Here is a 112,514-nt window from a genome sequence, read left to right on the forward strand (position 1 = left end):
AAACACACATTTTACATTTACTAATGTCTTCACCTTCACTGTGGAGTCTCTTTGAATTCAGGTCAGTTATGATAATGCAGTCAGACTTGCTGAAAAATGTCCCCTCTCGCCTTCCACTTTAAATCCACACTTTTAAAGTTCTTCTTGCCAGCGGGTGGAACTCCACACTGTTGATGAACTGTTTCTGCCTCGCTAAAGGCAATGTGCAGAGGATCTGATGGTTCTATGTTAACTCTCGGTCCCCCTCTCCTCCATACAGGTAATTATTGGTTCCGGCTGGTTGGACATACTCCTCAGTTTTGTCCCATTCTGAGGCCCAGCCTCCTCCTCCCATGCCTCCGCCTCCATTGGGATCAGGTCCCTGGTTCATTGCTCCGTAGCCTCCTCCACCGCTTGTGCGATACAGTTCCTCAGTCTCGTTTGCAAGCTCATCCTCATCCAGGATGCCACACTTCTCATCACTCAGCTGCTCCGGCTCCGCCCACACTTGCTTCTCTCCAGATGCAAAGATGCCTGCAGCACAGAAACAGACGAGACCAATCCGTCAGATGCTGAGTTTTTCCATATTGCATCGCTAACCCAATCTAAAGAAGATTGTACACCTTAATGCTCTGGTTATAAAAGAATAAGTGGAAACGGAAATTAAAGAGAGCAACATACGGACCATAGAATATAACGCCTCCATAATGAACAAGCGAGGCGATAAGAAACACACCCTGCCACTCCTCCCGCGTCTGTCAAAGGAGGGTGAGAGGGAAAAAAGAGGACGAGAGGTTATAAGCACGCAAAAAAAGTGTTTTATGCTCTACTATGACAAAATATTCTAAAGTTCTAAAAGATAATCATACATTAAATCAATACAAAGAGAGGCCTGTATATATATTGTGTTCTATAAATGTGCTTACACTCTGGATACCTTCACCCTTTCAAGCAAACCTGAGGATTAGACACTTCACATAAGATTCGATATGTCTTGTGGCTGCATGCGCTGACTTTTTCTGTCCCTCTTTAGTGACAAAGTTCTGCCTGTGTGACTATTGAACACGTAGGATGTTAACATTGATATTCTCTTTGAGTAAGTGGCACTAGGTAGCTGAAACAGTTTCTAGGACCAAACTCAGGAGGAGGTGCACTGTTTCTATACGCAATATCACATGCATGTTTGGTCAATAATCCCTGGTTAAAAGCGAAGACACTAACTCTGACAAGAAAACAGAAACGTGTTTTAGGGTGTATTTTACAACAAGATGAGTTCTCACCTTATGCTTTGTCATGGCACCAACTATAAGTGGGCAAACCATACCAGACAAGGTGCCCACACCGTTGGAGATACCCATGAGGATACTAGCATAGCGAGGTGCAATGTCCAGGTGGTTGACATTAAAACCTTTTGAGGAAGAATACATACAATATTTGCACATAAATGATCGGAAATGATTATATATTCACAAACCCTAGAAATTCTTTAATATTTTTAGCCAAAAGCTTTAAAAGAACAAGTTGATGCTCTCTGTCAAAAAAGGATATTGATAGGCAATGGTGATGGGTGCAAAAAACTGTGTGCTCAACTCAATTCATCTATTTATTTTTGAAGAATAAAAGAATTATGGTTTCACCTGAAATGGCAAAGCCAGAGAAACCTACAGCCAGGACCAGGAATGTAATGGCTACCGCTTTTGTATGAGAGAAGCCCACCACCAGCAGCAGGGTTGCCTCCATCCCAAACCCTGACCCAGACAAATGAAACAGCACAGAAAAACAAAGAATGAGTTTAATATGTTGATGGAAAATATGCTAATATAATCGCTTTTTAAGTCAACAGAAGGCCATTCTCTTTCACACGCTTGCCCCAGTACTGACAACTTCAAATAAATTGATATGTACACTGGTATGCTTCTCCGTTTCACTTCACTATTGATTTCTTTCTGTAGTTCAAAAATAGCTTCTGCTTTTACAGTGAGTCACCATTTTTCCTTCTGCTTTTACAGTGAGTCACCATTTTTCTCACCACAGCTTACTAAATACTGCAGTTAACCCTGTAATCAGCCAAGGAATTAGGAACTATCCTTGTGACTAAGAATCCTGTCTGCTAAATGACTTTTTATATCAGATTTTGAATATGTACTAATGGGACTCCAGACATGTTAGTACAGACACAGCAAGCCAGCTCAATTTCTTGTATACTACATCTATGCGCTCCCCTTTGTGTAATTCCAATTTTGCTTTCCTTTCATTTTGGCCCTTTCATACCTCCACAGTTCATAAGTTTCCTGACGTTGGTGGTGGTCATGATTTGGTTGGAGCGCAAATAGTCAGCGATCTGGCCACCAATGGGCACGATGATGGTCATGACAAGGTGGGGAAGTGCGGAAACTATGCCCACCTAGACGAGAGAGAGAAGAAATGTTATGTAACAGGTATGAGGCCTCTGGGGATAGCCTTTGGTCATGGGTCAATAAACCTGGACAGCAGAATGTCTATAGCTCTGACTCAGTGTCATGTCATTGTGCATGTGGAGACTTTTGCGCCTGGTGCAGCTCAACACACATAGCCCACCGCCCACATGATCTCTGTTACCTTGCTAATCTCGAACCCAAACACCTCCTCGAAGTACGCAGGCTGGCTGATGAGAAGCAAATAGAAAGTCCAGCTTCTGCAGAAATTAGCCACGATGATGGCGTACACTGGCATGGACGTAAAGAAGGCCCTCCACGGGGTGTTGAATTTCTGTAACACAGAGAAATGAGTAACATATTTCTGTGATTACCTGGTGAAATTCTAAAGACTTGCTTCACAAGCAGCTCTTAACCTGAATGACCAAGCTTTCCTATTTAAGAGGACAGGTGGAGTAAATTGATTAATTTTGCTTGAGTAAGTGCAGACACAAATGAACACCAGGTTAACACTGATATGGAGTTTCTTAAGTCCTGCCCTTAAAAAAAAGTTCTAGCATAGTGATATTGCAAACTCTGAATAACAGTGCAGGACACATCAGTACTGTTAATTAATGCGATGCGCTTCATCATATTATATTTACCGTTACTGTATGTTGGGCCGTCTCGCCAATGCTTTCCTCAATATATTTCCTCTCCTCCTCGGTGATGGTGGGATGGGCTGCTGGGCTTTCATAAGACACCAAGAACCAGAAACAATACCACATGATCCCAAAACTTCCTGGGGGGAGGAGAGAAGACAGGCAGGCAAACAGGCAGGAAAAAGGAGGAGAAGTAATGTAAGTGCCAAAACTTGAAAAAAGGTCAAAAACAACAAGCTGCAAAGGAGACACGTTGACGGGATTAAATGTTGTATTCATGCATGAAGGGTTGTGTTTTGTTTCTGTTTCTCATAGTTATGGTGCGGGCCTGTTCTTGTCCTTTCAGTTTCAGTATGACAGCAGCTTCTGTGTTAATGTATGTTGTGTAAAGTGACGAGTGAGCCTACACAAACTTATTCAAATCTGCATTTTGATGTATTTACTGTTGTCTCACACCAACTGATTACTGTAGGACTCTGTAGTCATGCTTATTTTGGCAACAATCACAGTGCTTTATATTTTTGATGTGTACATGTAGTCTCCCAAGTTACATTCGGGTCTGAAAATGTCTCTCCGTTGTGTATCTCGAGTCTAAAGGTCAAGGGTCTCTCACCGTAGACGTAGAAGACTGACGACCATCCTGAGTACTGGACCAGGATTCCAGCTAATGGCATGGCAATCACAGCACCAGCATATGAACCTAGAAAAAGGAGAAACATCATGTTCAGGGCTGCACCCTACAGTTACGCTCAGTGTCAATTGATCTGTCACTCATTTTGTCACCTGTTTAGTCCATAACGTGTCACTGAATAAATTGTGTCTTCAGATTCCTTGTGTTTGACCAACAGTCCAAACCCAAAGATTTTTACTCTCATAAATGACAAAGAAAAGCAGCAACTGAAGCTGTTTGGCATTTTTGCTTAAAAAATAACTGAAACATTTAATTGATTATCAACATAGTTGCAAATTAAATCAAATTTAACTCAATCATTAAGTGACAAATTGTTTCACCTCCATTTGTTGCTCAATCAAACTGACAATAAATGTATCTTAAAGCAACAAGTATGTCCTGTTTTTTTAATGATAATGGACTCACCACAAAAGGCTGTTGTGGCCAGGCGACTTCTTTCAAGAGGTGGAGCCCATTTTGCCCAGATACCATGACAGGCTGGATATGATACCCCCTGTAGGTTAGGGGGGAAATGACACTATGATAAATGTCTAAATCTAAAATGTCTAGAAAATATCTAGATCCAAATAACTTGCTGCCCATTTCTTGTGTTTAAGAGGAAGCTATAGAAAAACGAGCACCTCCACAAGTCCTTGAAACACCCTGACAATGATAACACAGCCAAAATGAATCCGTGCTGCAGTAGGGATGAGCATATTCAGGCAAGATGTGGCCACTATAGCGAAGCCAAACACTCTGGAAGAAGAAAGAATAGAGAAAGGAGGAGAAATTCAGTTTGTGTAAAAGCAGGTGCAGTTATCCCTCGAACATCCATAAAGAGTGGATTAACTGACCTGTTTGCTGCGAACTTTTGACAGATGAACCCTCCTGGTATTTGGGTTACTATGTATCCCCAGAAGAAGGACCCGTGGATCATTCCCACAGTCTCTGGGTCCCAGTCAAACTGAGCTTTCTGTCAGGACACACAGGGAGGCAATTTAATGGAGATCAATCAGCACATATACATGGATTAGAGGAACAGAGAGTTTCTAATACTGGTCCACATACTTTTGGCTACACGGTTTGCTTCACCCAACACATATCTCATAAATAAATAATCTAGAGACACAATTATCTTTATTTTGCCTTGCTGTGTTTGGTACCACAAACGAAGACCGCTGCTCCCACCTCATCCCCAGCCACTCACCACAATGACCTCCTTGTTGTCTCTAAAGATGGTGTGGCTGTTGACCATGCTGACTATGGCCACGCCCAAGTTACATCGGATCCCAAAGGAGATGCAGAAGCCAATGCCAGAGAGGATGGCGATGATGTAGCGCCTGGGCAGGCCGAAGCATGTGCAGTCCACCACGGGCTCCTCCTTCTCCTGCACCAGCTCCGGCCGGCCCTCCGCCGACAGCTCGATGGTCTCGCCATTTTCCTGCTTCTTCTCGAGAGCTCTGTGAAGTAAAGGAGTAAATGCAAACTGTAATATGTAACCTGTTTTAGTTTAGACTCAAGTTAGTCACGCACAGTAAACACATAATACACATTAAACATAAATCTAGTTAAAATCTTTGTGTTTCTCCTCATGATGGTTTTACGTGATTGTCAGTTGAAACATCCCTTTGCAGTGTTGTAATGAACGACGCTTCACAATTCACATCAAAACACTCCTCAATGCAAAATTAGACATTTGAGAAAACACTCCAAATAGTTGGAGAAGGGTTCATTTCATTTCAAGTCATTCCAAGTAAGCAGCGATCAGAATAATGTTTCAAGTGACAGGAAATAGCTCATTTACTAAAACAGTCCTCACAAAAACAAAATCCTATACTTAATTCCCTTTTAGGTTTCTGTATTGTGGAAGTCTGTCTGTGAGCCACCTGAGGTTTTCCACACTCCCCAACAGATCCTGTTCTGACAACGTTGCTTGATAAAAGTGCATGAATCTAGATGTTCATACAATCCTTCTCACTGTCAATTTGACTGGTATCTCCAGCATTTTAACAAGAAACAGTCAGCACAGTAGGCTGACATCCCGGCACCACTGGAGCTCGCTGACATAACTTTGACTTATCCTGTCTTCTCAAGGTGATGGTTGTTGGGTATTTTTGTACTGCAGACATTCATCTCCTGACAGAGCTGGTCGGCAGGGAGGAATATAGTTTGAGTAAATCAATGTTCAAAGAAACCTCTTCTTCTAAACAAGGTTAACTACTCTTTCCTGCGACTATCTATAATCTGAATTCTTACTCCTGGCTGAGAAACCCTGAGAAACCATGACCTCTGCCAGCCACCAGTCAAACAGGCATCAAATATGCATCTGAACGCAGTGGATCATCTATTAAACATGACGTGTGCGCTGCTGAGTTCTCAGATCAGACTGGAGCACTGCAGGTCCAGAGCACAGCGCCCCTTTTATATTACAGCTCTATTTATTATACATACTTAGGTTTTCATACCTATATGTAGAGGCTAAAAGCAAATATCCCAGTAGCCTTTGTCTGGCAAATGTAATTTACAACCACTGCAGAGAGATACATGAGAGTTGGTCGTACTTAAGCAAAACATATCAGTCAATTCAGCCCTGCAGCTTTTAGCCACGATATAACTCTCAGCAGTGCGGAGCATGAGTCAAGCTTGGATTGGGGGATGGGGTGTATTTTATATACTTCTTTATTTAACAGCTGGTTGTGGAGGACGGACGAAGATAAAATGGGATGGAAATCCTGGGCGAGAAATCAACCACCTTTAAGTGTATTAATCAACTGTTAGCATTTGTCATGGCCGGGATGAAAATATCTACCTGGCAAGGCTGTATGTTACACCACTGCACACCAAGATTTATATGACATAAATATCAAATACAATATTATGATGTTATCTGTGCAATATGTCAGTGTTTTATGGTAAATCAAGCAACCATGGACAGTGCAATGCTGTGCTTGTTTACAGATTTGACATTACAGAAAAAGAGCCCATTTCAACAACAAAATATCAATGAGAAAATTGCTGCAATTTAAAAGCCCACAACAGCAGTTTCTACATATTGTTTCGCATGTGTGTCGACGTATCGGAGCCAGCAATGACTTTTGGTGCACATGCTCGGTGAGCAGTTTTTATTGGATGGAATGGGCCACCGTGTTTTAATGCACAAGTGAAGTAAATGTGGTTGCTGTGATCACAGCGAATCTCCTCCGCATCACAAAACTGTTTCTGATGACAATTTGGTGGAGAATTTGAAGTCCTCATTGCAAGATCAAGAAGTATAACTGTGTCATGTAAATACAACATTTTCATAGCATGCATTGAGCATATCTTAATTGCTGCAATGTAGTTTACAAGAAACTGGCAAACTCCCGAGATTTTGTGGCACCCCAGAACTTGAATACCTAATTTACATAATATTCATTTATCTTAATTATGTAGCTTTTATATCCTGGTATTTTGCTCTCATTAGATGATTAGATTGATGTAGACCACTGGGTCAACACACCCCAAAATCCCTGTTTGTACAAAAACTTGGCGTCATCCGCTGTACTGCGTCAAGAGTAAATGCATATCACTTAGGACTCAGCCTCACTCCTTGCCAACTGATTCAGGTTTATTGTTAGCTGTGTGAGACTGTGTTCCTCTGTGTACACTGATGAACGCTGTCCTGCACCAGAATGTCACGGCTCTGTCACATCACAATTCTGAAAGAAAGCATGCCTAAAGATCTTTATATAACCTTTACTGTAGCTTCATAAGACGCACTTACTGTGGGGACTTAAACATAACATGGATACTAACATATGCAGTGACTTTGTGTTCCTGGCAACAAACCTTTTCATAGCAGTCAACTAAAAACTCTAACAGTAAGCAAACTGGGAAATAACAGTTACACAATTAGAACCCCTGCTTACAGTAACTAATAGAGCATGTATGTTTTATAACAGTCTCCGACACAGATCAAGTATTAATGATTCTCACTCCTGAATTATTAATATCTCTGGCTCTCTTGGACTATTTTTGTCTCCCTCTCTTCATTCTTCCTGTCTCCTCCTCATCTTTAAACCTGCCTTTTACCATCAACTCCCCTGACTCACGCATAGTCTCACACACAATTCGCAACATTCCCTTCTTCTTCAACACCAATTTATATCCAAAAGTCCAGAGGATGGAGTTTTATTTCTCCGCAATGCAACGGCCCAAATGTACATTTCTGTTTTTCACTTCTTTTTTTCCTGCTATACTCCGTTTCTTCTGCGGTGACTTTTCATGACTGACCCTGAGTTAAAGAAAATCCCATGTAATCCTCACAAGCTACCTGACCTTCTCCGAGTTGCACTCGTCACACCGTGAGCAAAGGTCTGGGCGCGTCTGCGAACCAACTGAACTCAATGAGAAAAATGTTCAATATTGAATCTCGATGACATGATAGAAAGCTGTATTCACACGGCCTGTTCTGCTAACTGAGTATCTCTGGTTCTCTCTCCAAGTTAATCTCTTAATTCATACAGTACGCCAAGGACAAATGTCAGGTTAGTTCAGCAGCTTGGTCCACAGCTGAGTCAACAGCTTGGAATCATTTACTGGATAAGAGAGAGTCAAATTACTGGTGCAAATTCTTTGAAAGGTTGAAAAACTCTTCAGTAACAGTCCAGGAACACGAAATACTGGAGACCGTTCAGTTAGATCACAATGAATTGATTGGATGCTGTTCTGTAAATCCACAAACAGGCTCAATAAAGGACGCAAGCATCAAAAATAAATTAGATGCATTCCTCAGATGTCAGTTCTATCTCTGTTATTCTCTGATGCTGTGGATCATTGTAGTTTTAAACAGTTATACTGAGGGCAGATCATTCAGATCACAGATTGAGGAATGAGAAGTCTGAAGCACAGGGAGGAATGGTATCATATTTAATTACAAATATCCATTTCTAGACTGGGCCTGTAAGGATTAGTCAATCAGTCAATTGATGGGCAAAGTCATTTTTTAAAGTAAATTACAAACATTCTCTTGTTTAAGGTTCTCAAAAGTCAAAATTAGCCATTTTTCTTTGTCTTAAAATTACAGTGAATTGAATATTTTTGGGTTTTGGACAGAACACGCTATCTCATGAAATCATTTTGGTATTTAGGAAGCGTTGATGGGCATTTCCGTTTGTTTTCTGATGTGATGTAGACCAAACAATTCATGGATTTTTAAATTATTTGAATTATTGTTAGTTGCAGCCCTAATATATCCCACTGTAGACAGCTGACTGACAGGAGACTGTGAGTGGGTTTTACTTCACTGAAATCCTGCTTGTATTTTGTCACACATATTATCTATAAGTTAATAGAATGGACCACAGTAAAGAACAAGGCACCAAACACACATTAATAGAACTTTGCATGCCGTTGAGCGGATGGAGCTCCAGACCAAAAACTAAGATAAAAGAGTTATTCAGCACAGCCGTCAGCAGGCCTGTCTGTGCGCCTCTGTCTCTCTGCGCCTGGTCAGCGGGTTGCGTGCAGAGAGCAGCACCGGGGAACGAGCCGGTGCGCGTTACGCACGGCAGCAAGGTACCAAGGGAGCACCTGGGAGCACGTGCGCTCCGCGGAAATGAAAGCTTATAGGCCGCTGCGGAGTCTCTGTCGTAGGTCGAGTGGCCTAATCCCGACTGTGAGGTGCCCTGATAGGGGGGAGGGGGGGAGGGAGGGGACACGATGACGAGCTATCGGGCTACTTAGGGGGAGAGAGAGAGGGAGAGAGAGAGGTGGCCAAGGTGTACGGCCTGCAGGGATTTACGTGGCCGACAGCTTGGACGAGGAGAGGCTATTTCTGGAGAGGATTTAAGTGTTTAGACGCTACATCAAATCCCGGAGAAAGAAAGGGGAGTCCATCAAAACCATCTTGTGTTCAGACATCCTGAATCAGACTCCTGACCACCTCACACACTTCTTCCCAGTGGAAGGTGTGTCACGTTGTTTTGTTTTTTTGTTTGTTTGTTTTTTGCAAAGAGGACTGGTTGTTAAGCTATGGAAGTTCTTAGAAACTCATTCTTTGGGTATTTTGTGGATGTAAAATGCCACATAATGACAAAAATAACTGCTAATATCTAACCCAAGACATTTAGGAAAAGTTGCAGCCTTTACTAGAGAGAGGGTTAATGAAAGCCTTCCTAAACTCATTGTCCCCATAATGGCAGGTGTGACAGAATAAGAGGCTGCAGAGAGGCCTGCTGTACAGGCCCACAGGGACTCCAGGGGAGCTTGGAAGAAGAAACAACCTTATCAAACATACGTTGTGAAACACATCGTTTGATTGCTCAGTCATAAAACATCCTGATAAACCTCCACATAAAAGTGTGAGAATGCTTTCTGTAATTTGACAGATGTGACAGCAGTGCAGGATAAACCTGGAAGAAAATGGATCCAGGGATCGATCCGACGCTTCATCTTACACTGACAAAACAGAAAAAATGAAACTTAATTCTGCTTATTTGTTCCTTAGAAGTAAAAGAGGACTCTCACTTTGACTCATTTCAGGTTTCAGAACATTTGGGTGCTCAGAGAAAAGATGTTTGTAACTTCTTTTAGCAGCTATTGCATGACTGCAGTTTCTATAAGTGATAAATTATGAATGGCAGTTTCAGTAGCCTATACGGGGACAGATGTGCCAGGTCACCCAACCCCACACTAATCCAGGCCTCTGGACATCTTGATTTGCAAAGCAGCAGTCTGCTTCTCTTTTAAGACAAAAACTTATATTAAAATCCAGCACACAGGCTGCCCCCTAGTAGCCTAACCTAAGTTTAAAAAGGTGAACTTTCTTTTTAACGCAAGGAGGCAATCAGGCCTCTGTGATTCAACATTTTCTGGTGTCCCAGAGAGATTTTACATACCCGTATATTTTCCCGAGAGTCCTGGCTGCCACGACCTTAAACCTGTCCGGCCGGATATCCATCCTCACGACTCCAGGATCCGACCAATGTGCAGTTTTTGCGCGCTCCCGACTGAGCGCACAGCCTTCTCCTCTACGCCCTCCGCCCCGTGTTTCTCACTCACTCATAAATAAAAACTTGAATTTTCGTGATCACCAGACTCCTTATTGTCTGTGCAGCGGAATCCGCAGTCAGCTGCACTGATTGTCCAGAGATTTAATCTGTCAGCTACCTTTATAGAAAATCAACCGAGCAAACATTGTCAGTCCCACTTTGCCTCGGAGTCCTTAATGTCCAAATTAACTTATTTACACTCCCCAAAGGTTCACTGGTTCGCTGGAGGCAACTTTCGACAGGATTCGTGGCCAAACGGTGTCTCTGGCCGTGGTCCTGAAACCAGATTACCGCCGCCTGCGCGCTAATCTCTCCAAGTGTGTGTAGTGAGTGGAAGGTAGCATGTCACTTCCTTCCCCGCAGCTTCCTCGGCGTTTTAAGCACCGACTGTTCAAGCAGCGGCTATTCTTGGACCGCAGCAGCCTTGAATGGAGAGTTGGAGTAAACACTGTCCAATCGAAGTATATTAACAGAGTTCCCAGGTATTTGTAGGACGGGAGGGGGCAGGCTGCTCACAGGACGCTGTCATGATCCTGGGATGGACTGCCGAGACTCTGTTAAAAGGGGGGATTAAAAGATCTGCATTGAAATGGAAGTCTAAACGTTAAAAAAAAAACAAAAGAAAAACCTGATTTATATCACAATAACTTCTAGGTTTTGTGGCTCTACTTCGCCGTGCGCTCGTCTCAGCTGTGCGCCCTGTGCGTCACACCAACAAGGGCAGACCTGCCATAAGGCATTATTAATGCAGCTCCTTTCTTACGGTTGTGGGAAGTGTTTTATGCCTTAAATTTACAAATAGCTTTGGGAGATGTGACTTAGGAAGCAAATTAAAAAATAATAGCAAATGACGAGCTGCTTTCTGTGGTTACTTTTGCAGAATTTAGGGGGCAAGCACATGATAGAACTTATATGACTGTACATCAGTGATGTCCCATTTCTCAAGAAGATGTAAAAGTGTGTGACTTTGCCCATCTCCCACTGATGTACAGTACCATCTAGCTGAGTGCAGACTGGCTCTATGCAGTATGTTAATTCACTTTTTTCATCCTTTCATGGACTTCATGGAAAGTGGTTTACACATGTTTTATACTCTAACAGCTGAGGTGCTCTAGTGTGGTTCTGAGTCTTATACAAAGTCCAATAAAAGAGACTTTTTAAGGCTTTTTTCACCGAGACATTTGACATGCTACAGGAGGAAAAACATGTTGGCTGAATTTCATTTAGCTGCTTCAGTTTCAGGGCTCTGTTGAAGGTTTACGGACACTTAAATAGTAAGAAGTCATCTTTAATGTTATTAGTGCTCGACGAGGAGTCCGATGTCTGCTGTGAAAACATGGACTGTTGATTTGATGAAAATGCCTTCACATGAGTATGTGTGACCTCACAGTCACCAAACCAGCGGGCAGGAGGGGAAAGCCAGAAACACAAAGCTTTTACATTAGTTTGTTTTGTTAAACCAGTGTGTGAACTACATGGCCATCCATCTGCAGAGGGACAAACACGGATCTAAGACATTTTTTGATAACACCTGCTCACTAAACTTTTCAAAACAATTACTTTCAACCTAAAAACAAACTAATCAGTTTCGTTCTCGGATTTTGTACATATGTGCCTTGACGTCCATAGATCATGATTTTCCTTTTGCTCAAATAATCAGTTAAACTTGTGGGCTTTAAACTTTAATAGAAAAAGTGTCCAATCTATGGGACTGTACATATTGACCATAAAAACTAGTAATGAGCGAGAGAACAATTCTTTCATCACTGGCTTGTTTATTTTTCTGGTACCATACTGGATGACTACTGACAGGGTGGATGGCATTAGATAAGGAGCAGGAAAGAAGCTATGCAAACACACAGCACACTGACTACAGTTCATAGATGTGGTCGTGATGCACAGGTAAATGTTGGTGATGGTTATGGGCAGAGAAAGGGCGACAGACCAGGAGGTTCATGGTTAATTATGCAGACAGACAATAGTTAAATCAAAGCACTCTCCTTTATAATCCATCCTTCTTTTCATCTACATTTTCCTACTGTTTGAAAACCACGACTGGGCTGTCTGATGTGTACAGATAAGGATAAACAACGTACACTTTCAAGTAACAACTACCTACTTTACTGTCATCCACAAGTCTCACACTGCTAACTGAGCATTCGGTATCAGATGCAGCTCTTCTCCAGATCCTTCGCCGATATGGTTCTCAGAGAGTGAGAGGAGAGGAAGAGGGGAGGGAAGGGCATGGCTGAGGGAGGGGGGGACAGTCTAGGTGGCACAGAGATGATGGAAGGCGTGTCCGAGAGCGAGCCATAACCAGCTCTCTGCACATCTACTGCACTAGAGTAGACGGAGGCGTGGAAAAACACGGGGGGAGGCTCCATGGGGTCTGTGCTTGTATCTGCAGACAGAGATATGAGATAACATAACTTAAAAGTTGGACATTATATACTGTAAATTAGATATCAGCTGACAGGATAAGGCATGTGTCACCTTTAAATTGTACTTAGTGGCTGGAAAAAACATTCCGAACAGTCATGTGTCTGTATCTATATTTAACATCTACACACTTGCTGTTTCATTTCTACTTTTAAACCACCAACATCCCTTTTTATAGCACGTTCTTGTTTGATAACCCAGCCCGCATTTGACGCTTTTCAACAAATGATGCCAAGGAGATGAGGCGCCAAAAAGATGAGACGCCGATGAGTCTAGTTATCTCTTAGAGGAAGTTCTGTCTCAGTCTGCTGATGAGGAGACGATTTCTATTTAGTCTTTAGCCTCATTTTGTCACTCAGGGAGAGACGCGCTTATTGTCGTCACTTTTGTTTCAGTTGACAGTTTCCTCTATTGTGGTGTCACTTTGTAGCGTAGGTGGATAAGATACATGTGCAAAAGTCATGCCCAAGGAGGTTTCTGACAGTGCCTGCGAGCAGCACAGTTTGGTGCAGTTCCCCCAAGTGAAAGTCTGATCCAGGCTCTAACTCAGTAACAATCTGAACTAAGAAACCCATGAGTCTACCTGAATCATCGCTCAGCTGGGTGTGCAGGTATTGCTGTTTGGTGTAGAACCTGTTGTAGATACAGTACACAGCAGCCATGAGAGCGAAGGTTCCCATGGCTGCGGCGATGAACAGACCCATTTTGGCATTATCTTTGTCCACATGGGCATCTGTGGAGGCACAAACACACGACAAACACCATCAGTCTTCACACAAAATGCTCAAAATGAGTGAATTATGTTATTTAGGCTTATGCTGCCTAATGCTCTAGTGAACATCTCTCTCAGTCCTACTGGACATTTCTCTGAACTACACTTACATGTTCGCTTTGCATTTAAATGACTGGTTTCCTCTTTTCTGAGCAGGTCCCGTAAGTGTGGTGCAGCAGGGGGCGCTGCCGGGGCCTGATGGGTGTTGATCTCCTGCTCAGACTGCAGGGTGCTCTGGGAGCTGCTCAGTGGAAACGCCAGCAGCAGGCAGAGAGCTGCCAGGCCCGCCATGTGGGTCACAGCTCCTCCAATCAATCAAGACACTTGCAAAAATACAATCAATGAAAACATAACGATTATTTTTATGTTTCTTGCAAAGGTTTACTTATTTTGAATGTTTCGTGTATAAATGCTTTCTCCTGGTGGGTTAGGGAGTTTCTACGCTCACCATAAGTAGCTATGTAACTCAATAATAGTCAAAACAACATTGCAGTTGTTCTCCATCTTCTACAGCTTGTTGTTTACATTTGTATGCAGTAAACCCCCAACCTGGTCCTCCTCTGAAACTACTCATTAAACTCTCTATCCTACACACACACACACACACACACACCTACTGTTACTGTTAAAGATTCAAGATGTTTATTTGTCATGTGCACAGTAAAAACACGATGGTGACACTGAGCACTGAAATTCTTACTTTGTTCGGGAGTTTCTCAGCTGTACTCACCTGAGGTCGAAGCGAGGATGTCGTCTTTCTCTCTGCCAGGCGTCGGTCCTGTCCTCTCTGCCTCTCTGCTGACTGAAGTGAGACTGCATCCAAGACAACTGGACTCCCTTGACACCCATTGTTTCCACAGGGACACCTGTGAGTACTCATGCACAAAATGGCTTGCACACTAAGACAGACGAAAGGAGTCTTACAAAGGAAAGAATAACTAAATGTGACGGATCATTCTTCTGTGTGCTGGAGGCTTTACTTTAGCAACTTCTCAGTTTAGTTTAGTAAAAGCAAAAAAATGTTGACCTAGAATTTGTAGTTTGAAGCAGAAATTTGATTTTAAAAATGGGCAGAGGACAGCGGTTGTTTGCTCATAGCCGTGTTTTTATGGAGATATTTTAAGACAGTAAAAGTTGTGATCTAACTAGTATAAAAATGACAAACCAAATAAGAGCTTAGATGTTCTTGCAGAGGTTCAGCAGAGAAAGGCTCTGACATGAGTGCAGCAGAGCTCCCTACTGAAACATAAATGTACTGCTTAAACCTCATGTTGAACATTAGAGTCCCTTTGCTATTTAGTCCAAATTATTGTGAAAAGAAAATTATAGGATGAGTTATTTTTTTAGTTAGATAATAAAAATAAGAGAATACCTGAGGGATTTTTGGATGAAGATGTAAAATGTCATTTTATTGTGGTATTCAGTTATTCGCCGTCCACTAATGATGGATCAGACTGAAGTTTTCTTAAAAATCATATGATGTGTGTAGTGAAGTACGCTTTTTCTTTTGGAGCCATAACCAATGAATTATGTATTCACTCTTCTTTTCATTCCTAACGTTAATGAACAATGTGGAGATCTGGAGTTAGAGATCTCTATTGTTCAGTCATTTTAACAGTCTGGTATTTGGTTCTTGAGCTTTTCAGTGAGGGCGGTGTGTGTGCGCCATTCCCATAGTCTGCACAGCCGGCAAGGACGCTCACACTGCTGGCCGACTGATAACTATGTGTAGGTGTGTTCACTGTGTCAAACAGTCAAAACAGTGTTGTGAAAGCTAAAGCTACAAAGAACAGCTGCCTTAACGCAGGTCCTGGTAGTGTTGAACATCATGTTTCAGGCCGCTCGCACTCACAGATATGAGCTGCTTTTACAGACACAAGCTGGAATTCATCCAGTCAGTCAGAGCTTACAAACATTTCTCAATCGTGCAGATTTAGTTTCAACCTGCGTGATCACAGGTCAGTAAGAAAAGAAAAGCATTGCCTCTACATGGTGTCCTCGTATACAGCTGGACAGATATTTACCTTGGCAGAAGTCTTGATATGTTTCGACTTTCCCAGGGAGATAATGGTGCAGATGGGCGCTGTTTTAGTGGAGAACACGACTGCTGAAATGCTCTTTGCTATTAGAAAACTGTACGAACTGTGCTTCTCAAAGCAAAGAAAGAAAGCCAACTCACTGTCTAAGGGTAGTTGTCCATGCGGAGTTTAACAGAATATGAATGACATCCAATCAGTAAGGAAAGGGGCGAAATCTGGCACATGTGGATCAAATCCATGCCTCTAGTCCCCCATCGGTCATTTAAATGTTCAACTTAATGTTTCTTATAAATCCTTAATTTCTGTTTTGGAGCAACTTACTTGTACCTTCTGGGGCAACTTTCACACACTCAGAGCACTGAACTGAAGCTACAGTCGGCAGCCAGGTACACTGAACATACCATGAAATCTGAGTCTGAGCAATGATTAACAGATTGTTCAACATACTGCACTGCTGAAAGAAAATTTAATAAAATAGCAAAAATATATTACATTGCAATGGTATTATATTACATTTTCTAAAAAAATCCATTTTATACAAACTTACAGACTACATACACTATTTAAAAGTCAATCTGCCAAATAAAAATCATACATATGTTGAAAAGCTTGAAACATTTTGTTCACTCAGCCTCATTAGACATGAAGGCACTTAGTTTTGGTTCATAAACATTCAGTGGCATTCAAGGTCAATTCATTTGGTTTATAACCCGGTGAAAATGTAGAAAAAACTACACCTTTAATGTCAGAAAAAAAATGGCTGTGAAAAAGAGGACAATGATGACCAAGGAATTAAATCTGAAAAGATATGTCACAACACCTTAATTACATCATATACTACACCTAAATCTTGTTGTATGTCTGTTTACACATGCAACAAGTTTCCTCCTAAATCCAAGCTTAAAAAAAAAAACCCTCAAAAAAATAAAAATTTGCGTCATGCAAATTTAAAATAATGATAAATGTTACGAAAATCCCACAAAGTTTCAGTTTTGTGTTCCTGGTGGGTTATTATTAATACTACATACACATATTTACATTACTGACAGGAGTTTACCTTTATAGTTGTACCTTGCCAACAGTCCTTTTGCCCTAGTGCTCCACAACACTGTTGTGCTGATGACTCCCTCCCCCAGAGACTGTTAACATACATGTGTACCTTGAATTCATCTGAAAACATACCAACAGTAAAACCACAACAGGTTGTCAGGTGTAAACATAGTGAAATGGCTTCAGTGTAGTCAATAGTATTAATACTATTAATAACCTAGAGCTGTCTCTAGAGTACAGTCTCACAATGCCATCGTTTTACGGTCTTAATTCCGGCTCAGTTTTTTTTGTTGTAACTCAACTAGAATCAAGACTCACAACCTAAAGCCCAGCTTAAGATGATTTTCTTATTTAGTGTGCTGTTAAAAAAAAAAAAAAAAAAAGGTAAAAAAGTACACACAGGAGACTTTGATCAGTGATCAATTGTAATTCTGTCCTCAGTGTTTTTATAAAAAGTGAAAAAGAGACTTTAAAAATGTTTTGGGATATTTTACAAAAGATGGAAAAATGATCCATTAATACAAAACCAAAAAATGTGAATATGACGCCATGCCTATGGCTTATACTGAAAACATCCTTTTGGTGCCCGTTTGGACAACAACTCAACGGTTGTTGGCAAATTTACCTCGTAGTTACCAGACACCAATGAGTTATTTATTCCAAATGTTAATATTTTCAATATTATATAATTGGACTTCATTCAGGTAAAAAAAGTGGAAACTGTTTTTAAATATTAAAATAAGCAACCTTTTGTCCCACATTGTGATTGCTCTAGTTGCAGTAAAAGCAGTGAGATAACTGAACGGATACTTTGATTGCATACTGCAAGTCATTCCTCACTGTGTAACATCACATCCAGTGTTTAGGAAAAGGAAGCTGCAGTCCCGCTCTGCTGGTCCAGCTCTGACATGTCGGTCATAGGGGTGTCACACTTGTCGTCAGTGTTAACAATGCTGTACTGACCGATCTCTGTATCTCTGAGTGTTTGCTTCGTTCTGTCCTGCAGAACAGCGTGGATAAAGCCCAGTGGGACAGGCATCATGGCAAATATGATGAGTAGGGCCAAAACAGCCAGAGCCCAGCCAGGGTACTCCAGGTACTCCTCAGAGGCCTGAAAACAAAAGGAATTAAATTAATCACTGGAGAATTTAAAACAACCAGAGCTTTTATCTGCTCTGCTTTGCGTATTCAATGTGAACTGTGTAATGGAAAAATAGTTAGTTGTTGATGACCTTTGAAAGCAGACACTTATGCATGTCTGCCCTGCAACAGACTTCTAAGAAAGAGGTCATGACTGGGACAGGAAAGTATGCTGAATAGAAGTGTGAAGTCGAATGGCTAGAAGACACCTAACGGTTATCTCTCTTCATGTCTATATATACACATATGTGCTATGCTTTACTGAGTTTTTTTATGATTATGCTTATACTCACAGTTTCTTGGAATTGGGGGTAGACTTAGCCCCCCCCCATGTTAGATGAGAAAGAAACTGTTGGCACCAATGGTACGCCCTACTGCTCTAAGAATCTGTCTGTTACCTCTTTGTGTCAGTCGACTCCTTCACTCCCTTGTAGTGTGGATGACTTGACTCTCTTGCAAGATAATTTGATAATAAAGAATTCAGTTTGCTTCACATTGCACCGAGCTTGGTCTTATTCCATATAAGCGATTTTCCACAGCAACTGACAGAAAGTCACCATCACATGGGCGTGGAGAGCAGAAGACAGATTGCAGACAGAAACAAGTGCCGTTTGTCTTACTCAAAATGTAACATATCATGTGGCTGCACTTCCTAAGGCTGCTTTAGATGGCTGAGAAAATTGTGCCTATGTCATGAGTCACCCCTCCCCCAACTGTTAACACAAAAAGTGTGGATTTCTTTACTTTAATATATTTCTTGATACCTTTTCTTGGTTCCATGCCATGTAAGTGGGGCGTGTGATGATCATGCGAATGGTGGTGGCTCCCAGCAGCCCCAGCATAGCGAGTAGACAGATGTATTTCCACAGGTACTTGTAAATCACATGGGGACGCCATCCGAGCATTGCCTCAATGTCGTCAAGGAACCTTCAGAAACAGAGTGTTAAATATTCTTTGTCAAATGGTGAGAAGACAGAACTAAATGGATGACTTTACATTTACAAAGAAGTTACCTACTGTATGAAAATAGACCTCACCTATCAGCTCCATATAGCCAAGACACACTGAAGGTCTCAAAAACCACCACGATGATGAGGGGCAGGGTGGCAGAGTAATCATCGAACATCGCCACAAAGTAGTTCCCACATCGCTGGGTGAAGAGCAGGCCAATTATAAAACCAATGATGCAGCTGAAGACTGTAACAGCATAAAAACAGTCACCATGTTAGGATAAAACACAGCTTCTTTAAAGTGAGCACACACAATCAAGCACAGTGGAGACAAAATGATAAGTGACTTATGCTGAGTAACTTTAATAAGTATGTTTTACTAGTTTTGTTCCCTGTCTGCTAGAGATTCTCAGTAAAATCAGCTGATGGGACTGTTGGATTGATGGAGTGGTTGGATTAACATCCAGTTTAGTCTCAGCTCAATGACACTGATCTGCTGGCTGTAACTTTCTGGGCAAAACGTCAGCATGAGATACCCCAGCAGGGTACTGAGGACTTTATTGTCCAATAGCACTTGATGGGCAATATTATATCCATAGTGGCAGTTAGATTGGACAGTGTTTGGGCTATTGTAGAAAACATTGTCCAGTCATATCAGTAAATGAGGCTTGCATGGAGATAAAAACAGGTGGACGGGTGTTTACTTGTGAGTTTGGTCTTGTTGTTGGCCAGAGTTTTGAAGCGGTCAGTGAGTGGTGCGAGGATGCCCTCCATAGTGCCAAACATGGTGCTGAGTCCTAAGTTGAGCAGCATGAGGAAGAAGAGCGCCGACCAGAAGGGGCTGCCAGGCAGGAGTGACATGGCCTCAGTGAAGGCAATAAACGCCAGGCCCGTTCCCTCCACACCCTGCACACACACACATGAATGCTCGCTTCATACAAAGCTTTAAATACAAAGAAAATGACACTGAAGCAAACTGACAATAGTTCAAAAGCTCTAAAAAAATCTTTACCTTCTGCATCTCTTTTTCCAGGTCACACTCTGTTAAATTTCCAGGGACCATTTTTCCAAACTGTGTAAACCAGTTCCTGTAGTCCTGTAGAGCCACAGAGCCGGGATCAGAATAGTCGAAGCCTGGCATCATGCTTTTGTCCACCAAACCACTGCGAAACTGCTCAGATAACACCTTGACATTACTAATATGAGGAAAAGACAAAAGAAAATGTAATTGTAGACATACAGTTTATGCAACAGGTCAAGCTCTGTAAAATGTCAGGAATACTAAAGGTTTTGCGTGATGTATTAGAGAATTACATTGTCGTACAATCTTAGTCCGACAAAAAAGTTAAAAACAATGTTAGATACTGGCCATGACAAACATGTACAGCGGTGTACTACTGTGAGCAGCAAATGAATATTTATATACCAGACTTGCATTTTAAATCATGATATAGTGTGGGTGATGCATAACTCGATGTTTATCCTCTAATTAAACATACCTGACTACACACTCTGTGACCTTTTCTTTGGCACGGAAGCCGAGCACAGCAAACACCACGAGAGTGGCCAGCACAGATGTGAGGAAGTTAATAGCGGAGACGGTGAAGGCATCGCGGTGGCAGTTGTTGTTCTTGGGATTGTAGGAGGAGTAGGCAATTATGGAGCCAAAACCAAGGCCTAAAGCGAAGAAGACCTGGGTGGCTGCCTGCCGCCACACCTGCACATCTGCCCAGATTTCCAGCTACAAATGCACAGAGGAAACAACAGGTGCATCAGGGAAATATTCATATCTGCCTCCCTTCTTTACACAGAACCAGACCGTCTTTCTGTAGATACCTTGGGGTAAAACATGTAGGCGATTCCATCTAAGGCCCCGTCCAGCAGGAGTCCTCGGACGAGGAAGCAGAACAGCACGACGTAGGGGAAGATGGAGGAGAAATACATTACCTGGAAGGTGAAAAGAATGGTGACATTTAGAGGCACATCCACACAGCTACCAGTGGAAGTTATTTGGTTTTGTGCCATCTGTTTTACAGATTATTTACAGGAGCAACACAGCTACTAATACAAATTTACATTTTCCTTGTTAGTAAGCTGTGCTCCAACAGACTGTTCTCCCTAAATTGCTTAGATACATTCCATGTGCTTATGTAAATTGTCTTTAATTTATTTCCCTGCTGAATCCAACTAATTTTACTGCTATAACAACCCATTGTCCCCACAGAGATAACTGACGTTTCATCTGATCTCAAGTGTAAAGCCTGCTGTGTCTTACACACCGAACATATGGCCCTTGTAATCGAGATGCCAGGTGCTTAAGTCAGTAATTGTGTGAAACACCTGATGTCAGCCTGCATGGGATAAAACTTAATAAAAGATAGAAAATCGTTTCCGAACCTGATACAGTATGTTTGACCCAGACAAAACGGCATTCGTATTACCTGCCATGTCTTGTGGTGGTTCATATTAGCTCAACAAAAGCAGGAATTTAACACCAACAGAACTTCAGGAAGAGGTTTGAAAACTTTTGCAGCTTGTTATGATATATAGCTCTACGGAGACTAAATTGGCTGACATGCAGACAACACTTCCCAAAACTTAACCACATACTGTGGATTTTGCCATTTGAAGCGGGTAAACATCCAAGCACGACATTCCAGAGACTCCATCACACACGGAGGTCTGAGCCCAACACATGACTGGGATTTGACCAGACTGAGAATTCCCAAACAGTGTAGCACAGGATGCAACTTTGTAATCAAGTCAGTGTTTTTCAGTAGGACTCTTTTTTATTTAATGCTCAGTCTTACACTGTAATGGTAATAAAATTTAACTTCCTGCCATAGTAATTTCATAATTAATACAGTGTTTAGTGACAAAAAGTTAAACATATTCTAGATTTTACCACATTAATCTTTCCCCAGTACAGTTTCAAACACATACACAATTTTGTTCTGCAAATATAAACCATCCAACTCCTTCATGCATATCATAATGCAGATAAAACAGATTTAAACCAATTGATCATTTTAAAACCATGTTGTTTGAAGAAGCAACTCATCTGTTAACTTACTGGAGAATGCTTCAGCTCCATAGCTGCAGTGTTTAAAGCACCAGATTATCACAACTCTATCTGAGAGCTGATAAAGGTCAGCAAAAAAATACCATATTTTTTTCAAATAGCACAGCTTCTTTTGTAGCAAAATCCAAAACAGACAACACAGTCAGTTACCTTGACAGAGGTCTTGATGCCCTTGAACATTCCTAGGCACACTATGGTCCAGGCCGCCAGCAGACAGCAGACAATGTAAGGGTTGAAAGAGCCCGTCTCATTAATGGAGTCTGTGATATCCAAAGCTTTGCGGTACCAGAAATATGAAGTGGGGGAGCTCATTTCACATTCTTTTACTGGCGGAAAGAGAGAAAAATAACTTGTTAGTTTGACACGCAACACACAGCTCATACGTTTACAATTTAATAAACAGACACTGTCTTGTCAGTTGTGAACCTTAATGCTGCGTGTTCACCTGTTACGTTCCCCTCTTCTGGACACTGCTCCCAGGGTAAAGGGTACTGGAACGAGTTCCCAAGATAGAACAGACTCCATGCAAGGATCACGTTGTAGTAGAGCGCCACAAAGAAACACACCTGAGGGCATTAAAGAACACGTCTATCAGGTTCATAAGACATTTTGATTATGTTTTTAACCGACAGACTTGACAGAGTTCCTTGTTTGTAATTAGAACAATTGGTGCACTCCACCCCACCACAGCTCTCTGTCAAAACACTTTATTAAATGGAAAAATGCATCATTGCCACACATACAGAACTCCTTTTTGTGTGGCAAAGGAGTTCTGGCAAATAAAAAATTATTGACTGAAGCAGAAATGTATGACACAGAGAGACACATGGAATCAACACCATGTACCGGGTGAGTCAATGATATAACGATCAGTCTCTTACCACACAGCTGGAGTAGCCGATCCCTGAGAGCCTGGGGGATATGTACTTCCACACTCCGATGCTGCCCTGTCGGATGGCCTGACCAGCTGCCAGCTCCAGGAAGAATAAAGGGATGCCCACAATGAGCATCAGCAGCACGTACAGGAAGAGAAAAGCTCCTGAGGAGAAGAGGCGTCCAGCACTCAGTTAGCTAAAACCAGATGTTGGAATGTCCGACTTCAGAGCCACAGCTTTAGTTTGTTTACTGATTGTTTGAATCTATAAAGAACATGTTAAATAGTGCACTGCTGAGACATGGAGGCTGACATTTGGTTAGTAATGCGTTTAGATGTATGGTTAACTGTCTCTTTCATCACACACTCGTCTTGGGATGATGACACCGACTACCCACTCTGAGTAAATACTGAATATCCTGACCCAAGCTCATCACAGCCATCTAACACGGATGACAAGAATAGATACACACCTCCTCCATTTTGATGGCACAAATATGGAAACCTCCAGACGTTGCCGAGCCCGACGCTGAATCCCACCTGAGCCAAAAAATACTCTATTTTACTGTTCCATCCTGCTCGAGCTACAGGCTCAGGAGAGGCCTCCTGGTTCTCCTCACCAGCGCAGCCGTTGAGCTCTGGCTCCGCTGTTCCTGACTTCTCATTGTCAGTCGGCAAAGGCTGCTTCTCCATCTAATACAGAAGGGGGACGAAAATAAAGAGCAAAGAAACTGGTCAAAACGTGACGTGGTAAAGAGCCATTGCACTGTTGAGGTAAGACTGTGGCCATCCTGTTGGTTTTTCATGGATAAATGAGGAGTTTTCTGCAGCTAAACAGTTATTTTTGGGATGCTGCAGCACCATTCAGTGCCTTTACTTGTGATGTACCACAAATAATACTCAATAACAAATAATTGGCCACTGAGTGTGTGCACTCACACACACCTGCTAAACCTCCCTCATGTTTCATTTGAATCCTGACACATATAAAGGTGCCTTTGAGAACTCTGAAAAGCACTGTATAGGTTTGATGTATTGTTATTATTAATAGTAGTAGAATCACCCAAAACTGTTGACTGAACTGTCTAATTCAACAGCCCTGTCATGATCCCACCTTCATGAATGTCTTCATGTTCTTTTTCTTGAAACAGAAGTGTTAACCAAACTAAAGGGTCAGTTTGGAGGCTGTAGCTGTGGTGCTGTTGGATTGACAGAAGGTGTTTTAATCTGTTGTCTACCATGTTCATGCCAGTGATGCTAGGTCTTAGCTTAGTGTTAGCTTAGTGTGAGTGACAGACAGACTGACAGCAGCTCCCACCAGGTGGATAACTACACTAACAGTATTCGCCTTGTCACACAGAGGTGTAAAGTAATCCCTGATTAGACCAGATGGTTCAATAAAACATCTTCACATTTCCCTGCCAAGCGCTCATATCGTCCTCTCACTGATAAGAAGTAAAGTCAGCGATGCCCCGCGGAGCTACAGCCGCTTCACGAGCCTCCGAACCCCCGCCTTTGTCTTTGACCGGGCCCCGCGCGGATACACAGAAAACAGACACCTGGTAAACCAAACTCACCTGCTAAGGAGGAGGAGAAGAAACTCTGGAGGAGCCAGCGAAGGAGACACAGGAGATAATCTTTAACTCCTCGGTCCGTTCAAAAGAGACGAGCACGTGCGGCCGTGGTTCGGACCGACACAAACGAAGCCAGACACCGCGCGAGCCACGTTACTCCTCTGTCTCAAAATAAACGCAATAATTTAATAAAGCTAATTTTGATAAAGCTGCTAATTAACTCTAAATAAAGATGGTTATAGTAATTCAGCGTCCAGCACGCGTTCTCGCGGTCTTATTGGTTTATCTGTGGGTTTGTTTCTTCCGCGTGATGCAACACAATGAACCACACCTGGTGAGTTCAGGGCCGGTGGGAAATCTGTGCACCCTCATTAGCACATCCGCTGTATTTATTATATTATCTGTTTATCTGTAATCTGCTTTTCTAACTGATTGTACTGAAAATTAAAAAATATATTTTCTACCAGAGCCTGCGCCTTGAAATAGCTTGTTTTGCTTTGCTAACAACCCAAAGCGTAAAATGACATTTTACCACATTTGATAATTCAGCAATTCAGCAATTTAATGACGAATAGTTTCTCATCGTTACAGTGTAACTGCAGCCCACATTTGCATTGTGCTGAAGCTCAATCAGGTTACATTTTGAATCCGCCTCTGAAATGAATGGACTAAAGGTATAAAGTTTAACATAGAAATAGTCAAAGTACAAATATCCTAAGACTGAACTGAACTGCACTAAATGTAATGAAAGGATTGAGTCCCCATGGCTCTCGTGTGCATCAGGAGCCGTGAACGCAGCATAAACCAGAGCATGATCCTATTAGTATTAAGACTTCAGTTTCCGACACGTGTGACTGTATGATGCCAGGTTAAATACGTCCAACCCCTCTTTAATTACGTCGGCCCCTGTCTGTAAATGACAGGACATCATTTTAAACAGGTTGACAAAGTTTATGAGACAAAGTTGGATCATTTCATCTCCGTTTCCTGCAAAGTCAAACATATCACGTGGCTAGTATTCAGTTTCTCCACCACACCAGAAGCAGGTTTTTTTGGTTTTTTTTACCATCAGATATTCATTTTAGTTTATGAAAAGTACAGAGGAGAGGCTGATGCAATAATCTGCTCCTGTCATCAAGCATGACTTTCTGTGAGACTGGAATAAGAACAGCATTAATGTTCAGATCCTGCAAAAGTTCAAGCTATTTTTTGTTTAAATTCAGTTATCAGCCCCACGAGACTACAGTGATCTGGCAGTGACATTTTGGACGGACGCGCGCGCACACACACACACACACACACACACACACACACACACACACACACACACGCTGTGTGCCACGTATGCCTGTTTTGGAGGCAAATACAACAAAGTTTACCACCACTTACAACTACTGAACAACAGTGTAGTCTATGCGCTTGGAAATACCGGCGTGTATTTATTAATAACTGATAAATACCTTGTGCTATCAAATAGCAAAGATCCTTGGAAAAAGTATCCCAGTGTCCTCAAGTCAAAGTCAAGTGGTAACCTCGCTGTCTGCCACTCCACCTGACTCCGCCTATCTCCTCTATTGGCGGATGAAAAGGTGTTGGCTGTTGTGAAATGTGACACCCCAATTTCTTTCTTCTTCAACTCCATGTATTTATGGATGGCCCTACCCTGCTCCCCAGACCTTATCTGTCTTCACCATAAAGATGTTTAGTTTTATTTCCAGTGTGCTATGAAGGTGCAGCTATCTAACTTTCTGAAAAAGCTGCTCTATTTTAAGTCAGTAAGTCTTATTGAATGCTGTTCATAACCTTCTCCATGCTGCTGGTACAATATCCCAGTGAGTAAGTAGTCAATCTGTTTATTTTGCTCACTTTAAAGTCCAAAAATATTGGAGTTGCCACCATGGGTAACTCCTCCCACATTGCTAGAAATCCCAAATTCCAAGAGAAAACACAAATGACATGACCTCATTTTCATTGTTTCTGTGGCCCTGCACAGTTTCCATAAATGTTTCCCAAAGTGAAAGACTTGTACCTGTGGCTGGATAAAGGAGAGAATGAGTAAATATTTTTATCTCTAGGGTGGGGTGGTAGACTGGGCGGGACTGTGCAAGGTGACACACCTCTGCTCTGTAAAAGCTATTGATACTAAAGAGAGGTGAATGAGGAGTGAGATACCTGCGGGTGCTCTGAGACACAGGACGGGTCTGACGGTCACTGTGAACACACATTCACACCTGCCAACATCAGGAATAAAGTATCAGAAGCCCGTCAGCACTGGTAAGTTGATCAAACACCCATTTCCAATCATCAGTCTGTGTAGCAGTCACAACCGGTAACATTTCAGACTATTTAATCCTTAAGTGGATTTGGACATGTACAGAAACCATAAGGCAGAAAGATGTGACAAATGTTGTCACTTGTTGTTCATTTTTGATCAATTGTGTAGTAATTTGTCAAGCTAATTGAATTTATTTTCATTATTTGGTCTATTTGCTGGAATTTCAAACCGCTAATGTGGATTTACTAGAATCTAAAGCATCCTGTGTTCTCAGGTGAATCATGGGTCATGTCTGTAATGCAATAAACGTGACGTCTTTCCTCCCAAATTGTGCTATAATATCGAAATGACTGATAGAGTGTGCATACAATACATTATCACAATGGTCTGGATGGCTGATATTATTTGTTTTGTAGTAGTTATCAACAGGGTGCTGAGGTTTATTTTGTACATTAACTCTCCTTAATACCAATACAGTATACAGTACATAATACTGTCACTGCACCATCTGAGACTTTTATTTTGAAATACTATATCCTATATCTATATCTATATCTATATCTATCTATCTATCTATCTATCTATCTATCTATCTATCTATATCGTATCATATATCATATAGTTCGCACTATTGACTGCATGAACAAACTAGATGGAGACAAATTATTCTGAATGAAACCAGTGTTAAGGAGGTGGAAGTGATACTGGACACTTGCTTTCTTGATACTAGTGATCCCAGTATTGATTGTAACTGAGGAGCAGGGAGATTGAATGGAGAGATACACTGTATTGTCATCAGACTGGTTGGGCAACTTGCTCCCTCACACTGCGTGATCCCATGTTACTGAAGCAGAGAGAGCCGTAGGCTGACGTAGGCTCAAACACAGGTAGGGGAAATTTGAATGTGGGTGTAGACTCGTTAGTTTAGAGAAGGACACGCTAAGATTAAGCTGCTGCCTGTCGTGAAACAACACCATCAGTACCAGAAGAACTGTCTACATCAGTAAGTGGATCAAAGGTCCTTTGACAACACCCTCTGTAACTCCACCTAAATGCTTTCTGATCCCCTGTCTCCAGCGTTACATTCACAGAAAGAGCAGCCGACAGAGTTGACAAAGGATGACGTATATCACACGATATCTTGTTAATGTAAGTATTACCTGCTACACATACACCTCAACTCCACCCTTCTCTCCAAGTGATATCTTAAGATGCTTTTTCCCTCACTTCCTCATCCTTTGCTTCTCTTTCCCTGCTTGCAGCACCTGCTGACATTCTCACTCCAGGATGGGGATGTGCAGAGCGTGGAGGAGGCCCAGGCACGTCTCTCCTTCCTGGCCGAGAAGAAAAAGCTGTGGAGTCAACAGATGTACTTGGATGTCGGAGTAGATGCCATTAAACTCAGAGACACACAGAGCCAGGTGAGAGCACGAGCCTGCGAGCTGGACGGATGGAGTGTTTGATTCCAGTCATGGTCACATGCACAAAGATCTTCATTTTCATCTCCACACGCAGGACGAGCTGGAGAGCTACTCTTTCAAATCCATCTACCGCTGCGACGCCATTAACACAGAGAAACACTTCCCGTCCCTCCTCCTGCTGGTCTGCCAAAGTACAGACCAAAAGAAGCCGGATATTCAGTTCTTCAACTGTGAGACTGTGAGGGTGAGTAATAACACCTGAGCTTAGCTTCCCAGTCTGTGCTTAAGTCAGCCTGGTTCAGGTTTTACAAGTGATGCCACTTCCAGATTCTTCTTCTCACAGGCAGAGCAGATCTGTGACGACATCACACGCACAGTTTCAGGTTCCTCTACCAGCAGGAGTACGAAGCTCCCCGATGCCCTCAGGTACAGTGAATGTCATGGTCACAAGCTCCAAAAACACATGTGAAAAAATAAAAAAACATCAAAATGGCTTCCATTGAAACTTGAAAATGGAGCCATTACTTTGATGTCAGTTTCTTTATGAAATTCAAGCTTTTAAGTGTTTTAATGGAAGAAAGTCTGTATGTTTGCCCTCATACTGTATGGAAGCAGGTCATTAGACAGCCAAACAATAACAGAAACTCAGTCAAACAAAAGACAGACACAGATAATACATGATAATTCAGATCTCCCATCAAACTGTTTGCCAGCTTTTATTGTCATTATGTCTTATTTTCCGCTGAATCAAAGCAGCCACCATCCACCTGTCTGAGAGAGAAGGGGAGAGGGAGGGAGCGACAGAGAGGACAGTGTAAACAGCTGAGAGAGAGAAAAACTTGTTTTACCGGTTTCCACATAACTTAAGAAGGTGTGACAGATATAACAAGGCCATTGTGACAGAGAGCAGAGAGAGCACAGGAGGCGGTGTGCGGATGACAGTGGCGGTGAACAGGCTCGGGGCCTAAGCGGATTACTTACTGTTAAATTTCTCTCATTTTTTTTTTTTTTTTAAAGAAAAGGACACCTGAAGGGCAGACACATGTGGTAAGAAGATGGAAAAGTTTCAGTCAGCACTTGAGGCGTTTGATTATAGATGATGTGTGTGCAAGAGCAGGCAAACATACAAGTTTTCACCTGCAGTGATCCACGTCTTTGTCTTCTGCTTTTACAACTGGCTTGCTGATTTGTTGAAAAGGAGAATTTGGATTGGAGCACAGAGTTGTGTGCAGTATTGGCTTTAACCATGAGTAAGCACAGTCAGACTGTTTACAGTAGTTTCATAGTGGAATAAGGGCTGTGAGATTGAATTTCAGAGACACCACATTATGGCTATTGATGGAGGACTGAACTGTCTGGCCGATCAAAGACGTCCTCCTGTTGTGCAACTGTGGTTGCATCCATTTGAGTGTCTCATAATCAGGATGAGCCTGTCTGTTGTATGACTGAAGGGTGGTGTCTCCTGTGGTGCTACTGAGCGAACTGTCACTGCCATTACCAACAAAAAGACCGGTAACATTACCTGTAGTGCAATGTTGTGAGAGTGCAGCAGCGCTGAAACTCTCTTCTCGTCCGTCAGGCTCCCTGAGAGTGGGGGAGAGATGCTCGACCCCTACGAAATCCCAAGCCCCCCCATCCCACACGCTCCAAATCCCCCACCACCCAACCCTCCGCCTTACCCTGGACTCAGAGGTAAGATAAAAAGACTTCTTTTCATCACATGAATGCTTGTGTCTGACGGTAACATTTTCTTGCTGTAAAAATGCTTGACATGATCAGAAGGTAAAAAGAAGGAGAGGAGAGAAGTGAGAGGCTTTCAGGAGCACAGAGATTGCTTTGTATGTGTGTGAGGGAGGTGGGTTTCAAGGGTGAAGGGGGCAGGAATTCCAAATGTAGCAAAGACCAGAGCCATGAATGGACATGGATGAACTGAACCCTCTCTTCTCTTCTACAACAGCGAACGGCATGAACGGCGGGCCCGACATCTCTTTCCTGCGAGCGGAGAGAGAAGTGGTACGCCTCCTCATCACCTTTGAGTCTTCTCACTCACCCCTGGCTGTACTTCATATCTGAACGGCATAACAAACTGGTTCTCCCTTCCTCAGGGGATCCTCAATCACTGTTTCGATGACATCGAGAACTTCATGGCCAAGCTGCAGCAGACCGCAGAGGCCTCAATGGTGCTGAACCAGAGGAAGAAGAAAAAGAAAAAAAGTAAAAAGCAAAGTGCTGAAGGTAAAAAGGATTTTTGCAAAGGACATTCACAAGAATATCTGTTAAGTTGAAATAACACAACCGCAGCTCCTGGTGACACTGTGGCTGACCTATTTTCTTATATTCTGTGTGTGACCGTTTCTGAACAACAGAGGATTTACTCACAGCAAAGGCCCGCCCTCCACCAGAGGAGGAGTTCATCGATATCTTCCAGAAATTCAAATATTGCTTCAGTTTGCTGGTGTGTATCAGTCGTCCATATTTCTTCCTTTTCTTTCTTTTTGTTTTTTTTGTTGTTGGTTATTTTCCTTTGCTATGTGGTAAATTCCTCCGTTTATGTTTTCACAGGCCCGTCTGAAATCAACCATCTCCAATCCTTCTTCCGAGGAGCTTGTTCACCATGTATTCAAACCTTTGGATATGGTGAGTGAGCATTATGACGTCTCCACCCGCAGGGATGATGGGTACTCACTGTTTCTGTAAATACGCAGCCTTGACTTTTATAGCAGCACAGTTAAAAAGCCTGGGTAGGACGTGACCAAGAGCCAAAAGTAAACGCAGTGTCCATGTGTCTCATGATGCCACATTGTTTACTGTTAAGCAGCAGAAGAACAGGGGAGACATTTGTAGCTGATATTTGACTGTCAAATGGCATTTCAGGTATATAATCAATGTTATTTTAATGATTTACCTGAAGACAATGGCTCAACACCACCAAGTTAAAGGCAGCGTGTGTGCCCCTGAGCTGAGCGTGTGTCATGTCAAAATAATGGAAAGGGGTCAGGGTAATGTTGCCAGAAACTACAAGGTCCAATGAGTATTTACACAGGGCAGGTCCGTCTGTGTTAGCCTCACTGACACTCCAAACACTTGATAAATGCAACATTTGTTTAACCTGGTTTAAATGGCACTGTTTGTGTGCTGATGTGTGTTCTTGGTGCACACCTCTAAAACATTTGGTTCAGATTTGACTCTCGCTGCTTGAAATGCCACGTTGCTGTCCCCTGACTGCTGCTTTGAATTACAGTACCAGTCTATTCCAGCTGAGAAAAAAACAGCAAAATAACACCATTAAGCTACTTTATTTCATGGCTGAAGGAGCTTCCAAATCTCTAGGCCTCTCATTAAAGCCACAACAGTAATGAATAATTACTCTTGAAGTCCTGCAGACCACAGGTCAGCAGAAACGAGAAGAATTTATTTCAAATATTAGCAGAATTTAGCTAATTTCAAATAAAATGTGAGGAATTAGATGTGGAAGCTCAGCTCATGTCTTGGTAGGTATGAATAAGTCCTCAATATGTGTGTTTGATTTGTGTATGAGGGCACACCTGAGTGGAAACACACAGCCTCATATCTCTATGTCTGTGTATGCCACTTCCTCATGTGCTTTTTTGTGCGTGTGGATGCTTCCATTAAGGTTTTATGTGCAATGAAATAATCCAATCAGCCATCAGTCATCGGTGTACAAACATGCAGCCAGCAGGAATATTGCCAGCTTCACTTAGTGTAACACACCAGTGATCGGTGGACTTTGGGTATCAGACCTGTTCTTGCAGACGGGGGGCATGAACGTGATTGTGTGTGTGTGTGTGTGCACAGATGGTGAAGACAACAGGGGGACCAGCTCTCGGGGCCTCGGTGTCCAGCCCCGCCCTGACCAACTCCGCCGTTTCCCTGCTACAGAACAACCTGACCGAGGAGGAGAGGCAGCTGTGGACGTCTCTGGGTCCCAACTGGACGCTCCCACGGTCAGCACCAACAATCCCACATTCCCCTGAGAGAATCCATTCAACTTCTGTCTATGTCTTATAGAGTTATTGAGATCACAGTAAAGAGTTGGACTGCGTTCACTTTGCCAGTAAATAAACTGATGGATAAATAGATAGAAGCATATTTTCAAATGTCATATGTATCAAATGTTGGCTGCTCATTGAGCTCTCATAGGATGCAGATGCTTCACTGACCACAGCTGGACAGAAGCATAACACCTACAGTTACATTTTATTTGATTTGAATATGAATATCATTAAGTTTTATTGGGGGATTTTAGTGTAATATATCTTTCCACTAAGCCAACAATATAATTACGGCGACCACACTGAACACATATCTTAGAGAGATTTCTCAGGCATGAAAATGGTCCGATGTGAAGATATTTAGTATCGCCACAAAATAGATGCTGCTGGCAGCTTTAAAACCAGAATGTTACATAAACTGGATGTAGCTTGTGTGTTTAACAGTAATAGTAACAGCCTTGGTCACGCTTTAAAGTAAAAAGCGCAGTGCGGACCAGTGCAGTGACTCTTTGTGCTCACCCAGCTCTCAGCTCGGAGGGCCCATAGCTCCCTACACCCCCGTGTTCTTGGACAGTTGGAAGCCGGAAGCCTCGAGGGCAGACGGGCAGGTTTGGGAGGATCCAGTTGAGTCACAGCACAAACATGAAGACCTCCGAGTAAAACAAGAGGTATGGAATACCTGTGTGTGTGTGTGTGAAATGGGTTTGACAGACGCTCCAAACAGAGAGCGTTGTCAAAAGAGAGGATTATGTGTGTATAAGCACAACACGGGTTGACAATAAGTCATGAACATTAAGTACAAGATGCTCTTTAGTTTTAGGTTTGGCGCAGTTTAATTATATGAGTTTCCTATTGTAATTGAATTGGCTGACAGTCATTTCTAAAGTCCCTGCTGGTGAATTTTGAATTAATCAAGCTCATATGTTATGATTATATATTATATGATTATTATTTGACTCATCTTCACTCTCCTGGCTGGCTGCCTAATGTTTCTTTTAATGGCTAATAAACTGTCAAAGCTCTTGCTGTACAAGCTGTGTGTATGCTTACCAAACTTTTGAGTCTTTTATTTTGTCAGCCACCCTCATCCATCTACATGACGGCTCTTTACCCGTCTCTCTCCTCCTGTGCGTCCACGTGCGTGCTCTGTATTCACGAATCTCCTTCTCACCCCCAGCAGCACCAGCCACCTCAGCCAGTCATCCCTCCAAACAGCCACATCGATGATGAAACGTAGGTCATGTTTAGGATGCAAACCCATGAGCCGCTACAGTTTTACCCCTGACTAGATTTCAACGGCGTCTGTCTTCTTTCTTCTCAGAGACAGCAGCACATTCCCACCCGAGCCTGAGAGACTCTACAGCTGCACCTACGACTTCATAGCCAGGAACAGCAGTGAGCTTTCGGTGCAGCAAGGGGAGAAACTCGAGGTGAGGAAGTCAAGTCATCCATGTAAAATTACAGTGCAATGTGTTCGCATTCAGGATCCCCATGAAGCTTGTAGACAACATGCTGTAAACTGAGCACTGGATTTGACAGCAGCTCCTCCGTCTGACAGGTGATCGAATCGTCCAAGCGTTGGTGGAAGTGTCGTAATCGGTTCAACCAGATCGGGTTTGTTCCCTTCAACATCCTGGAACCCGTGACTCACATAGACAGCCCCGTCACCAATAAACCCCCCAGTGTAAGACGCAGAAACACACACAGACGTGCATGCAAACACACGTGGATCACACACGTGCAGAGGCCTGCTCTCACCTGTGCATACCTGTGCGAATTCCAGTGTTATTTTCTCCCCCGTCTGTAGGCTCCTGCTCCGCCTCCCCTCACCAAGACTTTCTCTGCAGTCCCACCCAGCCCTCCTGCTCCACCCAAGACCCACTCCCCCCACCAACGCCCACACAGCTTACCACCATACAGCCAACATATACCAGCAGCAGAGGACACAGATAACAAAGGTACCAAACTGCATGTGTGTGTGGAGTGTGTAAAGGCGTGTCCCATGCATGATCAGGTGGTTTGATGTAGAGAGCATCGTCTCTGCCATTTGTACTATGTATGTGTGTGTCAGAGGTTAAAAGCGCAAAGACAAGTGACTAAAGACTTTACTGGTATTTGATCAAGAAGTTAAGCTTTTAAAGAACAGTGTTAAAGGGGATCTGTCTCAAGAAAGAGCTTAAATTAGATTAAGGTGGGAAGAAAGTGAAAATAATCAAAATAAAAAAGTGCATGGTAGCAGTCACTCCTACCTTTGAAATGAAATGACTGTCCTCAGTTGTTTGTCCAACTCTCTGAGTAGGCACGTGGTCATTGGGCCTATTCATCACCTTTACTTCTTCCACTTTTCCTCCATGTTTCAGTCATGTTGATGAATGACGAGCTGCTGCAGAGGCTGACCAATGGGAAGAATCTGAACAAACCTCTGGTCATCCCCCGTTCCTCAGAGACCTCTGCTCCTCTGGACTACCACTCTCCTCCGGACGAGGTGGCCGAGTGGCTCCGGGGGAAGGGCTTCAGTGAACCGTGAGTGAATCACACCTGCTGACTTGTTTACACTCTGAGAGAACTGCAAATACAATATAATTAATTATTTAAAGGTTGACTTAAATGACCTCATCTCTTTAACACTGGTAGCTCACAGGGGGATAAATGATAGTATTCCCTGTATCAGAGTACATTTCCTTGTTAAGTTTGGATAAATGCTGTTATAATGCAATATAGCAAAAAGCATTACAATTTGTGCATTTGTTATTTTTGCCCCTCAGGACGGTGTCATGTTTAGGAGTGCTGACCGGCCCTCAGCTCTTCTCCCTCAACAAGGAGGAGCTTCGAGCTGTGATTCCAGATGAGGGCGCCAGAGTGTACAGCCAGCTCACTGTGCAGAAAGCACTGCTAGAGGTACATTACAGGAACATGATGGATGCTTAAAAGTTGCTCATCCATTTATCAGTGACAAAACCCGCTGAGTACAAAACAAAGCAGCACAAAACAAATTCGATCTGATGTTGAGGAATAAAGCAGTGAGTGTCTGAGAGTGTGCAGAGAGCAGCTTTTGAAAGCAAGCAAAGACAAAACTGTGAGTGCAGCAGCTGCTTTAAGTTTGAAAAATGATGCTTAATCAAATTTGTTAGAAAGTAAAGTGTCAAACTCCAAAACCAAATTTTAACTTTCTAAGAACTGGTGACGGGGGAAACAATCCTTAGCATTGTTGCTGGTTACCAAAGACACCATTTACTTGATGGCAGAAACATGGAATCATTTTTCATCTTAATTTCTATTATCATTATCAATTTACCCTAGCATTCCATTATGATATTATTATTATTATTATAACTGCATGTTATAATATAAAGGAGCCTCAAACAACATCCTTTTAACTGAGGGCTAAACTACATAGATCTTTATAACCACCCAGCAGTGTTATTGATAAAAACCTGAGCTTCAACCTTCTTCTGTCCTAATTTGCTTGTTTTCGACAGGATGCCAGGAGGGCCACAGAGTTGGAGGCAGTCATGGAGAAACAGAAAATGAAGGTTGATCTGAAACTGGAGAGCAGCACATTGTGAGCAGCAGACGTCATGAGGAGATTAAAATGAAGGACTGTGCTTTTCTGATGGTGTTAAGAGTGAACTCCTTTATCATTAACTGTGCTCACAAGAGAACAAACAGCGACATGGCCCTTTAACATTGTCTGCGAAGACCATCGTGCTGTAAAGGGTCATTACGACATTATTACTTCGTCTCAAAACCAAATTATTTGGCAGCAAATCAGAAATGTCAGCTTGTAATGCAGGCAGGCGCTGTTAAAATGAAATATTTTAACATTTAAGTACACTTTAATTTGTAATGTTTGATTTGAATGTGAATAGTTTTCTTCTGTCTTATTTGTGCCTGGTAGTTAAGGACTAACTTAAATGAAATGTATTTATCTTTGTTTGTAAATACAACCATGATGACATTCAACATGCTGTGGCAGTGAAAAGAAAGGCCAGAGGACAATAAAAATTAAAATGGTGGGATTTTTTTTTTTTATTGAGACTTTAAACAAAGATTTCCAGCAGAACATAAACAGATATGACTTCACACATTAGGTAAAGCAATGCATCCATTAAAATCTGTTTGCAGTTATAAATCTATTCACAAAGGAGTTTGTCCAAATTGGGCCAAAACTTCCATTTATGACTTAACTAATAAAGATGCGTATATACAGTTATAGCACTGAATTTCAAATGTATCATTTCTGAACCTACTGCTTCACATGCCGACACTAACTTCGAAGTTACCATTTATTTTCATTTTCAGAAATCAACATAGAAACAAATTATGAAACAAGAGACTTCAAAACAAGCATTTACGCACACTGGCCAAACTCTCAAATAGATTCCCATCCCTACTGACAGCATGACAGAAAAACAAAAAACTGGGAGAAGACGGGAGAAAAAAGGCTGATACTAAAAACGCTCAACTGAAAAACCTCTTGGTGTTGAAATGGGTTCCTAACACTTAAATTGGGCTTTAACAAACTAAATACATGTGGACAGACATTCAAGAACTGCCGTTTACCTAAAGAAAAATCTACAGAGAAAAACAAAACAACCAATCAAAAAAAAAACCTTGATAGGACGAGGCTTTTCAGACTGTGACAATCAGGAGGCCAAAACAGATTTGCACACAGATTCTGTTATCAAAAGACCTTCAGTTAGAAATAAAAGAATATGGATCAGTTACATTTTATGCTTCAGTCCAGTAGACCATCTGCTTATGTTTGCTTTTTCTGTTGGAATAATCATAGGATAATTTATAACAAGACATGAGATGTATTGGATATAGACAGCCACCAAATTACAGTGGGTATTACAATACACTCCGCTACTAATCAATAACTAATCCCCTCATTCAAATGCAACCTTCTGATAAATCTGGATGCTAGAAGATTGAATCCATACAATACCTCAGGCATGTGTACACTCTGAGTTGGCTGCGTTAAAGCAAAGAATGGAGGCAGGCGGGAGAACAAAGGGGTCAAGGCAAGGACTGTGTGTGACATTAGGTTATTATAAATGGACAGACAGGTGAGAGAGACAGGAGGAAGCTGTGTGTGTCGTGATTGATGGAGTTTGGTCTTTAGAGGTCCCCCATGTCCCTGTCGTCCGCTCGGCGGGAGTCCGACCTGCCGTTCATGCCGTCCCTCCTGTCTCGCTCCCGTGACCTGTCTCTGGATGAGCGCTCACGGTCCCTGGACGACCTGGGCAACAAGACCATGCAGGATATTCAGGGAAGTAACACATGAGCAGGATACACGAGAGTGCATTTGGAAAGAGTCTAATTATAAGCTCAAACTGTCCGAATGTGCTTATTTAAAATTTATGACTACACGAGCATGCACCAAAGACATTTTACACTTTCAGATAACTTCCTCGCTTCTGCCAAAACAGAAGATGAGGAGTGTTGCAGTTTAACGTGATGCTGACTCCTGAGTGATGAAATCGAATACGAAACAGCAGTTTGTTACATGAAGCACTGATTTGTACAGGTGCCACAACTTGATTCCCACACACTTGTTTTCCTCAAATCATAACTAGTCTCAACCTGCCTGTGCAGTCAAGCAAAACGTGTGCATCCTGTGAAGTTACATTCTTTAGGTGCTTGGCGTGAGGCGTGTTGTATTTGTTGTGCTTTTACTTGTGTTTGGAGCTCTGCTCGTGGCTGTGACGGTGTCCTCGGCTGCGAGAGCGGGATCGGCTGCGATGCCGCCTCCTCCTCTCCCTGGAGCGCGAGCGCGAGCGGCGCCTGTCTCGTGATGTGGAGCGTGAGCGCTTCCTTCTGCGGTCGCGAGAACGGGACCTGAGAAAAATAACAGACAGCACTGTAAGTTGACAATCCGTTGAATCAGAACAGCTGACTGATTTAAAATGTGAACAGATGTAGCCGTTTTCTCACCTTCTATGCTCTCTGCTCCTTGATCTGGTCCTACGAAGTAAGAAGATCCCAAAACCATGAGTTTGAACAGTAAAACACACACTTCATGCAACAAATGACATTCCATAGATGTTATTAGGATTTTAAACATCTGGGCTCACCTCTTCCTCATTCTTTCCTCTTTCTCCCTCTCTTCTCGTCTCTTTAAGCGCTCCTGGTTCCTTTTCTCCTGCTTGTCGACCACCGTTTTCTAGTCAAGATAAAAATGAAGTATCCAGTTATAGGTTTGTCCAAACCTTAAGACAGTGTATGACCCCCTTGGTAGATATACTTGTAATTCAGAACACGGTGGGACAAGCTGGCACATACCTTTAGTTGGTCCAGTTTCTCTCTAATCTGGATGAAGCCCAGATGAAGCTTCCCGCCAAAATGGTCGGCCAGACGACGGTCATTGTCATGGAGACCAAGGTAAGCAGAGCACACCTCACACACCCGGAGCTTCTGCTGCTGGAAACTGGAGGCCGGCATGGAATTTCTGTACTCTTCCTGAAGAGACAGAAGGGAAAAGACAGATAATCAGAAGAAGGAGGAGGATCAGAAGTCTTAAAATAAGGAAAACCATCACACCCCCTTGAGCTGGAACTACCTCCCAAGTACTCCTTCCTCACCTCTGCATCCTTCTTCCTAGTGCGGACCTTCTCCACTTCCTGCAGGACCTTCTGGGCCTCATCAACGTTGCCCTCGGCTCCGAGCTGCTCAGCCTTGGCCAGGAGCTTCCCTATTTCTTCATTCAGCTCATGAACCTTCTCTGCCTGCAACACAGCACAAACAACACAACTCACATTTGATATATCCATGACAAAACATACTCTTAATAGTGTGAATGTGATACTTGGCTCATCGCATCACAATGTCTGTGTTTAAGAAAGAAAAAAAAACAACTCACCTTTGCTGCCACTTCAGCACTGATCTCCTCTTGGGTCTCTGCCAGGCGCTTCTTGGCCAATTCTGTCCTCCGGTCACAGTCAGCAATGAATGACTCCAGGTGATCCACCGCCTTTTGGAATGAGCAGACAGAAAAACCGGCTTAAATAAGGGACTTGGTAGAGCTTTATACAAGGACACAGGAAACTTTCAGTGAGGCTATTTTCAGTAATCATCTAACTGAGAGCGACATCAACTGCTTCCAAACAAGTCAGAGCTTTACAGTCAAAGAGTGGGTCTAAAATTTAGGTTGTTTTGTGGCAGCAACTCAGTGGTTCTGGTGAAAAGCACCATTGTAGCGAGTGGTGGAATGAGCCACCAGCTACCTCACCACAAAGGAGACAAAAAGTACACCAGTTCTAATAAGAATTCTGGTTTGGATTTGGAAACAGTGCAGTTATTGTGATTATCCTAAATGCTGTGAGCTGAAACCATCACCACTTCGCTTTAACACTGAAGGTATATAAAAGTATATAGCCGTGTCTTGCAAAGTCAGCCTGCAACAGTTAATCTGTATCTTATTTTGGTGACCACCAAGTCTTTGGTCTGCACAGTTGTATTATTTATAGTTTGGCATCACTTACATCAAGCTCAAAGAACAGGTCTCTCTCCTTGGAGGCAATTTCATAATCTGCCCGAAGAGCAAGGTCATGGATCTTCGTGCACTCTCCAAGGTCCATACGCTGGCAACAAAACACAAGCAGACATGACTCAAACAGCACAAAGTCATACATGAATGAATGATATCAAATGTTTACCATTACTTATCGTATACGCTTTAGTTTTTCTTTACTGCATTATTTACTGCATGATATACTGTGAAAAAGTAGATACTGCAATCATTTTGGGTGGTCAGACCTAAATTGTACTTACAGTTCCAGACAGGATGTCATGTGGACAGCAGTTTAGGAGATGACTTTTGCAGACTCGCTCGTCAGTAAACTTGACCCTCTGTCGCGTCTCATCTCCTGAAACAGTCCAAAGAACGACCAGTGAGAAGGACCTCACATATTTGTTAGCAGGTGCGAGATATCCAGTGGTTTAATATACATTACTGTAATCGCACAATATTAATTGGGCAGATATGCGTCACTGTAACTGCATTCAAGGATTTTGTGCCCACCTTCATGAGAGAGAGCCAATTCTTACATTTCTAATTGACAAAGGTTTGCATTTACTTCATTAGTGTAACATTATATTTACCAGTAATAGAGTAACTGTGCCTCTGCTGGACTACGTTCAACTTATTCATGTGCAATGACTGAAGAAATAAAAGTAATGTGTGTGTGTGTGTGTGTGTGTGTGCACGTATAGAGTACTTCCTGTTAAACTTACCCAAGCCTCAAAAAACAAAACAAAACAAAACAAAACAAAAACTGGGGGTGTTCGAGCCTCAACTCAGTTTAATGGTGATAAGGCTCAATGTCCACACTGTAAATGTGGACCATTATGAAATTGGGCCGACAAAGGCACAATACTGGTATAACTATAAACTCATTGTTTGAATTCATTAATGTGAACATAGCTACCTTGATTTTGTACAGTTTTCATTGTCTTTCAATACACTTGACTAAGCAGGAAAGACTGCTATTAACACTGTGATAAGAAATGTAAACATTTCAGACAAATGTTCCAGCCAAGCCTTTTACAGATATGACACATTGAAAAGAAATTCAAAACAAAAATACAAAAGAAATCCAAAGAAAAAAAAATGTTGTTTATACACACTGCGATCTGCACCACATACTGTACCCTTCTGCATCTTCAACACCTCAGCTGCAGAATTTTAAACCCGCTGTAGAAAAGTATAAATGGGAACAGTTTTCTTGCCCATACCTGTAGTAAGAAGTTGGGAGTCATACACAAGTCAGATTGTAAATGATGTGTGCAAAGTTTTTTGTTTTGATGACTGCTAAAATTGCCTTCTGAAAAACAGACGTCTAATGGAAAACTGCTCGTTTGGACTCAGCGCGATCAGACGTCTTAGCTCAAGCTGCATAATACTACTCCAAATTGTAATTCTAGTGCCACTGAAGATATACCCATTTGTGTGATTTAAAAAAAAAAAGGCTACAATAACTTCCGGAAGGCAAACAATTTTTTTGGATATTCATCATAACAGCTTTAAAAATTATGTGTGACTCACGGCTCGATGAACATGAGGCTTTTCTGCAACTCCTTTGCAGATTGATGTAGGCTGGCAAAGATACACTGAACCTTAATGAATAAAATAAAGGGGCCACAATTGTTCAGTTTGTATGCAACAAATGTATGGGAAGAATTTGATATCAATTTCATCACACATACACCCACAAACTCACAACACAAATTCACGCTAACAAGATTGAATTATCAACTTGTTAAAGGATAATCCACTGGGCTGTAGTTGTAATTAATCAACTGTCAGGGCGAACCACTAATTCATAAAATGGCAGGACAGCAATACGCTGTAATTTTCTGCCCATGACAATCACACTTGACAGTTGATTTACCTTTTAATGTCTGTATCCAAATGACTGGATTAGAAAGCACCCATAAAGACAATTGTGGTCTGCCTTTACATCTAGCTTTTTAATAAAATTCAGTACTTAATTTTAAGCTAAATTTAACTCTAATTTCCATTTTAGACTGCTTTATACTTCTAAATTTCACAGGGAAATATTGTATGTTTTCCTCCCTGCATGTATCTGCTAGGTTATGTTACTTGGAACTAAACTGAAGAAGACTTTACATCCAAAATATGATATGATCAACTATAAGATATGAGGCACTGTTAAGAAATACTTTAACAACAGCATACAGTAGTAGTGGTTCAGACTAGAACCACCATAAACCCGCTACAGCATTAAAAGACTGCTTACACATGAATGAGTTGATAATAAACAATACTTCTACAATATCATTTAATACTGACAGGGGATATTGTGCTGCATGATGGGTGTTTTTACTTCCAACATTTTGATGTTAGCAGTCACCCGCTTTATCAGATGAACAACCCGCTCCATGAAAGCCTGCTGTCATTCCCACAACAACTGGTAGGCCTAATGCGGCGTCTAGCCTGCGTGTCCGTGAGTGCTATAAATGTAATACAGTGGCTTTAAAATTTTCCACTGGACTAGCTGCAATTGTATCAGTGCCAGGGATTGATAAATACTTGAATGTGGTCCAATGTTAGGTAACATAGCGCCTGACGTTTCTGTAACGTAACTCCACTATATAGTGTAGCGTTAGCTTACTTAGCTACGCTAATCAACGTTAAAAGTGGCAAACTAAAAACGTGACAACTCTTTAACTTAAAATGGGCCGAAATGGATACAAACATTAAATTCCACCTTAAATCCGTAAAGGCGACTTGCATCTAACGTTACTGTATTTTCACAGCCCTCTGTAGTACATCCATTCATGCAGCTCTGTCCATCACACACCAACACTAGCCAGCCTCAGCAGTGGCTCCATCTTGGCTAGCTAGCTAGCTCAGCTAGCATGCTACGGCAACTCACCATCCCTCGCTGTTCCCATCAGCTGGTCGAGCAAAGCTCTCATTTGAGCTTGGGCAGACATTGTTGCAGGTCTTCCGTCGATAGCGTATAAAAAAATAAGCAACAGAGAACAGCTCCTTTGTATTTTTGTTAGGTTATTTGATTATGTATTCGTCCAAGCATCACCTCTCGCTGCTTTTCTTTCCGTGGACTAGCCAGCTTCCGTTTTACATTACGGAAATGACGACAGAGTCTGTTGTTTGAAGGTTCCGTTTAGCTGAGGCTGAAGGGCGGGCTGTTGGTGGGAAATTGACCAATCGTAACGCGTAAGAACAACTGAATTAACCAATCAGAATGGATTGAACCCAATAGTTGATAGTTGGGTTTTGTTGTCCTGAGCTTAGCCTCTCAGGCTGCAGCTACTCACCGCCTGTGGTCTCCTGATAACACACTTATTTAGGGTTAGGCTAGAAAGAGTTAACGTTACGGTTGGTGTCTTTGTTTGCGTCTATAGATCTTCAACGGAAGCAGAGAAAAGGCGCTGCCAGAGACAAACTGAAGGCTCAGGTCACGAGCGGGTTTGCCTGTGATTTGTTTACGTAGCTGAGGTTGACAGGCAGCTGTGTCGGTGTGTGTGTGTTTGTCAGGCCTGCTGCCTGCAGTTAGCCACACCAGCCACGACCAGAGACCACAGCGGAGAGAAAAGTAAGAAACTTTCAGAGTCGGTGTTTATTCTTCATTGAACTCGACGCGGCGGCTCTCATGTGATAACATCAGCCTGTTTTCCTGCTTTTGTGGGGCCTGTGTCTTCTTCAACAAGTTAGCAAACTAACCAGCTGTTAACCGGGAAGTTTACTAAGTCGCTAACCAAGCTCGCTAACAATGATTAGCTATCCAACGATGAACTACTCGGAGAAAACGTTCTTCTTGGGATACATTTTCTTTCTTTTACTATTTTTAAATATTGTTGTCAGCTTCCTAACTAGCATACACATATTTTAGGACCAATAAGTTCGTGGTTAGCAAATAGCAGGGTGTGCTAGCCTGGGTGAAAATGATTGTCCTTTATGGGTTTGTTGTTTTCGTGCTGAGAAATCTCTGGAGTCGGTGCTGGCACGTCTGAATAGGCTCAGATCCACAAAGGTTGATGCGGCAGAAATAGCTGGATTGGACACTGCTGCCTGCAGTATTTTTCATGCACTATATCTGTCATTGCCAGCGAGTTTTGTCTGTTATTATTGCAGGTTACTTTGGCAGGGAAGCAAACTGTGTCATGATGGGAGTATTCACTGGGTTCTAGATAAACAGGGTTTTGTCATTAAAGTGTGTATTTAAAAGTAGTATTATACTGAGGTAAGATCTGACTGTATGCTCTTTTCCCTGTCGAGCAGATCTGAGAGCTGGTAATGCACTGAGGCCACAATGGAGACCACCGGCAGTGCCACTGAGGGAGACCCTTTGAAGAGGGGAGAGGACGGGGCAGAGACGGGGACGGCTCCCTCTGCGACAGAGCTGAATAAGAAGAGTTGTAAGGAAGTCCTGGGTTTTGCCAAACTGACCCACTGGCGAACCGCAGTCTTCTTCCTCTCTTTGTTCCTCTGCCTCACCATCGTGTTTGCCTTCTCCTTCATCATCCCCTGCCCCGTCAGACCACAGTATCTCATCACCTGGAACAGGACTTTCTTTCAAGCTGGTGCGTACGATCGCTTGTGCGCCTTTCTATGCTTGGTAGTGTTTCAAATGTGGAACTAACTACTCTTCCCTTCCTTCACGGCCACAGCAACCTATGACTTCTTAGCTTTTGAAGATGCAAGCAAGGACAAGGTGATGGACGTCCTGTTTGTCCTCAGAAACACAGAAGGCAGTCAGAACAACACATGCGCTGGTGCAGGTATCAAGTGTTCTACAGTTTCCCCTTAACTCTTTGAGGAAACAAGAGTTGTATCGCTGACATGCTCTGTGTGTTTTCCAGGCCTTCCCTCGCCGTGTGTGTTTGTGTTAGCAGTGGATGGGACAGATGGTGAGACCCTGTGGGAGCGTCCGCTGGCTCCTGAGTTCCACTGGGCCCAGTGTGGTCTGGACAAAGAAACAAGCCAAACCTGGGACTGTCTGCTGTCCCACTCTGACCAACTCACAGCTGTTGACAAATACACAGGTTAGTTACTCAGTACTTCCTGTCTGGATTACGTATACTATAAATTACATCACATTTTCATGTTGTCATTGCATAAAAAAGTTTTCTACATAAGTAAATAAGTCATTTTTATCTTACCACTTGTGCTTGTTAAAACAACACAAAACAGTGTTAGGAATTAACCGACAGCTGCAGCTATAGTTGTAAAACCACAGAAACTCAGATTGAGAGCTCTGTTTCTGTGTGATATGTGTGTACAGGTGACGTCAGGTGGCAGCAGCCTCGGCCCTCTGGTCTGCAGAGCACTGTGCCCGTTCTTAGCGTCCCTGACCTGGACGGGGACATGGTCAGCGATGTGGCTCTGGTGGCATCTGACAGCACACAGGTAAACATCAGCGATGTTTATTACTGCTACATGTATTTCTTTGCTCCTTGCTCCACTCTTGCGGTGTAAGGATTGAGTCACATTGTATCGTTGAGTTTTTTTCTATAATAATCTCCTGCAGCAGGACTCAAACATCCACATAATAAGTATTTGCAGTGAAATCATCTCTTAATATTTCAGCAATATACAGCTCATCCAATTTCAAAGTGTCTCGGCTCATCTGCAGACTCAGCTGGCGTTCCTCTCAGGGAAGACGGGGGTCCAGATTGGTTCTACGGTGGTTCTTGACCTCACAGAGGCAGCCAACCATCTTCTCCACCGCACCACAGAAGACGCTCACTATGTGCTACTACAAAAAGGTTTGTATCGGAAATCAACTATGACAGTCGCAACAGGTTGCCGCCCATCTGCAGTCAGACCAGCTGAGTCTCTCCTAATGGAGGCATGCTGCATTGCATCCAAGTAATTTGACAAGTGTCACAAATTAGAAGCAGGCCAGCTGCTCTGAACTGCTCTAAAACAGTCAGATTCAACTTAAAAGTGTCCCCAGGGTGCGCGCTATTTTGGTCAGGAATTGTTCTAAGTAGAAAATGGTGGCACTTGATCAGAGTGGAAGGGGAGTCATGAGGTAAAGTCACAGTCTAGTGATGTAGCTTAGTATTCAGTAAGTAGTTCTGTGTGCTACATTCACAAAGTTCCATTTTTATTCACAAAGGAGTGTTTGAGGATGTGTTTAACCACCTTTCCTCTTAGTTTAGTTTCATAAAAATAATCACGCTCACCACTACTCTTACAATAAAAGACTCCTTCACCTTAAATTCTATATTCAGACAGTTTTAAGAGGTACTGATTTATTATGGCAGCTGTGGTTTTGGTTTCTACTGCTGTACGTAGATGGATGTCGTGGACACTTGATGGCAGTAGTGAATAATCTAGTGCTCATTCACAGACACTGGCTTGTATGGACTGGCACTGTGGAGGATCGCTGCCAAGGCCAAAGCAGGGATGGAGGTGGGCCTCAAGAAGGACAAATACTGGGAGAAGAATGCCGCTGCAACATCTGGCTTTGTGCCCATCTACGAGTAAGAAGCAGCCTTCATTAACCTCCTAATTATCACTTCAGCAACACAGCTCGTCGTCAGTGAGACTTTTATTTCTGCTTTGTAGGTCTGACTCGGTGAAACAAGTGCTCAGGGCAGGAGAAACGGATGATCCACCCAACCTGCTGATTGTAACTGGGAACGAGGTGGCATTAGTTGATGGAAAACAACTGAAGCTACTGTGGAGATTCAATTCCAGCTCAATCCTCAGGTATTTTTAAATAGTTTAATATTTTTTTTAATATCACCCAAATTAGAGCTGAAATTATTAGTTGATCAATTTATCAACAGAAAATAAATTGGCAATAATATTTTTGGCTGGACATCGAATAGGCCTTTTTCACTGCAGACATTTGGACTTGTCACAGTAGGAAGAGTAGAGGTGTTACTACTCACATTAACGATGGCTCTGTCAGCTAAATGGAATCCAGCCCCCATTGCTTTTCCTACTGTGACAAGTCAAACTGTCCTCAATGACAAAGACTTATTGTGTAATAAAATGCAGATACAGACGTTTTATGGTACTTTTTTGTTTTGAGACAGTGCTTTAATTATCAGAGTAAACCATATACTGTCAGGCTGGTTGAGTCAGATAAATCCTGTCCTCTGTTCCCATTCTTTCAGTCAGCCCTCCTTCGGTCACTTTAACAAAGACAACGTACTGGACGTTGTGGTTGAGGAGGATGTTGGCAACTACACAAAGAGGGTAAGGCTGTGACTCTTACATTTTATTTCTGTGTCCGGCTTTCGGTTTGAAGTCTATGTCGACTGTACCGCCGTCTGTCTTGTATGCAGGTTGTAATTCTTGATGGGAAGTCTGGAGGTGTGCTGTGGGAAATCAGCCTCCTGGCCACTCCTAACTCACCGAGACCCGCCTCAATACACACCACCAACTCCTTCTCAATCTTCGTGTTCTGGGGCACAATGCCCTCAGGAACCAACTCAACTGTAAGTATGCTGCCTGTATTAAAATCTGCATGTAAACAGATGTCTCACAAAGTGATAATTAGACTCAAATGTTGCCTTCCAGGTACCATTAACCAGTGAGCGATGTTCTTACATGCTCCATCCTCTCTACTCCAAAGTTCTCCTGGAGTCATCCACCTCCATGGACCACATCATAGCATTTAAAGGTGCTGTTTGCTCTTACTTTTCCTCTGATCTAACAAAATGTTATTGAACTACAGGGTGTGTCAGTGGTTGGAGGGATGGGGAAACACAGGGGTCAGCTCTTGTGTGTGACTGGATTTTTTTTTTTTAATCTTAGCCACCCTGTTGGAGCGTGGACGCCATGCTGCCTACATCCTGCTGACAGGTCCCAGGACGGAGGGAGCCGAGGGCACCGTGGTCCTCAGCAAGCGAAAGCTGAAGCAGGACGTCCCTTACAGCAAAGTGCTCCGTATTGACACCAGCGGAAGTTCAGAGACCAATGAGGACATCAAAGAGGCCTTCAACCGTCTGCGCTTCAGCGAATGGTGAAAGGACCAACTGTCATGTGTGCAGTTAAGTCCTCTGTGTTAAGAAAAGAAAAAAAACATTGTGGAGGAGCTGACTGTTCAGTGGCATGACTTGATTCTATAAACCAAAGTGTGTACACTAGCTATGACTTTCCAACTGCTGATAACCAAAAGAAATCCTTTGTGTTTAGAGACTTGGCGGACTTGATTTGACAGGGTTCTTCCGTTACTCTCCACTGGACAAACTGGTCCAAAGAGCTAGTGTTCCCTGACAATCACACAGCAGGGACTGTTCTTCTCCTGCTGACAGACCTGGATCTGCCTTGCTGTATTGTTTCTAGCACTTTCATGCATCAATGCAATGCTCTTTTTTTTTTTTTTTGTAACTGCAGAGGCTGGATTATTGACTCTATGCAACTGGGCTTTAAAAGATGGCAGATGCGCGCCACCACCTGTGTAGTTGAAATTCTATAATTGTACAATCATAGGGCTTCTTTCCTTTTTGGTAACTTTTCTCAAAACTGTACAGTAAAACAGACAGATGTAAATTGAAACTTGAAATATGAGAAACTCCACCAACCTTGAGGTATACTTTATGTGGTTACATTTTTTGTTACGTATGCTGGTTGTGAAAATATTGATAGGGCAGTCTTGTAGTCAGTGGTACTGTTGTTGACGATCAAGACAAGTATGTGTAAATCCAAGATGCTGTAACTGGTGTTCTTTAACGCACACTAACTAAACCTGTGAGTCGCTCCACGCTGACTCTCAGAGGTTCTTCGTGATATGGAGTTATTGCTGTGGATCTACAGCTCCTTTTTATGAAGCTGTTTTTGTTCTCTCAGTGATTTTTATTAGTTAAATAAGTGAAAATGAGGTTCTTGTTTTTGCTGTATATTAATATATTCAACCTGTGGGAAGGGACTTTGTAGGAGCTGGCTTTTCTTTCTGATTTGACATGTTTTTGAATTTGAGCAATATTAAAATATTTTAAAATTTTGTTTGATCTCAAAGACGTCTTCATTATGGGAGCTAAGTGAAAGAATACCTGAGGTAGCTTTCTAATTGTAGCAATTGAAGTTTAAGTCTTTTTTTTTTTTTTTTTTACATTCTTAATCTTCATATAATTTCTGATCAGCACACTGGTGATCTGGCTCCAGCGACCCTGACGGATAAGCGGTATAGACAATGGATGGACACTGGTGATCTAACAGGCTCTGGATCTTTTTTCTTTTTTCTGTATTCACCAAACAATTGCAGGAAGTTTGTGTATTTTATGAAGGGAGGTGCCTCATGCCAAATACTTTCATTTCAATAACAAGTACAGTGTCACATTAACTTGAGAAAACAAACTAATTGAATTTAGAAAATATAATCATCTCATTAAAACTATTTTTCATCAGCAACAGTTTGTAGCGTCCCATTCAGTAGTATAGGAGACCTTTGACCTCCTGCTGTCCCTGGATGTCCGGGACTCGGTCGCATATCACAGGGGATGTAACTGCTGTACAGTTTACGCCCTGAATAATTACACAGCACGTCGTTTCCTCGCTGACTCACAGCTGCGGACAGGCGCCTGCCCCCCCCCCCCCCCCCCCCTGCTAACATTGTGAATGGAAAGTCCCTCCTTGTAGGGAAACTGGATCAAGAGTAGCGGCCCAGCCCGCCTGACGTGTGTGGGAGAAGTGGAGTGAAGTGGAGCTGGACGGACGCATGTGCTTCACCAGTGAAGTGGGTTGACTTTAAGCCAGAGGCTCCAGGCCGCCGTCTGCCATCAGATCGGGGACGTTTGGTGCATCTGAGGACGCGCAGCCAGCCAGTGTGTTCACACATGAACTGTATGACCAGTAACACACACATTTACAAAAGCGTCCCCACGTGACCTGGCAGCTGTAATTCCTGGACAGTTTAGATAAAATGATCCTTCACGTTATGTTGTGCCATGACACAATATGGAGTACACAGAGCCTTTTCCTTATGTAGCTTCAGCAAGACAAACACTGAATACTCGTGCAAACAGCTATGAATGATTAACAGAGGCAAGGAATGGCAGAAGATACTTCCGCGTTGAGAAGGAAAGTTCACATCTGTGTGTGTGCGCAATGTGGTGATAAACACCATGAATCAACCCCGCTCTCCTGCTGCCTCTGCTCATCCCAGCCGCCTCTCACCCCCACGGACCTGAACAGGTAGTCTGGGCTGTCAGAGCGCGTCTATCAGTCACTTCAATGTGACCTGAGTCCGCCATACCGTTATGATGGGACCGCACGCCCGCAACGTCTCCACACCGGCGCGCGCGGGCAGTGCGCACAGTGCTTATCAGAGGAGCGGCACACTTTCACCATCCGGTATAAAAGTCACTTTGAGCTCCAGCCTGCGACTGCTGCCACAGGTAACTTCTACATGCATGTCTGAATTTTAATAAGTCTCTTTCTTGAAGCGCTCCGCGTGTGTTTTAGAGGTTTCTGACCATTAGGAGGGAATAGTTATCATTAAAAAAACTCTGCGTCTGGAAATGAAAGCACGAGTCACACTTGCGTTTGTAGTGTTTTTTTTTAACCCACTACCTTTATTTTACCTTCTAATAGCAACTAATCACCTCAGAAGAATATGGTGTTATCCGTTTGTATTAAGCAGAGAGGAATCAGGAGGAAAAGCCTCCACGGGCCAATTGATCAGCTGTCCGCCGATATCGTTCGCGTTCGGTTTCGTCTGTGGTTTTCACCTTTAGTGGTAAGATTCCTGTGATTATTAGGAGAAAGTCTGGTAGTCGACCGCGGGTATAGTCGTGTGTAACACCATCGATTGGCTCTGAGAAACCAGAACCCGATAATAAGCTCTGCATTTCTAGAAACATCTTTCAGGTGACGCATGCAGCACCCCAGCAGTCTCCCTAACACAGTCCTCTGCTGAGGCTGTAGTCTGCCCACCTGTGCTGCACTTATCGGCGCATCCATGTCGACCGTGCTTGTCTGTTTTTGACTCATGATCACATTTTATCATGTATTTTATGATTGGTGACAGAAAAACAGCATGTTGCCTTTTGCACCCCGCAGTACCCACTGATGGTTATCTCTTGACAGAGGTGAAAATGGCTGAAGACATCCAGACCAAACTTAACAATTATCGCACTGCCCCCTTTGACGCCAGATTCCCGAACCAGAACCAGACCAGGAACTGCTGGTCCAACTACTTGGGTAATGCTGCATTTCAAGGTCAAAGCTGCTAAGGACATTTCTCTCCCTTCTAGATGGAGATAAAACAGCCAATAAAAACTATGAGGACAAGCAGAAAATATGATAATAATGTTTGGTGTTGTACTTTTGATGTGCTAAATCTAAGTCCAGTGAAGCACAGGTGTTTTAGATGTGTTGATCCCTGACATCTAGGCTGCAGGTAATCCAATTTAACCTTTCTTGAGGACAGCTGACTTGACGTTTCCCCTTGAGATTTCCCCCTGGATTGAGACCACGTTTTATTTTGATGATCATTGTTTTTATTTCTCTATTAATAGACTACCACCGCTGCCAGAAAGCTCTGGAAGCTAAAGGAGTGGACATCACCCCCTGCGACTGGTACAAAAGGGTCTATAAATCACTCTGCCCCATATCCTGGGTAAACATTTTAAACATATTAATCTTTTTTTGTTTTTTAACGAGACAAACCGCTGTCCAAAAAGGACACTGGGAAGCTGAAGAGTAATGGCAGAACATACATGGTACTCTCCTCTATGTGGGCTGAGTTTGTTTAGCAGGGGTCAAACAACTTTATCGTTCCCCGCATTCCTGTGTGTCTCTGCTCCGTCCTGAGAATCAAAACAGCGTTTCAGGCCAAAATTAGAGATAGGAGATTTTCCTCCTTTAAATCATTCTCTTGGTGTCTTAAAGTAAGTTTTCCTCTGAATTGTTGTTCCTTCAGGTCCAGAAATGGGATGAGCAGAGAGATGAGGGAACCTTTCCAGGAAAAATCTAAGACTGCCATCTGCGAAGCCGTTGGCCTGCAAAGATGTGATCTTTTCAGCTAAATGTTTGTATAAGTGGTGGGAGACACCACGCCATTCCACATAAATACTATTAAATGTACGGCATGTTGTGCATTAAAGTATCTCAGGATATATTTACGTAGCTCAGTTGTCCTGTTTTTTGCCTTTACGTTGAGCTGCTCAGCCCAACAGAGAGTTACTAGAGACTTTGTGTTGATTCAGAACAATAAGGGTTAAAGGATAAACGTTAAAGTCAGAGCATACAGGCCTTTGCAAAGCTGAGATGACTCATTCACGCACAGTAAAGGAGGTTTTATCCGTTGAGCAGCTCTTTGTAGCCGGGCCATGCTTTCACACTGGACAGTCCAGACAGCCTAAAAAGAGAACTTAAACACACTGCAAACTAACATATTTTTTTACATTTTATTCATTCAAATAAACCTACATCAAATATACATATTTAATCAAGATTAGAAAAATAATTAAAGTATTTCAAAACACTAAATGCCACACGTACAATAATAGCCATCACCCTACAGAGCAGGACTGGGATACAGAGTAATGACCATTGTTGCTGTTGGACCAAATTAAATACATAAAACTGCATTTCATATACAATTTACTCCCATTATGAGTAAGGAGTATGAAATAGTTTATATTGGGGCTCAATGAAGCAGTAAAAACTCCTCCGAACTAAAGTATCTAACAGGATGATAACAACAGCTAATGCTGAAGAGATGTTTCCATGCAACAAGTTAGTACAGTAAATATTGAATGAATAGAACAACACCAACTACCAAGTATTATGACGGTAGAATCCGATAAATCCCTTTTTAAAGATCATTCTTCTCAATTTGAGGTAAGGTTATAGTATTTGCATATTAGAAGTTGCCTGTTACTGAAACTACTCAAAATCAGATGTAGATTTTTTTTTCTATTTCTAATCAAATTACTAAAACTGCTTTTACTGGCTCAAGAAAAGTTTTCTATCATAACAATCTGTCTAGAGCAACTTCAATAAAGGTCACTTGGATTGTAAATAAGTTAAGTTTTTTTTTCTACCTGATGCAAAGCAGAAAAAATATCCTGACCTAATTTTGTGAAGCCGAATATGTCGAGTGAGGAGTCTGCAAGTTGAAATGTACAAAAATCTGATCGCTGTTCTGTTTTTCAACTACGAGTGTTACCACTTTAGCCATCGATACAAATCCTCCAAAAAGGTGAAAACCTCTCTGGAAGCGCTTCCCCAAGTAAAACCATTAGGCTCTGAAATATATTAGCCAACACATATAAATTCTTACTGGATATAAATTAGTGTCTGCATAGCAATACGATTGGTTGGTGCACTGGCGTAGTGTGAGTCAGCTCTCATCCTCATCAGGCAAAGAGCTGATCGTCTAGGCTCGTCAGTGGATAAAAGTCATTAACAAATGTAGCATTGGCCACATCCTGATGTGAGAGTGTATTCATGTGGCCTTGCAGCTTTTTTTCCTTTTTGTTTTTAAAGTATGTACATGCCACAAGCAGCATTTAAATATGCAGCACAAAAGTCACAAGTAGCAGCCACAGATATAGTGTGTAGTACTAGGCACAATAATAGGGCTGATAAAAATGCAGCCTCACAGGTTTATCCTGGCACTGAGGGAGGGACGATTGGGGCAACCGTACAGTACGTGTTCAAGATTACATGTATCTAGTGGGTGTGTTTTCACAGCAGGGGAAAGGGGAGTAATCCAACCATAAAGTGGAATCCTGTGTGTGTGTGTGTGTGTGTGTGTGTGCAAACCTATTGTTATCTGTGCAATCTCTGTCCTCTTCAGCGTGGACCATGTGAGCCACCGTAGAGCTACCATTACAAATCGCGGCTAGGTTGCTGCTTTGGGTCTTAATGTGTAGGAGGTTTTCAAAAGTCACCCAGTGAAAAGTGGGCTTAAATAGTTAGCCACAGTTCTTCCCTTTTAGTTCTGCGCTCTTTGTATGAGCACTGAATCCACGTGTGTCTGATGGTCTGTCTGTCAGTACCTCCTCTTCCCGTGTTTCCCACCATCAGTCATGCAGGTTTTAGGCCGAAGAGCTGCAATAAGGCAGAGCAAATAAGGCATTATTACCTGCAAATTAACTTATATTACTGATTGAGGAGTGACATTTTTTAATTGGTGACCAATGAAAAAGATGCCTGAGTTAAGTCCAGTTGTTGGCTTGACTCACCTGGATCTGCTGTCTGTTTCTTCTTGTTGTGGTGGACTATCTGATTCTCATTGGTCATCTTCACATCCTGATCCTCCACATAATTACTGCAACACAGCAAGTACACAGAGACACAGCAGATATATTTAAATCTGGAAAACCAGAGCAGGGAGCAACACAAAATGGAGGGCTGACTGATAACAAAGCTTGAAGCCAGCAGGTCCAGGCCTTGAGACCAAAGATGGGGCTGGAGAGGTAACGAAGGGGGGAGCGGAGGTACGGAGGTATCACAGGTTAAGTGTGTGGTGAGGAAGGTGTGGGATGGCTGGGGGACATTTGAGGGCACTGGAGGAATCTTCAGTACAGGGATTGACCACAAGGAGGTGCTGACATGGGGCTTTCAGAGGCTCTGTTACTCACTGTTGGTGGTGCCTGCTGCCACGGGGGCTGAAGTGGAGAAGAGCACATCTCTGTTTAAGCCAACTCAACACTTTGGGGCTGAATCTAACCTTTGTAATGCCATTAGTGTCTGTGTTTTAGAATAATTCTGGAAAAGATGCAGGGTTGACCTGTACTTTTTTTTGCACAATCAATCAGACATTAAATGGAACAGTGAAACATAGTTACATCCTAAGAATGCTGGGTACCTGATGACAGTGTTCCTCTCACGGTGTGCAATGTAGGCGTTGTCTGTGAACAGGATGGTGTGGTAGGGCACCACTGGATTACAGGTAGGCAGAATGCCCCGCGCCACGTGGCTTACACAGTCCAAGATGCCGTTATACACCAAAAGGTCGTCCACCAGCAGCTGTACACACACACAGACATGCAGATTGCTGCTTGAGGTCCAGATGTAGCAATTGCAAAAGCAATTGCCACAGCGACAGCAAACAGAGAGGCTTACCCCAAACTCCTTCACTCCCCTGTGTGGTGTCTTCGAGTAGTTCCACAATTTGATCATGGACACCGTCACCGGCTGATCAAAGATAACGTACACACGGTTCACCTGTGTGGAAAGAATCAATACACTTACACAGTTATCCTGGAAACCTCTCCTCTGACTCTGTTAAATGAATGTACTGTAGCCACTTCCTCTCCCTCTCAAATCCTCACCAGTCCGGGGAGCACCGGGGCTAACCACATGTGTCTTCCGTCGCTGGTACTGTTGACTCCATCTATTAATTTATCTGGTGTCCTCACGTCACCGCTCACGTTGTCCAGTATGTTCACACTGTCTGGAAAAGCAGCAATGTCTGGTGGACATAATGTTGAGGAACAGACACAAATTTCTACCCATTAATACTTCAACAGCTGTTAATGATTTACCGCTTTGGTCACTTGGTAACTGCACACATCCTCTCTCTCAATTTCACCAAACCAGGACTGATTGTGAAGCAGCTCGACCTTTAAATTATAGCAATTACAGCATGATCATAGCATCTCAATTTGACCGGTCGATGTGAAGCCAGAACACAATAACCTCTCATGGTAACAGGGTAAGTTATAATATTCATACCCCTGGATTCATGCATTCATTACTTGTTTCAAATTTCTGGTCATCTAAACTGAGTGTTTGTGGATTCACACAACAAATTCTTTACCAGATTAAAAGTGAAATTTTTATATTCTAGCTACATGAAGGTCAATGTAAACTCATAAGAAAGGATACTGTTGTCACTGAGACCGATCTTCTTGTGGTTCTGGTCATAAAATTCGAGGCCGTTGAGGCCAATGTAGTACGGGTCTCCCCAGGTTGTTAACAGCTGCAGCTGAAAGATGACTGACAGATGAAGGTCAAGGAATATACAACACGTGTAACACACACAAGGCCAAAGGCTCTCCCTATTTACTATGTACAGCACTATATCTATCAGTGGATGAATTCTGAGTTTGAACTTTGTCCTCTATACAGTATAGTTCCCTAAAAAATCCCAATATTAGAACAAAAGAATGTAATGTCCCTGGCATTACACTACTTTCTGCAAACAATCCCATGTGCCATGCTCTGCACTTTATGAATGCAAAGTCACTGTACTCAATAGGGAGTGAATGACGGAGTGATTTCTGACACAGTCCTCATTTAAAATATTGATTCACAGTGGTACACAGGGGGAATGTTCAGGCTGGTCAATCCACATTAGGTACTACACAAAAACAGTAATAGAAAAAAAAATTGCTGGATGCAGAGTATCAAAGTGTTCAACCACATCTGTTACTGCTTTGAACTGTAATCGGTGGATCAATTGCTAATGAAAAAAATGTTTCAGCCCTCATGCAATAATATGCTTGTACATAAAAATGTAGCATGTTCATATAAGATGCCACCAATTTGAACAAATCCAAAGATTCAGCTGACAATGCAGACAATGCCAATAAACCACATCATAAGGATACATCCACAAGGCATGATGGGAGCTTCATAGTCCATGCTGGCCTGTTCTTGTTTCTTAGAGCTTCCTCTGAATTAGAGACAACATTTTAAGTGAGGAAATTCAGTTTTCAAACCTTCTCCTGACATAACACATCCAAATCAAATCTCTGGCTCCTACCTGTGGTAGTCCTCTGCATTCTTGTCATCAGTGGGCGTCTGGAGGAAGTCTACGAAGAGGATCTCCTGGGCAAAGTCAAAGTGACAGTTGCCTGGTCCTTTCCTGATCAGGAACCCCTCCGTTGGGGAGATGGCAACGTCATCCACGAACACATGGATCACTTTCACCTAGACCAGCGACAGAGACATTTGTATGTTTTTTATAGTATAGTCTCCTGCATAGAACCTTTCTTGTTGTCACTTATAGCTCACCTAAAGCAACTGACACTATGACAATGTTATCTAATTAATTAAATCCTATTCAGATGTTTCACAGTGTCTAGTATCATATTCTTTGATATACACATGGTTTACTATTGTAATCTAAAGGGAAACTGCATTGGTCTTTTGTAACTGCATCTTCATTGCATATACAGTTTGAGCCAGAAAAGTGTCTCACCCCTCTGTAGGAGTCCTCGGGGGACTTGTTGTAGTTCCAGATCCGGAGTCCAGCTATGGTTTGGGCCTTGCTGAACGACATACTCAAGGTGTGGAGCTCTCCATAGGAGAAAGGGATGAGCCACATGTGCTGGTCATCAGTGGTAATGTTGTGGCCATCTAGGAGTCTGGGTAATGAAAAGAGACATTGGAGAAAAAAACTAAACACAATAATGATCTGATCTAAGTCTGGAGTTTGACTCTGATATGAGATTTTTCTTGAGAGAGGTGTAGGGGGAGCAAAGGGTGGAAGAGTATGAAATTTGATGTTGAAATTTCAATAAAGAGAGTAGAGCTGGGGAACCTGAAACAATGATAATTCTCAAAAATAAGGTCATTCTAATACATCGACTGTTGTGTAAAAAACATGAATAAAAAAGTTTCAAATATCAGCGTATTCAACATTTTCACAAAACAAATAGTGTCAGACGTACTTATCAAGTGTGCGCAGGTCGTGCCTGTACTCTGGCAGGTCGTTGAGGTCCCTGGGCGAGGCAGCCATCATGCTGAGGTCTAAAAGTAAACTCTCTCCATCCTTCCCCACCACCTCCAATCCTGTCAGCCCCATGTAGTGGGAGTCCCCCCAAGTCAACGCCAGCTCTAGTCTAAGGCCTGGGGTGGAGGGAAACAGTTATTGTAAGTATAGAAACAACGAAAAAAGACAACTGAACATGTGATGACAGCATGCTGATTATCTACTCACACTTTCCAGTGTACATCCCAGGAATATGCTCCATGTTCTCCTCAGACTGACTCACAGTGGGGTTGAGGTGGAGTTTCAACTACAACAACATGTGAACACATTAAAACTGTTAATGATGTGATGGCTAATTTGGCTGAACTCAGTTGTTTGGATCTTTGTTTAGTTACCATAATTGGGAATTCGGTGCCTACATTTCAAAGCATTTGACCACAAAATAACTTCTATTAACACCTGCACCTGCTGCCCATAAAGCGTCTACTTACTTTGAGGTCTTCCTCTCGGAAACCGGCCTGTGTGAAGGGTCTTTCCTCTCCCTCTCCGTCCGCAGTGCGCGGTCTCTGCAGCTCCTCCTCAGACGCCAGGCTGTCGGGACCCTCACCTTCACTGAGGAAGGTTTCATCATAACGCGACATGGCCTCCAGGATCTCATCATCAGTGGTAAACAGGATAGTGTCACCAAACTGGTCCAGCCCTGAAGAGACATGGTGAGGAAAAGGAAAACTTTGATCAAAACTGACGCATAGGAGAGAAAAAAAAAGTTTGCGAGGGTGTTCTGATCAACTACCTCCAGAAAGTGTCCCAGAGGCCTTGGCAATCTCGCCCCGGAAGATGCACCTTCCATCCAGCAGCATTTCCACCTCCTTCAGTCCTCGGAAGGAGTGGATGCGCGACTTGTTGTAGTTCCACACGCGGATCATTGCCACCTGGTAGGGAGCTCCAAAGTCCAGGAAGATGGTGTGGCTGCGACCAGGGGTGAACGGTGCTAGCCAAAGATGCATGTCATCCTGGGTACGATTCACGCCGTCGATCAAGTTAGTGACCACACGTGGATCCTTGCCATAGGCCGGGAGAATGTTGATGTCTGGAGGGTCAGCACGGATGTGAGCAGGTTGTAGGGGCTCTCCACTGGAACTGAACACCTCAAGACCGTTGAGGCCCACATAGTGGCGATCCCCCCAGGTGGACAGGATGTTGATGACCAGCCTTTGGCCTTGGGGCAGCACCGGGATTTCAAACTCGTCCTCCCGCTCCATGGACGGATCATCATCAGGGCCTTCACAGACTGCCCCCTGAGTGGTCACGGAGGAAAGTGGGCCCTTGGTTGCTGTGGAGGCATTGACTGGGACTGTGGGTGGACCACGGGCCTGCCGCTGGAGGAACTCGTCAAAGATGTCACCTTCGAAGCCCATGTTGGAGATGCGTCCACGTTGGCATTGGTTGAACTTGGTGAGAGAGTCCCAGGACTCCATGAGGCTGTCATCCTGTTGGCTGTGCAGCTGGGCCCGAGTAAAGGACTGCCTCCTGCTGGCGCTCACCAATGACACTGGCTCATCTGCAGAACACACAGATTATATATTAATTACTAACAAGCCACAGAAAATAAGACAATTGTTTTAGGTCTGAAAACCGCTTTTACATTTATCTTCAAACATGGAACACAAGAGTGCAGTCATACACTAAATGTCTAATCTATCTAGTTATACATAGTTATCAATAACCCATTTCAAATAAAACTATATATTTACCAGTTCAAGTTAAGTGTTCACAGGCAAGATGAAGATATAAAACACACAGCACGGTATCCCTGGGGTGTATACTAGAAAGTATAGTTCTTTAAATCATGTAGTTTATTTATTTGAGGGATTATAATGGAAGTTTGTAACATGACATTTCCACAATCTTATTTAAGCTCAGACAGATATCTGTAGAGTCTCTAGTAAACTAAACGTGGTCATTTCATTTTTTTTTTTTTTTTTTTTAAATCAGTCCAATGACAGGCGTCACATAATGCTGAAACCTCACTCCATAAACACATGCTTTCATGTGGTGACAGTCACAAGCCAAACAAATGTATGTGTATAAAATCACATGACTCATAGATTTTGATAGAACAAATTGATTAAGTACTATAACTTAACTTATAACTCACTATAACTTGAAACATGGGAGGTATCAGCCTTTCCTACCTGTGTTTGACAGTGCAGTAGCTCTGAGTTGCTGCTCCTCTCTGGCAGTGGCTGTAGTGTTTCGGAACGAGCTCCTGCGTCCGCTGATGGGCCTGTCTGACTTTTGCTCCCCGAGCTCCTCCAGCAGGTCACAGCTCAGGTCCAGAGAGTTGGCCTTCCACTGACTCCCGTTCACTGTCCTCTCCATCCCCCTACACACTCGGCCTGGGTTGCACGGCAGCTCTGGGAGCATTGAAGAGGATGAGGCTGACGGAGATTTGGGCTCTGCAGAGTGCTGAGGCACCAGCCACCGGGGCCTCTCCCTGCTGGCCTCACAGCCCTCTGGCGCTCCTCTGTTCAGGGGCTGCAGCCACTGGGGGGCCACCCGTGAGGAGGACGGCTGGGTGGTGACTGTCTGCTCCATGGGTGCAGGCTGCTCCACCTGATGCCTGAGACAGAGGGGCTCTTCTGAGGCCGACAGGTCAAAAGAGTTCCTTTGTGTGGAGGAGCGATGAGCAGATAAAGCCCCCGCTGGTGAAGGAGTGATGGGTGGTAGCAGTGTGTGAGATTTCTCCTGCATGTCTATCATAGCCTGGCCTGCTGCATCTGATGGCTGTGGATTTGGACTGTGGTGACGCTGGGTGCTACTGCCCTCCCCACCCTTCTTGTCCTCATGACGCTGGGGGCTGACACCCCGTAGATTGTGTCCTGAAGACAGAGGGCTGGAAAACAGGGAGTCTGAGGCGTGGAAATCTTGGAGGTCAATCGTGGTGCTGTAGTCAAAGACCTGGTTGCCGCAGCCCTTCTCCAGCTCACCTTCAAACACCAATGTGCTGTTAAGGTACAGCTTTATATGCCGTGCGCCAATGTCAAGATCCTAAAAGAGAAACAGAGCTTCACTTTACTTGAATATACAGTCATGTTTAACAGTTTGCACATCGTTTAACTTTTGGGACCCAGCTGTGCTACAAAATGTCCCATTAGTCAAGATTTGAATATTTCACAAATAATATGATTTAACATTCTATGTCAAATAATTCAATTTAAGTAAAGACATGAGATGCAAATCAATTACACAGAAAGCATTTGGGGTAAATATCACACATTATTTAGCATTTTATGCTAGCATATTATGTCTTTGTTTTCTGAACAATATTTTGAGTACATGGTGATTCTAATTCAAAGCAACTAAAGCAGCTAATTCAAAAGCATAAAGTCTAAAAAGTATACTACTTTCATACATTCACTATTGAGTCATTTAGCTATATCTAGACAAAGAACGGTAATTAGCGCTCTCACAGACACAAAGTCATGGCTACCATGAAGAAATGGCTAAAACCCAACTTGGATCTGCTCGATCCTCTAGGCAGTAAACAACTATAAACCCAGGTTAACCTAGAACCTATTTCCTACCAACAGCTCCTTACCTTCCAGGTTCAAGACATCAAGCAATTCTAGACAGCTGCAGTAACATAGAAAGAGATACAATGGGGTTTTTGTACCCCTCCATATAAAGCAGTGAGGTTGAGAGGCAGAAGCCCACGCTTCCCCCTAACACTAATCCTCTGGGGCTAATCTCTCACTGTTCCACATTTGGACAGTCTGACTGGCAGCTCAGCCAGCCAATACTAGAAGAGAACCACACCCCTGACGTGACCACACCAATACAGTCACCCGTATTACAGTGAGAACACACAAGCATGTAGGGTTTATGAGCTCTAGTGCTACAGACAGCTAAATGAATAATCTCTGAACTCCAGAGAGGGATAAATCAAAGGATGTGTGGAACAGATTACGCTTGTGTTGGACGATTGTTATCTAACAATCCAACTTCTTACAAACTGTAATGACGCATGGAGAAAAATAAAAAGCACATACATTGAGGCTTCTGTTGTAGTTCCAGATTTTGATGTGAGATATCCCAAAGTCTGGGGAGCGCTCCGTGTTCCTGATGATGAAGTAGAGCTGGATGGGAGGGTGAAACGGACACGTCCACATGTGACGCTCTTTGGTGGTCTGTCGGCCCAAGAGAACAGACCAAATCATCACTTTGTCCATGTAAATAGCGAGATGGAACATCTTAAACTTGTATGAACAGGTCTTTGACACAACAGACAGGCATGAAAGCGCAGTTGTACTAAATAACATTAATGATGGCTGCAACCGATTTAGGTGTTCAATCTTCAGAGATTTGTTATTGTGCACATTTATTTACTCTCATGGCTAACTGGGGCAATAAAATGGAACGGAGCCATAATTAACTTAATTAGCAAGACCTGTGCTTTTTCTGCTATGACATGCCATGATGTGAAAAAAAAAGTCTTCTATACTTTTAACTTCAAAGAAAATTTGCGAAAGTGATGACGATGGAAAAATGCTAACAAAAACAATTAATGCAGGTTATACATAGTTCATTTTCAAACAGGATACTGAGTCAGACACCACAGACTCACTTTCATCTTTCCATTAACAAGCGCCCCCAGATTCCCAGGGTAGTCAGCGTTCCTGATGTCTAGGTCGTGAGGTGACACATACAGCTTCTTTTTACGGAGGCAGAAGAACTGCAGCTCAGTCAGCCCAACCTGCAAAGCGTTCCCCCAGTTTGACAGGATCTCCATGGTAACATACAATGCAGGGGTGACCTCCGTTGAGGACTGCCTTCTCTGCAATGAAATCACAAAACATTTACAAGTGCCTCTCTGTATTTATATCTCTACTGAAGCCAGTAGTATTAGGATTATTCATTCTGAACTGCGAGACGGTGTTACTGACTCACCAGCTGCTTGTTGTGGTCTGTTTTGACACTCTGAGCAATGTTGTAGCTGGGTCCTACTTCAAGTTTCTCCAAAGCTTTCAGCAGCCTCTGTTGTTGCCTGAACAGAAGGACGGCACCCTCAGCTCTGCTGCTGCATCTATTGTCCCTGACCTTACCATGTTATTAATGATGGCTGGCTGAGCACAGCTACACTGATAAATACCTCTTCAAGGTCGGAGGGTGCACACACCATAAATTTCTGTTAGCATTAGTTTCTGTAAAACACTAGTGTGACACTGCAGGATGTCCAGGATCACCACAAGTACTAGGTGTCCATCCATCCCTCAACACAGTATTGGTCAGCATACCTGGGGCCCATGAGTGTGATTCTCTGCATGGCCAAAGTGATGCTGTTGTCATCCTTGTCGTGGGTGTTGTGGTGCACTACACCATTCATCATCTGGTGTCCCCTGACCTGGATAGAAAGGACGCAAAACAGAGAAGTCAGACAGAAGCCAAATCAATAACATTATCACTACATTAAAATCAAGAGCACTTAGAGCACATGTGTAGTGGACAGTGACACATAATAGACTGCCACCTGTTGACAGGATAAAACACAATGTTTTTAATAAAGGCCTGCACAGGTGGAACATGTACAGTGTGGGAAAGGCAGACCGTGTTGCGGCTGAAGAGCTCAGGACTTTGCACTGGGTCGTTTTCTCTCTGGATGGCCTGGCGCACCCTGCATGCCATCTCCTCTGAGTCCCTCTCCTCGACGGAAGCCTTTCTGGCAGCTGACAGGGGCCTCTCCACACGACTCCTTGGCCCTTAAGCAAGAAACACAAAATCTTTTAAACAACACCCGTAAAACATGCCATCAAGCACACCTATCTACAGAAATATTTTAAAGGGGCGGTATTAAAAACTTAAAAAGGACTTACTCTGACCATCCCAGCTCTCTTTGGAAGGTGGCCTGTCTAATGTTTTGCTCTTCACCAACATAGGCTTGGTGGGTATAAAGGTGTCGATGTTTTCTTTCCTTTTAGCAGACAGAGAGCGCTCAATCTTACGACCTGAAATAATGGAGAACATTTCACATCAGGATTATATTGTGATATGTGTGTTTGATGTGATGTGTTTGTGGGCAAAGTCCCTCTGCATCCCATGGGCTGGTTATTTCAACACTTGGGCTGAGCACAGACAGCTAATGCACTGGCCTGTTCCCCATGTGTGCAGGTCAAGTGCTGATGAAGCAGATATGGAGGAGATGGAACCACTCTGAACAATTAAGACTCACCCTAAAAATCAATAACAAATTGACATGTGAAAGTGGATGCAGAAGCTTACCTTTAGGTGACGGTCCAAAGTCCAGAACAATGAGGTTTGCTGAGTCTAGATGGTTATGGGAACTGCTGGGCCGAGGTTTGGAGGAAGATTTGGAGGATGTGAGAGGCAGCCCCAGTTCGTCCAGACTCTCGGTGCTCTCCTCCCTCTCAATGTGCTCCTCCACCCACTCCTCGTCTGACTCCTCCCCTGCTGAGCCGCGGTTGCTCCGCCGCATGCTAACCTCCAGGCTCCGACGCAGGACCTAGTTTACAAATGTCAGCGTTTATGTACGCATCCATGCACACAGTCATTAGTGTAAGCACTCACAGGCACAAGCATACACACATGACAGCTGGCAGTTTAAGCATTCCCTTGATTTGTGTGACTACCACTAAAAAAACATCATAAATTAACACCTAGGAGCATGAAACTAATTTAGGTGATTTACTAAATCACCTTAACAAGATTAAATAAAACCATGCACATATTTCTTACCTTCACTTCCTCAAGGTTGAGAAGTACCTTCTCATTGTGCTCCTGATTTGCTTGGCCTCCTTGGCTCTCAGACCTGGAGCTGAAGGAGCGCGACACCTTGCAGGTGTCCCTTGGGGAGCAAGGACTACGAGGCGAACGTGGACTGGAGCTCTGTATGAAACAAGGTGATTGGATAAAGGGGAAATGGCAGAAATGGAGAGATGCTAAGTAGTACAGACAGCTGCATCTGACACATCGCCCCTCCCCTGGAAAAAACGCCCACACACACACAGGCTTTGTAGGCATTGTTATGTTTTCCCCCCACCTCCATGTCTACGCTTTCATATGGCTCAAAATCCTCGGAGTAGCGCTTTTTTGGGGAAATCAGCAAACTTGGTCCATCCTCTGTTCGAATTCTGACAGAATCCTGCATATATGACAAAAAAGGAAAAAATTAATATATGTACTTTGATAGGAAAATATTTGCTTTTGATGCATCAAGGATTACAATTCTAAATAATTATAAGCCTCTACCTGCACCCATTCTTTCCTCTGGACCTTTCCTGGGGCAGTGTGGCTCCTCTTCCTGTGGATCTGCTCCAGATTACGGCTATCTTCAGTTAGCTGGTGGGCGCTTCTACAGACATCTGCCGATGAGTAACAGCACAGAAAGGAACATGAGCAGCGTGTAGCCGACTACTGCCTCAGAGGAGAAGGAACACACAGTCGCTTACGCAGATGGTCCACAACACACAGAGGAAGAACGAAAAACTGGCTGCCAGCAACAACTGTCACTATCATTTAGTCACTGGTACTGGGCGTGGGATCATGCCATGAAAACTACAAGCAGAGGAGTGGTGGCTACTAGCTGGTGCTCCATATGGTCTAGGGATGTCAGCAGCAACAACATTGGACAGTGTGAGATGGTGCTTTCAACTGCAGTGTAAAATTAATGAATACTCAAGAATAATAGTTCCCCATGACAACAGAGAGGTAAGAAATATGAGGTCTTACATAAGAGTTTTTACTTTTGAATGTCTGTAGGTTTATTTTGGTCCACAGTGTTACCTGCTGTGCGCGCAGGCCTCCACGCAGGTGGGGAGGTGACAGCCTTGTGGTTGGAGCTCTTGGGGTGCTTCGTACTGGTTTCAGCATTGGCTCCGTTAAGATAAATGGAAAAACCTTGCTCAAGCTGTTCCAACTCAATTTCCCTGCGGTCTTTGAACTTAAGGCGCTTTAGGATCCTGAGGAGCAAAGAATTCTGGTCATTAACTCGACAATTATGAATAAAATTCTGGCAAACAGCGTATCACAGATTTGAGATGACTAAGATCAAGACTCAGGACTCGCAGGCGAACATCACATATATTTATGCTACACTAACCTCCACTAACCCACATTTCAGACGATAATTTTGTATATCTCAATGCAAGCAACTAATCAGTGCTCCCATTAGGCAGCACTGAAAGTCATGGGGGAGTTTTGCATCTCCTCTGTGAAACCCAATCTGTCTCTCCCCAGCAGCCTGTGCTAACACTTCACCTGTTTTTGTGCTGGAGGGCGATTAAATATTCATCCAGAGTGTCATCCACAGCAGAAGCAGGCTTCTCCCCTTGGCACGGCTTACTCTCCTTCAAGAACACGAGCATGAGTGCACACACACACATGATGTGTTAGAAAAGTCCACATCAGCTGTCTGAGGTAGACAGACGGTCACAACACACTTCATAGTTGCACTGGTATTCACATTCACGGGCTACAATCAAAACACACATTATTCTGTACATCACAACATTTATGCACACAACTTGCTCCTCTAGTCTCGAGTAAATAAAGCATCAACACAGTACATGCAATAAGCAAAGATGTGACGTTTACAGTGCATGGAAGATGGACAAAACACGATACAACTTGCAATATGGTAGCGTTTTGGTGCCAAATGTGCCTGTTCAACCATCTGGTTGTACAAGGGTGGCACCAGGAACAAAAAACATTCAGTCAGTGTCATTCCTGGGGTTAAACATGTGATGTAAAATGTTTGTAATGTAAAATATTTTCTTTCAACTCCATTACAAACCTTAACTGTGAACAGCTTGACATTTCTCAAACTTACTGAATAACACACCATTTGTTTCATGGTGACAAGCATGAGAGTATTTGGTTAACTCTGCAGGCCTCTAGTGATCATACGGCAAAAGAAGTGCTGAAAAACATGCATTCGCTGGAGAGAAACATTCAGTGGGGTCACTGTGGATCACTGTGGAATAATTCAAAGACCTTTATGGATCCATGCCATGTCAAATTTGGGGTCTTCTTTATGAGGAAGTCCTAATCTGTGCTCATTAGGTGTGAGCACTACAATGGATACAGAGTAACTGGAACAAAAGCTATTACATTGTGCAATAATATGTCTTTAGATAACACATACATAATACATCAAGTGCAGTGCTTTCACAGAACGTAGCATTGACAGTACAAGCCCAACATGTATTACATCAACCACTGCCTAAAATGAGAGCGTGATGAACAACTGTGTTTAGAAGACACACATAACAAGATTTGTTATTGTAAAAACACATTTGTCACATGGCCAAAATCCCATATTGAGGGTCCAAGAGACGCGTCTACAATCCTCACAATGTGAATTTTGATCAGCCATTGCTGCACTCAACTAAAATTAAATCATCCTGCCTAAGTCTTAAACACACTGGCCTTGACCCTCAGCCAGCGGTAAATCAAGAGAAGTGTGTCTTAGAAGGAGCATCAGTTGTCTGCATGAAACAGTCACCTACAGCTCATGCCTTTCAGTTTTCAAAAATCATCATGCAAAAAACGAGCAAAGAAAAATCACCAAGCCCTTACTGAGTTTCTACATGTCAACTAGGCTACAGCATCTGTGGATGTCAGGAGCAGGGGAGAGGCAAAGGAAATTGAAGGAAGAACAGAGAGTACTTGTTAGTGACAGCAGAGAAACAGAGACATGCACTGCTGCGATTATTGTCGTCAAAACTGGAGGACTGTGCAGCGTTTCACGTCAAGTGACATGGTGAAGTTGAAGCTACTGACAGAGCGGATGAGTCGGTGCACAAAACCATCTTTGCTTTACCTCGTTATCCATCGTGTGGCTGCAGATGATGCTGTTCACATAACCCTCCCCTGGATGCTGGAGGGGGGCGACGACTCTTCAGAAATACCATTTAAAATCTGTGCAGTGTTTGGTCGCCGCTGCAGGAGCACACAGACGACAAGCCCAAGGTTACCTGTGACATGAAGCCTAAATCATCCTTGAGTGTTGGGTTGAAAATGTCGCCCCACCCGCTGAGCGATTCAGCAGAGCCAAATACACAAGGTTATTACTGCGAGCCAAACGTGTCCCATCTCATTTCACCAGCTTTTCGTCCAAAGCCATGAGAAGCAGCTTCACATTAATGATAACCTCGCTGCGCGTGCAGGGAGCTGACAGATGTGAGGCAACGTCTGCTGTGTATTGATTTGTATAGCATTAATAGCTAACCTGCTAAACCATTTCTGCTTGTTTCAACGTTACACGGCTAGCGAATGTTTTTTGTCCATTTCCAAACCACTGTGGGTTAACTGTTTATCGCCTAAATTAACTCCTGGGGGGAGGAGGAGGAGGAGGCAAGGTTAGCAAGCAGCTCAGTTAGCATTCACGCTAATAACAAACTGAGCGGCTAACTAGTGTTAGCTTGTATCAAGTCAATATTAGCTAAACGGCACAAAAACTACCTTTTCCTCTCATACGGTCCTACACTCTTTACCTCGGTGCAAATGAGTATTAAAAACATACTTACTGCCTCTGTAAAACAGTATTTTTCTGGGCATTAGCTTTAAAATTAACGAGTCTTTCTGTGTTTTCTCATGTGCCCAGTGTGAAGAGTTGGTTGGTAACCAGGATAGCTGTCCACCAATGGAGGGAGCCGCTTCAGTGTCAGACACGCCCCCAGTCATCATCCTGCCTGCCTGCTGCTGCTGCTGCTGCTGCTGCTGCTGCTCAGACATCCATCCAAACCTCTGAACACTAAAGCCACACCACAGGACAGTGGTCTGCAGGGATCACATTCAGCATCAGCAAGGCGTGAGGTCACAAAGCAGTAAGGAGGTGTCTGAAGTAACATCACACAGACTTCCATAGTCAGCAGTCAAAAGTTCAACACTGTTTTTATTTATTATAAATCAATACATTTTATATAAAAAAAAAAAAGGACAAAAGGGGGTCTGAAATAAAACCATTGTAGATGTAAACCAAATAGATCAGGTTATGGCCACCCTCTTACCACACTGGACCCATATCACAGACTCTTGATTAGCCAGCATGTCTAGTTAACAGTCATTCACTCGTCCCAATACACCCTAGGCTATACTTAAGATCGATCTACGGTTTGGAAAGGGTTTAAAATGGATATAATGTGGTTGAGATCAATCTCTCTGCAAAAGCATTGCAAGTACAAGCATGCCATTGGTTTTTGTGCAATCTATTACAACCATCACCAGCAGCAGTCAACATCATTTGTGAGGTGAGCACGCTTTTTTATTTTTTGTATAGCAATTCAAGGACGTGAAGGCTGTTACACTCCTGCAGGTAAACAATATAGGCTTTGTGTGGCGCCCAGTGTAATGGTCCTGGATGTGACGCAGGTTTAGGCATCTTCTGTCGAGAAATGACCGAGACTAAAGCTTCAGCCGGATTGTTGTGTTACAGAAAAACGTGATCAATGAGGAATCAGATAAGCTAGTATCATTGTGCTGTATACACTTAACTGCTTCCTGAAAATAGGCAGACATCAAAATGTTACATGCTAGAGGTCAAAAGGGAGCACAGCCCGCTGCTTAAACAAGCTCAGCCGCTCGCTGCACTAGTAGCACTCAAAAAACACTCAACGCAGAAGAGAGGGTGGGTCCGTTACTGTGGAAACCAACTTGGATTTCTAAATGGATAATTCTAAATTTGTGTTTTGAAAAATAAAATGCCCTTGTGACAGAATTGAAATCCATCAGTTTGGCATGTAATAGGCCAACAGTTGTGAAGGCAATACAAGTGCAACCAATTCATCCTCACAGCACTGCAAGATTAAGGAAAAAAAACAAAAAAACACATACAATCCAGCTACAGTAGTCGAATACAGATGATTTCACTGACCCTGACCCTTCTGGTAAATCTCATGTTTTGGTAGTAAGAAATTATTTGCAGATGTATCATCTGTTGCCGAATTTTCCCTTCTTCTTTTACCTTTTACCATTTCCGTGTACGAAACATATCAGCAGTGTTACCATGTCAAAATTAATCGTCTAAGTGATAATTGTGGGAAGAGATTATGGCTTTCTGTTGCCTGTTTTTAAATCCAAGCCTTCACTGAGCTAACTCTGCAGGGTTATGGTAAGTAGGTGTGGGTTAAAATGGACCACATGTCCAGTTACTAAAAACACTAATGGGAGGAGAAGAAAGTAAAACAATAATTTAAATAGAAGTGCTTAAAACATAACGGTTCTTAGAGCCCTTTCAAAAACCAAAAAGTAAGGTTGCAAAGCAGGAATCCCACCCCATCAGAAAGGAGAGCAAAATGAACGGGTGTAATGGTAATACTAATATTCATTCAATGATTCACAGATGTACAGTTCATGTGTAGGTCATATCCTTCCCTCCCTTACAAATTATTTCTTGTTTCCTGGTCAGTGGCCCCCCCACGTCTGTGAGCCGCGGCTTCCCTCTGTTTCAAGTCTATCTGTGGTGGGAGAACACTCCGTGTCAGTACACCTTCCCTCCTCCTCCTCTTGTGCCATCAGTGCCTTTTCCTGCTCTTTTTTCCTGCGCTCCAACTCCCACTCTACAAAGGTGTCGAAGAGGCTGGGCCAGGCCTCGTCCTCGCTGTAGTTGCTCAGGTCAGGCCCGATCGCCTGGGTGAAGTTGAGGAACATGTTCCACGTGTCCCTTGAGATGCCCCGTATACCCGGGGAGTTCTCCGCCAGGAAGTCCAGCCAGTGCTCCAGGATTGCAGGCATGTCCTGGGTGAAAACCAGGCGCCACAGGGCGATGGCGATCTCACGCTGCAGCGAGCGCTGGCCCTCCTCAGCGTCCAGGCCAAACTGGAAGGTGAAGCGGTAAAGGTCCTTGAAGTTCTCTTCCGCCTGGGCGTCCAGCAGCATGCAGGAGAACCGTGAGCAAATACCCTCAAGGCTGTCTGCCTGGATGGCCTTGCAGCCCTCGACAAACTCCTTCCTGGTGGCACAAAGTAAACAGGAACGGACATCAGAATGATACTGGACCATTTCAGTCGTGATGATGAAGCCCAGAGAACATACATATAAACACATACATCACCAGAGCTGGCTAAGTTTACAAAGAGCTACAATAAAACACCATGAAACATCATCAAAAGGTCTGTAAAACCACCACAAACATCTCCAATAAAGATTGAGCCCCAAGCCCCTTACTGTTTAAGGAATATAAGCTGTACTGTAGGCTGTTCATTCCATCAACGCAACACTGACAAACACCATCTCACTTCAGTGTTGTGGGCCTTCACCCAGGTGAATATACTTATTGTTATTTGAGCCCACCAACAATATAGGCTTTCAAAGTCAAATGTAATATAAACAGCTTCAGTAAGCATCACTTGACAATGAAACATGTTGGTAACCAGAGAGTGGTGTTGTCCAAAGCCTCTGGATAGAAAAGTGCTGAGTTAAAAATCACAGAGGGGGAGAGCAGTGACAAGTGACCTGGCCAGCAGGCAGTCCTATTCATCTCCGACACCAACTGCAGAGTGGGAGTGCACCGCAGGATCCATTTCCTGTGATTCTCCTACCTGACAGTAGGAAACTGTGAGTGTGTGTTTGTGTGTGTTGTTGAGCTGCGTGTTTGAGGTGGGATGGATGGACCAGATCACAGTGAAAGACTGAAGACTAGAGCGTCAAACTGTGCAGGGAGAAGTGGTTAGCTATTAGTGCTCCGCAACGCTTTGCTTAGCAGGCTCATGCAATAATATCCTGATAACATGTTATGAGAAACCATACAAAAATTATGCCAAATAGAATGAACTCTCAATACCAAAGTATGTGCCATTTATTATCTCTTTAATGTACTTTCTTTCGTAAGTGTAATTGGCACCAACACAAACAGCTTGAAGCAAAGTGCCTGGCCAGGAATAGGGGTGAGCCAGAGAGGTGTGCCATTAAACCTGTCTTTATAACATGCAGGGGGGGTTGCCCACATATAGCCACATCAAAACAAGTAAAGCCAATCTACTTTAGAAATGTGTTTAACAGCCACTAACTCCACATTAGAGCATGATGTTATAGTGTCAGTGTGGACCTCTGTGGCCGGAAGATACGGACTGCCTCTCTTAATCCCCAGTATGAACAAAATACTCAGGAACAATCGCAGTTTTCAGCCAACAGTAGCAGGTGTGGTGCACCTGTAAAATGTCTCTAAACTGAGTGGCTTATCGAGTACAGAGGACTTTTTATAGTTGGTGCACACAGAGAGAATGGGTTACAATAAACGACAGGATCTGACATGGAAAACTGCTAAACAAATGGAAGCTTGGTGAGAGAGGGGCCTGAGATGTAACAAAGGAATCCATCTGGGGACAATGCAGATATATGGCATGCAGCTTAATCAGTGGGCCACTAGGACATATAGCGAAATGGCAAATGTAATACCAAAATACATGCAACACATTTTTAACATGTGACTTAAAGTACTATGTGCTCATCTCCATGAGTGTTTTTAGATACTTGAAACAACGGGTGGAAGGAAATATCTGTATCAAAATGCTCAGTCCTCACGTATATTCCATTACTGTACAATACTTACACTAGTTCATCCTGATTAACAAATACCAGTGACAACATGCCCCACTCCCCAAAACTCTACCTACCTAGTAAACTTGCACATGGTGGCTGCTTGAAACTTCCAGGCAAGAACAAGCACACGAAACTCTGCTGGGTCCACACACAGGTCATTACAAAACCTCTCCATGCCTTCCTCCAAGATGGCGTCTTCCTGCTCATCCTTGTAGCAGGTGAATAGCTCCTCAATGCGCAGCAGCGACAGCCCATCTCCATCCAGACACTCGTCCTTGCGTGGCTCCGCCGTCACTGCAGGGATGATGGGCGTCTCCACTGTCACCTCCAAGGCTTTGGTGCCATTCGACAGCTCGCTGGTGGCTTTGCTACACGGGGCGCTGGGCTCTTCTTTGTGGCTCCCAGCACTGCCTCCTTTCTTGTGGTGGGACTTGGAGCCGCTCTCCTTGTCTCCACTCTTACTGCCGAGTGAGGACGTCGGATTCTTACACTTGGTGACACACTGGCCCATGTCTTTCTCCCTGGTCCCTTGTTTGTCTGTCCTCCTCACCTTCAGTCCCCGTCCGAACCACCTAGACGCCTCTGCTCTGGCCTGGCGAGACGTCTCAACATACCCTCAGTCCTGAGGTGAAAATCAATTTAGAAATGTGAATTTTAATAGAGAATCAATAACAAAGTGAAGATCTACATTTCTGTGGCCATTACAAGAAATTGAAGTACAGGGGTTTTTGAACAATGAAGGTCAAGAAGTTAAGCTACCTAAGCCAAATCTGCCACGATCCAGGTCTTGCGCTGCTGACTTATAAACTCTAAAAAGTGAAGACCAGAGAAAACACAATATGTGTATACATTTAATGCAGATTACCATAGAAACCTCTACAAGAAAAGAAAAGCATCACTGGGAGCCGCAGAAACCTGCTAAGGTACATTTGATGACACAGAGCCAATACATAACTATAATGTCCCTCTTTTACGCTTTTCTTTGCGTCACCAAAGCCATTTATAATCAATTAAATTGTGAGATCACCCAATTTGTATATCTTAATGTTATTACTTACCTATTGGCTTTATTGTGTTATAATTCGTTTCACAATGATCCTTGTGTGCGGTAGCCACATAAAAAGCTTTTGTACAACTGTGTGTTTCTCTTTGCTTGGTACCAGGAGTGAAAACGTAGTACAAGACAATCCCCATTTCACAGAGGGAGTTTTACCAGGTTCTATAATAGGCAGCACATACAGTGTTGTTGCTGTACTACTGTACATCCCTGCACAATTGGCAGCAGATCACAGAAATGATCAACTTGTTAAAATAGAAACCACGAACCAAGACTGTGGAGCTGCTACGGTTGCCAAAGAAAACGGCTATATCTTTTCTATGACATTTTATAGCGATCATTATAGTTACATGTACTTGAATGTAATTATTCCCAAACTTTGGCAGCAGTTTCCAAAAAAACATGATTACTTAGTCATGTGGGCCCCTTTCCAGGTATTTTAACAGGCTTATAAAAGTGTACATGCACGCCTGGAAAAGATATAAAAAGATAATATCACGCTGAAAACATCACTGTAGGAACTCAGATCTTTTCCAAATCTTCAAAATACTCAATGTCATTTCTTTGTATGCAACTAACACATAATAATGATCCATCTCTTGTCTACCTACCACATTCTTAACCTTTAATTCATGTGTGCTTGTTAATGCAATTAATTATTCTGCTGTCACATCTACACCCATAAAAAGGTATGAGCTGATCAAGTGGTCAGTAATTTACTTACAGACAGTCCCTGAGATGGCATTGGCCACGGATCAAAGTGTCTTTCTACTCTGCTCCATCATTGTGACCTTGACATCCGCAATGCTGAAAAGACACATTATCTTGTCATCACAAGCGGAAAGCGATAGCTCATCATACCCAAACCTGCAGGACTATTTTTGTCAACATGCAACAGATATGTAATTTGAACACAACAAAACTAGTTGCCTGATTGCAAGATTTTTCAGCTGCTGATGGATAACTACAAAGAATAAGGGTTTAAAGCCTTTGCACTGGATGTATTGTGCAGTGTGGGCTTGAGCACTTGAGCAGGGCTTTTACATCTCTCTAACATTGGGTGTCCAGTGACAGCCCTCTCACAGGTCACAGCCACGCTTTGTTCTGAAATACTCATGAGCTCTGCTATAAAATCCACAACTTCGAGTTACTTCAGAAAACAACTTTGGGTTGTGATCATAGAGCTCGTCAAGCCACGACATTAATAAAAGAAAATGCATATTCAGCATCACAGCATATTGACTGCGCTGATCACTGCACAGGGCATGTCGAGGCAAATGTTTCACTGGCTCATGCTGGCTAATTTCACCTAACACAACTAATGTCTGATGAACGTATGAAGGCCTGTTTATTAATTTAGATGTTTAATAAACACATTAAACAAGCTAGATTTGCCAAACAGTTCAGTATCCAGTCATTACTACTTAAATTAAGATAGACTGTTACCCCTAAACTGTCAGAGACAACATTATTGTGCTAGAAAACGAAGATGAGTACTGTTGCCAATACACAAGCTCACTTAAATTACAGATTTTCACTAACATCAGATAGCATTCATGTTATTTTTTACCAAGTTATGTTCGGTGGGAAGTAGCGAGGACAAACAGGATCAAGTGAGCTTAGCAGCGCATGCACAACACTCACAAAATAGCATGTAAACAGTGTTTTAAGAAGCATTTACGCCTGGGGATTTTACCCACTCACTAAATCAGATGGTACTTGTTGTCGAGCTGTTATCGATTCACAAGACATCAACGCCACCGGGCCATTTAGACCAAAACTGCCTGGCCCAGACGACGTCGCCATAGCTAGCTAGCATCAGCTCGGTTAACTAAAAGTTAGCTCTAGGCTAAGCTAGGTCTTTCGGTTAAGAGACTGAGAAATACCACATTTATCCTCGTAAAGAAACTTACCTTGCTGGAAAATAGTATTACGTGGAATTGGGTGTACATCACTCCAGGAATGCCAGAACAAATTAAGTAGTTAGTAAGTTGGCCAAGGTAGCGTATACGACCAGAGACGAACTGAGGCAAACTCGTCGCGTTAACTCAGATTGCTAGCTAACTAGTTAGCTGGCAGCTGACAAAAACTTCCACATCAATATCCACTTCTGCCCCGCTTTTTAAAACATGAACAAGTAAAAAGCTATCAGCCACAGTGTGCTCTGGAGTCCATTCTGGGTGGTGTTCGCTCTTTGGAGTGAGTTAAAAGACCATCTCGGACTAAAGCAGCCAATTTCTTTGTGCTTCCCCCTTTTAGTCATTGAGTGTAGCTACATTGTGGGCATTTTCCTGCATCACTTCCTCTCTGGCTGTGTGCGAGAGCAGCCAACAGCTGATCTTCATCTCAGCGATGAACGCTCGTCTTTTCTTTGTAACTGAGTAATGTGCCTGTAAACGCTGCCCCACACACAGGTGGATAAGTTACAATTAAATGAATTACTGAAGCGTGTGTTTTTTAATGACATTTTACAGAGACCTTTGCGAGAATAATACTGAACGCAGGAAAATGTGTCAAAAGGCTTTTGTAACTAATTTGAAATGGCTTACGCTGGCTCTCAAAGTAGCGAAATATAGACATTTTGTTACTACAATAAATATTTGAAACATCTCCAACTTTATTTATGGTGAAATTTGTCTTTGTTTTTTTCTCTGTTTCTTCTGCGCAACCTCCACGTTTGGTGACGTCATCACCAGGCGACAAATGTGTTTCTGCTGTCCGAGCTAGCTACTGTGGAGTTAGCATCCTCCTCAGACACAGACGGTAGGTCAAGGTTTGTAATATGAAATAGACTGTACAACATAATGAGCGATAAGGCTAATGCAGGTCTTTAATATGAATGTCACAAATGTCGCTAATAATGAAATCGCTGTAGATATATCAGAGCTCTCAGGAGAACGATCAAGCATAGCTAGCTTCATGTTGACAAATGATGCTAAAGTACTGCTTCATGTTTCATAATTGAAAAAGGAACACAAAAGGTGCTAATGGCATTTTCTTAAGACTCTGTTGAATCTGAACACACACCAGGACCTACGATAAACAGCTTTCAGTGAGTCATATAACCTGTTAGCTAAGGCTGTGTTTAAAAACAGCCTTGTGTTGGTTTTAGTGACATCTAGTGTTGAACGATGGGAACACTCAAGACTAGATGATGCTCTGGGTTCATGACGTCAACAGCAACTAAAATGCAGCTTAATCTCAGGCAGGTCTTGTATTATTAGCTACAATTCTTGTAGACCTTCTGCTATTTTTGTTATCTGTTTTGCTTGCATGGAGCTTATGCATTTAAGTCAAGTTTTGCTCAAGTCACTGCAAATTTACTGAAACACGAAGGATCTGGTCCCTTTTGGTATTAACCCAGCATAGCACTGGTGGGCTTCTTGGTCTGATGCACACACAATACACAGGAGGTGGAAGGTGAGGGATGGAGAGGGGCCTCAACAGTACATTTTTAACAGATTAAAGTGACCCTGGGAACACCAGTGGGCAGAGGTACAGACAGATCACTTGAAATGTTTGAGTAACTTTAACTAAGAGGACCTTGTAAACAGAAAGATATCTCTTATCAGGAGCAGAAACAGAATACCATACCAATACTTTTATGTATAACTTAAATTCCTTTGTTGCGCAGGTAACTGCTACTTTTGAGCCCAGATGACGGCCTCTACTCGCAGGACAGTGTTGTCACTGTACATGCGGGTGTTTCGCATCGCTCGAACCTGGCCGCAGTCTGGTGCTGCGAGTGATACAGAGACTGAGAGAAAATACATACTTCAGGAAGCTCGTACGCTCTTCAGACAGAACCAGCAGGTGTGAACAACAATACACTGCTCACAGAAATGAAAAAAGCTGTAGTTTTGTGCCAGCTTTCATGACTAATCTTCTCTTCTGTGTGCTTCTTCTCAGCTCACAGATTCAGAATCAATAAAGAGGTGTATAGAAGAGTGTGAAGCAAGGATCGAAATAGGTAAGAGAGTGGAGAGATGTCATAAGTGTCCTTGCATAAGTCTATTACTGTACTCAGGTGAGGACCAGTAATAATACATAATGCTGATCTTTCCATGTTTTCTATTTATCAAATGAGAAGAGCAAGATTTTATGTTTTTGTCTTGTGAACCAGTGTGATGAAGTATTTGTCACTGAGTGACTGAGCAAGTTCATCTGAATGTCTCTGTATTCAGCATGAGTGAGCAGCCCAATGGCAAAAAAAAAAATCTCTTTTTTCAGGAGAACCATCAGAATGAGTGGGATTTACATAAAATAGAAAAACTGTCTGTAATGACACACAAGAAATGTATTATATTCACAAGCTTGATTTGTTTTCATATATCAGAGAGGCAGTTTTACACCCATGTTTAGCTCAATCCGTCTCCCCTTTTAGATTACAGTGCTCTAATTTAACCACAGGGATATTTTAACTAAAGCCTTGAAAGGTAAATCAAGCAAAAGAGGTTAGATTATGAATTAAAATGACCCAGGAATCATATACTTAGAGAATCAGTGATATTTGTAGCCACTTTAAAATGTTTTTCATGGTTTTATATAATGTTGTCAGTTGACACTGACACTATCATTTTTTCACAGGTCTACATTATAGGAACCCATATCCCAGGGCTGTAAGTAATCAATATATTCAATATGAATTGTTTTCCTTTCTGTGTGGTTAATTGTGTCGTTGAGAAATGTTGTTCTCTGAATGTTCCCGTAGACGTACCTACCTCCACTGGGACTGGCAACTCAGAAAGGCAGGAAGCTGCGGGCACAGCAGCGCCTGAGGAAGCAGGCCAAGCCAATTTACTTACAGTCACATGACGAGACCTGATGCTGAACACCCTCACGCCTCTGCAAGAGTTCAGCTTACCAGGGACAGGAAACTAGAGTGCAGTCACAAGCTGATGTCATGGGCTGACTTGTTGCATGCACTTAATGATGCACAAAGGTCCGTCATTCAGGAAAAAGCCACTTTTCATCCTCATTTTTTACACTGTATAAGTAAATAGTGTGGAGTGACCTGTAACATAAGAGCAAGTTGTATATTTTATTTATTTTTCTGTATAGAAATTGTTGGAATAAACAGTTTAATTGTTTCTATATCAAATAGAATCACAGGATTCAATGTTGATGTATAAACTGTGTCAAAAACATAATTTCAGTGATGTGTTATTAGCAAGTAATTAAACTGTAAATAAAGAAAGTTGTCTTAAAATACAATCTTATATTCTAATACCTTTTTGACAACCACCCCCTAATATTGGCCCTGTTCTTCAGTTGTTCCATGTAGGTAGTCTGTTTATTCACATAGAAAAAAAGGGAGAAAAAAACAAATGTTGGCAAGAGCACAGAGGAAGTTGGGAAACATGTTATTTTTCACTAATCTACAAATCAGCCAATGTATTGTATGCAGATGGTGTACTTCCTATTAATTTCTAAAAAACTAAAGCAGAGCATCACAGAGCCAAAAGACACCAAGTGGAAGGACCTTTTACAGTTCGATACATTTTTATCATTACTGGCACACGGACAACATGAGGCAGACTTTACAAAGAGCTTTCCAGCAGGCTTTGAAATGGGAACAAAGTGGATGAAATCGGAAATGAAAAAATGTATAAACTTTGATATGAGGCAGGTGAAACTTAAAAGATAACAATAAAGTAAGTCTGTCACAAGTGTAATATGATACATTTCTACTTCATGTATTCACCTGTTTTAAAGGATTATTTTAAAGGAGAAAATGCTTGAGAGTTGATCTAAATGCCTGAACATGGTCACATGGTTTTCCCATATCTTGGTTTTAAACAAAAGAAAGATATGCCACTCTTTAGTTTCCAATGAGGCTGCAGTAGATGAGGCATAAACAGCCAAATGTATTACTTAACATCCTTTCACATCTTGAACATTTGCTCTTTTTTGCTCTTTCACATGGACTGTCACTTCAGACCTCTGTCTGTATTCAGACAAGGAGGTGAAGACAAAGCCTGCTTTGTAAACTGCCTCAGTACGGTCATCACAGCTGTCAGGGTTAAACTGTGCATTTCTTTAGTATTGTAGAAGTACAGAGGGCCTTTCCACATTGATAAGGGTGGGATGAGGTCAGACTAACATGTTTTTGGCGCCTTGCCCCTCGTCATGTATTGTTGATGATGTTGTCAAGCTCAGCTACTGTAAGAGGGCACCAACTGACCTGCTGGATGTTCGCCAGCCTGACATGCACCACCTGAGAGGAGGGCAGGCAGGAGAGCAATGAGACGTCCACATACACTGGTTCGAGATGTTACTCTGTCCTGGTACATCAGTGAGCATTTAGAAATGAATACTGTACCACGGGTGTGCATCTACAAGCCATTCTCTTGGATTGGCAGTGTTTGCATGTCGGAAGCGTAGATAAATATAAAGTGGCAGCAAAGACTTTAAAAGTCTTTGGTTACTCTTTGTGCGTGCTATTACAAATATAAGATTGTCTTTTCCTTAACTTAGTCCAACAGACCTATTCAACAGGTTTACTGTGCAGAATTTAATTATAAGCAACACTGCGACCATTTGTTTAAAATGTAAGGTGTTTTCAGTTGTTTTCAATGGTTATAGAAAATTGTAGTACTTTTTGATAATGGACATAATCATTAATTTCAAATTAATTAATATCTTAAACATTTTAAATAATAGACTAAGAATGCTATATACCATATTATGCTAAATGTACTTTTTTAATGTCTCAAACATCCTCTCTCTTTTACTACTGCTCAATCTGTCAGTAAATGTGTGTAAAAACACGGCTCCCTTTATGATGTCACAAGGGGATCAGTTTATCACTTGACCTCCTCTAGCCCTTCAGAAGGCTGACTGTAATACCCATTGAAAACCTCCCGAATCCACTGAGCTGTCCGCCACTGTTTTTTCCTCATTAGCGCCAGCTCCTGTTAAAATGAAGAAGTGGAAGCCTGGAGCAAAGCACACAAAAAGAGCTTGCAGAAAGAGGCTAAAAACAACTGCAGTATTGAACAGTAAACCATATAAATCTGTTCTAGTAGGAACTACAAATACAAGTATGAGCCTGATAATGAGCAGAATATGGGGCCTTAATCTTACTACAAGATATATTTCTTTTATCTTTCTCTGTTTTTCCATAATAACGACACCTCTGCAGCGAATGAGCAGTTTGGTTTGTATATTGCTTTCAATTCCATTTAGAAATCATAGTAGAAAGAAGCTTTTCTCTCATGTCAACAGACACAAGACTTGACAAACACAACTTGATTATTAGGTTAAACCAGTTTGCCTGAATGATTGGGCCTCCATTTCAATAATGTGGTTCATTTCAGTGAGTTGGCTTCGGCCCAAATGTACTTGAAAAGCCCTCTGTAGCTGATGTATTCTGTGGGGACTAAAGTGTATTTTATGTTCTGCTCCACTTTCCAGCAGAGAGTGGAAAATCAAAAATGTGGATCAGCAAACATGACTTCTGATAATCTCAGTGGGGCATGCATTTACAGTTCAGCACTGTTGATACAGTGCAGTATATCACTGAGGTGTAACACTGCAGAGTTTATATAGCAGACTTTATCAGATCATTTCACTTTCTCTCTGAACTGAGTCACCTTGACAAGCACAGTCCTCTCTCTTCTAGGACTTTTTGAGGTTATTTTCTTTGTCCTCCAGCACCACACTGGCCTGCATGCAGCCACATGATGGAGCCCCTTGGACACAGAGTGAAGGAAAGTGTGCATGCTTTACTGGGTGACATCAGTCCGTCGGCCCCGGATGTCTGGGGTGAACGGTGTCCTGGTAGAATGAAACAGTCCTGGTGTAAACATGGGACTAACTTGTCCTTTATAGAAGGTCATGGTTCAGGGTACAGAGAGAAAGAGTGGGTCTGTGTTTCAGTCATACAGTCACAGATCCTACACAGTGCTACAGGACCTAATGTGTGACGCACATAGAAAATAAGGTTTGTAAAGGAATACTCACGGGAGACAGTCAGTAAAGTAATCTCTTGAATGACAAGGGGTCAGATGAGGAGACGCAGTGGGAAGACGAGCCTGCGGCAACACCAGAATGAGCAAAACTAGCCTGTCTACAAAAAGTAGACTTCCAAACCAGTATGAAGACAGGCTGCTGTGAGTAATTCTGGACATCAACTCCAGTTTCAGCCTGACTAATTGCCTGATTGACTGGTTGATGTATTAACTGCTAATTGACTGAGTGACTGAATACACTCACAAGTCCATGGGTATCTCTGATGAAACCATACACCTTCATCTTGTTAGATAAAACAATGTTGGTTAACTCAGGAAAGCCTGCACTGAGAGGAATCTCCCCCTGACAATCATCTAGCAATAGTAGTTTATATTTATATGTTTTATATTCTATTCTATCCTCTTCTTTTTCACTCTTTGGCATTAGGTGCGGATGGCAAAGTAAGATTTTCATTGTACAGGGAAACCCGTTTCTACACTGTACATATGACAATAAACACTTTGAATCTTGAATCTTGAATCAAGTGTGCCTCAGCAGAGTGGGCAAACAAGGATTTAAGGTTATAAAAATGTTGAATTCCTGCACTCTTTAGCCACCAGGGGTCACACCACACTAAGTACTGAAAGCTTTTGTAGTTCAGCAAGTTCACTCCACAGAACCGTGACCGAACTTCACCGGCATGAAGTGGACCACAGGCTTTGCTGAATGTATGTGGTTTATCAGGTGACATATAATAGGACACAAACCTGATGGACCTTTGTCAGGAATAAAAACAACCAGCTAAAGGATCAGCAATATAACTAGGATCAAATGTATTATTTATTTCCACCAAAAGAGGCCAATTCAGGATTCTCTAAGGACTCATACTCACACATTCATCACCATTCCAGACTTAAATAATTTTCAGACACACAGTAAATACAGAACACTCTGTTTTAAGTGTGGGGTTCCTGCTGCTCCCCTCTGTTCTCTTTCTGGAGACTACATTACCTCCGTGATTAATGACTGTCCTCACTATAATTGACCACTGATGGGAGAGCAGCAGCAGCACACTGTTTTTACATTAGGGCAGAGTAGTGACTCTCTCTATGCATTCATATGTAGCATTCCTCCTGAACAATGACTGCTCTTTTTTTTAAAGAGTCATTCTTGCTGGGATGACATTTCATTCATTTAAACGACTCAGTGCTGGGTTGGTACATATGAGTGGACTGATTACAGTGCACGTTACTCCTTGTAACATGTGCAGCTTGTGCCAAAGACAATATGAGGTAAAGTCATTTACGTTTTACCAAAGTGTTGGGTGTCATGTATAATAATGATATAAGCATTGTCATAGTTAGCATGTTAACATTATGCAATTTATACATGCACACACTCACACACTCACACACACACACACATATATATATATATGTGTGTGTGTGTGTTAATGTGTCTTACTAAAGGGTGTTGCAGTGACAGCTATGATAAGAAATCTATTGATTACTTTCCACACACTGTCACATGCATCTGTGGTAAGAGGTGAAAAGATGATTTTGCTCCAGCAAAGATGTCAGAGTGGTCGTTACACAGTGTGGAAGCCCTCTATAATCCTTTGAAAAGTCTGAAAAGCACAACTGGAGATTAATTGGAAACTTATTGCCCATATTTACATTATATTACTTATATTAACTGTGTAATGTAGCTGGAACATTTAGCCTCCAGGCAAATTTCCAATCCTTCATTTTAGTCAAAAAGTGCTGCAGCTCATACAATATTGGTGAAAAGACAAAATCAGAACGCTATGTGTTGTTTAAATACTCTCAGATTAAATTTAGGTGGGTAGGAGTCATTTCACCTCCTAAACCATATATTCAATCTACAGTATTTGTTGTGTTATTTATTTTCATTCCTTACTGTTGCAATGAGCTAATTTCCCCACGGGGATCATTAAAGTTTTATTTTGTCTTACAAGTAGACTTTATGTGGACATACAGTTCGTTTCAGGCATTACTCATGCATGAAGTTTCCTCTCAGGGGCATTTTCTCTCTTTTCCCAGACCAAAAAGTTATTCAAAAACAATCAATAGACATTTTCTTACGAAGAGTTACTAAAACAATGTCTCAACTGTAAAGCAAATGAATGAATCTGCTCCCATATTTTGTTATCCTCAAAATTGTCCTCCAGGACAGTTTAAATGATTTATTTTTTTAAAACAAAAAAAACCCAGACCATTCAGACTTCCCGTATATTCTCCTCTGCTGTAAAATTGTCTTTGATTCAAGCTTTTCTACATTTGTATTATAACCAATTTTTGACTGAGCGTCTGGATAAATGTGAGTTCAAAAGTAAAACTTTTTGGGTAAACACTATAACTGTCAATTCCATTGATTCCCCTGGTCTGTTGATAAACTTTCAAAATAAAAGTCTCAAAGCAGGCGTGTGACCCATTTTTCCTGTGATGTCACATACTAAAAAGTGGATCATGGAAAAAAAGTGGATCTTTTTAAAGGTTGTCTTGTGTAAATATAGATATTTAGAGATTCACCTGAGAGCAGTGTCATTATGGAAATGATAAATAAGCTTCAGCAGGAGAAGAATACAACAGGTCCAGAAAGAGGAGAGTGATCCATCATACAGCCCCTTTAAGCCCTTCACTCGCTGTGCATTATTCAGGGGTTTCAGAGAGACCCTGGGGGAAATATGGTGGAAGAAACAGTGGGAGCAGGAAAAAAGGAACAGGATAGGGTGAAGAATAATACAGGAGTTCGACATCTAATGTTGTACTTAGGGAGCTACGATAAGGTAATTAGATGCTTGTAAATGGGGAAATCCATCTCCTCGTCTTACCTGGTCAACTCGCCTTAATGCTTTGATGCAGATCACATTATTGTCCGTCCTGACAACAGTTGAACCATCATTAAATAAATATCAAGCTTGTTTTCGCTTTATAGTGCAGTCAAAACACACAAGATAAGGCAAATAATAGTACCAATCCTAAAGAGGATTAAAAGAAAAAAGAAAAACGATTTGCTATTTTGCTATTAAATTCCACTCAATTCGATTCTAGCGCAGTGAATTACTTTTAACAATGCCTCATCCGAGCCTCAGCAGTAGCTGCAGCTACGACCTTAACAGCTTTTCATTCTTTCTAATGTAATTCGCTCATTGTTGCGCATTTGATTTAAATAATTGTTAATTGTTAGTTCTTGATTAGATTGGTGCTCCAGTGATTCAATTATGAGCAATCATCCTCATCAGAGTCTCATGGTATGTTTCAATTTCAAAGGCAATCAAGCATTTTCTGAAGCCCTGAAGATTTGAATACTCAAACCTCAAAGGGCTTATGAGATTTTTCAGTGACTGAATAATTTCTGTTATATCTTTTTGTGTTTTAACTCTGCGTAGATGAGACACTCATCCAAAACACTTATCTATAGTGCACGGCAACATTTCCCCAAACTTCTGCTACGCATTTAGTCTCCAGTAGACAATAGAGGACATTTCTGCACATACTAGCCACGGCTTGTGTCCTTCTCTAGTCCAACAGCTTTATCACAGCATATAAACTAATATTATACATAAATAGTTTGTTGTTTCAGTTACCTTGGAAGTGAGGGGACAGTGACAGGGCCAAAATAAAACATATCAGACAATGATTAATTTTTTATTTGGGGTGACACAATAAAGGCAACAAAGGGATGAGATGTCCTTTCATGACTAAGCTCTTAATTGCCCTTTCGTGTTGCCGGAGACATTTGTCTCATCTTCAGCTCTCTCGCTCACTCCCGTCCCACTCACTCTTTGTCTTTCTCTCGGCTTTTGTTTGGACTATACGTTTCACATTGTCTCAGCACACAGAGTAGCTACTCTGAGATTGGAGGAGGACGGCTGATGTGTGTGTGGGTTGACTCGAGTAGTGTGGAATTAGTATCAGTAGTGAGTATTGCTGAATGCCTTCAGTGTGGGGAGGGCAGGCGAATGCTGGTGCTCGGTTAAAGCCTGTCCACTGGGGCGCTACACGGAGAGTGTGTGAAGTGTATGTAAGTGTGTCATAGAATCAAAGTGAGGTCAGGGGCGATGGGGTGACGATTAGCTTATGATGAAGAAGACTGAAAGCGCAAGACATCAAACTTATGCTGCATCTTCAAAGACTTTCGTGAAAATCACATCCCGAGTTTGTTCTCTCCATTCTAACAGTTTCTTTTTCTAGTCACCTCACATATTGTAGAAGAACATCTATAATTGAATGAGCTGATAAATCACGTTGAGGACCACTAGTTGCTGAGAGTCCTTACTGTGTCCAGTACCGAAAGCAGAGAGAGCACAAAGCCTGAGAGTGCTTTATATTATTTGCTAACCAGAGTCATGTGCCCACAAATGTGAGCCAGTGCACTGTAGAGGTGTTTAACAATGACTGGATGTGCCAAGGTCCAACTCTAGTGTTGGGTCACAGGGTGACTGTTCCTGGGTAACTCGAAGATGCCATCAAATATTTAGCTGGCCTCCTTTTCATGATCATGGTATGTAAACAAACATATTATCTGTGTGATTGACACACGATCTTTTGGCCTGGCACGACAGTGAAAGCCTAGACAAGTCTTTAGTGTAAAAGGAAAAGAGGGTCACAGGGGAGGATTAATTATCAAATTAATTTCCGCAAGATTTGACGAGAGAATAGTGGGAACGATGCACTTCTGCAGGCACGCTTTGAAGGACACTGTTTGGTTTTTGTAAGGGAAGCAAACTATTGGCTGAATCTAATTTGTTTCAAGTGATAAATGAGAACGTGAAAGACAAATCAATTTCATTGCAGCACCTTGTTTCACCCAAGTTGCTGCTGTTGTGTTCGGGTTTTCTATCTGCTGAAAAATGTTCCCACATCTCATATTTTCTGGTCCATTATTTAATTCCTCTTCACTCGTTGGGCTACTTTAGACACAGGGACACACTTAATACAGGATAGATGCATTTGTACAATAACACTTTGATGAAATGAAATTAAAGTGATCAAACGCAATAATTGCCTCTTTTAATTGTGGAAGATGCATGAAGGTGGATGGAAAACTCATTAAAGCGGGCAGATGAATAATGGAGGAGGGTGTGTTGGTGTTGTGTTAGCTTAGTTTACATCTTCGCTGGATGGATCGCTGTTGTGGCTCCTCGGGGGGGTGGGGTGGGTTATGGGTTCAGGTGGGGCGGTCGGAGACAAAGCAAGGTGGCGGGAGGAGGAGGAGGAGGAGGCTTGCAGGGCAGAGAGCCAGAGTGTCTCAGCACTGTGCAGTGAAAGTGAGGAGATGGCTTCACTGAAAGGCCCAGCCAGCACCAGCCTCATCAAGCAAAAATGGAAAAAGGTTAGCCAACGGCGGCCATGACAGGAAACACAACCTTCCTCATTGTACTGTAGTTGGTGGAAAAAAACTGTGGGTGGGAATTGCCTCATGCAATGTGATAGGCTGCCTGATTATGCATGTTTAATGCACATTTTGATTTTTGAATGTAACACGTTTTTCTCTGTATGCTCTTATTCAACATTTTTCCCTTTACACATTCACACAAAGAAAAGTGCCGTTTTGTGTGTAAAAATTATACAAATATTGTCATTTATTTTCCATATTTTGTACAATCACAGCGGCACTCAATAGTCCAAAGTAAGATGATTTCTATTCCTATTTGATTATAAAAATGTGTACTTGTGGTCCCACTGTGAGATAATGAACATCATCTGTTTGCAGCAGTTTCTGATAAGTCATCATGTGGCTCAGAAAGGTGAACTCTGCCTCGCACATTCAGGCAGAAAATATATAGTAGAGTGCACTATTTGTGGTGAAAGTGACAAATGAAGCTGAGTGGTTGTAGGTGGCTGTAGGTGCAGGGTTTCAGTTGACCAGTGTTGCATGGTCAATGTGGTAACCAGAGCTGGAATCTCCTTTGGAGAATAAAGAGTCTGGGCTCCATCAGGATCAGTCCGATATGTCCCTCACCCAGAGTGGGAAGACAAATGCGCAAGGCATGCACAAAATGTGGATGCAAAAGAGTTTTAAACAGTCAGGAATAAAAGCAGGTGCATGACCATTCAGACCAATGCATGCATGTAATCTGTAAAACATGCGCACGCACCAAATAGACGTCAGCCATGCTCAGTGCTACGGCTCCCCCTAAACAGTCATGCCTCCTCCTCCCAGGTGTCAGGGAGCGCCTGCAAGTGAAAATTAATAATCGCAGGTCTCCAAGTGTGATGTTCTGCACATCCGTTACATATGCCTTGTTACGAGGGACTATGCAGTGATGGGCTCTTCTAATTTTAGAATGTATTTAAATAGCTGTTGGTAAATCATTTGTCACATTAGCATTTCTACAGACACGATCTGAGAGAAGATTTTAGGGGGTTGGGTGGATGGAAATGATAATGATTACTAATTTGTGGCTCATTTCAGGGGAATGTGGAGTAAGTATATGTGTATTGTATTGTATAGGTATTGCATTGCAATACATACCTATAGACCTTATCAACAATACTTTCAACTGGATCGAAGTCTGGAGAAAGTGTGACATATTCATTAGTCATTCTCCTCAATAGAAGCATTTTTGTCTTTGTCTTTTTGGCTGTTACAAAAGCCTTTCACGCCGTCACTGCTGTGTTTTGTGTCTGTTCAGAAAGAAACGGGAGTCTCATTTGTTGTTCTTCACCTGTGGAGTGATGCATTTTAAACAGAGAGAGGGGCAACGAGTGCAAACTCAGAGAACGACAGTGGCAGATATGAGGTTCAGTCGGGGTTTAGGTTGGTACAGAACCGGTGTTGGTGCAGCAGGTAACCTGGGCAGAAACAATGCACTCAGAGTGGCAGATGATTCATTTTGAGTGCGATTACACAGCACAGAGAGAGCAGACAAAGAGAGCGTGGTTGATAAAACACTCACCACGAGTAGGAAGACTAACAATTCACAGCCCGGGATATAAGCCAGAATCCGATTAATTCTCATTGTACCTATGTCGTGTTGTGCAGGTTAATATTCTGAAAAGTCAACTAATATGTTTTGGATGCTTTTGAATGGCCATTTTTAACATTATAGCATGCTGTTGAGGTCATATAGCACAAAAAGGAAGCAATGTATCTATAATAAGCAGGAAAAAAATCATGGTGACTTGATCGTGTTGCTTGGGTTTTACAGTTCTTATGGTGTAGACGCAAGGAACAAAACGGCTTCCCACACAGTGAAAATAGGCTGTTTAAGACTTATTATAGACAGGAGAATAAATATAGCACTCAACATAGATTAATTCATATTCAGTGTTAAAAAGCACTATGTATTCAAGCCATGTGTCATTAAGAAGAGTTTCAGCTGCCAAGGAAAGAGAAGCAAATGACCGCTACTGTAATGGGTCATGCTTAATATAAAAAGGCACATAAAAAAAGAGCATGGAAACCACTTGCTTGCAGCATAGGAAAAATAGGAGCAGTATATTGTATCCATTATTCAATATAATTAAAACAGGGTGACAAATAAAGGCAGGGAAGTCTACTTAGTACTAAATACTTGGTGGCATTCATCTGTAAAATTGTACAGTATCTTAAACTTGTAGTAAAACTCTGGACCACATTATGACGCCTCCTGTCATGACTTGTTTTAGGATTGAATGCCACAAATGTACGAGCACTTATTGCTGAGATAACAGTTTATTAGTAGACAAAAGGAGAAAATGTCATTTTTTTCATTTTACTGTGATTTTAATACATTACAATTACAATTTCTCAGAGGAAAGTTTTTGGACAGGATGTTTGCCTGTGTGGGCAGGTCAATGGTGATCCTTCCTGTCACTTCACATCACTCTCAAGACTGCCTTTTAGCTGTCTGAAAAGGCATGTCCTCTTCAAGGTCACTGCTTTGTTTAAATGGCAGTAAAACATCACTTATGACATAGAAATGATGCAAATCTCTAACAAATCTTTCATTTCTAATTATCAACAATTAAAGTTTTAATCAATGTGATTTGCGGTGTGTTATTTTAACTTAACTTAACTTTTTTTGCTCAGCAGATCACTAATGAGACGTATCATTTTGCAACAGACAGCAGCAGAGCACTGATATCAAAATGTCACAGATTAGTAGTTATAGTTAGTGTACAGCCTCACAAATCCAGCCAGTCCACGCAGGTCATGGGGATACCAGGCTGACCTACATGCTAAAAATACCACCGGCTGCAGTTAATTAGTGAAGTAATAAGATTAGATAGCTTGACTGGAAAGAAATGGACAGGAGCTGGAGTATAGGAGGACTAATCCTGTTCAGCAGCTGTGAGCCTAATCACAGTTCCATACACAGCATTAATGAAGCTTTGGTTGATGGCCTGACATAAGTGTGAATTTTGATAAATCACTACAACATAAGAGTAGTATGTTGATAATGATGGTAGCAATTCAAGTACAAAGCAGCTGTAGCAGCCATTGCAAATCTTTGCTTTTCCTCAGTCCGATACAGATCTTTTAGATCAGATTTCAGATTTTTAGCTGACAGCTCTTTTTATAACTGGCCGACAGGAACACATCATCTGTGTTATAGCGACAGTCTCCTGCTTTGCATGCATTTTGACGAGATGTCTGCTTGAAAACAGCATTTAGCCGTCGGCTGAGATAAGCAACATCCATAAAAAGACAACAGGCATCGAGGAGGCAGATGGCAAAGACGTGCAATCAAAAACAGAACAAGAACTGGGAAGGTTTATCTGTGCCTTTGAACAGGTCTTGTCTGCTTTCTTCGTGTTTCTTATTTAACCACTGCTGTTGTAGCAATAATACCCAGTTTTAGGTGTATACTTGAATCTATAAGGACATTAAAGGTTCAATTGACACTTGAGTGAGTCCTGTCGACACTCAAATGAAGAGTAACAGTGATTCAGAGATGTAGTCTGAAGCATTTGACCCAGCTTTGATTTAATGCCGGGGTGGCTGGAGAGGACGACGCTCCACACTGACCCTGCAAAATACTGAAAGTCCCGTTGTACTTTGGGACTCTCACTTCTTTGACAGTGCAGTAGTTACTTTGCTGGACAGCCGCACGCTCAGCAGTGCTGAGGTCTATAAAAGCACAGAGCACTTTATCATTCCTCAGGGAGAATCCATGAACAAACACAAAGTGACGCCCCATTTTGGATTTTAAAAAAAGGAAGGAAACTGGGAGGAAATGACATCTGTCTGACACAGTAAATTGAAACTGGTCGATTGCCCAACAGACACACAGCTTGGTGATGGTGCTAAACTAATCCAAAAGCTCCTAAAAGACCAGCGGCCGCTGACTGCAGCATGCTGCTCAACCCATTTTCACTGGTTTCTGTCACCTGGATGTTGGCAAAAAAACAGAAACAAACTAAACTAAAACTAAAATATTTCGTTTTTTAGATTTTAATTTTCTTTTTATCACAAATAAGCTGCATGAAACCTCCATGTAACAGATACAGTTTATTCAAAATCTGATTCATTTATATTCAACACTTGCCCGTAAACAGTTTGAATAATATTGGCAGATATAGTACTTTAGAAATCTTCTCCACTTCCCAAATCAATCTCGACATTGAAAGATTACGTGTTCTTATGAAAGCCAAGTCTGACAGGACAGAACACAAAAGTCCACTGTTGGCACTGATAAGCCTTTTACATCAGGCAGATGAAAAGACCACAAAGTCTGAGTAATTATGCATTTCTTAAAGGTTAGAAGGTGAAAAAGTGAGAAAATGTACAGCATCTTATTAGAGTTCCCCACTCCCCGTGGACATACCGTTTCCCATTGTAACCAAAGGTACCAATGTTGAAGTAATAATTGCTCTTGCCAGGTCGCTACAGTTCACATTGTGTGTGTGTGTGTGTGTGTGTGATTAGAGCTGACGTCCCACTCCTGCAGATCATCTTAACACAGGTCCAATTACACAGGAGATGATTAGATGTTCCCTGTGGAAAAGGCCGGGAGGAATACAGAGGGCCCAGACAGACAAATGAACCACAAAAATTGGCCTCTGATTGTTATAAGAGCAAACAGTGTTACAGAGTCGTCACAGGGTCTTTTCTGAATCCTTAGATCGACAGGTGCCAGCCAAAATACACATTATTATTAATAAGAAGAATATTTTACTGTTATATATATTATTTTTCTCTCTTATTGAATAAATAAATGCTTGTACCAAGTTTCATGAGACATTTCAACTTTTACTTTTGAGGAAAGTTTTGGGGATCGCCAATGTCATTGGGATGTATCTTCCGGGCACCCTGAATATTTGTATCAAATTTCATGGCAATTATTTCAATAGTTGTCAGGATATTTCACTAATAAAACAAAAAATTCAGCCTCATGGTGGTGCTAAAGGAAAAGTCGGGGAATCACCAAAATTGGATCCATCCTCTTAACGTCCATACAAAATGTTATGACAATCAGTCTAAAAGTTGTAGAGATGTTTCAGTGTGAACCTAAGTGGTGGACCAACCAACTGACATTGCCATCCCTAGCATGGCTCATAAAAATAGTTATGGATCATTCATGTTTTTTGTTACTGGCCAAACAAAAACAAAATGACTTCATGTTAGTTATCAGACACCATTTCATCCATACAAACATCAACCATAAAGGTCAGTCCCTCACAATGAATGAGCAAGAGCGGCTGTTGCAAAATCCAACACCCATACAGAAGGAAATCTATCACAGAAGTGTTAAAGCTACCAAACAACCTACAGGCGGGTGCCTCAGGAGGCCATGATGCAATGCAACCAAAAGACATTTTGTGTTCAGTGAGTGGTGCTACTCTCAGCTTTTCTCAGCTGAAAGGTCTCTCACTCATGTACATTTAATTGCTCTCTCCGCCTTCTGTGCACATGTAAGCCTCAGCTAAATGCAGCGAGTTCACACCCAGTCACCCGAGGTCTCTGAGAGACACTCTGGGAAATGTAGGGAAACAATAATTGAAGAAGTAGACAAAGTTGAGAAAATGTGGCTACATCAATGATGTAAATTACATGACAGTGATCATAGAAGTAAATCCTGCTGTTTTGACGATATAAATACATCCATCCATCCATTATCCATACTGCTTATCTGTCAGGGTTGCAGTGGAGCTGGAGCCAATCCCAGCTGACTTCGGGCGAGAGGCGGGGTACACTCTGAACTGGTCGCCAGCCAATCACAGGGCCAACACATAGAGACAGACAACCACTCACGCTCACACTCACACCCATGGGCAATTTCAGAGTCACCAATTAACCTAACCTGTGTGTCTTTGGATTGTGGGAGGAAGCCGGAGCACCCAGAGAAAACCCACACAAGCACTGGGACAACATGCAAACTCCACACAGAAAGGCCCCCAGGTTCAAACCCAGATTCAAACCTGGACATATTAATACATGAGTATCAGAAATACCACAATGGCTAATTTTGTTGAAACAAACAACTGCAGGACATTGTAGACTTGTACACAGTTTGAAGTTGACGTATAAAAAAGATTGTAATAAGATGTAAATGGCTGACATCCAATGGAGAGGGCAGTCCAGGGTGACTTTTGGGAAAAGGTCGCATGTCCTGGGAGTGTCACCGCTCTGCTGGGGCCCTGCCTTGGAGACTCACTGTGACACTAGCTCAGCACAGCCAGTACAGGCCCTGACGCTAAGCCGGGCTGACAGCACCATACACTGTCGCCTCTCCTACCTCAGTTACTTCCAGGACTGCCATGTCTTGCTTAAAAAAAACATCTTTGGTTCAAAGGGAGTTTTGAGTTAAGCAACGTTTCCTTTAAAGACACTTTGGGCTCAGAGTTTTGCCTTCTTCCTTCATTTTGGTCTGTGCGTGTTCTGTTTGCTCATGGCAACAAAGAGTTGGTATGCGGTGAATCGAGAGTAAATATCAAAATAGCTGCAGCAAAATGTATTCGAGCCAGTGTCAGTTCATGAAACAATTATTAGGGTTAATAACTAAAAATAGACCTGATAGGAATAGGTGTTTCCCCTTTATCTCATAACAGTTTTATCTATGTAAACTCTTCTGTAAAGGACCCTCCAATATTGATCTGTATACATTGCAGTAGTACTGTAAGGCTGCAAGAGGAGACAGCTGTGGCATTATTTTATATTGATCAAGTGATTGATAAATGGATTGGACTTTTTCGTTTCCCCTCTGACTTTTGTGTTTCCTTTAAAATCCCACTGTACATGAACAAAATCAATCATCAGTGAGATTTGGCTGCTCTTTAACTATAGCCTCAAAATAACTGAGGTGCACAGCTAAAGGTCAAATTTTAGCCAATGGGTAGAAGTAAATTAAGTTCCTCCTAAAAATACTATGATCAATATTTTATCAGTCCATATTACTATTATACCAACGCTTCCAGGATTAAAAGTTTTAATGAAAACTGCAGGCCTTCTGCCCATACAGCAATACAAAAACCCTCCCTGTGAGGTCTTTGAGGGGGTGGAGGTGAAGAGCAAACTGGTGAAACACAATCCAGGAGGATAAAGTGGTCGGAGGTGATAAAGCAGTCGAGGCAATGACGTTCAGAGGACAGTCAGAGGCCGGTGATCAGGGTGCCATCGTGGCTTGTCCATGCCACCGCACCAGCTTCCTCACCACCCAATTACAGTAATTAGAGGATCGTTTCCAGTTGCTGAAAGATTAAACACTCAATTTCCTGGCTGCTGGGTTAGCTGCTGTTGGACATGTTTCAGTATCAGTATGGAAAGTGAATTGTTAAGAAACAGTTTGCAAAAGCTACGTCAATCACGAAACATCCGAGAACACAAGCAGTGTGGCCATATCATATTTATGTGATATGGAAAATGTTATATATGAGAATTTGTTGATTGTGGCGTGGGTCTCTAATAATGATAATAGCAATAATGAAATGTAGCTTTAATGAATTAGCTGTGGGCTGAATCACTATTGTGTTAATAGTGAAGAAAATTACTTTACATTAAATTAGTGTGAGGTCTGATTACTTGCATGTACAAAGTCAACGTACTAGATGGTAGTCTTTACTGTGAACCAAATGACACACTCACAGAGGCAGAGCAGCCTCTATCTGTCATGCATTAATGGCCAGGCCACTGAGGTTACTGTACAGTGCTATTGGCACAGCCACTTGAGCTTTTGTGTGTGGTGACTGAGCCAAAAATAAAATAAGTCCTCCAAAATGAGAGCATGAAGCATCACTACTTGGGATCGTCCTGTCCTCTACTGTTATTGCCTTGTGAAGCTCTGATGCAACACAGTGAATACTCCTGCAGCTTTAACACCATTTCCACCACAGGAACTTTCCCCAGGGACAAGGGACCTTAAGAGGAACTCGGTGCATTTCTACCACAGGGACCAGGGTCTAAATTAAGTTCCAGGGACATTATTTTACCCCCAAAAAGTCCCTGCTTGTGGGAGAAGTGATATTCAAAAGTACAGGAACTTTGGGGGTAAGGTTTGCAGCGCTAAATACTTCTGACTGGCATTTTACTTGAGCCCCCACTTTTAAATGGTATTAAAATGTAGTGAACCAGGTTACATGGCTGTGTCCATCTCTTTCCTCTGCTCTCTGCAGAGGAAAGAGAGCAGAGCAGAGGCCTCATGTTGTGAAGAGTGTGGACATGTTTATTTTTGTTTAGACTGTAACCGCCATGAAACAATCAATCAACAATAATGCTTTACTTCTCTGATTTACTGCTTTGTTCAGTGTTCTCTCTCTTTAGTGTTCTCTCTCTTTATTCACTCTGTAGCTTGCTCAACCACTGCAGTGCTCTCTCTCTCTCTCTGGCTGAGCTAGGGAGACTGTAGACTCAGACAACAATCTGCTAAGGGAACCTTTTCAGTTCCTTGAAAAAAATACAATATAACTAAACTAAAAGATCTCAGTATTTGGGTGGAAACAGGGTTTTAGTGGCAACTCAACACAATAATAAAATTTTAAAAAGTGAAAGGAGACATTAATTTGCCAAAGCAGAGACTTTGGAAGGAAAAAGCTGCCCATGGATCTGGATTGTTTTTCAGGGATGATGTAGCTGCATCAGTGCTTTAGACAACAGCAGGAATGGGTCCTAAAACCCAGAAATTAGTTAGCATCTTGCATCTGCATCCCGTACTCTCCTTTTTTGAATGGGTTTTGGTTAGATGCCTGAAATAAGGTCTCTGGTAAACACAAGAGATCTTTAGAGATTTTTACGTTTTCTACTATAACATAAAATACATCAGTAAGTAACCCACTTCTGAATCTTGAGGCTTTTACATTTCTTAAAAAGGGTTAGAGTTGCTAACATGTGGCTAAATGAGACTAGAGAAGTTGCTGGGAGCACAGAAACTCATCTACTCACTAGTGCGCCTTTACACATCATCATAGTTGTTGACGTCATGCGACAACGTAGTTTATTGTCTAACATTAGCTTTTTACTTCTGAAAAATCCAAGCGATGACCTGGGACAGACCTATAGTCAGTCTGAAATTCATCTGAAAGTTCACTGCAATAACTATCCATTCATTCATTTATTTTATCCACATATCCAATTATCCTGTACAGGGGTATGGGACTCATTGGCATAACACTTTAGGGGTTAAAAGTCACATTAAACCAATAAAAGATCTAGTTCTGGCAAATGTTTGCGGGTACTAATAGAGTAAAATTAGTAGACAATAGTCACATCAAGGCTAATACAATACTTAATTATAACTATATGTGGTGAGGAATATTAAGGGTGACCACAAATCATGGCTGATTTAAATTAGTTAAAATTTGCATCAAAAATAAAATTAGGACTCATTTTTGTGTTGGTAGGAAATTCGAATCCCATAGAGGGATTACATAGCCCACTCCACTGTTGATGAAAAAGTAGACAACTAGGCATTTTTAAGATGCTTAATGCATTTACATTCCTAAAAATGAAGTGGAGGTCATAATCTGTGACATAACTGAACTATGTGTTGCCATTATTTGTGTCTGAATGTAATATAGTCTGTTTTCTTCCTTCACTGATCAGGACTGAGAAAATGCACGACTTTAGGACTGATCTAGGCCCAATTATTCATTACGGTACTGAGTTAAGAGGTTACCTTAAAAGAAAATATATATCACATCAATTTGTCAGATATGCAATAGGATGATAGAGTTTAGAGGGGGTGAGATGGGGTTACAGGTGAGACAAAACCTCAGAGGGTGTTCTCTGTTCCCAGTCTTACTGACGTGTGTATTGTTGGGTTAATAAGAGCCTCTCCCCATCAGTGTAATAGAGAAGAGTGGTGACTGTCAGTTTGCACCTCTTCTTTCACGGTGCTGCTGGTCTGAACCTAATGGTGACATGAGGGCTCACTCAGGAGGCTCATTGCTGTAATGAGAGCGCCCCATCCCAGTGTCTCCTGAGTTGGATAATGTTAAGAGCGCACAGCTTTGGGATTTAATGTCAGAGGATTAGATGCACTAAAGCTAAATGTTACATAAGTTTCGGTCCTCCATCTCTGAGGTCTGAAGTGTGATGAAACCATCCTCCACTGAACACAAGGTACGACACCCTCAGGTCCAAATTGAGTTCATATAATATCATATTTTCCTCCAACATTAATTAAAAATTAATTCACAGTTTGAATGTAAAGACTTGTAAATGGTTTATGGCTTTTGCTTATACTTAATTACTTTTGCTATTGAGTACTTTAATTGCTTTAAAGTACTTTTTGATGCTGTGAATAATGAGCGAGTGAATAAAGGTTTACTTTTATTAGTTACATATGTCTCATATTCCCAGCTGTTATATTGTAGTAATAAAGTTAGCTGTTTGGTCTAAAACTATACATGGTCACAAAATCTATAAAAGAGGTAAAGACACAGACATCACCTGTTGCTCAGAGGGATTTTTTTTTTTTAAATTAACATAAAGCCAAAAGAGATGATGTGGGAAAGATGTGGGTTTATATTGGCCACTGCATTATGAGCAGAGAGAGCACTTAAAAATATCTTAGTGTTTATTTACTGGCTTAATTCAGTAAGCCATGTGCCACGTTGACTATTAAGTCAGGAAATGAAGTTAAAGCAACAAATTGAAGAAACGCAAAAAAGTGGAATACACTGAAAATGATTTCTAATGGTATTGTAGACATTTGCTCAGCATGAGCCCCTGGACAAAATACATTAGCAGGTACTTCTGTCTGATTTGTCTAGTACCATAGTTACTAATTAAAATAGGTTTAAGAGCGCAGTTGCTCAAGATGACTGATTGATATGAATTCATGTATCTACTGAGTTTGTATTCTTTCTCCCAAAATCCATGTGATTTCTACAACTAAAATGAGGGCTGACTTGTAATACTTTCACACAGCCTCAGTCTATTTCTCACTTCTCGTCCACACGCCCACAGTGAGAACTGTTAAAGAGGGACAGCAACTCAAAAAGCTTAATCTCACTCAGAGCCAAAGTGAATCCCACTGGGTTACCTTTGGTCAACGACACCCTAACACACACACACACACACACACACACACACATATATAGGTACTTTGCTCTCAGAATTTCACAACTGACAAAAAGATCGGTGAACTTCACTCTTGTAAACAGTAGCAGTCAAAAATTGCTGAACATCATCCCCTTCCCCAGTCACCCCTTTAAATCCGGCCTCTCTCAAGGGAACAATGGGAGAAATGTTTGGCCTTTGGAGCCGGTGAGCAGGGCCATTGAGCGCCTTGCTGCGGGATCGGATGCAGTGAATTAGTGTAAAGCCTCAGCAGAGAATAAAGCTGACGCAATGGCACTGCTATGGCCTTGCTATCAGTTCCTGCCACGCAACACCGGGCCCAACCTGGAAAACTCCAGTGTTGGGGACAACGAATACCACCACACCCACGCTGAGGGGTATATGTTTATACAGACATGCAGATATGGATGAGCACGCAAACTCTGAATTGGGCTTAAAGGATAAGAGATGGGAAAGTGTCAATCTTGATCTAGAAGTTATGGCAAGAGGTTTAATTGAATTGATCAAGAATACTGAATACATGTCAAAGTGCCATTTATTTGCAAAAACACATTCATCAGTGTTATTTTTTTAGTCCATTAACTACAAATCACATGTGTATTTTTGAAACTCCTCTGGCTGACTGCTAGCAAAAAGTATTGCATTCAGAAGTCATAATGTCAGATAAAGTGATTCTGGTTGTTTCTTACATTAGAAAGGTTGCTGACTGCCAGTAGAGTCTGAACCTCTTGATCTTCTTGTGTCATTGAACACACCATCAGGTGCACTTTTCAAAAAGTCCCTTGCTTGCATCTACATAATAACACAATGGAACTGTAACAATAAAAATGTAACAATAAAATGACAGTGATGGACTAATCACGGATAGATTATTGATCACAAGCATGCTGCATGTCTCCTCAAGTTTGATTTTTAAATTATTCATATATTATGTGAATGGAAACCAGTGGCTGCCTTGAAGGAAACACTGTCAACTGTAATTTCCAATGAATGGTTTCAAAGATGTAAAACCACCAGCATGGTCCTTTAATTAAATACAGTACATGGTCCTGGCATGTCCTCTCTACTCCAGCTCTCATGTGTAAAGGAGAGCGTCTCAGCCCAGTCTTATGAATGGCATCTTGTGGCTCTCTCCAAAAAGGCCCCAAGCTAAAGGGGCAAATGGCATCCCACCATATGCCTGCACAAAGCCACCATATGCCCCACTGGTTAATTCATTTTTCCAAGGCCACAAGCCTATTTTTCAGCATCTCAATATACCAGTGATACCACAACACACTTTTGAACCTTTGCTCAACCTCCAGTACAACCTCCAGCATGGCATTTAAATCATGTGGTCATCCCTGACATCCAAAATCTCTTTGCAATTTAGTATAAATCTTCTGTTTCTGTCTCGTGTCTATTCTAGTGACATTACAGACGAGTGTGTGTAGGTGTGACAGTGACTGTGCCCGAGTGTGTGAAAGAACATACGGAGAGTAAAGATAGGTCTTGATGAGTGTGTGCAGTATGTCGCGAGAAAAAGACAAAGAGAAAGAGGAAGAGGGAGAGAGTGTCAGTGAGAAAGTAAAGAGGGATGCTTGGAAATAATGGGGTCTATGATGCCACTGAGAAAAAGGGTCAGCTGCTGGTAAATTTGGGGTAAAATCAGGGCTCGGCTGTGTGGAATCGACAGATGGAGAATGGGTTCCCAGGGAGCCAGACCTGCTACAAATAGCTCTGCACGCACACACTCTCCTGTGCGGACATACATGCAAACATGAAAGAGGCTCAGAACAGTTCTATCACAGATGTACACACACCCACACAAAACAAGTACATGGGGTATTCTGCATTGATGCTTTTAGACAGCACAAGTAGACTTTTATTAACCTTTGGCTTATGCAATGGATAAGGAGACACACATACAATAAGAGAGAAGTATAAACTGGTCATCTTTGTTCTCATGTCTACGAACTACATGACAAGATGTGATCTGGTTTTTGGCCTGGTTTCACTTAGTTTCATCTGACGTCCTGAGCGCAACACCGTCATCAGTCCGCTTCTTGGGACTAACTCTAAGGGATCTACAGAAACTGTCCAATCACATTGCAGTTCAGCCATCAAGGTTAGAGGAAGAGAGAAACGAGAGAACACATACAGTAGCTCTGATGAAGTCACAATGTGCCTGCTGACTCTTAACTTCTCTCCCTGTCCCCGTTCTGCCATTTAAAGTGAGCTCATTTGCAAGAAGTGCAGGGGATTAAAAAACTTTGACTAAAATAAAGTCTTATATAGAACCAAGTGAAGGAATGAGGATTGCATGTCCTGTTCATACGTCCATTCATCCATTTTCTTTGTTCTAAAGATGGAAAAGGCTTTCTTCATATTGATAACACCCTCCATTAGTCCTTTACTTAATGAATGACAAGCAGTCCCCCATACAGGTGGTGGTGCTCACAGAAAATAAATGAGCTTGCTATTTTTGCTGTGTGAAACCAGCTCTAAAACATCAGCTATAGACACAGAGAGCGAGTCCAAGAGATAATCTGTTCACAAGAGAGGTTTAATTTGTATCACGAGTGTCAACATCTGTTAGAATGGACTTGCCAAGACACTGTGTCACACGGGACAGAGGAGGCACAACCGGAACAACAGGTGGGCTGCCATGTCTCCATCCAAGCATTTCCTCATTTAGTAGTAACACTGTGTTGGAGCCCACTGTCACTCACATAAAAACAATTAACCTAATTCTCCCTATTGAGATGAAGTGTTTTAGGTGGCTAACTTAAAAGTACCTGAATGGTTTAAATCCTAAAATGAATTGATGGGGAAACAATCATGCTTTGCACAAAATTGGCTTAAACACCATGAAGAGATGATTGTAGTGCTCAGCATCATGTGTCAGACCACAATAAATACTATTAAAAAGTCGTGTTAAATCAACACAGAATAGGCAATTCAATGACAAATATTTTCTTTCACAAATGAAAAAAGGATCCCTGTTGTTTTCTCCATAATGTCAAAGGTGTTGAATGTGTTAAAATAAAAACCTGAAGCTTGACAGATTATATTTTTCTTATTACTTCTAACTGCTGGTGTTGGTTAAGGGCAGAGGTAAAAGAAGTATTCAAAAAAGTTCAGTGAATGTAGCAATGCCGAAATATAAAAATACTCCATAACAAGTAAATGCTCTGCATTCAGTACCAGCAGGAAAACATACCTGTTTGATCAGCGTTTGATCACCACAGGGAAGTTCTGGTGTTTGGGCAGGGGCAGAGGTCAGGGTCAGCAGAGGGAGAGGTGGCTGTGAGGACACTGGATCCTGAGCCGATTAATTTTCTCACCCCCAGGGTATCAGTGGAAGGGCAGACAGGAGCTTTTCTCAGCGTGCTGTCAAGGTGAGGACACGGTGAACCACAGACACCCACCTGCCACCCCCAGCATCGCGTCGCAGAGCACATTAGGTAATGAAACTGTTGTGAAAAGCTTGGATACAAGTTCAGTCCGAATGGAAACATCTGAATGAATGAAATGAAATGAGTGACAGGGTACTACTGTTTTTAATATGGGAGATATCTCATCTCAAGAGTAAAACTCTTCAATCTGTATCTATATTCAATATACATAACACAACAAAACAATATTCTTAAAGAGTGTTTATATGTACTTACAGTAAAAGCTTCTGAGTTGTGCTGAGTGGCAACTTAAGTGGAAAATTGCATTTGTTCCATTCTTAGGGTTGAAAATGTACAATGTCACACTATATACTCACTGGGGCATGACAGCTGAGATTCATCCAGTTTAATATGTGTAGTCAATAAAAAACTGGTCAAAACAACCATCCATCCATCGTCTATACCGCTTATCCTTAAGGGTCCCAGCTGGCATTGGGCGAGAGGCGGAGTGCACCCTGAACTGGTCGCCAGTCAATCACAGGCCCAACAAATAGAGACAGACAACCATTCACACTCACACTCACATCTACAGGCAATGTAGAGTCACCAGTTAACCCAGCCTGCATGTCTTTGGACTGTGGGAGGAAGCTGGAGTACCTCGGGGAAACCCACACAAGCACCAGGAGAACATGCAAACTATACACAGAAAGGCCCCACGTTCAAACATGGAACCTTCTTGCTGTGAGGCAACCGTGCTAACCACCGCACCACCGTGCTGCCTCTCAAAACAACTAGTTAATGTCTACTGAGGCTTTAAAAGCTTATATAACTGTGGCTAACAATAGGTTGCATTTACTACTCACTGAAAAATACATTATTACATTCCACATGCCAACACTTGTCTGACAGTCACCATAAGACATGTAAAGACAGCGCTCAAAGCTTATTTTAATTTTCTAGAAATTGCTAACTTAAATTTTTATTAACTTTTACATTTAAGTGATTGCTCAAAGTGTCCAGAGATTAGCATTAGAAACATTTAAGTAGATATTAGTTAAGTGGGGGTGACACATCATGAAACATGGGTCATGTATAAAGTATTTCAGGGCACATGGATGACTTAAGAGCTGCTGTCTGTTGTGAGTTTACACAGTAACATGAATACATAATAAAATGTGTAAATTAATGTGATAATTCTGCTTCTGATGTAGCAAGTGCTTATTGCATAAAATGACCTAATCTGGGAGATTACAGATAGCAATGCAGTTCGTTTTAGGATGTCAGACATTTTAGAAATACAAGAAAAAAATATTTCATTAAGTATGTTAACAATGATGAATGTGTGATTTCAGCAGACACTATACCATATAACTAAACATGCATACTTACCAATTATGTATTCATTAGAAATATTTTTCTTCTTGTCGTAATTTCAATCATCATTCCAGGATACAGACAAAAACTAAAAGCAAATGCACATTGCAGCTTATATTAAATAGCATAGTCATATCAATGTCAATACAGAAAGATAATTTATCAAGCAGAAAAAGTAGGCGATGTCACATAATAAGAAATGCCTGAGGTGCATTCCAATAGTATAAGTATCAGGGCACCTTGAGTGCATTAGTACCCTTAGACCACCATAAATATACTTCTATGTCCACTTACCAAAGAAAAAAGGGAAACCTTCTTTAAATTCGTTAGTTTTACATGTGAGTTGAGAATAAGTGCTACGATTCCTGCAGTTTACAGTAATTTGAGCATTAATTTAGATCAGTAATTAAACAGTTGAAATAACATCTTTGACATGTCCAGATATACAGTTGTAGGCCAATCAGAGACATTGCCTGTTATTCATTGGGAGCCTAAGTCATCATACAAGTTTCATAATATAAGTGTAGGCAGTGGATGGTTTATGCAAGTGTGAGATAATAAGTGACATTGTTATGGGCAGTTAGAATGGCCATCACATCGAACTGCCATCATTGTCCATCTCCTAGACTCAAAGTAGCACCAGCCACCCAGAGTAAGGTGGAGAGAAGGAGGGATGTTAAGTGCAGCTGTAGGAGTCATTATGTAAAAGCATTAACAGTCTCTGTCCTCACACGCAGTCATGGCTCCTGCGACAGCGATGGTGTAGTAGGTAGGTGTTGTGGAACGTCGTACTATGGTGTTGTTTTCTTGAACAAATCCCTCATACTTTTTCAGTCCAAGCTTGACAGTATCAAACCTGGCTGGAAATCAGCTGTGGGTCTGGCAAACAAAAGTGCCGAGGGATTTCTATTTCTTATTGCTTTTTGCAAGTGGTAGGTGATAAACAGCAAACAGAGCATTCAGGAGTTTTGCACTGACCCTAATGACTAGCGGCCACATGCTTGCAAGGGTGTCAAAATAGTGTCAGGCACAGGAGGGTAACCATCTAAACATAGTTCGTTTTTATTTTGTGAGAATGTAAGTGTGTGAAATATGTAGGAAAATGTAAAGCATTTTTTGTTTTTATGTTTGTTTTTTGTTTTCAACAAACTATGCAATAGGTTTGTATGTAATATCTGTCTCAATTGTCTCAATTCTGTCTCAATTTATTTCTGATAAATACCCGCACAAGCTTTCTTTGTTAAATGTGTTTATGCAAACTGGGATCTGCGACAGACTTCAGTCTATGTGAAACCACCTCATGTGTTTTTGCACACTGATAAGAAAACAATCAGCTCAAAACGAAAGAACGACAAAACTAAATTAAGGATTTATGCTCATACTCTTGACAACTTTTAAGTTCGTGTAAGAAGTTATTGTCCACACTGTCCAACAGTGAATCAACCACTCAGCACACATGCACACCACCACCGCCACGCTAAACAACAACCAGCTGGGCCCAAGAACAAGAAGGCCTTTTCACAACTATTTCAGCCAGTGTGAGTACAGTAATATCACATTCCTAATCCCTGCTGACAAGAAATGAAGTTGCAAAAATGAAATGAACAGGAATGGCTCCAAAGCCTGAAATAGCTGCATCAGACAGGAGTCTCAGAGAATAATGTAATTGGGGTGCTTAGTGACAAGCCGAGCAGAGAATGAGGGAGGGAGGGGGAAAGTTCAGAGCTCTTCCGGGCTTCCACACAATATAAAGACATTAATGTGAGACAAAATGATTTGCTAAAATGAGAGGAAGAGGAAGGGTTTAGTGACAATACTGTATGTAGCTGTGGTTTTGAAGTACCAAAATGACAGAGGGTGGTTTTCATTTATCAAATACTTCAATGTGAATTAATTTAACCATCTCTAATAAGGTGTACAGAGTTTTGTACACACTGTAACGTCACATCCAATCTTTTGGGCTAATCTATCTCTTTCAATAGCTCCCTAAATTAATCTTGTGTAAATTAGATAAACACACATACTGATTTCATTAACTTCATGTATCACACATTACTAGCGCAGCACCTGTTTCATACACATTTCCCTTTGTTTGTCAAAACCCATGATGATATTTCTTGATTATGATGGAGAGAGATTGAGCTGTCAGCAGCAATAAGTCAACAGAGGTCCTGTGCAGTGTCTCCCTAAGGCGAACGTCACTGTAAAAGATGAAATGCTACAATCACTACCACCAGAAAGATTGTGAAAAATGTATTCTTAGGGCCCTTCTGATTAATGCAAATTATACCTTGCTGCATAAAACTGGCAGGAGTGGAGATATCTCACAATCTCCAGCTCCCCTTTTCCTTTACTTTGCTTGGCTGCTGTTTAATACCTCGGTGTGCCACTTCCTCCATTCTCACATTAAGTCTGTATTTCAAACATCCCATTTAAGTCTAATTTCTTTCAGTTACACTGTGGCAAAGGGTTGCATGATTCCCTTTGTGGTGTTTTAGCTAAAGAAAAACAAATCAATAAATGGTTTCTTTTGGAGGTTTTTGTTAATGTATTGTATGAAATATTTCTCCTCACAGACAGAACAGTCCCAGTACTGCACTGCATGGGGGCACTTCAGTTCTAATGCTGCAAAATTCAATTGGAGATTCAAAGGATTTTCTTCCATGTTTAGTGAGTGGACTAATCAAGCCCAGCAAAATCAAGCCCAGCTCCATATATGGTGCATTGACTAGGGAAACTTATTGACATACAGCAATTAGAAATTTAGCTATAACCATTCAAGCAAGATACAATTTTGACTTCAATATCAAAGACTGAATTCCTATATTACCTCTTTGATTACTTATAATCCCTGTTTTTAATTCTTCCAATATATTGTTTCGTTAATGAGTCATGTTTACAATGGCCAAAGTACTGCCAAAGCCTTTAGCTGACCAGCAGCCTCCATCCTTCTTCTTTGTCTCTCTGTCTCTCTTTGCTCCATTTCTACCAGTTCTTATTGGGCTGAACATAGTGAGAATGTGTTGTACCTGTAGCCATGGAAGCGGCAGTGAATCCCACTTAGCCATCTCCCTGGGAGGCAAAACCCTCTCATTTAGACACTCACATGCAAAGGATATGTGAGCTGCCACCTGTGATTATGGTGCAGTTACATAACAAGGTTTACAGTCTAGATGTGTGAACCTTGTGATCTACTGTTCTCCAGGCTCACAGAACCACAGCGTCAAAGCCTTACATTATGCAGGAACCAGTACAGTACCTGTTGCCGACACAGACTGAGAGCCGCTTTAAAAGGATGCTTTGAGCTCCATTAGTTGACGTCCTCTGCCAAACACAATAGCCTGGTGATGATCACACACAGGCTATTGCAAATCACCCTCAGAAGTCTGAAATCAGAGGCTGCAAGGGAGAGTGAATAGGAGCACAGAGAGAGAAAGAGAGAGAAAGAAAAAAAGAGAGAGGGTTCCTGCACTGATGAATCATTAGTGATAAAGCTGGGGCTGAGCCAGTATGGCTGTATTTAGAAACTTCTCACTCTTTCAACCCCCCTCCCTTACTAATTGTCATCTCTTTTAGCATTTGACTGATGACTGGCTCTCTGAAAAGACGTAAAAAAAGAGGAGCAGGCACTCAGCTCTGAGGATAATGTCACACTTTGAGGCTGTCAAGGGTAACGGTAATGTACTCAACAGTGGAGGCGATGGAGAAAAAGCTACAGCTTGCTCCATAAAACAACTGAAGGCAAAAACCAGGGATGCTGAAGAATTTTTCAGAGATACAGGCATGGTGACACATCAAGGCAATAGTCCCTTGTAAACAGAGCAGCTCCTCCTTGGGAGTTGACCTGAGTTTTCCTCGAAGGCTTTATATCAACAGTGTACCAGAACATGGTGAAATAAGAGAGCGTACCAATAAATTGATTGGCATACTTCAATTCAAATTCCTCTGACAGAGGAGTCTTGGTGTGGCGTGACTGCCGTATTGTCAAAAACACATGCACACAAGCACACACGTACATCCTCGGGTCAGATGCTGTTGATTAGTTGTTGGTGACAAGTGTGAAAGGCATCACCCTACACTGAGACGCAGCAACCAGCAGCATGATATATCGATACACTGCACGGCACATATAGACTCTTTCATCACGGTAAACGACTATCGCAGGTCGAAATGATGCATGAAGATTTGCCCCGGTCATGTCTTGGCTGTGGAACAGTCAATATTCTAACCTGATGCTGCAAAGGTCAGGTGAATGCTTTAGTCTCAGAGAATAGTATCCCATTGATCAGCTCTTTTCTTTGACGGTAAACGCTGGGATAACAGGACTCATCTTAGTGTGAAAGTAGAACAGATGGGCTCAAAAAGGCAGAAAACTCTGGGCTGTTAATTTTATGTAGGAAGTCATTGTGAAAGCCTCTTATCTTCATAATTGTGCTTCCATTTACTTTTGATTAACATCTGATCAAATACAATGGTGGATTGTCTGCTGGAGTTTTCTGAATGATACGTCTGTGCATCAAGTTGCTGTCAACTGGTAGTGCCATGATGTGGGAGGGAGGGAGGGAGGGAGGGAGATAGCGAGACAACAAGAGAGAGAGACAGAGAGAGAGAAGGAGAGGAGGGGAGGAGAAAAGAGAGGGGGGAGGGAGGGAGGGAGGCTGCAAATGGCAGTTTCTGTGACACCAGGGGAGGGGGGGAGGGAGAGACTGGGAGGAGAGAGGGAGGGAGTGTGAGAGTGTGTGAGAGAGAGAGAGAGTGTGAGAGAGAGAGGGAGAGAGAGAGAGAGAGAGAGAACAGCAGTCCAACTAGATCAGATTGCAAAAGATTGATAGAGAGAGCTGTTCAGTTAATAAGCAGTGAGGGAGTATTGTGCAGTTTTATGGGAAATGTGAAGGAAAGACTTTGCCTTCGTAAAGATGAAGGATGAGCAGAAGACCATCTGAAGAAATTGCCACAGAAGATGGAGATACAAAAATCTGAATTTTCACTGGGATAATCCTCGTTAAAGGTTTCGCACCTGTTCTGCGCGTCCGGCACTGACTGACTGACTTGGCCCAAGGTTCTGGTGTGATTCAGCGTGGTCAGAACTGCGCTTCATCATCGCTCGCAACAACACCTGAAAAAGAGAGAGAAGAAAAAGATCAAGCAAGGATGAAGAAATTCAAAGGGGGTCTGTGCAGTGTGCTGAAGATGATGGAGTGGTTTTCTCCAGTATTAGAGTAACACACAATGAAGGAACAGCTGCGGAGGCAGATGCAGAGAATGCCTCAGTTTGGTTAACAGGGACACTGGGAGAGAAGATACCACCTTTTACTTCTGCAGCCTGGGGAGGAGCAGGTAGAAATAAAGGTAAGAGAAGGACAAAAAAAACGTTACCTCAAACTTACGAGCCTGAATGTCACATCAATATTTGTCAGATGTCACTAGCGTGTAGTGTTATAAAAGTGGCACTGGATGGCAATGTCTACTCTGAAGCATTCCCTTTGTAGCACATCAGACATCTAATACTATCAATTCATAAATCACTTTTTGGAAAGAGTTGTTCAGAAACAGTACAAAAATTATTTTGAATTAGGCTAAACTAGTCTGTGATTGCAAAGGATTTGTAAACAAAAATAAATATTTTGACTTTATTTAAGTTAATATTTTTGTTCAACCACAAGTCCCCTAAAACGGGGAGACAATGAATCTAATACAAATGTAAGCACCACAAATGAAAGCTAAAAGTTGTTGCTGTAGTTCAATTGTTTCATTTCAAATCCACTGAGCAGTACTGGGAAGTCAGAGCAGCCAATAACATGTTACTGGCAAAGGTGGACAGCATATAGGTTTTCTACAGCAGAAAAGCTTTTCTGTAGAATGCAGTTCAATATAATATTTCAAATTATGTATATTTTTTCATTGCAGAGTAGCTGACATTTTGGAATGGCCAAGAAGGCCCTGCCTGCCGATATCAGGATGTGAAATGTAGCAAGGCACACAAAGACAAAACTTAAACATTTAAAACAAAACTATATCTTGACATTAACGGACAGTGAAGGTTGAGTCTTCAGCGACATGGGCTTCATCTCTATATTGTCTTGATAAATATCACAGCTTGTTCACTAAGACAGGAGAGAAGGAGCAGAATGAGGGGATATGAATGGATTATACTGGGTGAGAATAGTACAGAAATGACCAAATAATTAACAATTAATAATGTTTATGTAAAATACCAAAATAAATTCTGAAGGATTACTGATCTTCTATATGTAAACTGATTTTTTATATATATATATATATATATATATATATATATATATATATATATATATATATATATATAAAAAATAGCTGTGGGTTTTTTTTTAATGGGCCACACACAGAAAGCACTTTTAGGAGACCACTTTCAAATCTGGTTAACTGAGAATTTGTAATCACTTTTTTACACCTCGTAGACTAACTATTAATATACTATGAAATTAATTTGTTGTTTAACTAGCAGAATCACAAATTCAGTCATGTAAACAAACACACATTTCTGCATGACATCATCCCAATTTGACTTCAACAAATACATTGATAATAAATCCACTACTTACTACTTGAACACTATTGAGGCACAAATAATGTAAGCATCGAATTTTGCATAATAATACAGGAGGACAAAAACAAGCCAGTATTAATGGATAAATGTGTTGCCTCAGGTGCTACACTTCTCTGTCTATTTGCTGTGTTTAAAGAAATCACTGATGTGAGGGTACAAAAGAGACAGAGGATGGAGAGAACGAAGATTATGCAGCATTGCCTGAGAGTTCAATGACCTCATCCTGCATTTCATCTCAGCTTAGTTCAGTTTGATTCACTTTTATTATTCAAAAGGGATATTTGGCATGCAGGAGGGCACACCGAAAATATAAAATATAACACATCCAAAAGAAAAGGTACAACATAGGAACATACGAACACATCATATCAAGGCCATGGACTACGGCTTACATATCTTCTTGTATGACTTAATGTATAACATCTAGCAGTACTGTATTAAAAGAAATACATAAGCTTGTGTGCTCTAACCAACAGGTGTCACCTAAAATTGGAAATTACAGAGTTCAGGTTTAATAAGGGTGATTCAGCCTTTGTGAATGGGTGCAAGTAATTAAAATACTGCACAAATAAAGATCAAAAAAGCCCAGTGAGAAGCTCACATGTGGGAATGATCAATCAATGGGAACCAGGTGTTTGAATGGGGGAAAACGTACAGGTGCAGCAAGCAAAAAAACTACATATTTTGTTCTACTTACATTGAATATGCCAGCTGTTATAACAATGTCAGAAGGTGACTCAGATCTTTATGAACACTCCTCTCTACCACTTCTCTCAACAACCACCTGAGATGGCATCTCGGCACAGGGGATGGCCTACATACCGATTCAAACTGCCTGCAGGGTTGGGTTCTGTCTGGTTCTAACTTATACCGTCGATGTCTCTTTGTCTTGCAGTTACAGCCATTGAAATGTGTCACAAATTGTTGCACTACATTTAAAAACAACACAAAAAGCTGTGAATGAGTTCATATAGCATACTGTCAATCAGACAACATCTCTGCATGGTGAAGTGGTGTTACTTTCTATAGGAAAATACCTGTAGGTCACTTGAGACGAGATGAGTTCCGCGTGGTGAGCTATAGGAAAATACAATGACACCTGAGCCTCGGCTCTTCCTTCACAATGGCCTTGGGAGGTGGGCCGGGATCGTAGTGGTTGAGAGCTCAGTTTCCTGCATGCTTGTCTTGAGATGAAGTACCCTCTCTCACTCCACCTTATTGTTCCTCCAGATCCCTTCCATTATTTTGCACATCCAATTATTCATTCTATTCATCCTAATCAGCTGAGAGCTTATCATCTCCCCTTGTCATTCCTCTCAACTCCCCAAGAACACACACAGCAGACTAGGTCACAAAAGGTTATTCATGAAATTATTGGCTGTAGTGCAAATCACTTTCCGTGTCCTGCCTTATGAATCAAAGATGCATGTTCTTTGGTTACTGATGTATCATAACTCAAAGTGTTTTTTGCTACAGCTGAACTGGCGACAGTAGCAATCATATGGCCCTGTGATATGCACTGTAACCACTCTGTGACGCGGCAAAGGTGCTCCAAGACAAAGTGTTTCAAACGCAAGACAAGATAACTATGTAACTACAACAATACACAATACAATGGCCTCCCTGAGCTGTCATGTCATGTGGCTTGTAGTACAAGATTTGTATGGTTCAATTCAAAATGCACGACTAGAACCTCCATGATGACGGACATGTCTGTCAGTCCAGTGACCTCTAACAGCAGCAAAAAGCTTATATTTTGTTCTTGTCTATTCATTTGATCTTTCGGTCAAACAGTTAATATCAGGATTTAGGTTTTGAATTTTGGGCATGGGTCATGGGTAAATTTGTAACAACAGACAGTGTAATTACAGGTTCATTTCCACTGGTAAAAACAGCACTGAAGCAGGTTTATATTACCGAAAAAGGCTTTTCTTAGTCTACACAAGCAGCTGTTCAATTACGTGTCGATATACTTTACCTGTAATTAATACGGTTAAAGAATACGATTGTCCTTTTAACTTCTAATTTGTTTGAATCAAGGCAATTAAGGTTGATAGCTATTCAGATGTCGCAGCAGTTTCTTAATCTAATGCCAAATCTTTTGGCATGGTACAGTCAAATCCAAGTCAAGGAGCTGGTGGCAAAGATTAATGTTTAAGCACCATCTACACTTATATGCACAACCTGTCAGAGGGACAATCTGGTTTAAAGAGCTACCCATGTAGCTTCGGCAGAGGCTGTCTGCATGGGCTGACACTCAAAGGCACTTATCTAATGACTCCGAGGACGTAAGGAGGGTTTTTACTTTCATTTGACCAATTCAGTGGACACCTGACACTGTACGACTACAGTATGATATGGAGACTGTGCACCGTGTAGAGCTGCTCAGGTTATGTGAGTAGTGTTGAGACAAAGATGCATAATTTCAAATGCTAAAATGATGTTCGGGCGTAAGAATCATCTCATGGTTACCATGCCATACAGCCAAGCCCACCCTGTCTACATGGGTGAGCCAAGGAGCACAAACTTGCTTAATTGAACGGTCTGTGTAAAAATCAAATTCTAGATGTAATTAGAAAGGATGAGACACAGTAGTTTGGTTAACATTAAGCACAGATTTACATTTTTGAGAGGGTGGCTAGGATTACTATTTACAGCACTCACAGCTAGGGTATTTTGGGAATGTAGTATGATATTGTCAATAATGAAAAAGGGCCTTTGGAAGTATAAAAAGTAACATAACATTAATCTAAACAACTTTTTTCCTGATATATTTGACCCCTAGGGGACAATTTAAAGATTGAGCTTGAGGTAATCTGGCTACAGATCAGGAGAAACCTGAAAGAGTGTGAGTGAGGATGAAATTCGTGTGAGTGTGTGGCAGACGGCAGGGCACCCGGGATTTGGGAACGCACATGAGTGAACTGTCAAGTCTTCAGGGCCCAAATCAGGCAGGCAGACACAGAACGGATGTGGCCAGGCGATAAAAGCTGTCTGCACCCAGAGGGGCCTCAGTCCAGCTCCCATGGGTAAAACTCCTTGACCCTGAGGCTCAACATCCAGCGCAGTGGCCAGGTTATCTGCTGCCTGACGGAGAAAATAATTTGACAGTTGTACTGACATATTGCAGATTCATTTCATACTAAACTAACATTTTGACACACACAGTATGTGCTTTATGCATGTGTGTTGTATATCTAATCTTGTAATATTCTTGTAAACTACAGTTCGACTATGTAATTACAATGAATATGTAATACAGGGCATTGCACAGGGGAGAAATCTACTACCTAGCTGCATGGAGCACCAAGGGAACGTGCTATAAATTTACCGCATCCTCACAGCATGATTAATAATACTGAAAATTTTACAGAATGGGGTCAAATAAATAGAGTCCTTCTCTCTCCATCCCTGTACACAGCATCTGGAATTGCATGTCCATGGAAACAGTGGCACACATACAAGTCTCCTAGGAGTATGCTTAAATACACGCACACAAACACACACACACACACACACACACCCTTCTCCTCTTACCAAAAGACGTGTACTGAAAAGACAATGGCAAATATAGAACAGACAGACGGGCAGAACTTGTCTGTTGGATGTGTGATGACCGCACGGCTTGCTGCCAATAAACTATAAATACA

At 42.1% G+C, this 112,514-nt stretch overlaps 9 protein-coding genes across 19 annotated transcripts; 4 read left to right on the forward strand and 5 right to left on the reverse strand.

Annotated features, from left to right (window-relative positions):
- Positions 1 to 223: 223 nt before the first annotated feature.
- LOC139219828 (vesicular glutamate transporter 1-like) lies at positions 224 to 10,644 on the reverse strand. The gene is made up of 13 exons (XM_070851815.1): positions 10,583 to 10,644; positions 4,912 to 5,164; positions 4,559 to 4,677; positions 4,346 to 4,460; positions 4,131 to 4,218; positions 3,648 to 3,734; positions 3,038 to 3,174; positions 2,578 to 2,727; positions 2,251 to 2,383; positions 1,617 to 1,727; positions 1,260 to 1,387; positions 665 to 734; positions 224 to 513 (listed from the first exon to the last, which is right to left on the reverse strand). Exons 1-13 carry the CDS (start codon positions 10,642 to 10,644, stop codon positions 224 to 226), a joined length of 1,743 nt encoding a protein of 580 aa, XP_070707916.1.
- Positions 10,645 to 17,446: 6,802 nt separating this feature from the next.
- LOC139219505 (sodium-dependent neutral amino acid transporter B(0)AT2-like) lies at positions 17,447 to 26,159 on the reverse strand. 2 transcript variants are annotated; one of them, XM_070851387.1, is made up of 12 exons: positions 26,116 to 26,159; positions 23,555 to 23,774; positions 23,089 to 23,246; positions 22,653 to 22,773; positions 22,358 to 22,533; positions 20,962 to 21,072; positions 20,625 to 20,866; positions 20,138 to 20,321; positions 19,830 to 20,031; positions 19,213 to 19,372; positions 18,940 to 19,102; positions 17,447 to 18,146 (listed from the first exon to the last, which is right to left on the reverse strand). In XM_070851387.1, the coding sequence occupies exons 2-12, from the start codon at positions 23,772 to 23,774 to the stop codon at positions 17,898 to 17,900; spliced, it is 1,986 nt and encodes a 661-aa protein (XP_070707488.1). In that variant the 5' UTR covers positions 26,116 to 26,159; the 3' UTR covers positions 17,447 to 17,897. The 2 variants fall into 2 exon arrangements, with proteins under 2 accessions (XP_070707488.1, XP_070707487.1); XM_070851386.1 differs by lacking the exon at positions 26,116 to 26,159 and adding an exon at positions 24,659 to 24,935.
- A 714-nt stretch (positions 26,160 to 26,873) lies between these two features.
- LOC139219506 (epidermal growth factor receptor kinase substrate 8-like protein 1) lies at positions 26,874 to 36,380 on the forward strand. 2 transcript variants are annotated; one of them, XM_070851388.1, is made up of 19 exons: positions 26,874 to 26,929; positions 28,008 to 28,079; positions 28,193 to 28,351; positions 28,446 to 28,595; positions 28,695 to 28,777; positions 29,931 to 30,043; positions 30,309 to 30,364; positions 30,457 to 30,586; positions 30,718 to 30,806; positions 30,914 to 30,988; positions 32,168 to 32,316; positions 32,888 to 33,032; positions 33,542 to 33,597; positions 33,686 to 33,794; positions 33,923 to 34,048; positions 34,172 to 34,322; positions 34,725 to 34,887; positions 35,130 to 35,262; positions 35,844 to 36,380. In XM_070851388.1, exons 2-19 carry the CDS (start codon positions 28,050 to 28,052, stop codon positions 35,928 to 35,930), a joined length of 2,004 nt encoding a protein of 667 aa, XP_070707489.1. In that variant the 5' UTR covers positions 26,874 to 26,929; positions 28,008 to 28,049; the 3' UTR covers positions 35,931 to 36,380. The 2 variants fall into 2 exon arrangements, with proteins under 2 accessions (XP_070707489.1, XP_070707490.1); XM_070851389.1 differs by having other exon boundaries at positions 33,545 to 33,597.
- On the reverse strand, positions 36,373 to 42,969 carry luc7l (LUC7-like (S. cerevisiae)). Of its 3 annotated transcripts, none has more exons than XM_070851391.1 (11): positions 42,768 to 42,785; positions 41,020 to 41,484; positions 40,141 to 40,235; positions 39,852 to 39,950; positions 39,230 to 39,340; positions 38,952 to 39,095; positions 38,653 to 38,829; positions 38,445 to 38,533; positions 38,305 to 38,334; positions 38,047 to 38,208; positions 36,373 to 37,609 (listed from the first exon to the last, which is right to left on the reverse strand). In XM_070851391.1, the coding sequence occupies exons 2-11, from the start codon at positions 41,027 to 41,029 to the stop codon at positions 37,489 to 37,491; spliced, it is 1,038 nt and encodes a 345-aa protein (XP_070707492.1). In that variant the 5' UTR covers positions 41,030 to 41,484; positions 42,768 to 42,785; the 3' UTR covers positions 36,373 to 37,488. The 3 variants fall into 3 exon arrangements, with proteins under 3 accessions (XP_070707492.1, XP_070707493.1, XP_070707491.1); XM_070851392.1 differs by lacking the exon at positions 42,768 to 42,785 and having other exon boundaries at positions 41,020 to 41,103; positions 41,414 to 41,474; XM_070851390.1 differs by lacking the exon at positions 41,020 to 41,484 and having other exon boundaries at positions 42,768 to 42,969.
- Positions 42,970 to 43,288: 319 nt separating this feature from the next.
- On the forward strand, positions 43,289 to 48,821 carry fam234a (family with sequence similarity 234 member A). Its single transcript, XM_070852394.1, has 12 exons — positions 43,289 to 43,451; positions 44,138 to 44,439; positions 44,527 to 44,637; positions 44,719 to 44,901; positions 45,141 to 45,265; positions 45,492 to 45,624; positions 46,215 to 46,347; positions 46,433 to 46,576; positions 46,990 to 47,071; positions 47,161 to 47,313; positions 47,396 to 47,498; positions 47,633 to 48,821. Exons 2-12 carry the CDS (start codon positions 44,169 to 44,171, stop codon positions 47,842 to 47,844), a joined length of 1,650 nt encoding a protein of 549 aa, XP_070708495.1. The 5' UTR covers positions 43,289 to 43,451; positions 44,138 to 44,168; the 3' UTR covers positions 47,845 to 48,821.
- A 1,155-nt stretch (positions 48,822 to 49,976) lies between these two features.
- Positions 49,977 to 51,942, forward strand: cox6b1 (cytochrome c oxidase subunit 6B1). Of its 2 annotated transcripts, none has more exons than XM_070851819.1 (4): positions 49,977 to 50,214; positions 50,906 to 51,019; positions 51,337 to 51,437; positions 51,741 to 51,942. In XM_070851819.1, the coding sequence occupies exons 2-4, from the start codon at positions 50,914 to 50,916 to the stop codon at positions 51,792 to 51,794; spliced, it is 261 nt and encodes an 86-aa protein (XP_070707920.1). In that variant the 5' UTR covers positions 49,977 to 50,214; positions 50,906 to 50,913; the 3' UTR covers positions 51,795 to 51,942. The 2 variants fall into 2 exon arrangements, with proteins under 2 accessions (XP_070707920.1, XP_070707919.1); XM_070851818.1 differs by having other exon boundaries at positions 49,979 to 50,214; positions 50,879 to 51,019.
- Positions 51,943 to 52,213: 271 nt separating this feature from the next.
- LOC139220238 (katanin-interacting protein) lies at positions 52,214 to 68,109 on the reverse strand. 2 transcript variants are annotated; one of them, XM_070852312.1, is made up of 28 exons: positions 68,036 to 68,109; positions 67,330 to 67,448; positions 65,766 to 65,854; positions 65,292 to 65,467; positions 64,758 to 64,870; positions 64,549 to 64,650; positions 64,245 to 64,394; positions 63,771 to 64,011; positions 63,365 to 63,496; positions 63,099 to 63,250; positions 62,789 to 62,895; positions 62,442 to 62,538; positions 62,119 to 62,328; positions 61,544 to 61,681; positions 59,687 to 60,542; positions 58,285 to 59,052; positions 57,983 to 58,191; positions 57,720 to 57,798; positions 57,451 to 57,628; positions 56,979 to 57,144; positions 56,541 to 56,707; positions 56,386 to 56,450; positions 55,661 to 55,771; positions 55,105 to 55,244; positions 54,896 to 54,997; positions 54,639 to 54,799; positions 54,013 to 54,098; positions 52,214 to 53,878 (listed from the first exon to the last, which is right to left on the reverse strand). In XM_070852312.1, exons 2-28 carry the CDS (start codon positions 67,339 to 67,341, stop codon positions 53,820 to 53,822), a joined length of 4,866 nt encoding a protein of 1,621 aa, XP_070708413.1. In that variant the 5' UTR covers positions 67,342 to 67,448; positions 68,036 to 68,109; the 3' UTR covers positions 52,214 to 53,819. The 2 variants fall into 2 exon arrangements, with proteins under 2 accessions (XP_070708413.1, XP_070708412.1); XM_070852311.1 differs by lacking the exons at positions 67,330 to 67,448; positions 68,036 to 68,109 and having other exon boundaries at positions 65,766 to 65,872.
- A 274-nt stretch (positions 68,110 to 68,383) lies between these two features.
- On the reverse strand, positions 68,384 to 75,412 carry dcun1d3 (defective in cullin neddylation 1 domain containing 3). Of its 4 annotated transcripts, XM_070852124.1 has the most exons (5): positions 75,018 to 75,412; positions 73,829 to 73,911; positions 72,807 to 72,856; positions 72,122 to 72,669; positions 68,384 to 70,458 (listed from the first exon to the last, which is right to left on the reverse strand). In XM_070852124.1, exons 4-5 carry the CDS (start codon positions 72,556 to 72,558, stop codon positions 69,912 to 69,914), a joined length of 984 nt encoding a protein of 327 aa, XP_070708225.1. In that variant the 5' UTR covers positions 72,559 to 72,669; positions 72,807 to 72,856; positions 73,829 to 73,911; positions 75,018 to 75,412; the 3' UTR covers positions 68,384 to 69,911. The 4 variants fall into 4 exon arrangements, with proteins under 4 accessions (XP_070708225.1, XP_070708224.1, XP_070708228.1 ...); XM_070852123.1 differs by lacking the exon at positions 72,807 to 72,856; XM_070852127.1 differs by lacking the exons at positions 72,807 to 72,856; positions 73,829 to 73,911.
- A 76-nt stretch (positions 75,413 to 75,488) lies between these two features.
- On the forward strand, positions 75,489 to 78,272 carry lyrm1 (LYR motif containing 1). Of its 2 annotated transcripts, XM_070852128.1 has the most exons (6): positions 75,489 to 75,518; positions 75,801 to 75,867; positions 76,739 to 76,917; positions 77,014 to 77,074; positions 77,692 to 77,723; positions 77,816 to 78,272. In XM_070852128.1, the coding sequence occupies exons 3-6, from the start codon at positions 76,762 to 76,764 to the stop codon at positions 77,927 to 77,929; spliced, it is 363 nt and encodes a 120-aa protein (XP_070708229.1). In that variant the 5' UTR covers positions 75,489 to 75,518; positions 75,801 to 75,867; positions 76,739 to 76,761; the 3' UTR covers positions 77,930 to 78,272. The 2 variants fall into 2 exon arrangements, with proteins under 2 accessions (XP_070708229.1, XP_070708230.1); XM_070852129.1 differs by lacking the exon at positions 75,489 to 75,518 and having other exon boundaries at positions 75,842 to 75,877.
- Positions 78,273 to 112,514: the final 34,242 nt, after the last annotated feature.

The sequence above is a fragment of the Pempheris klunzingeri genome, chromosome 20 (assembly GCF_042242105.1).
Source record: "Pempheris klunzingeri isolate RE-2024b chromosome 20, fPemKlu1.hap1, whole genome shotgun sequence".
NCBI lineage: Eukaryota > Metazoa > Chordata > Actinopteri > Acropomatiformes > Pempheridae > Pempheris > Pempheris klunzingeri.

Coding starts and splice junctions, on each gene's coding strand:
- LOC139219828 (XM_070851815.1), bottom strand. CDS start 10,644: ATGGATATCCGGCCGGACAGGTTTAAGGTCGTGGCAGCCAGGACTCTC. Junction 4,678..4,911: donor ACAACAAGGAGGTCATTGTG/GTGAGTGGCTGG, acceptor GTGTCCTGACAG/AAAGCTCAGTTTGACTGGGA. Junction 1,388..1,616: donor CTCTGGCTTTGCCATTTCAG/GTGAAACCATAA, acceptor CTTCCTCAAAAG/GTTTTAATGTCAACCACCTG.
- LOC139219505 (XM_070851387.1), bottom strand. CDS start 23,774: ATGGAGAAGCAGCCTTTGCCGACTGACAATGAGAAGTCAGGAACAGCG. Junction 20,867..20,961: donor CCTACATGTTTTACCCCAAG/GTATCTACAGAA, acceptor GTGCATTTGTAG/CTGGAAATCTGGGCAGATGT. Junction 18,147..18,939: donor TGGCATGGAACCAAGAAAAG/GTATCAAGAAAT, acceptor TTTTGTTTTCAG/GCCTCTGAGGAGTACCTGGA.
- LOC139219506 (XM_070851388.1), top strand. CDS start 28,050: ATGACGTATATCACACGATATCTTGTTAAT. Junction 30,044..30,308: donor GCCTTACCCTGGACTCAGAG/GTAAGATAAAAA, acceptor CTTCTACAACAG/CGAACGGCATGAACGGCGGG. Junction 30,989..32,167: donor TATTCAAACCTTTGGATATG/GTGAGTGAGCAT, acceptor GTGTGTGCACAG/ATGGTGAAGACAACAGGGGG.
- luc7l (XM_070851390.1), bottom strand. CDS start 42,828: ATGTCTGCCCAAGCTCAAATGAGAGCTTTGCTCGACCAGCTGATGGGA. Junction 39,341..39,851: donor ACCTGTTCTTTGAGCTTGAT/GTAAGTGATGCC, acceptor TCATTCCAAAAG/GCGGTGGATCACCTGGAGTC. Junction 38,335..38,444: donor GAGGAAAGAATGAGGAAGAG/GTGAGCCCAGAT, acceptor CTTACTTCGTAG/GACCAGATCAAGGAGCAGAG.
- fam234a (XM_070852394.1), top strand. CDS start 44,169: ATGGAGACCACCGGCAGTGCCACTGAGGGAGACCCTTTGAAGAGGGGA. Junction 46,348..46,432: donor GGCTTTGTGCCCATCTACGA/GTAAGAAGCAGC, acceptor TCTGCTTTGTAG/GTCTGACTCGGTGAAACAAG. Junction 47,499..47,632: donor CCACATCATAGCATTTAAAG/GTGCTGTTTGCT, acceptor TTTTAATCTTAG/CCACCCTGTTGGAGCGTGGA.
- cox6b1 (XM_070851819.1), top strand. CDS start 50,914: ATGGCTGAAGACATCCAGACCAAACTTAACAATTATCGCACTGCCCCC. Junction 51,020..51,336: donor CTGCTGGTCCAACTACTTGG/GTAATGCTGCAT, acceptor CTCTATTAATAG/ACTACCACCGCTGCCAGAAA. Junction 51,438..51,740: donor CACTCTGCCCCATATCCTGG/GTAAACATTTTA, acceptor TTGTTCCTTCAG/GTCCAGAAATGGGATGAGCA.
- LOC139220238 (XM_070852311.1), bottom strand. CDS start 65,872: ATGCTCGTGTTCTTGAAGGAGAGTAAGCCGTGCCAAGGGGAGAAGCCT. Junction 62,329..62,441: donor CAGACCACAACAAGCAGCTG/GTGAGTCAGTAA, acceptor ATTTCATTGCAG/AGAAGGCAGTCCTCAACGGA. Junction 61,682..62,118: donor TTGTTAATGGAAAGATGAAA/GTGAGTCTGTGG, acceptor TTGGGCCGACAG/ACCACCAAAGAGCGTCACAT.
- dcun1d3 (XM_070852127.1), bottom strand. CDS start 72,558: ATGGGCCAGTGTGTCACCAAGTGTAAGAATCCGACGTCCTCACTCGGC. Junction 70,459..72,121: donor ACCATGTGCAAGTTTACTAG/GTAGGTAGAGTT, acceptor TTGTGCCACCAG/GAAGGAGTTTGTCGAGGGCT.
- lyrm1 (XM_070852128.1), top strand. CDS start 76,762: ATGACGGCCTCTACTCGCAGGACAGTGTTGTCACTGTACATGCGGGTG. Junction 76,918..77,013: donor TCTTCAGACAGAACCAGCAG/GTGTGAACAACA, acceptor GCTTCTTCTCAG/CTCACAGATTCAGAATCAAT. Junction 77,075..77,691: donor TGAAGCAAGGATCGAAATAG/GTAAGAGAGTGG, acceptor ATTTTTTCACAG/GTCTACATTATAGGAACCCA.